The sequence below is a fragment of the Triturus cristatus genome, chromosome 3_1 (assembly GCF_964204655.1).
Source record: "Triturus cristatus chromosome 3_1, aTriCri1.1, whole genome shotgun sequence".
Classification (NCBI taxonomy): Eukaryota; Metazoa; Chordata; class Amphibia; order Caudata; family Salamandridae; genus Triturus; species Triturus cristatus.
Genome location: NC_140583.1, coordinates 817,457,577 through 817,579,472, shown reverse-complemented (window position 1 = coordinate 817,579,472; position 121,896 = coordinate 817,457,577). Strand labels below are relative to the sequence as shown.

General features: G+C 46.2%; 1 protein-coding gene across 1 annotated transcript; it reads right to left on the bottom strand.

Moving 5' to 3' along the window:
* Positions 1–267: 267 nt before the first annotated feature.
* SPATC1L (spermatogenesis and centriole associated 1 like) lies at positions 268–105,929 on the bottom strand. Its single transcript, XM_085646405.1, has 4 exons — positions 105,770–105,929; positions 61,873–62,238; positions 20,782–20,930; positions 268–727 (listed from the first exon to the last, which is right to left on the bottom strand). The coding sequence occupies exons 2-4, from the start codon at positions 61,898–61,900 to the stop codon at positions 404–406; spliced, it is 501 nt and encodes a 166-aa protein (XP_085502531.1). The 5' UTR covers positions 61,901–62,238; positions 105,770–105,929; the 3' UTR covers positions 268–403.
* Positions 105,930–121,896: the final 15,967 nt, after the last annotated feature.

The window sequence follows — 121,896 nt, the reverse complement described above, 5'->3', positions numbered from 1 at the left end:
ATATTCTTCGGGATCTTGTTCGCGCTATATAAAACTTTATAAATAAATAAATAAATAAAATAAATATGCGTAATAGTGTAAACGGCAAAGCACGCTGCCTTTGCAAAGGATGGCTGTAGAGGCTGGGTTGGTGGGCTAGGACCTTGGAATGTGTTTACTTCCAAGTGGGGTAGCACTAAACACAGCCTGGCTGTAGAAGAAATTGTTAACTTAGGTCATAAAATGCTCAGACAGACCTCTAGTCACATATCACACATGAACATTTATCAAAGTAACTCCTTTATCATAGAAAATGTAACATTTTGTGATATGTGATTTCTGCAATCAGTTACTTGGACTCTGCCATTTGATGGATGGCAGCATCAGAGGTGATGGCCGTTGGAGGTGTTGAGAGAACAGGGTGTCACCAGGCAAAGAGGGGCTTCCCATCATCTCTGGACAGCTCACACAGACAGTTCAGCAGAAGCAGGGTATCTCGCAGGAATTTGGCGGGCATGATGCTGATGACCATCTTGCGGAGGGAAACTTGGTTGCTGTAAATAGGGTTTCCCCTCAGATCCCTTTGCTTGAGGATGCCATAGGCGTTTATGAGAAACTCGCTGAAGATGGGGTGCACATCCCGGTTGTACCCTAGCTTCTGCAATTGCCACATGAGTGACAAGTATCGATGGGACATTTCCTTCTGCTTCTCCTCATCCAAGGAGCCATCCAAAGGCTTTCTGGAGCACTGAAGGGAAAAGCGTGAGAGTTAGAGGAAACAAAGACAACTCAATGTAAAGTATTAAGTGATGGTGGATGGACAGAGGCAGGGAGCAGTAGGTGGATGGACAGAGGCAGGGAGCAGTAGGGGGATAGACAAGTTGAGAGGGGAGAAGAAGGAAACATTATGATAGAAGAAAAAGTCCAGACTCTTTTTGCAAAAAGGTGTAATGGCCCTGATTAAAGCCAAGTTTACTACACACTTGAAATGTTGATAACATAAGAACACAAAACGTAGGGCCATATTTCGAGTTCGGCGGACAGAATACTCTTTCACAAACATGGAGGATATCCCGTCCACCATATTACAAGTGCATGATATCCTATGACACGTGTCATACGGCAGATAAGACACTGATCACATTTTCGCAGCGTATCCTGTTCGCTGAACTCTAAATAAGGTCAATAGGTATTAGACAGAGAGCGCTAGGCACAGAACACATGACATATTACACACTATCTGAGACTGCATGGTTAAATGATGTCTACACAACAGCTCACATTTTTGGGAAAGCCTGGAGTAGGGTAGCATAGTACTTTGGTAGCAAATAGGTTATTAGCACTCATGTCCAGATGGAAAAAGGGAAGCATCAGCATTATTTAATTTAGTACTTTCTTTTTCTTTTTGTACACAGTAGGAAGCTTGCCAAAAAGCAGTCAAACTCTAAACATAATATAACAGCTGGGACTGCGAACAAGAGGGCAAATAAGAAGAGTCATTGGTTGGTCAGGAAAATCAACACGAAACATGGTGTTCAGGAGTTGGGACTTGCCCATTCTTACTAATTTAAAGGGAGATGCCCATCTTGACTGGGCAGTGTCCCTACCAGTTAGAGAACCTCCCTAGGTGGCTGGCCTTTTGAAAGGGAGGTGACAGAACACTGGAAGATTGGGATGAAATGGAGAGAAATAAGGTGGCTGTTATATGGCAAGACGAAGGCCTACCATGGTCCTAAATGTCCCTCATGGATCCCTCTGTAGGCGAGAGATACTTAAATGAAGTCACTGGGGAGAATCCACAGCTTCCACCTTATGGGCCCGATTCACAGAACTAACTTGAGACAAAATCCTAAACTTACTACTTTTGGTATTCACAGAAGGTATTTAGTAGTAGTAAAGTTAGGATTTTGTCTTAAGTCTGTCTTAAGTCTGTCCTAAGTTTGTCTTAAGTCTGTCTTAAGTTTGTCTTAAGTCTGTCTTAAGTTTGTCTTAAGTCTGTCTTAAGTCTGTCCTAAGTTTGTATTAAGTCTGTCTTAAGTCTGTCCGAAGTCTGTCCTAAGTCTGTCTCAAACTTAAGTCAAATTTAAGACAAAATCCTAACTTTACTACTACTAAATGCCTTCTGTGAATACCAAAAGTAGTAAGTTTAGGATTTTGTCTTAAGTCAGTTCTGTGAATCGGGCCCTATGTTCCGGTGACTTAGCAACACCCAGTGCTCAATTTGAGCTGGTGGTTGCAGGTGGGGCTCAGAAAGAAAAACACAAAAAAGAGGAAAAGAAGAGGTAAAGAAAGACCGGAAATAGTGACAAAGGGAGAACTCAGGACTTTCATGATTAAAATTAAAGTAAACTGGGATGGAGTGTGTGGTGGAGCGAGAAAGAGGCATGAGGTGGAGTCCAGACCACGTATTCGTCAAGCCCAACATTTGTCAGTGCTGGATGCCGGTTTCTGAGAAAAACTTTGGGCACCGGCACTTATGAGTTTACAAATTAGACACTGGCAATGCTTAAGGAGTCTTAGCAGTCCTCATAAATTCAAGATGAAGCAGTTCATATAGGGGGCTCTACTTTATTCTAGGGTCAGCGACTATCGGGTCATAGACCAGACAAGCGATACGCCAGTGTTAAACGTGCAAGCTGACACTGCACTGAGAATGTATACATACCACCTTTCATTACAACACCCTGTAGAAGGCTCTGGTGGGTATACTGGCCAGACCACTGATACCCATGCTCGGTGGAGACCCGTACACAGTACATAGCATGCCCTCATCCATTCTCCCAGTCTACCGCTTGCTCTCCTGGATGTTGAGGAGGCACAGGTTAGCTCAGCAACATACACAGTGTACAAGAACCTTCAAGATACTCACCCACACCTACAAATGCCTCGAAAACACCGGACCCCAATATCTCAACAACAGAATCTCCTTCTACATGCCCAAGAGAAAACCCGATCTGCCGACCTCGCCCTCGCTGATCCAGCGCATCCGCAGAGCAAGAACGGGTGGACAAACCTTCTCCTACATCACGGAGAAGACTTGGAACAAGCTGCCAATCAACCTTAGGCGCGCCCCCACCCTGCACATCTTCAGGAAAACCCTAAAGACCTGGCTCTCTGACTGACTGGAGCTGCTTCCCCCCAACCTCCCCCAGCACCTTGAGACCCTCACGGGTGAGTAGCACTCTTATAAGCCTAATTGACTGATTGATTCATAGAACATGCAGAGGTCTTTGTGAGTGGAGACAGTACGCATGGCCAAGGTGAGGCTGCAACTGTTGGTTTTATACTGGACTCAAGCAGGGGGGCCGTGGCTAATGCACCAAGCATGGCGGACGTGTTGTAGCCGAGCCGGGCCCTAAATCCTGGAAATGACTGCGGGATTGACTGAATTTCCGACACGCTGCACTGCGTGCTGGGCCTGAACTCCCCCCTGAGTGACACGGAGGGCAAAAGCAGTACGTTGATGGCCGAACATAATGAGCTTCGACAGTAAAGCTGAAGCTGCGGCCCGGAAACGAGATCGGCCAAGATGGCGTGACGCACTCGCTGAAGAGCAAGGGAGCCGAAAGAAACTGCCGCGTAGAAGGCCAGCATTACGCTAGATCGGGCGAGCTGTTCTGCAAGGTGCGCGCTGTGAAAACCTGCGTCTCTGTCCGGAGGGCTCTGTCGGCGACTGCGGAAGAGTGCCGCTTGACAGAGGCTGCATGACCAAGCCGCCTCACCAGACGAAAAGTAAGGAGTAAGAGGCAGCAATAAGTCCGGCCCGGGCAATGTAACACAGTCCCCAGAGAATAAGAGAGCCGCAAAGAAATCGCCGTGCAGGAAGTAAGCAGCACACTGAAGCGGGCGGGCTGACTTAAACGGTGCGCACTGCGGATACTTGCGTCTGTGTCTGGGAAGCCCTACCAGTGGCTGCGGACGGGAGCCGACTGATGGAGGCCGGAGGACTCGGCAGCCCTGCCTGAGGGTATGTAGGGAGTAAGCGGCAACAGCTAACCCGGATCGGCACGAGCAGACAGACACCCGAAGGGAGACGAACAAGCATTTACAATGCAACGGTCTCGGCATTGTTAAAGTTAGAGCTATTGGCATTGCTCATGACAATCCCGTTTCTTTAAATGTTTTGAAAACAAAAACATAAACAAAAATAATGTAATGAGCAATGCCAATAGCTCTAACTTTACCAATGCCAAGACCATTGCATTGTAAATGCTTGTTATATTACTTTAATACCGTTATCGTAGAATGCGTTTGTTTTGTACAGAACACCATTAAAATCTCCCATCTTCAGTGCTGTGACTAGCACGAGCTACATCATCCAACTCAACGGTACAAATTGGATCAACTTCAAAAGCATGGCACAGACTTTATTTTTTCAGGTCTGTTGGTCCAAGTGAACTAAACCTGGACTACGATTCCCAGAATGCACTCGTGTGTAATGAAGATACAGGACTGGTCTTCAGACTTTTAATACTAAACTAAACGTTTTGTAATTTATGATGCTGGGGCGCTGCAAGCTCGTTCTGTATCCCATATGTCAGAAGCGCAACTAGAGACAAATTTGGGGGGGGGGGGGCTAAGCAAAAATTTCAGGGGGGGGCTGAATCTTTAAACAGTAGGCAGAGTGGCGCTGATTTTGGGGGTTGGGGGGGGCTGAATCTAGGTAGAGTGGAGCTGAAGGGGCTCTTAGAAGGGGTGAAACAACAGCGAGGCCTCATTAACATGCAAATGGTCTTTTTAAAGACCTGTGAAGTGCTCGGGCGCGAATTTGAGTCTGCCCGGGAAGCGGTCTCATCCCGGGCTGCCACACACGAGCGGGGGGGGGGGGGGGCTGAAGCCATTTGAGTTCAATGGGTGTTGCGCGCCTGCCATATGTTATTTCTTCAATATGTGGTAAGGTGGCCATGTGTACCTCATCAATTATAAACTGCATTAATGCGAGGCGCCCTAACATCCGAGGGGGCTTGTCCTCGCCGAAATGAAACTTCAAGACAAATAAATAAACATTCATGTAATCTAAATAAAGGGAGAGGCGTGCTTCTGCACCCCCCACCCCACACTGCCTGCACTCACCGAGGCCGGCTTGCCCGTGGCTTTGGCCAGCTGCTGGGTGAGCTCGCCCAGCAGGTTTTCGGGGACGGCGTCCTTGCAGACGTTGGTGTTCATTACGAAGGTGGGCATCTCGGAGGTCTTTGCTGCGATGCTGCTGCGGAAGATTGATAATGGCCTCTGTCTGTCCTGCGGTGGTGCTGCTGGAGGGACAGAAGAGCGCGAGCCTCGACGCTGCCTGTGCTGGGAGATGAAAGATGGAGGGCGGTCGCAGCCTCTCGTACTGAATAATGCGCAAACAATAAGGAGCGCTGCCACCTTCACCATTTGGAGCCCCATCCTTTAAAATCTGGATGGATTGATTGATGACCCGAGCGCGAGGCCCCTGTGCTGTTGCTGGTCACTTGCTGAACTCTCGCAGATTCCGCAAAATAACGACGGCGACCTCCGGCTCTGACACACAGGGCGACGCAATCACGTTGAGACAGACAGTGTGTGCTTTTCACCCGGTGGTTATCGCGGAAACAACATTTGCATAATGCTGTACAGAGCATTTCTAAAATGTGGCGCATTCTAAATGGCCATCGACCTAACCTAGTTGTTTGTTTTTTGATGTAATTTTGAAAATAAAACTTAGACTCCAATTTTGGCAACTGTTGAGAATTCCAACTTCCTGCCCAGTGCTCTAAAGGACGTGACGGTGGAAAAAGAATTCCCTGATTTCCGTCCAGCCATGTCCAGCTATCTGTACTCATACATCTGCCAATTTACAAATCAATGCCACGTTGAGGAGGGGCCTTGGAGGGGGCCTTGTGCTGAGAGCTACCTAAGAGGCTCTCTGCTCCACACCAAGCCCCCCACGCTTCTCCCAAACAAGGCAGAGCAAAAGGCACACCACTGCCTTTCTCCGAGGTCAAGAAGAAATGCCTCGGAGAAAGGCAGCGGCATTTTCGGATTCGGGGGCGTGTTTGTCTAATTGGAGATAAAAGAGACTTTCTGCAAAAAACACGCCCCCCGATCCGAAAAAGACGGGGCCTGATCGGAGTGACTGACCTCTTCTCCTGTGGCTGGCCAGCATTCAAGAGGCCAGCCAATGGAGAACAGGGGAGAAGAGGGGAGGGTTCAAGCCCCTCTTCTCCAAGTCATTAAATCTCCCGACTTCCGGTTCTGCCTTCGGCAGACCGGTAGTCCTCGACCTAAAAACGGTGTGTAAGTAGCGGCTTTCCCCCCCCCTTACCCCTAACTCCGGAGACGTTACAAATGAGGATAGAACGCAATGGGGTGCGCAGGGGACACGGGGCTGCCCTGAACATAGCGTGAGGCCACACAGTGTACAGTAACAGAGACGGTGAAATGGTGGGCAACGTCCTGGGGTCCGTGTGAATAACCGTGAGGAACAGATATAATACGACCTCTAACATTGGGTCAGAACTCCTGAGAGACCTACATGCAAAGAGGAGTGCGCGCACCAGCAGTCACCTGGTTCCTTGGAAAACGGCACACTAGACTGGGCGAGGCTAGTGCCCTAGCTAGACACAGTACAGTTGGGAACTGCTGTGGGAGAATTAATTGGGCATGTGTTGAACTGACACAGGGCAGCTAGGAAGAGTGTATCGTGCGGACACCGCAACCTGTGAACGGCTTGCTAGTGCAGGAACTGACTGATCCACGCTGAACAGAATACACTCACTGCGCAAAATGGGGCGCACAAGGGGGAAGCAACTGGAGGCACTCGCGGCAGGGGGGTCTGCCCACACTGTGTAGGACGACGCAATGAATGCCTCAGACCCAGATTGTGTTCCACCGACAGCCCTAGAAAGCCAAGATGATAAGTTGCATTTAATATTACAGGAAGTGCGTGAATCAAGAAAGGCGATTGAGCAACAAGTGCGCCCCTTCCACAGGCTTTACGCTATTAAAAGCTGATCATAGCAAACTAGCAGAAACTGTTAAAGCCAACAAATTGCAATTGGAAGAGATCTTGCCACACCACAAAGCTCAGTCAGCGTAAATTGAACAACTAAGACACAACCTCGTGGGGCTACCTGATAGAGTTCATGACACAGAAGGAAGGGCTCGGCGCAACAACGTTTGGATAGCAGGAATGCCGGAGCGCAGTGAAGGGTCGAATTCCACACAGTGTATAGAGCAATTGCTAAGGGATACGATTGCGACAGAAAGACTTACCGAACATTATAGTGTTGAAAGAGCGCACAGAATACCGTTGCGGCCCCCGCCCCCTGATGCACTGCCCAGACTGATAATAGCGCGCATTCTGAACTTTAAGGATCAAGATACTCTATTAAGAGCCACCAGAGAAAAAGCACCGATTCAATATGAGAACAAGAGAATCTCATTGTACCTGGACTTTACGCTGGCAGTACAAAAATTGAGAGCGTCGTTCCAGGAAGTCAAAAAGCAGCTCAGAAGCTACAATCTGAAATATGTTCTTTTATTCCCAGCCAGATTAAAAGTAATACACAAGCAGAAATCCCACTTTTTCGACAGTCCGGAAGAGCCTACGGAATAGATGGAGGTTACGTTGTCACCGGACCCGTCACAGAGTACATCTCAAGCTCCAAAACAGAAACTGCGCAAACCTCTGAAGACTGGAGGAGACAAGAATCACCGTAAAACGCCGCCACGCACTGATGCCATCTCCGGAGCAAATACTTGAAGGTCAAAAATCAGCAATACAAGCAGCTGCAGCATTGGATGATCAGGACAGAGCTTCGACGTCTTAGCTCCCTTGATTCTTCAGAGGACTCTACCCTGCATTCGGACTCTGAAAATAGTCTGGCTCTCTTCCCTTCTATCACGCCACAAATAATGAATGACTACCTGGGCTGATGTACCTGGTCTGTATACACAGGGAATGGGGAAGCTAGTTGCAGGTAGACAACTCATCTTGTACTACATATATTATCCTAGCATTGCTGGTATATGTGTCAAGATAGGGCCCGGGTGCGGCGGGCTGTGGCACTAGTTTGGTATATTTCGCCTCTAGAATTACAACATGTGTTGGTTTCCACCTCCCCTGTTGCAACTGCACTTTTATATCAGTTGTTCAGATTTTTACTAATTAACTTGGTTTGGTCCTCTGCCGTTTTGTGGGAGAACCTTGTATTGGGATTTGTTGTGGGGAACGTTCAAACAGACTCACTCACTGGAGCTTTAGTACTAGTCACTCAGGAACTCGTGGGCATAGGCATGACACAACATCACACACTACTGCATGGACACGACCGGGAAGTACACAATCACAACATGGAATGTTAGGGAGATGGGGGCTGTGCACAAGAGGTATAGAATTTATGCACAACTAAGCAGAAGGAAAACCCACATAGCGTTAATGCATGAAACACACCTCACTAATGCGGAAGCCTTTAAGCTAAAGAAAACGTGGAGAGGACAGCTATTCTGTACATCATACTCTGCATTTGCACGGGGGGAAGCTATATGGATTAGAAATGGTACCCCTTTTGTGGTCCTGGAACAGAGACTAGACATTAATGGTAGGTATGTGCTACTCCGCGGCACGCTGAATGGGGAACAGCTAGTATTTGGTGGTATATATGCCCCTAATATAGAACAGGACAAATTTCTGGGAGCACTCAACACGATATTAGCGGACTGGGAAGGATACCCCTGGTGTATAGGTGGGGACTTCAATGCTGTCCTAAACATCGACTTGGACTGTTCACACCCGCCACTAATAGGGACCAGCAGTAAGAAGCAAGCCGAGGCATTGAGGGGATGGGCGGAGGGATGGTCATTGAGGGACACCTGGTGTGTACGCAATCCGAAGAGCCGAGAGTACTCGTTTTATTCCCCACCGCACTTGTTACACACAGGAATTGACAGGTTGTTTTGTTCTCTGTCCTTAATGGCACAAATTGCACACACTACTTATCTGGGAAAAATGTTGTAGGACCATAATCCTCTAGAAGTGACTCTCGCATGGGGGAGAATTCCTGCGCCAGTACCGACATGGCGAATGCAGCCTATAACATTGGAGAACCCGGTGTTCCGCTCCACCCTCTCCACTGCCATAGCTAATTATTTCATTGAAAACGAGGATACAGGAAGCTCGAGGCAGGTGGAGTGGGAGGCCTTTAAGACGGTCATCCGTGTGGTGGCTATTAGCACCAAAGTGGGACCCCGCGTAACACTAGATAGAGAATTACGGGAGTTGGAATATAGACTGGGAAGGCTAGAACAGGCTGCGGCATCTATTGACATGAATAAGGATGCCCTACAAGAAGCTCACATGAGACATGCTGGTGCCCTACTAGCGAAGTTTATGCGGGACACACCAGCCACTGTTCCAATGCATGAGGTCAACACGATAGAGGGGAATATAGTGAACACACAAGTAGACATCAATATTTAGGAAATAATATGAAGCACTATACGCGGCTCCAGCGGAGCCTCAAGAGGAGGACTATATGGCCTTCCTCGATGGCCCAAGGTTCCCACAGCTCTCAGACATACAGAAAAAAGAACTAGCAGCGCCCATTACCAAAACTGAAATACGATAGGCGATAAAGGGCCTCCCACGTAATAAAACTCAGGATCTTGACGCTTTACCTGTTGAGTTCTACAAGACATTTGCAACACAATTGGTCCCCCAACTAGAAAAAATATATCATGCAGCACTAGAAATAGGGTTTTTACCCCCCACTACACGGCAAGCAGTAGTTGCATCCCTCCCGAAACCAGGCAGGGACCTTACGGAGATGTCAGGATACCACCCCCTTTCATTATTAAATACTGATGATAAGATCCTGAGCAAAATTTTGGCACATAGACTACTTAACTATTTACCACAGCTGGTACACATAGACCAGTGTGGATTTGTCCCGGGCATGAGCACCTCTCTCAATACTAGACGCCTGTACCAGGTACTAAATAGTGTGGCAGTAGAAGACGATACGGCAGGCTGTATCTCACTGGACCTGAGGCAGGCATGTGATACTCTACACTAGAGCTACATGATGCAGGCCTTCCCAAAGATTGGAATACCCAACGAATACATAAAGTGGGTCAGAGTATTATATACGGACACTAGGGCAAGGGCCGGCACCGGGGCACACATCTCGCAGCCCTATTCGATAGCTAGAGGCACGAGGCAGGGGTGCCCTTTGTCCCCCTGTTGTTTGTGTTAGCAATTGAACCATTACCCATCAAAATACGTGCTGTGGCATCGGACAGGGGTATTAAGACTGGGCAAAAATCAAAGGAAATGATGGACGGAGTGTTGAACATTGCAAGCACTCACCCCCAGTCAACTGATCTGGGTTTAATCCATCACCATTCTTTAGCCCACTCTGCCACCCCAGTTCAGATATGGCCATATGCAAATCAGTCTGACCCTGTGCCTCATGGGAACAGTCCAGCCCGAACTGCCAAGCCATGTCTTCCCTGAACCGGAAACAAGCTTCCTAGGACCGGTTTCTGGCATTTCAGCCGTCTTCAGCCAGGCTTGCTTGAATCCAGTGGCAAAGCGAGCAAGGGACTCACGTCTGAGCATACCCTGCCAACTTATGGCGAACAAAGCAAAAATCAAAGGAAATGATGGACGGAGTGTTGAACAATGCAAGCACTCACCCCCCGTCAACTGATCTGGGTTTAATCCATCACCGTTCTTTAGCCCACTCTGCCACCCCAGTTCAGACATGGCCATATGCAAATCAGTCTGACCCTGTGCCTCATGGGAACAGTCCAGCCCGAACTGCCAAGCCATGTCTTCCCTGGACCGGAAACAAGCTATATCTAAATAACATACAAGGTGCCCATGACCCACTAGCCACAGTGTTTCAACAATTTCAAGCACTCTCAGGTTTAGCAATAAATTAAACAAAATCGTATGCTTATTATTTAGGACACTGCGCGAGTAGAATTCATTCACTTTGGCCACTGGACATTTCCAATAGCGCCCGTAACATTTAAATACTTAGGGATACAAATATACAGAGAGTCACAGGATCTACTGGACGGTAACCTGGGGCATACCATGAAAGTGCTAAAAACCCAAATAGCTTTCTGGACATCACTTCCACTCTCGATGGCGGGAAGAGTGGCTATTTCAAAAATGGTTATGCTCCTGAGACTGCTTTATGTTTTCTACAAATTTACCAATATTAATCCCGTCACACATTTTTAAATCACTAAACACGCTTCTATTGGAACTAATATGGGACAAAGGGCGTAGGGGGGTGGGGCTGGTGAAATTCCAGCTGGCCACGGATCGGGCGGACTGGGGGTCCCCGATGTTAAGGCATATTACTATGCGTGCCAACTCCAATGGCTATCATACTGGATGACTCTTGCAGGAAATAGGAAAGTCACAGAAAACATGGGAAAGTGGTACGCTCCATGCCCTGTTACCCAAAGGAAAGCCCTCACGGAAAGCACGGCCACTACTAAAAGTGGCTGTTGCCTACTGGAAGAAAGCTATCTACTACACAAATAGCCTGCCTCCCTGTGCTCCTAACATTCCTCTGCTGGGGATCCCTACACCGTCCAGAATAGTCAATACCAGAAGTCTGACTGAATGACTAAATGGTCGGAAGAGGGAGTTACCATCATTGGAATGTTATTTGTAGATAACACTTTAATGAACCATGAAGCTTTTGTCAGGGAACAAGGATTGCCGAACTCACTATATCTGCTCCACGCTAGCATTAGCAGATATGTTAAAAATACCTGGTCACCAGATGGTACGGAACCTTGGACACATGATTTAGTATACATGAAATATCTCTTGGGAAATCGGGGACACTTAACTAGGTGGTTGTATAGAGGTATTCGTACATGTGCGGCAATCCTGCTCCGGGAGCTAAGAGACAAATGGTCTGATGAAATTGGACGTGCACTGTTGGATAAGGAATGGGAGCGAATACTGGAATACCCCCAAAAAATATCTCGCAATCCCAAGTTTAAACTAATCCAATACATGTTCTTACATAGAGCATACTTGACTCTGCACAGGTTGAGCGAGATGTTCCCGGGCACAGCAGATATATGTCCCCGATGTCACACACACCCAGCTGACTTACTCCATATGACATGGGTATGCCACCGTCTAACCCCTATTTGGGCAGCAGGACTCAACATTCTTAATGAGGTAGCGTTGGTCACAGAGAGGAATACCATTGAATTATGCATACTGGGGTTGTGCAAAAAGCGCAAGAAGCAGGGAGTACAGGCTAGGTTTGCCAGCTTGATGATGCTCCTGGCGAAAACATCAATTTCAATACGTTGGAAGTCTGCATTGCCCCCGACGGCCTTGGCTTGGCATGGTGAGGTAGTTCGCTGAGGGAGGCTGAAATTATGGAAATAGGGAGGGAGGAAAACAGAGGTTTGCGAAAGATTCTGATTGCATTGGAATGGGATACGATGTTGGAGTTGTTTATATCTACTGAACCTACATTGCATTGAGATTCTACATCACTTACAAGCTGAGTAGTATAATTATGGACTCAATAGCCAACAGGCCCCACATGATCCCTACGGAATTGTATTATGTAACTACATAGGATGAATGCAGGGAAGTATGTGCCGCTACATGTCTTGACTGCTGTACCTCTAGCTTAGGTTGCACAGTAGTGAGTCTGGGATGGGTGGGAGTCTTGGGGTTCTGTAGTTAATAGACACCGAGAGGGGGGTGGGTTGTTGTTGTTGGTCTTTACTTGTGGGTTTTTGTGCCGACTAGGTGTATGTTTATTAAATTGTAGTAATGTAACTGTATTGATAGTAACATGCTGAACTGCTGAGAGCTTATGTCTGTTACTGCTACTGTCTCATGTGTGAGATGTCGGATTGTTACTCTCTTTATTTTAGTTTGAAAACGTATTAAAAATCTGTTTTAAAAAAAAAAATACACTGGACTATAAACAAGTTTGACCACGACTTCTCTGATTCGCTGAGTGTCCTCATTTCTCGCCTTGATATCTCTGCAGGACCAAAGGATTATGCAAGATCCTAACAATCCTTTGGGAATCTTATGTGAGTGTAGTTGCAGCCTCTCGTGGAGTCCTGCAATATATTTCCACTTTGATTTTGGAAAGGGAGCAATATTTCAGGAAAAGAAATCACAACCACAATGCAGAGGTCAAACAGCGTTAAGAACAGATTTACACTGATACGCTTCTTAAGATCAGCCCCTTACCTCTCATCAAAGGATTCAGCCAACAGGTAATACTTCTCCCCCCTCACAAAGAGAATGGTGACTGTCTGAATGCAGTGCTGCACCACTAGTGAGCTTGTTGCAGGTGGATGAGTGCCTTACCTGAGAGATCCAGGTTGGTCCCACAGGTGGCAGAGTTTCTGGTTACTATCAAGCTGGGGTGGGTTAGTTCGTCATAAGTTGGCAGGGTATGCTCAGACGTGAGTCCCTTTCTCACTTTGCCACTGGATTCAAGCAAGCCTGGCTGAAGATGGCTGAAATGCCAGAAACCGGTCCTAGGAAGCTTGTTTCCAGTCCAGGGAAGGCATGGCTTGGCAGTTTGGGCTGGACTGTTCCCATGAGGCACAGGGTCAGACTGATTTGCATATGGCCATGTCTGAACTGGGGTGGCAGAGTGGGCTAAAGAACGGTGATGGATTAAACCCAGATCTGTTGACTGGGTGTGAGTGTTTGATTGGTTCTGATGCTCCGTCCATCACCACCCCCTTTTGTACCGCTTTGTTCGCCATAAGTTGGCAGGGTATGCTCAGACGTGAGTCCCTTGCTCACTTTGCCACTGGATTCAAGCAAGCCTGGCTGAAGACGGCTGAAATGCCAGAAACCGGTCCTAGGAAGCTTGTTTCCGGTCCAGGGAAGGCATGGCTTGGCAGTTCGGGCTGGACTGTTCCCATGAGGCACAGGGTCAGACTGATTTGCATATGGCCATGTCTGAGCTGGGGTGGCAGAGTGGGCTAAAGAACGGTGATGGATTAAACCCAGATCTGTTGACTGGGTGTGAGTGTTTGATTGGTTCTGATGCTCCATCCATCACCACCCCCTTTTGTACCGCTTTGTTCGCCATAAGTTGGCAGGGTATGCTCAGACGTGAGTCCCTTGCTCACTTTGCCACTGGATTCAAGCAAGCCTGGCTGAAGACGGCTGAAATGCCAGAAACCGGTCCTAGGAAGCTTGTTTCCGGTCCAGGGAAGGCATGGCTTGGCAGTTCGGGCTGGACTGTTCCCATGAGGCACAGGGTCAGACTGATTTGCATATGGCCATGTCTGAGCTGGGGTGGCAGAGTGGGCTAAAGAACGGTGATGGATTAAACCCAGATCTGTTGACTGGGTGTGAGTGTTTGATTGGTTCTGATGCTCCGTCCATCACCACCCCCTTTTGTACCACAGTACAGATGTGGCGCTGTGGATGGGGTGCTGTGGTGCGAATCCACTGTGCAGGAAAAATATTCGTATTTACGCAGGTTGTCCATTTTTCTGATCAGTCCATCAGAATGAACTGGACACAGAGCAATTCTGATTGGTTGAAGCATTGGAAATCAGGGTGGATGAAAAGGTATGTTGTTGCAGCAATTCTGATTGACTACCTTTCAAAACATCACAATGGTTCCCTGTGCTTAGAGACCATTCAAACAGAAGAGTCAGGGAGGGCCTACATGCCACTGCCCCAGTCAGTGACTGCACCTGCCTTCAAGGGGATGTCTGGGGGATCCACCCTGAGACTCACTTCCCCCCTTCCAGAGGGCTGCCATCAGGGGGCACACCTTTTAGATTGAGCACTGTCAGTGCACCTCCTGAGAGCTTCTGTGCCCGCGTATTTAATATGGCACGGATGCAGAGGCAAGGGGATTCCCTCATTTGCATTGAGCACGCCCCAATACAATTAAGGGAAGCCCCCTGAAGATAGCTTTAAGTACGCCAGTGTTATCGGTATTACAGAAGGGGCCGCACAAGCGTCTGCGGCCCCTTCTGAAATACCAAAGTGATGGGGGGAGGGCAAATAGGGCGCAAACGCTTGTTGCGCTCTCGGGCACTAGTGGTGAGCAAGCACTGTAGCATCACACATCAACTACAAGCCTATCTAGATAAATTGGGTAACGTAGAGTCCGTAAAATCAGTGTTCATCACTTTTCAACACAATTGATAACATCCTTAATATTATTAGCCAAGACAATCTGGTCATGCCACCTGCAAGACAGGCTCTAACTTCACAGCTCCATGAGTGGATGGCTCTCGAAACCAACAAACAGCACATGTATCTGACCTTCAGTACTGAGCTAGAATTTGGTGGGCGGCCTACTAGCCAGCTGGATCCATAGCGGCCTTGACCTTCACCCTCTCTGGGAGACACCTCAACATCAGCACAAAGATTATGTGTAAAAACATTAATTATCGGTTGGAACAGTTACGCATGGTCCTCCATCTTATCCCACTTAACTTCAAACAAGTGGTTTTGAGTTCTGCTATTATCTGCCCACTGTACTACACCAACAGACTCCATTTAGAACTAGCGAAAAACAGTTACTAAAAAATGGCACAAATTGCCAGCATCAGTTTAGTTAAGATTTAACACAGAGAGATCTCATTTCTAATGCCAGGCGGAGTCTGAACTGTTTTAAAGTTCAGGACAGGGTCAGATTTAATTTTGTAGATTTGATCCATAAATGGTTTTTCAATTTAACTCCCACCTTTCAATAAAATGAATCAATTTGCTTTCAAAGCGTAAGAGTTCAGGATCCAAGGGATAAAATGTTCTCATTCCCATTACTTTCCACAAGCACTAATTAGGAGGAATGAAACATCTCAATAATGGGCTCCAACCCGGATTAAAGGCTAGTAATGCACTGCTTTGGAAACATGCAGGCTCCAAACTTCAGTCAGGTAGCAACAGACCAAATGAAAACAGCTGTACACACGCTGGAACTACTACCCAGAAAAATCTTACATGATGGGCAACATCAGACGCATCAGACCGAATCTTTGATATTACTCCATATGTCAAACATGATATTACACCTTACCCTTTTCAGCAGGAGGGATTCAGAACCCTTCTCTGTCAATCACTACAAAGGCATCACCATTGAGGAGTTCTTGGCAACCTACAGAGAAATCAAAACAAACCCAATGAAAGCCATGGGCTCCAAGGTCTTAATTGAAAACCTTTACCAGAGTATATTCACAGAACTGGTTAAGTTGGTCCCACCCAGAGCACAGAACCCAAAGCTGGACATCAGACACAATAATAACTAAAAGAGTAAACGAATAGCCGAGCTGATATCTTGGAAATATATCAGTGAGGGACTGACTCAAAAAAGGGTGATTTTTAGCACCTACTGAGATACCACCCAGAAAACCATAGAAAACAATCTGTGTGCCAACAACATAGTGATCAACTGGAGTTCGTTGAATCAAAAATAATGAAAATCGGTTGTATGATCTAACTGAGGTTGGAGTAGGACGCCATTGAGAGAGGCTCTGCACCTGGCTGGGATCAAAATAATTGCAGTAGCACCCACCGGTGCCATCCACTGCCATATGTGACACCATATGTGACACCAGGATGTGGTTAGTTGCCCACAGCAGCAGCATGAGCCAGAGGTCAGCATCAAGACCTGTCTGCTGCCAGATGTAGGAGGAACCAAAAACAAGAGACTTCAGAGAGAAGTGAGTACCATCTTGGGACAATGCAGGGCCGTCTTACCACCAAAGGCAAAGCCTCCCAGGCCAAGCCGAAGAAGACTCTGGAACACACGGGCAGCAGAGAGTGAGTGCCACTGGTGATAGGCATCACCACTGAAGGCTGTCTTCCACCTAGTGAGAGAATAAGCTGGAAGATTGTTTTGGGACTGTGGAGAAGTGCAGCTGAGGGACCCCAAGCAAGGTGGTAAGGTGGTGCGGAGATAGGCCCGGCTGAACATGAGCCACATGGGAAGCTTAAAACGGGGGACTCCAGCGACTGCTGTAGGCCCCAGAGAGGTTAGTAGAGGACTCTGAGGTAGGCGGTCAGTGAGGAAGTCAGTGCCCCAAGAACAGCAGTGCATCTCAGGTTATGTGCAGCCCATCAGGAAGAGTGCAGGATGCCTGTAAGCTGCAAAGATCTGTGAAGCTGATCGGGTGACCTTACAGACACAGAAGAAAGGACACACCCTCCATGAAAGCTGGTGTCGTGTTACAGGCACCATATTGTCTCCACCAGTAATACGGGGGTAGGCCTTGCTACCTTGGGCTAGAGCAGTTTTGAAGTCCTCAGAGAGCTGAGAGGGAGTGGAGTGGTGAGCCTCAGAACGACAAGTTTGAAGAACAAGCTCAACCCAGGGCCAAGACTCACGCCCAGGAGAATCGAAACACTGAACTTCAAAGTAAAAGGAAGGACCTAGAAAATGTTTCATGACATAACAACATTAGAATCAGGAGGCTCTCGTGGGTAGTCACAGATAGTAACATTCAACACTTCATGCAAATGTTCTACAAGCCATTGGCTACCTCCCGGATATCCACCTGATCAGACTTGACTGCCCCCATTGTGTGTACACCAAATAAGACCAAAAGAAGTTCCTACCAAATATGCTGGAAAAAAAATACTTTTTTTGTAGGACAAATAATTGATCATGAGAAGAGTAAAGGAGAGAGAAACAATAATTTTCAAAAGTAATAAACTCAAGCTCTTACACTTTGCAACCACTTGAGGAAACATGCAGCCCCTCAACCATCCTAACCAATGGGTCGCGAAAGATGACAACCGATCTTCTGAAGATGATAAAACCATTGAAGTTCCAGATTTGCCACTGGCAACACATAACTACCCAGGGATCCTGGTGACACATGAGCATGAAGGACTGAAGGACTGAAGGGGGTGCCTGATGGGATGCAGAGGTCAGGCAGTGATGAGTAGAGGGCTTGCATGGTCTGGAAAGCTTATGAATCAATAAATAACTACTTATGTTCCAACACAACACATAAGTGCTCTGAGCCCGTGCTCCAAACCACACCCTCGCCCCTTCCCCAAACACCCAAATTGAAGGGTCACAAAAGGATCATGAGTATAGTGAACATATATCTTGGTATAGGCCTAGTTGGGTGGTTATTTTCTGTTTTTTAACAGGAGAGAGGCAGTGGATGGAAACACCTCACGGACACAGATAGAGGGATTCCAGAGAGGATAGCTCATTCTTCATGAAGTTGGGGAGAAAATGAATTAATATTTTCTGAATGTGCTTTCAAGTTACTATCCAAACAAATGTTAATAGGTATGGAGTTACATAATTAACACACCCCGAATGTAGTTTTCAGACAGGAAACCCATTTGCTCTTACACAAGTAATTCAGAATGCAAAATAAACACCAATTTGGGCCTCTGCAACCACAAGATCCTGGGTGTGGCCAGTCTTGTCAAAAAACACAAGTCAGATAGGGAAACATCAAAGTTAGGAGAGGTGGGGATTTTTTTCCAATGCATAATATACAATAAACCTTATGTACCTCATAACCTTTACATCGCATTAGATATTATACTAACACTTGGGGTAATTAAGGAGTGATTTGATAGAGGAAAGTTACTTCAACCTTGTCTGGGCGCCTGACTTAGACAGAGACCGATGGTCACACACGGCTATGGGGGCCATGTCAGGGAAATTAAAAAAGGACTAGTCACATATGCATCTAGTGGATGCTTAGAAATGTCTCCGTCCAGGGGAGAAAGACTATTTCTACTATTAGCAAGCCCACATCACATGTTTACACCTAGACTACCTACTTAACTCTTATTCCCTGATTCCGTCCCCAAAAAACATCACCATTTGTGACATCTGTATTTTGGACAATGGCCATCTGAAGATGTCCTGGGAGGCAGGGAGATACTGCCAGAAGCAAGACAGTGGAGACTACAGGGAGGAATCCCGTGAAATCTAGTCCAATAGGCTGTACTGGCTGAAGGGATAAGTAACTATTTTTAAGTACACGACACCTCAGACATGCCACTTAGTATGGTCAGGGATGCCCTCAAGGCAACAGTAGGAGGCAAAGCCATCAGTATAAATCCATGGAGAGCAAAGGAGCAAAGCTAGTAGTAAAAAAGTTAAGCTCTGAACTTCACCTATCATAAAACGTGGACAAACAAAACTCAATCAAAAACACCTAACAACACCTATCAATGATCAGAGGAAAGCTCAGGGTCCGGAAGGTTACTTGAACGGAGAAGCATTGTAGAAGATCAAATAGTTATTTCATTAAACAGTAGAAAAGATGGGGATTCGGCTACAAAGGAAATTATGCTTCAGAATAGCAAAAATGTACATTGCCAAGGTTAAAAAAAATGGATGGGTCATGTGTGACTACAGAAAGTGACAAGCATGAAGCGTTCAGAGACTTCTTTCAAAGCCTCCAGATGAAGGGATTGGAGTTAGAGGACATAAAGGGGTATTTGGAGGCACCTAGGTGGTTACCCTGCTCGGCTGAGTTGAAAGAACCCTTTGAGAGTCATATAGTGGGCTCTGAAATTCAGGAGGCCCTGTAAACTTTGGAACATCACAACACTTCAGGCTCACATGGCATCCTAGTCTTCACTTGCAAAAATGATTTTTCCTTAGTTGAGTAACTCAATGGCTACCGTCTTCAACACCTTGACTCATGCCTCGGATCTGATCCCCATGGTGAGTGAGGCTGACATTGCTTTAATTCACAAGCCCAGGAAGGACTCAAGCAAATGTGACTACTATAAGCCCAAAGGAATTCTAAATACCTATGCAAATATGTTTAGCCTATCAAAATCCACATGTTCTGGTAATTGCCAGCCATTGTTCCCTACAATAAATAGCACTAGGTTGACCATCCCATATTTATCACAAAACTGATAATTGCGATATGTGTAGTAACACAAATGACTGCAAATGTCGCAATTAACTGGGGCATTCGCAATAAGGACCACAGACTCTGGCCTTGGCCTTGAGAGGCACAAGCCTAGATCCCTAGATCCACTGCTTTGTGACTGCCCATCAGATCGAGGGATGACTCCATCAACCTCCCGGAAATTACTTAATTTAAGGGTTTTGTTTCCAACCTAAGGCAATGGTCACAAGCATCAAAATGCAGCTCCCTTTAATTAGAAAAATCCTGATTGAGGTCAATGCTCCAAGATGGAATTAGGTAAAGTCTGAACTATGGTCCCCAGGCCCAGAATTCCTGTCACTGCTCTAAACTGGCAACCAAGTAGAACTAACCAGAGCCCGGGCGCGGAAAAACATAGACTACTGTAACATCACCTGTGTCAGGCTGTCAAACTGACTCATTGACATTTTGCAAATGTTATAAAATGAGACAATGAGAATGTGCTTGAACCTAAAGAACCTCAGCTACATGATCCAGCCATAAAGCCCCTTACTTCTCAGAGTACACAAGGAACACACATCCTCATAATGCAGAAGACCTGGATTCTTGTCGAATGTTACCCCCCACCACACACAGAGAAGGGACCTGCTCTTCACAAATGCACACTTAGTTGACCAATGAAACTTTAGTGGTTGAAAGTCAGAGGTAGATGCTTTAATGTATAGTGGCAAATAGTACAGAATGGCCTGTAGTGGGTAGGTGTATGGTTAGAGAGTAGGTGAAATCTGGAAGTTTTGTGTATTGATAGAGAGAGCAAAACATGCAGTGACAGAGAGAGTCAACTCATACTGTGTAGGTATACAGTGTGCAATGAAGCGCCTGTGCACTGAAGTTGGGTTACGGTTGGGCGACATTGCGTGAGTTTTAGCTGCAAGAGCATGTCTCTATTGCAGACTTCTGTCTCACCTGCATTATTTTGTCAGTGATGTTGGATACTGTGAATCCGTAGAGTCTTGTGGACCCCGGAAATACATGGAACAGGATCCTCCGGTCGAGCTGGAAAGCGATTTCTCCAATCACACGCCCTTCTTTGCCCCCATGGGATCCTCTGAGATCTGTAGGAGCAGAGATCATGAGCGTGACTGTGCATTTTCCCCCCGAAGGAAATTCCATTCTAACTAGATATTGATATTGTTAAAATAAAACATTGGTACCACCTGATGTTATTTCCCTCGGGCATACAAAACACAACATTTTTATAATTAAGTCTTTCCATAGACACTTAGGAAACTGTAATAAATGGTAATTTATGATTACGTTGAATAGAATAAGGTACTAGAGGAGAACAATTCCCTGGGATCACTTACGCACAACACAAATTAACATATTTAATCCCAGACACAATCTGCGAACAGAACCTTTGTGTATGCTCAGTCTTATCAGGGTGCACACACAGAAGCCAAATGGGCTGGTCCTCAAAGTTGGCTGATAGATCACTGAGGACAAGTTTGGATCAGGTCTGAGAACTGAACCTTCACAGCAGCAGCCTCAGTGATGGATCACACATCACCAACAATTATGTCTTCATACCATGCGAAGGATCAGACAGAAGCACTCTCAGACACCAATGTGAGATAGATGAGTGAAGATGTCAGGGCCAAGTCATGGATGCTGAAGCTGAGATGGAACTAAGATCTACTCTTTCCAGGAAGCCGTCCCTAAGAGACTACATATGAGCCGAGGGATTCCACAAAAAGCCAGTGGGCTCACTTATAACACACAGCTGCACTTTAAATCAATTAGTGTAATCTTCTCAAGTCTTTTAGATCTCCTAAATGGTGGTGTAGTCAAGTCTTATGACCATCATCAGCAAGACCACAAATCTCCAGTTGCAATGATTTAAACGGAGAGGATGTTCTGCAGCTGCTTCATTTGGAAGGGCGAGAGCTGCCCACTGCCTTCACCTGAGGCTGAAAGGAGAGGTTTGACTCAATATCAAGCCCAGGTTCTGCATACTAGAAACAGAGGATGAGCATTTCAACTACATTATGGATTTCCAGTCCTATTTCCTGCTACCAATATCCAACACCTCATTTATGTCAGTGTTTATTTCAACAAAACGCTGCTCACCTAGCAAAAATGGCCACAATACAATGATAGATCCCACCACAGATCCCAGACTAAGCCGAGAAAGAGATGGGTGGCATCTCTCTATGAACAGGAGCAGAAGTTGAGTGACTGGATACTCAGGGTAAAGACACAAAAACAGAGGCTGAAGACAATCAGTCACATAAACAAATTCCTGTGGAACTTCACCAGAAAAGAAGCAGCACTGGGCTATAATGTAGGAAGACAGACAGATTAGGACCATTCAATAAGCACAAGAGGCAATGTCAGTGTGATGCCGCTGATTCCTGCCCTATGGCCGCCAAGTGTTGAATTGTCAATGATGTTAAATGCTGCTGACAGCTCCAGCAATGAGAGAGCAATAGATAAGTGTTAGAGGCAGAACCGGATGTGACAGAGATGAAACAATTAGAAAGGTAGTTGATGATAATGGCACTTGAGAGTGAAGTGAAAGGACATAAGGCATAAGAAGAGAACGAAGAGAAAAAACTTTGCGATGAATTCAGAGGGTCAAGGTGAGAGGGGATGTAGAAAAGATTAAAGCGAAAGGGAAACTGAAAGAAATGGATGTGAGAAAATGTAACTTGGAGTAAGAGGAAGAAATGAATGCAAGTGAGATTGTGTGAGGTAGAGATGGAGGAAAACTAGGAAATATGGAGGTGGAAAAGCTGTGTTTAATGTTGGTGAGATGGAAAGAAGCATACGAGTGAGGACATGGAAATAAGAATGAGACAGTTAAAAGAAGATGCATGTTCTAAAGCTCGAGGTGTATGAATGAGAAGTGGATGAGATTGAGTCACTGGTAAACATGAATGTGAGAGAAGAGGATGGGTAGACATGAGGGTAAGAGAGAATTTTGAAAAAATAGGTAGATCACAATAAGGAGGCTGAGGTGAGAAGGATTCTAGGAGAGATAGAGATGGAAGAAGGAAGCAACTAGCCGTGGAGGTGATGGTGAACTTGAGTTAGATGGAGTTGAGAAAAAGCTTGAGAGAGAAATTGAGTGGAAGTGAGTGAAACTGGGGTACAAGTGAGAGGATGACGAAAGTAGAGATTAAGGCAAGCATATGAAACTGAGAGGTAACCTTGTAAATAGAGGTGAGAGGAGGGCAGGAGCAGCTCCTAGTTGGAGTGTTGCAGGGCGGGGGCGGGAGAGGGATAGGGCGGGGGGGTAGTAAACTCCAGCATACAGCAGACAGGAGGTAAGTACATAAATAAATAAAATTAATTATATTGCGCGCGCTGCAACGCATTGCGTTGCAGCGTGGGCAATGTAATTCATGTTATTTATTTATGTATGTACTTACCTCCGGTCGGCCGTATGCCGGAGTTTACTGCCCCTCCCCCGCCTCACCGCCCGGCAGCACTCCCACTACGAGCCGCTACTGGGGAGATAGGATGGAGGTGAGAGGAAGGCTAGAAGAGACGGAGTTCAAATTCATTGTGATTGTGGAAAGCTTTAACCATGGCTACACATATTCAAGTATCAATGATTAGCTTCACCAACGTAAGAATGAGTTTCATGCCTCCTCAGAATATTTAGCACACATGGGTCTCTAATCAGCTATAATTATTTGTAAGCCCTTTCAGCATCCGCTCAGGGACCTCTTCCCATATCAAAGGTGTATGTCATCTGCGTAATCACCATCACGTCTCTTCCCACTTACACCAGAGTACATGGTTTGTTCTACAATAAATCCCTATGCAATCTTACCTGCCTCTACTCCTCTCATTATCCTTTGTGTTATAAAGTTGTCCCCTAAACACTCACCAAGAAAATGCCTTATTCACCTGTCACATTAAAAACCACTAATGGGCTAGAATCCGCTCACAAAGCAATACCCTTCATTTTATAATCATATCTGCCCTACTTTCCATCCCTCATGTACCTATTCCCTTTAAATCATGCTCTCAGACACATGACCATAATAATCGCCTTCCCATAACGCCATCCCAAAAGCCTTGAATATCCAAAAGGTGACAGCAGATTCCTTCCTTACTCACGTGAACCCAACTCACCGTGATCTGTCTTTCCTCCTAGAATTCACCACCCATGACTTGCTCCTTGGAACTCTCTGATTTTTGACTCCAACTGCCCCCCTGCCCCCTCTGCATCTTCACCCCTACTGTCTGTCACCACATGTCCTGGATTTCAACACCTCTCTGTAAACTTGTCCCTAAAAACTGATCCTGAGATCTTCCAGCTCCTCTCATCCAGCCACAAAGCTCCTCACACTCCTTAATCCATTTTACACTTTGTTTCAGTTAAGATCTTTCTATTTACTCACTTCCCACAATGAAATCGTTGCATGACATTACCACGCGTGGTTTTACCACTCACATCTTTAAGCGCCAAGACACCTATGGGTAGACGTGCTATAAAAGTTTATATAACAGAACGTCTTTACATCGCATACTTAACCAGGCTTGTATATCCATTCACACTAAAAGTCCACTTACCACCCAAACAACAAGCACACACACTTTCACCATGCACCCATTTCTCTTTCTGTGCTGTAAATGTATTTATTTTGTTATAGAATGTAAAGTAAACGTACTTACCTGTGCGAAGCATTCTCTGTTCCGATCGTCCGGCCTGCTTCAGACTTTTAAGTCCCTACGTCCTCGAATATTTTATTTATTTTAGGTACTCATTATGTTCTTCATCGGCTGTATATTAAATATTTCTAATTATGGTGTGCGCTGGGGAACCTGAGACTGTAAAATGAGACTGTAGTTCACATAATTTTCAGAGGTGTAAAACAAAAAAGGACATTAAAATATTAGGCTATTGTAGGATATTACAAGCCAAATTCACCTAAAAACACACCCAAAGCCAAGTCCTATGTAGACGAACCAAACACATGCCTTGAGCCCTAAAAAAAGGAACCTTAGCCCTCACCAACTCTAAGCCATAAAAGCTTGCCACACAAGTTGAAACTACTGCTCAATTGAGTGGTAAAGTCTTGCGTTGTTAAGTCTTGCATGGTAATAGTCTATTAAAAGTAAAAAATGTGTGGAAAATGTAATCCGAAGTAAAAACTTCGGAGTGAAGGCTGTTTCCCATTAGAACTCACAACCAAGTAAACCCATGACCACTCTTTTCCTCCCTGCAGTCTAGACTGCCCTGAAGGCCCACTCCTCATCATTCAAGAACAACTTGGCTGATAACCCTCCCTAGACAAGCAGTCCCCTGACTGCCAGCATACCCATCGCGTCCCCCCCTTAAATTCATATGTGATACATTTATGTATTTATTTTATTTATCATGTATTGTATAGTGCCTACTTGACACTTGACTCGAAGGTATCAGAGCGCTTCACAGAGTTAGAACAGCGGCAATTACATGCATTACATAAAGAGTAAATACAAATACATAGTAACGGTATAAAAATGACATATACGATGGACAGTCGGATATGGAAACGATATAGCAGCAATTGCACGAGTTACATAAAGAGTAAATCAAAATACATGCTAACAGTATATAGAAGTACACGATAGACAGTGAATATGTAAAGAATATAGTCCTGAGGTAGTTACGGTAGTGTGTTAAGAGGGTGGAAAGAGTAGAGACACAGTTTATCCCCGAGGTAGTGGTGCTCAAATTTACATGGAGGGTGTGGGGTAGGAGCAACAGGCAAATCAGAAGGTGTAGTAAGGGCGTTCAGGTATTTATTGAGATGCAGAAGTTTAAGTTTCTTCCTGTAATGAGGGAATGAGTGATTGTCACATAAATCCTAAGGCAGCGAGTCCCAGATTCTAGGAGCATTCCAGGAAAAGGCACAAGTGCGAGATTTTTCTTTCTTAAATATTGGCGGAATTAGTAGTAGATAGTTAGAGCTAAAAAGATGTCTATTTGTCCGGGCTTTTAATAGTTAATTTGCAAGGTAGACTGTTTTTTCCATGTAGAGATGTTTGTGGATTTTGCAGGCAGTTTTGAGTATTCATCTTGCCTCAACTGGTAACCAGTTAGTTTCTTGAGAGTCGGAGTGATGTGGTCAAAGCACAACCCCCCCGAGAGTACTCTGGCCACTGCATGGTGTCTAGCTTTCAAAAGGTCTAAGTATGTTTTTGTGGCACCCGTGATCATTGCGTTACCGTAGTCCAGTTTGGAGAGGACTAAGGAGTGCACCACAGTCTTTAGGTCTTCACTGGGGATGATGGGTTTGATTTTTTTAAGGTGTTTCAACGTCTAGAAGGCACTTTTAGCTGAGGCAATAATATGCTCTTTCATGTTCAGATTTTTGTCAAGTGTAATCCCCCGAGATATGACAGAGTTGGAGATGGATAGTTTGCAGTTTAATGCAGTGAGGTTGTTGAGTCAAATATCTACGGAAAACAACTTTACTTTCAGTTGAATGAACAGAAAGTTTAGCTGGGGTTGAGCTTAAGATGGTTGTTAGTCAGCTAATATTGAACTGTGGTGAGAGTGCTGTTTAGGTGCTGGATGTCTTTAACTGATGATATCTTAATGTAGTCATCTGCCTAGAGATGACAGGCAATTCCGGCTTGTGTCAGCAGGATCATTGCAAGGGTTTCCATATAGAGGTTGAATAAGGCAGGGGACCGGATTGACCCTTGAGGGACTCCTTGTGAGACTGTTGTTGCTTTTGAAGAGAAGTTGTTCAGTTTGATTAGCTGTGAGCAGTGGTTCAGGAAAGAACCAAACTGCTGGAGGACAGTTCCATTGATGCCTGCACATTGTGAGTGGGTATTTAGGATCATGTCATGTCTGACAGTACCAAACGCAGCTGAGAGGTCTAGGACTAGGAGGCAGGCCTAGCTATCACCCAGAGATCTGTGTAGGCCGTCTGTGATGTTCAATATTGCAGTCTCTGTAGTGAAGCCTATCCTGAATCCGGATAGGAAGGTGTGCCGCAGGTTGTATTTTTCAATGTGGTTGTTAAGTTGTGCAAGCACACATTTTCGATGGTTTTGGCAAGGAGAGGGAGTTTATTTTAGGACTGTGGTTTTCAGGTCATTCTGGTCGGTGTCTAGTTTTTTGATGAGGGGGTGACGTGGCCAAATTTGAGGGAGGCCGGCATGAAACCACAAATAAGAAGAGACAATGATTTTGGCCCATGTAGGAGAGATGATGTGAATGAGATTTTTGAGAAGCGCAGCAGGGAGGTGGTCGGATATGTGCGATGTCATCTTCATGCAAATGAGTAGTTTGAGGACTTCTTCAGGGATACAGTCAAATTCAGTCCAAGTTGCATAGTTTTTTAAGGGTTTGAAGTTGATATTCTGGATTGCTGAGAGATGGTGTTTGGGGAGATAGCCTTTAGATGGAGGTAGGGCCTTGGGTGGCCCCTCTTTTCAAGGGGGGCATTGTTAGTGTAGTGTGTGGAGTCGGGTGGGACAAGAGAGAGTTCGATGTTAGATATTTTTTCAGAGAAGAATGTTGCAAATTATTCACAGAACTTAGGACAGTCATTAATTGAGTTTTGAGGGAACAAGGAGGTTTGCTGTTTGATGATGTTAAAAAGGTCTTTAGGTCTGTTCCTAGACTTGTCAAGTTGGGCTCGAAAGAAGGAGGATTTTTCTTTGAAGATGTGCTTTTTGTTTTTAGGCGTTCAGCTCAGAGGATTGAAAGATGGGTTATTGAGGGTTGTTTTCTCCGGTTTCTTTCAGTCAATTGGAGTTGTCGCCTCTCTTTGTTAAGGTCCTATTAAACCAGGATTTGGAAGGGATACTCCTTGATATCTTGGGTTTCAGAGGGGTGACTGTGTCAAGGAGTTCTGCCATTTTTGCATTGTAGTGGGCAGTGAGGTAATTGGTGGAGGTGAGGTCCGGTGGCAGTATGATATGGGAACAAACTAATGCTTCTAACTCTGCCAGGGGGATTCGATGTGTGAAAAATCTCACTACCTACTCATATTTCCTCCCAATACTCTTGAATACATCCCAGGGAAGGAGCATGCAAGCTTTCAAGATGTCTGCTCTCTTCTTGGGCTCCATACCCTGACTTGTTGGGGAACTTGAGATAGGAAACAGGAACATTCACCAGTCAAGATCTGTCAGCTGTGGTGACATCTCTGACTTGATTGTTGATTTTCCCTGACCACACCTTGACAGTCATGTGGTGAGGTAACTGAAGTGGCAATAGTGCAAAACCATGCAAAGCCTCTACCTTTCTGTTGAGCTGTGTGAGCCCACTGAGGACTACCGGAGGACTGTGCTGTGCTGGAAGTATATACCAGAAGTAGATCGTGGTGTAACTTGCACTGAGAGAAGGGGTTTCCATCACCTGTGATCCACAGCGTAGTGGGCAAGGAGGCTGGTAGTAAGACAGAACCCTCACCAGGGGAGCTTTCACACCACATTCAATTCAGTGCCCATGGATGGCTAAGGCTGAAGTACCTGGTCACTATGAGTAACTAACTGGGATGCCTACACAAACGGAGTGAGTAGAGCTACTAACTCATCTTGCCAAATACAGAGGAGCTCATCCTGGGAGTTTGTGACCATGTTTGGCTCTCTGAAAGATTTTGAGGAAAAGATGGATTGGAAAGGAGAATTTGTCAAGACTCACCAAACACTGGGAGAAGGAGGTATAAATGGGGACCAAAGGGATCCAGAGTGCAAAGAGATGAATGCTCTGTTCCATCAATGCCCTACACAACAACATCAGCTAAAGATGGGTGTCATCTACTCCATGGTTTTGTATGTGGAGGGAAGGATGGAGGACCTAATGGGGGGAAAGGAGGTATTGAGCAGGCCCTTTAGGACACTGAGGTTCATAACAGTGAACACTACTAAGCAGTTGTATCCACATGGAGGTATGTAGGCACTTATTGCCAGAAAATTTTGTTCAGATGCATGACCAAGTAGAACGGCTAGATAACTTGATGAGAGGAGCCCAGTGTAGAGTTCTGAGAGTTCTTTCAAGATCCGCATGGATGTCGTGCAGGAGAAATGTTTTTAAAAGCTAGTGAGCAATCTGTCTGGTCTCAGAGAGATGATAGATCACCCACTAATACTGCATGTCTACAAAAACCCTTTGGAGAAGTCAAAATTCTGGTCTGTAGGTGAAGAGACAGGTATAGCAACTCTTGCTCTGAGATGAGTGATCTTGATGAAGGAAATTCAACAGAAAGAAGTATTTTGGGGAGTAAAATGTATTGTGCTTTTCCCGGTTTGAGTCCTGAGACGCTGATCAGGGAGTCGGCCTTACTAGCTGTCAAAACATATTTGGACATGCTTAATGTCAAGGCTGTGTTCAGCCTTCCTGCTAAACTTCAATTGGAGCACCAGGGCATGAAATGTTATTATACAAGTGGAGGAGGAAAAACCTTTATGAATAACTTGAGGGGAACATATGTATAGAAGTGACTAACTGCTAACTGCTGGTGTTATGGTTGTCTCTGTTAATGTGAGATATATGGGGGACTCTCTTGCTCCTGAGCTGAAGGTTCAATAGCTGTAACAAGAGATAGCTCCTAGAGATTTTGTAAGTTCTGTATCATTCTTTTTTATGATGTTTGACTCACCTAACATTTCCATTTGGGTCTAGTTCTTTCAAGTTAAAATCCTTTATTTCTGAGAAACACATTTTTATAGAAATATTACATAGACTTAATTTGACATACACAATTACAAACATCATAAAATCTATGTTTGACACTTAATTTGATTAATACAGCGACACTTATCGTCAGCTTGAAATAAAAGGACATACAATATAACATTTTTAATTTCTTCAATTAAAAAAACCCAATCAAGGGTCATAACATTGACACATACTAATTAGGAACATTTCACCAACTAGAGCAGTGTAAAGTGCAACATACAACCCAATCCCATTTTTGCAATCCTGATAGCAGTATTTAGAAAACTTGGCAATGGCCTGAAGCATACATCTCTTTTTGCCAACCAATAATATAAAGTACAGTATGCAGAACAACTATCGCAACCCCAGGCCTGCCATTCAAGCAGCATCGTAACATATTAGGGATCAGTCCGTCATACAGTAAAGTAGGCCCCTACTAAACCAGGGAGTACTAATCCTATCTTTAGTTTGAATCAACTGACAAGTGAAGGCCTTAAGTAGGAGGTTACAATCTTCTGCAAGAATTGACCAGTAGCGACCTGAGACAACATTTCAGGCTAAGTTCCTCATCATGTGTTCGAGTGCCATATTTTATAAATACAGGCCAGAGTAACGTCCTTCTTTCCTCAAGAAAGAGTGCGCAGTCCAACAAAGCATGACTCACTGAGTACTCACGACCCCGCCAGCACAGACACGGGCCCAGGTTTTCCATGATTTCTAACTTCAGACCTGGTATCCGCAATCCAGAGTCAATGCCAATCCTTGAATGAAAAGTTTCGTATCTCAGGGACCTATCCAGAATTTTATATAAATATGGGAAATGTTCCATACTCTCCTCAAAAGTAAGGAAGGGGGTGTGGCCTGGGAGCTGGGCAAGATGGCGGCACTCCGTAATATCCTACAATCTGTCCATCTATCCGATCCTGCCGGTGTTTTCATACCGGTGATGTGCTGAGGAACACCGCGGGCCAGCCCAGAACAGTATGGCGCCCCGGGGACACCACCAGCAGGCCGGCACAAACATCGGGAAAAGTGTAGCCTGTGCGACGTCTGCTGACGCCCTACCAAAGAGAGAAGCGGAGATCCAGTGAGAGGTGGCCGCACTACACCCCTACAGCGAGGCAGAAATACACAGCGGACTGCGACCCATCGCACGATCTGTGCTCGGTCGCCCCGAGACGCAGAACAGAAGTGCGAGTGGCCGGATCGGGTACGGTGGACTAGAGGAGCAGAGACCGGCTGCTGCGGTGCAATCCGGGGGCCCGACAACAACAGTCCCAGTTGTGGTGCGGTGCGGCACCATTGGCCGGGCGGCCCAGTGAAAGGGCAGTGCAGTACGGCGGAGACCAAGGTGAGTCAGCGGACACTACCCACATCACTGGAGGCCCAACATACACCACCTATGAAGGCAAGACGGGGGACAATCACACTGCGCGGAGCCATTGGTGTTGTGAGGCCCCCCTAACGCTCTAAGCTCGATCTACATGAGCTGTCATTCAGCGGCGTGAGCGGCAGTGGCGGTCGCGGGGGGCCCGGGAGTAGAGGCCAATAGTGACCACACCGTCATCCGCTCCACTCAACATGTATGCACAGACGTCACCCAAAGATTACACTGACACATTCGTTATGGGTGAAGAACTGCTGCAGGTTTATTTCATACAACATAAGTATGACGATAGAGTGGGTTATCTTACGGGCGATCCAGGGCAAGCAGCCCCTCGCTGCTCCGCCCGCCTTGCGAGCCAGCACGCACGGTGGGTCGATGCCCGGCAGTGCGGCACATTTTTTTCAGATCCTCCTTTGGATCACGTGATCTGACTAATACTCCCGCCCCCTTTTAACGGGGGCGGAGCGTGTTATGGCACACCCCCGGTTGGGGGGGCCACCAACCGCCCGAAGGACTAACGGGGCGCCGTCGCGGTCTTCCCAGAACCTCCTTCGGCTCCCGGACCTTGGCTCGGGCACCCTTACTGTGCCGGACAGGGGTACCCTTACTGTACTGATTGTCGCAGAGGTACCCTTACTGTACCCTTCTGCCTCCAGATCGCCCTGTAACTCCGCCTGCAACACAAGAAAAAACATTATAACATTCCAGTTGCGCGCTGCCTACGCCGCGCAGGGTAAGCGGAAAGGGTGGGATCTCGCGCGGCCAGGAGTGGACACAGGAAGCAGAGGGCGATCTGCGGGGGCAGGAGGCTTAAATAGGGCCTGGCCCCGCCCAGCCCAGTGGCCCGCCTCCCCCAGCAATGCCCATTGGGGGCCTCCCCTCCCCAAGGCGCGGTCTCTCTCGAGAGATGGAACAGGGGGGGGGGGGGAGGCTCCGACGAGTGGCCACTAGAGAGCTGCCCTGCTGATGTCCCCCTGCGTGGGACGCGGGCAGCGGCATAGTGACCACACCGTCATCCGCTCCACTCAACATGTATGCACAGACGTCACCCAAAGATTACACTGACACATTCGTTATGGGTGAAGAACTGCTGCAGGTTTATTTCATACAACATAAGTATGACGATAGAGTGGGTTATCTTACGGGCGATCCAGGGCAAGCAGCCCCTCGCTGCTCCGCCCGCCTTGCGAGCCAGCACGCACGGTGGGTCGATGCCCAGCAGTGTGGCACATTTATCACGTGATCTGACTAATACTACCGCCCCCTTTTAAAGGGGGCGGAGCGTGTTATGGCACACCCCCGGTTGGTCAGGCCCCCCAACCGCCCGAAGGACTAACGGGGCGCCGTCGCGGTCTTCCCAGAACCTCCTTCGGCTCCCGGACCTTGGCTCGGGCACCCTTACTGTGCCGGACAGGGGTACCCTTACTGTACCGACTGTCGCAGAGGTACCCTTACTGTACCCTTCTGCCTCCAGATCGCCCTGTAACTCCGCCACAGCTCTGGGGAGGCTCCCGTCGCTGCCAGAGCCCCCCCTTCCTCCCTTCGCTGTTATGGGTTCCCTGCCCCTGCGAGCTAGCTTTAGTGGGCTAGATTATGGAACCTGTTCTGTGACCCGCAAATAACATCAATAATTTGCAACTTTACTCAGAACACCAGCGCAGACTAACAACGGGGATTTCCACCAAAAGCGAATTGACGCAAGGATGTCTCTTGGCCCCACTGCTGTTCAGCTTATACGTGACAGATGTTCCTAACTTCATTGCGATGCAACTGCAGATCATCCTAACGTAATTGTGTGACGATCTAGTTAGGGTCCTTTGTCGGTTAGAAGTGTGTTTCCAACAGCTACAGCACAATAAAGCAAGATGAAGGTAACGTGTGAGTTACTGCCTTCCCTACGTTTATCAACACAAGCTGACATCACGGGTATCTAATGATGGGATGGGTGCTTAAAAATTGTGAACATCAGACAGTAGGGGGGCAACAGTCTCTGTCTTTGTACTCTCACCCAGCACACGGGCAATATATGCTCACTGTCCCTGGCTGCTTCATGACACTGTCTCTGAATAGTGAATGCCACCCTTGGCTAGTGACAGCATTCTTGGCAAGTGATTCGTTGAGACAATCTCGCCTTCCTACAGCCCGCAATAAAATAGATAAAACTGCCAACTCTGCCATATTCACCTTTTCGGCCAACGCTCCCTATTTTTGTTTCCTTTCACATTTCATTGTTATCCTATTGTTTACTTCCAATGACCAATATCTCAGCAACATCACCTGGTTTTGGCCTCCCTACTGCCAATAATGACCTGGCATTCTCCGGATGTACCTTAACTAACCAGATAATACGAGTTCTATTGCATATTCTTGCAAATTAAGTTACATTACTTGGATGGTGGAGTCTTATTCCAGCCTTGTTCTTCAATCGTTCATATAAAATCAAACTACGATAAATATTATGAATATGAACAACAGACAGTATGGGGGCAACAGCCTCTGTCTTTGTACTCTCACCCAGCACACGGAAAAGATATGCTCACTGTCCCCGGCCGCTGCATGTCACTGTCTCTGAATGGTTAATGCCACAACCTTAGCTGGTGACAGCATCATTGGCAAATGATTCGTTGGGACAATCTCACCTTCCAACAGCATGCCAAGACAAATGAATGAAAAATCGATAAAAACTGCTAACTGCCGTATTTGCCTTTTCGGCCATTGACTCCCTACTTTTGCTTCCCTTCACATTGTATTACTATCCTATTGTTTACTGCAAATTGACCAATATCTCATCAACATCTCCTTGTTTTAGCCTTTCTACTGCCAATAATGACCTAGCATTCTTGGGATCTATCGTAACTAACCAGATAATACAGGCTTAGTGAATATTTTTGCAAATTAAGTTACAGTAAATTGGGTGATGAAGTCTTATTTTAGCCTTGTTGTTCAATGGTTCATATAAACTCAAACTAAGATAAATATTATTGAAATATTTCGGTTCATTTCTACTTTTTAATTTACTTATAATTAAAGTTTATCACCTGAAAACGATACCCACAACCGCCCTGGCTAAAGCGCGGGGGATAGGTCTTATTGAGGCAACCCGGCCTGCTTTTGGTTGCAGGGGCTTGCCCCCCCAGTGTATATCTGGACCTGTTTCTATATGTTGCCTTCAGCTGATACTCCTGCAGGCCTAACCCTTGGCTTTGGTGCCCGGCTCAGTGTGCTGATGGCTGGTGTTTGATCAAAAGCTTGATCAACCATAAAAATGTATGCCTGTGTAATATGTACCTTTCACGCACAGTTATTACCAATAAATTGTAACATGGATTAGCAAAAAAGGGGGCCAAGTACTCTTGGTGCTGAATAACAGATGGTTATTGCTCTCCAACTCAATGGTACTCATTTTATCCATCTCCGCATGATACCAGGCTGGAAGGACCCATAGGGATCAGAAACTGTGGCCATGAGGTCAAACCCAGGCCAATATAATCCCCTAGGCCACCAGGCCCGACTTTACAATTTAGCACACTTATGGCACCCTTTGCTGTACACGTTGCACAAATGAAATCAGTATTTAAAGTGGGAGCGCTTAGCATAGAGCCAGTCTAACTACTTGAGGAACCATGAACCCTAGAGAAAAATTCTTGTGACAAACCAGGTGAAATCCTCTTTTTTCCTACGCGGTAACCCCCACGTGGAAATCCTCTCTTCAGCAATGCAGGCGTCTACACGTATCTGGGATTCAACCCCCCCCCCACCCCCCCCCCCCAAGCGATAAACTAACCTTTCAATGTACCTAGATGAGCTGCTAGCAACTGGAAACCAGACATTAAGTAATAACCGTAACGGTTGACCTTTGCGCTCAGAAATAGCCACTACTGTGGTATGAAGAGCTACGTGCAACGATTCATTCTTCGCGGCTGCCCACTACTATGGTATGACAAGCTGCACTCAATACTTTAGCATTCCTTATGGCAACTTGACTATTCATGAGGTGCACATAATACAGTAATACTATTTCCCAACTACACCGTTCCTTACAAAGGGCAGAAAGTTCATAAACAGCCCATTTCTTTCTGATCGTCCAAATGATGCGGCAGGTGATTACAACTATAATTAACGGACTGCTCTGACATTTTCCGAAAACGACTTTGTGTTCCCAACTTCTAGCCACAACACATTTGTTAGAAATGTTTTACGTTTTCATGATGCAAAATTGGCAGCTACATGACTTGCATTTTTATCATGCCCCTCACATATAGTGGTGGGTGCTCTACACCGCTTCTGGTTCACTTTTTTTTTTTTTTTTTTTTTTTTTATAAGTCGTCCCCGTTTACCTGGCACTCGTGGGACCCAAGGAAGCTTTCACAAGCACCCTCTACAAATGTATATACATGTTGCGTAGCTAGTGAAACTATTGCTCCCTCCCACGTACTTCCCGGCATGTAAATACTGCCAAAGGTATCCCTACTTTAGTACATGTATAACCACTACATAATACCGTCTAGGCAAAAGCTTACCAGTGCACCCAGCCAAGGGCCCCCCCACTGCGTGTCAACCCCTGGTGTTGAGTTTTAGACTGTTGATTTTGGCTGCTGCAATAGCCACAAAATTGTGTGTTATGGTTTTACTAGATTTTCCGTAATCTCTCTCACACTAGGGAACCTGGTCTTGCAGTGGACGTAAATACTCACACTCCAAGATGGAAGGCTCGTGTTATGTTGGCTCCGTTCTTTGTAATGAACGCTGCCCTGCCCCTTTCACCTTCTACGTGAGCTCACAGCTGTAAGCGCTGTTATCGTGGACGGTAATGACTACACTACTATGAAGACGCGTGGTTTAGGATGCATTATTTGCCAAGGAAACCGTGCAGCCAAAGGCACGTTTGTCACTTGCAGGTATCAGCGGACTAAACGTTAGCCAGTGATGGATTTTGGAACTCACATATAAATTCGTATTCATGCTTTATCTGGTGCTGAGAAGATCGGACAGTGTTTTATCGTGTTCCCATCACAGAGTCAAGTAAGTGTGCCCGGCTGGTAGACCGTTTCATTTCGGTATTTAGTTTGGAAGAAGGGTTCATCATTTGCATCATTACAAACGATATCGTGTGCGAGAAGGCCGGGCGTATTCGAGAAAGTAAGCGTGAGTCTAATACGTGCCCACATCCTGGTTTCATCCTTCCTAACTAATACTGGGCGGCAGTGGTAAGACGTCTTTAGTTGCTGGCATTGGCAACTAGAACAGGGAAGGTACTGGCGAGGTCAGTTTGTTCTAGTGGTAAATAATGAATTGATTTGCTTCAAACGTGTCCGAGTGGTAATGGGGGGGTGAAATTCGCTTATGGTATTTAATATTCGAGGTAGAAAGGGTATTTGCTGCAAATCACTAAACGCAGTGCTTGAATGTTTACAACTTACGCTATTGTGAATGTTAACGCATATTAAACTGGAAACCAGTATAAACGTGAAGTGTCTGCTCAGGTTACAGATTTCTATGTGTGGCAAGTTTCATAGCAGGGATGCATCATTAGACAATCGTGGCATGTTTTAAAAAACAGTAAAGCACCACTTCACTTCCACCTCTATCTCATACAAACTGATCATGTGAAGGTGGAAAGACACTGACGGCGGCCCACCCCATCAAGCACGCGAGCGAGCTTCCCGAGCAGGAGCAAGCCCCCAATCTGCGGCTAAGCAAACAATGCACAGGAAACCAGTGCGCCGTGGGCCCGAAGCGCTTTACATATCGACGCATTTGCACTTACACTCATAGGCGAGGAGGAATATAATTTCCCCTAACAATCATTCGCCCCACATAGTTACAACATAACAGCATCACACACACTCCGCTGCGCATTGTGCTTGCTGTGTGTGGAATGACTCAAGTGTTGTAGGACTCACGCGCGGTAAGCGGTGATGCCGGCCTGGCGAAGTTGGTGCCCTGTGCAACAATGTTCGTTGGCGCCCCCCCAAAGCCGCCTCCACCACAGATTCTCTCACTGTCCCCCTCTAACAGTGACCAAGTCTTCATAACCACACTCTCAGATGCATTGAATTTGTTATATAGTGCCACTCTTCGCCGAGCCAATCAATCATATGCATGGGAAGCAATGTATAGGACTGTTACCTGAGCCAAAGGACTCAAAGTGTAGGAGTCACATGTCATCCCTACTGGCAGGCAGTGTATTTTAAGGTTGCTTGGTGTGGAGAAGCACAAGCTCAGTCGATTTCTAGCCAAATTAACCCGTTGTGCAACCTTATCAATGTTCTAATAATGTATGCTTAACGGCGTGTATGCAGCTGTAGGATGACCGTTCGTAGCTCACTGTTGACTATTAGGGCTTTAAGATCTACATTGCAAGTCCCAAAAGGATGCCTCTTTTGAACACAGTAACCTGCTGGCCCATTTACATCATACGCACTCTGTAATCTACTTGGCACACGTTCTTTGCAGCAGGCCTATTAACCCTCTGCCCTAACTGCACCGAGGTCAAAACCTCAACTATACAAAATCCGATTCTCAGAGCTGCGCCAACCAGCGAGCAACACTCTTTGACTGTTTAGCCAGTACCTCAACCGCCGTAAAACCCCTTGTGACCGAAATGTAAGCACCGAGCGGCAGACGTATCGCTGATAACGCGCTAAGCCATACCCACCGCTAGCGCTACCCATATCGAGCCGTGAGCCCCCAGGCCGCCCTGGCCGTAATACGCTGCCCCTCCGGCCAGTCCCGAGCCACTGAACTTGCAGGCAGAACCATCCTGCACTCCACCCTGGCCCATCCGACATGCTGTGCGCCGCTCCTCGAGCAACACCCCCTCGGTGTCCCATGCCTACCTCCTACCCCGGGACACCCTGCCTATGTATCACAAACGACACGATTAACCATGTACGCACCTGAGCGCCCTCCGTGAACTCCAACTGCACCCCAGAAGGACACAACACGCGGAATACCGTGGTTTCAATTACCGCAACATGTCGCGCTCTCCCACCGACGCCCTAAGCTCGCTCGTCAACCTCACGGCCAAAACAACTGCCCCTAAATTGCGTGTCGGTGTCAATGGCCCTACCTGCCTCGCATTACCCGGTATCACCGATAGATAACTATCAACCGACCCAAGCGACCCTAGCGCCCTATTACCGTGGTGGCCAACTGCACGTTCCCCTCCTTGCGCACGTTGGCGCCACCACAAATACCGTCCTAGGCTGCCGAACCGGCAGCACCCCGCAACCTGTACGGCACCCCTCCATGGACTGGGAGCAACTCCTTAATGAGCGGTGCCAATATACCCTGTGTCTCCCGCCCTGCCTGCTGAGCTATCTTGTCTCCTAATACACTGCGGTGGGCGGTCCGCCCCGCCTTGTAGTCCCGCACCGCCACTTTCACGACACCAAAATGCCAACGATCTCGCTTCAGGGCCCACATGGCTCGCGAGAGGGACAAACCACCCTGCTGCGCCGCGGAAGTTTCCCGCGCTAAAACAGCTGCCAAATGGCAAAGAGCATCCAACAACCCGCAATGGGACAGATAGCATCTCATACATTACATCTAACAGTCCAAGTCCAGCCCATGACTGGCAAAAAGCACCCGATGACCTTAAAGTCCAACCAGCAACATTCAAAGAACCCGCAGCGTTTCAAACAGTCAGGGCAGACAACTGACCAGAGTCCCCCAAGGGCATTACCAAATCCCGACCTACAAATGCCCAGGAGTACAACGCATCACATATATCCTAAACATAAGGCGCTTAACGATCGCCCCTAAGTCCGCCATAAAGTAAACAACATTCTCTAAACAGGGTGCCCCGTATTTATCAGAGACCCCGACACGTGGAGGGAGAAGACGTTCTTGGCTATGCCAGTTTAGAAACACATAAGCACTCCACTGCAATTGATATTTCCAATAGGTTCGAATCTGTGCTACTTTTCAATCAAAATGATGAGACCTCGAACGGAGCCGTCCCCTGTTAATCGGATCAGGGGCACATCTGCAAGATCCAGCGCCTAAATCCCCAACGCACTCTCGGCAATCGGCGAGATAAATCTATCCCCAAAAAACCCAGGGAGTGCCAGTACCACAACCATCACTACCCCTTCGCGGTACGCTTCGTTAACTTTAACTGAGGATTACTTGTCGCTCAACGATCTGCTATTCATCATGTACAGGTTAAAGGATTACCGGGAAACTAGAGACTACCAATGCGTACCACGTCTAAGGTACGTCATTCCGCTCTCCGAACCGAGCCACCGCAGGGAGACAGGGGGGGGGGAGGCGCAAGGGGGCACCGTGTTACAGCTCCCCTTTGTCTTAACTTATTTAAACACACCTCCCCCGCCCCTGCTCACCACAAAGACCAAGGACCCCCAACCCTTACCTCCATGTGCTACAATGCACCACCACCGAAAGCATCTGAGCGGGGAATCCCACCGCAACTAAAGATCACCACGAGATGCTCTACTCCCGAGGCCCTGCTCTCTCCACTCTGCAAAGCTCACGATTCAGACCAGCTGTCCTACGACCATCGGCGGCCCCAGATCGGCAATAACACCGTCGCAAATAAAGCCGGATCCGACGACAACACACCGCAAGGCAAACGAGAGGACATCTCGCGCGGCCAGGAGTGGACACAGGAAGCAGAGGGTGATCTGCGGGGGCAGGAGGCTTAAATAGGGCCTGGCCCCGCCCAGCCCAGTGGCTCGCCTCCCCCAGCAATGCCCATTGGGGGCCTCCCCTCCCCAAGGCGCGGTCTCTCTCTAGAGATGGAACAGGGGGGGGGGGGGGGAGGCTCCGACGAGTGGCCACTAGAGAGCTGCCCTGCTGATGTCCCCCTGCGTGGGACGCGGGCAGCGGCTGTCGCAGCCTGGAATCCTCGGAATCGTACGTTGCTTTTATGGTCCACCTCTCGACACCACCACGGTCTGGTTTGTGTTCACAGACTCCATGGAGTGGTCAAGCGGGGGAAGGAAAGGATGGGGACAGCGGGGAGGGAGACCTGTAAACAAAGGTACAAACACTCAGGTATAAGGAACTCACATAAACATAATCTATATACCCTGTCAACCCTTATACTGAGAAGGCCCCCTTGGCATATGAAGTATACCTGTAAAGGAAAAAAGGCTTCTGCTTGTTTCGTCAGCAGTCTGAATTAGCAGTTTTTCTTTGGTGTCTAAAACAAGAACCATATAGTGTTTAGCAAGAGCGGCCCCACCCCTTATCGTCTCGTGACCCCCTCAAAGATGTATCAACACCTACCCCAGGAGGCTCGGAGCTTGACTGTACAGGGGTGCAGGGCTGACAGAGACGCACGTTCCCCTGTAGTTAAGGAACAGAAACAAAGCACCCTCTCTTGAGGGATTAATACACACAACATAACATTCACTGGGTATTGCCTTATCACCCAATACGCCACTCCGGGCGTTCTTCACATTTGCAATGATAAACGATAAATGTCAACCCTTCAGGTTTGATACTTCTCACACCTGTAAGGCCTTTAGCACTGTTATGCCTTTCGTTTGCCAGCAATCACAAGTTCCAGCAAATTACAAGTTTCTACGTGCCTGGAATAACACGCTCGCGTGTGGGTAACTCCCGGTGGCTGCTCTGGGAGGGATTACCCTTCTATGCTAGTACGTGACTCTAAGGTATTTGGTTGTAAGTGACACGCGGGGCAGACGCCACTGCGCGGTCGCTATCTTGATCCGGGGAAGAATTCCCCAGCCGGGGCTTTCCAGAAGGAATCAACAGATACTACCTCCCGCAAGAATCCTGGCATGGATTCCGCCAACGGGAGCGCTGAGTGTCACCAAAAAGATCGCCGCTTCCACTGCGAAGCACTGCCACACTGGAGCACAAAAGACAACGAGATATGGTGCTACAGCACCCTTACCGGACCTTCGGCAGCGAGTGCTCCTCAGCGTCTGGAGTAACCGGCAATTACACGGAGTGTTCAGTCCCGGAAATACCTTCCTCTCGCGTCGCTCTGATGTCATCGACGTGTCTCTGCCGGGGCTCATGGGAAGTGTAGTCCGGAAGCCTGTCGGGACGGGAATCTCCTGCGGTGCCTCTTCAGTGTCTTCCGCTGTGGTTCCTGACAGTACATCCCTCTCCTGAAGAACACTGACAGAGGCAAGGTTTATGAGGGAAACGATTGTGAAACATCCGTACATATCTAGGAGCGTGGACGGCCCTAGCAGGTTCCCATGAGTTTTCTTCTTCACCATAGCCTTTCCAGGCGACCAGATACCACAACTTGGTGCGGTGAATCTTTGAATCTAGTATGCCTCGTACTTCATGTTCAACCTCCCCATCTACCAGAATGGGTGCTGGAATTCTATTCGCCCCTGAGGTGGCTGATTTAAGGAGGGAAATGTGGAACGCTGGATGAATGCGCAGGGAAGAGGGTAGATTTAGCTTCACTACCACAGGATTGATTAGCTTCACTATTCTATATGGGCCGATATAGCGAGGGTTAAAGATACTGTATCTTTTAAACCTGATGTTCTTGGTTGATAGCCATACATAATCGCCTAGTTTGTATGAGGGACCTTCCCGCCTATGCTTGTCTGCCTGTGTTTTGTACTGTTTTTTTGCCTTTAGTAATTCTTTGCGCACCTTTTGCAATGTTGTGTGGATGTGAGTTATCCGTTCCCGTACCTCGGGCACATTTTGAGGGCCCACAGGATGCTGGAAGGGAGAAAAGTCAGGATGAAAGCCATAAGTGCAGTAAAAAGGCGTGTGCTTTATGGATCTGTGCATGGCGCTATTATACGCAACTTCCGCCAGCCATAGATGTTCGACCCATGCTTCGGTGGCAACCTCCCCATAACATCTGAGGTATTGTTTGAGGGTTTGATTGACCCGTTCTGTCTGGCCATCAGTTTGAGGATGGAAGCTGGTGGAAAGGTTGGATGTGATTTTAAGGGCCGAACACCAGGATTTCCAAAAATGTGCAGTGAATTGGGCCCCCCTGTCCGATATTACCACTTGAGGCAATCCGTGTAGACGAACCACATTATGCAGCAAAAGTAAGGCCAATTCACCGGCTGTCGGGATCTTTTTGCAGGCTATGAAGTGGGCTAACTTGGTCAAATAGTCTACCACAACCAGGATTACCGTGTGCCCTTTGTCTGGAGGCATCCCGACCACGAAATCCAGGGATATCTGTTTCCAGGGAATGACAGGCGTAGGAAGAGGGTGTAAGAGGCCCACAGGTCGAGCGTGAGTGGTCTTCATTTGACAACACACCGTGCATTCACCAACCCATGTTCGTACGTCTTTCCTGACTGTGGGCCACCAGAATTGTCGGAGGATTCGCTCTCGGGTTTTCTCGACGCCGTTATGTCCTGCACTGGGTAAGGAATGCCACCCGGGCATGGTTGGTGGCGAAGGCCTTGACTTTGCAGGTGAAGTGTAACATCACTTGGGTTAAGAACACTTGGACCTTACTACTGTCCCCGTAAAATCTTTCCGGTGGGGCCAGGGGAATGGGAGTTGGCATCTCCACTACTACAGGAGTGGAATGGGTTACTTGCGAAATACCTGCATTAAAAGGGTTCCGCTGCATCCTTTCTACTACTACTTGTAGGGCAGCGGTTTCCGCTCTAGAGGCCGCTAGTTCGGTTTGCATTAGGGCTAGGGCGGACATGACGTCTTCTAACGTGGCCATATTCAATGTACGACCGGGAGGATACGTATACTTGGGCCGGTTACTCTGTCGCAGCCTGGAATCCTCGGAATCGTACGTTGCTTTTATGGTCCACCTCTCGACACCACCACGGTCTGGTTTGTGTTCACAGACTCCATGGAGTGGTCAAGCGGGGGAAGGAAAGGATGGGGACAGCGGGGAGGGAGACCTGTAAACAAAGGTACAAACACTCAGGTATAAGGAACTCACATAAACATAATCTATATACCCTGTCAACCCTTATACTGAGAAGGCCCCCTTGGCATATGAAGTATACCTGTAAAGGAAAAAAGGCTTCTGCTTGTTTCGTCAGCAGTCTGAATTAGCAGTTTTTCTTTGGTGTCTAAATCAAGAACCATATAGTGTTTAGCAAGAGCGGCCCCACCCCTTATCGTCTCGTGACCCCCTCAAAGATGTATCAACACCTACCCCAGGAGGCTCGGAGCTTGACTGTACAGGGGTGCAGGGCTGACAGAGACGCACGTTCCCCTGTAGTTAAGGAACAGAAACAAAGCACCCTCTCTTGAGGGATTAATACACACAACATAACATTCACTGGGTATTGCCTTATCACCCAATACGCCACTCCGGGCGTTCTTCACATTTGCAATGATAAACGATAAATGTCAACCCTTCAGGTTTGATACTTCTCACACCTGTAAGGCCTTTAGCACTGTTATGCCTTTCGTTTGCCAGCAATCACAAGTTTCAGCAAATTACAAGTTTCTACGTGCCTGGAATAACACGCTCGCGTGTGGGTAACTCCCGGTGGCTGCTCTGGGAGGGATTACCCTTCTATGCTAGTACGTGACTCTAAGGTATTTGGTTGTAAGTGACACGCGGGGCAGACGCCACTGCGCGGTCGTTATCTTGATCCGGGGAAGAATTCCCCAGCCGGGGCTTTCCAGAAGGAATCAACAGATACTACCTCCCGCAAGAATCCTGGCATGGATTCCGCTAACGGGAGCGCTGAGTATCACCAAAAAGATCGCCGCTTCCACTGCGAAGCACTGCCACACTGGAGCACAAAAGACAACGAGATATGGTGCTACAGCACCCTTACCGGACCTTCGGCAGCGAGTGCTCCTCAGCGTCTGGAGTAACCGGCAATTACACGGAGTGTTCAGTCCCGGAAATACCTTCCTCTCGCGTCGCTCTGATGTCATCGACGTGTCTCTGCCGGGGCTCATGGGAAGTGTAGTCCGGAAGCCTGTCGGGACGGGAATCTCCTGCGGTGCCTCTTCAGTGTCTTCCGCTGTCGTTCCTGACAGCGGCATACCTGCAGTGTGCGCCGTGGGCCCTGTGGCTACTGCCTTAGATCTAGTGAGGAACACTCTTTCCCGCAGAGCCAATGCCCAGGGAGAAAGAGGGATGGTGTGGCTGAGGCTGAGGTGTGCCACAATAAACAACTGCTGAAGCCGGGAGTGATACCGATACACGTCGCGCACTAAACAGAGGTAGAAGAGCCAGCGCACACAGTGTCCTTCAATAAGTGAGTGGGCGATTGAGGTGCGCAGAACCCATGGATTTCTACAGAGGGCATACAACAGTGGTTATGAACTCACAGTGAGGAGCCGCGATTTGGGTGGTGAAACAGGTCAGGACCCCCTGGGTGATAGTCCAGAACACGATTCCAAGTGGGGCCTATACTTACTGGAAGAAACAGAACTCGACTGCAGCGCTGACCCTCTACAGACAGACCCACTGGGAGAGAACAGATCGAAACTGAGATGGGAGAGGCCTAAAGCGCCCCAAATCGAGTGGATCACGGGCAAGGGAATTGACGGTGACACAGGGCCCTCAGATGAAGCCCACGCGACAACCTGGGACGCAGACTAACAAAATGGACAAGTTCGCTGTCCCGAAGTCAATGGCAGCTGCCCCGGAACAGCGATCGGAGGACACGCCGGAACACTCCCTGAGTGCAATAATGGCAGCGATTGCAGATCTGACAGGTACGATAGAACCCAAACTAGATGCCATAACTGTGGATGTGAATCTCCTGTGGGCCGATTTTCACAAAATGGCAGACAAAGTCGCTGCCATTGAAACAGAGGTGGTGCAGCTACAGACTACCACGAAACACCTTGAAGAGCAAGTTCAGTCCCTTACGAAGCAGCAAGAGCCGATGACGGCTAAGCTAGAAGACCAGGAACGGCGGGCCCGAAGGAATAATATCAGAGTGGTGGGGGTCCTGGTAGGTATGGCGGGAGCGAGTGTTGAACTGTTTCTAGAAGATTTAATACTCAATCACTTGAAGCCTCCACGCCTCTCCACCTACTTTACTATAGAGTGTGCATGTAGGGCGCCCATTCCCAAGCCAAAGCCTGGAGCCCCACCCAGAACAATTATAGCATGGCTCCTTAACTATCGTGACCAAGACGCTATCCTGCAGACAGCGCAGGCACACGGGGATTTACACCATGAGAATGCAGTGAAACGCTTCTTCACGGATTTCACGCTGCAAGTCCAATGGCAAAGAAGAACATTTGTGGGAGTCAAAACAGAATTGAGCAGCAAAGAGATTAAATACTTAATGCTATTTCCAGAGAAGTTAAGAGTGGTTGCCAAGGGTAAAACGTGGTACTGTAGCACTGCTGAGGAAACCTTGGAATGGCTGGAAGGTTGGTACATGGTTGGCCGCAACTCTCCGCTTCTGATAAATAATTATTGAAGTTTTGATAAAAGAAAAAATAGATTGCCAAGAAAATTCATTGTTTCTTGTGCTTAAATAAACAAGAGATTGATCCCTCTATTCCGATTTTCTTTATATATATTAGATGTGTCTATGCCCAGGTATGGGAGGGTCATTTGGGTATGCCCCATAGTGTTCTATTGATAGTTTGTTACACTTTGTTAAGTGTGAGGGTGACTTTCAAGTCTGAATCCTGAGCTATTCAGGTTTGTAGATATAACGTATTGTAGAACCAGATGCGGATATTCTTTGTAGTACGTCAGTGAAAATTTATGTTTTCGTTTTGATTTGTTGGAGGTTATTTTGATTTGTATCATCCAGTGTGTAGGAAGGATATTTGTTTTAGTTATTGTATTATGGAACCACATATGGTCAGTTATTCTGAAGAAGAAATTAATAGATTGAAACAAATCCCCTCCTTATTAGGGGGTGAGTCTACAGGTGATAGGATTGTCAATTCAGATAAAGGAGAAAGATTAATTCAATTAAAAAAGAAAAATACAAGGACACAGTTACATGCACAGGTGCTACTCGAATATTTAAAAACTAACACTATTCCAGTGGGCCTGCAAGTGAAGAATGTCCCAGTGATATTTATAAATGATAAACCTTACCTAGTAGATTTTAGTGGTATAGGGACTAAGTGCTCACGAGATTGGATTGTGCTATCGATTAATACTGCACTACGTATTAGTGAAGAGGAGTTAAAAGAAATAAAAAGATTGGAGGAAGAAATTGTGAGTGATTTAACTATTACAGATGCTAAGGCACGTTTGGATAGTATTAATAAAACGTTGGTTGAGTTCAAAACACATACGGTAAATTTAAAAACATCTAAATTAAGTAGGGATATAAAAAATTATAGACACGAACAAGTATATCCTTACTTGAAAGAACATTTCTTCAAAAACAATAATCCTAGCACATTAAATTTACCATATAAAGGGAGGTCACGTACTAGGTTTGTGACCTTCCCTGATTCGTCTTCTGACTCAGACCAGGGAACAGGGGCATATTATCAACCTTACCAGCCCTTTTACCAATACCCAAACGCTCCCCAACCTTTTTTAGACAGAGGCGCCCGCAGGGGGAGAGCATTCAGAGGGGGATGGAGGACACCAATGCACCAACCAGTATCAGAACAAAATTTCTTCCGAACACGCCAACGAGTGTACAGACGGTAGACTCTAATGAAGGCAGTATCAACTACTCTTCCAATGACTCCAAAAATCTAATGATACCTATTTACAATCTATCTAAACATACCTTGACACCTTGGGAAATGAGAGTCTTAGAAAAGGGATTATCGTTTGTACCATAGTCCTACAAAATCCGGTAGACACTAAGACTGAAGTACTACAATTTCTACGTAAAATTAGACTGAAAGTATTTTTCGCACAGCAAAACGAAACACAGGAATATAATGTGAGTGGATTGAAGAACAAATCCTCCTTTTGCCCAGAGAGTGAGATGATTCCAGAAGAGATTTTATTGTTTGAAAATCAGATATTAAGGGAAATAGACAGTTTAAATAGTAAACATCTAACATTTAAATCCAATTTCTCTAAATTTGAACAAATGGCATTGAGAAACCTAACAGATAACCCCCTGACAGTTATAAAACCAGCTGATAAGGGAGGAGGAATTGTTGTGTGGGATGCTGAGGATTACGATAGAGAAGTGTATAGACAATTGAACAACTCTATACATTACCGTAAAGTTTCTGACAACCCATCCGGGACATTGAAAGCCAAAATTCTGTACTTAACAACTAAAGCTTTGGAAAGTGGGTACTTATGTAAAAGAGAGTATGAATACCTTAACTTGACGAAACAAAAAGTACCACTGATTTATGTACTTCCGAAAGTACATAAAAATGTTATTAATCCCCCCGGCCATCCCATCATTTCTTCATGTGGATCGATACTCGAACCACTAGCCAGACATACTGATCTATGAGGAGTCCACAGATTGGGTTGACTAAGAAATTAGTTATTTGGCGCATATAATAAATCAAGAGAGAGGATCAATACCTCTCGCGCCAAGAGGATTACCTCTGAATGTATTACTGTGAATAAGAAGTGTACATATGAGTATTAATAGTTAGGGGAATTTATATGTGATATATATTGTTGTACATATAAGATGTATATATGTTGTATGAAGTTGTATATACGGGTTGTTGTGTAATGAATTTTTTGTGATTGTTTTGGATATATTACGTGTAAAGTACTCTGATGTTCACCAAGAGATATCCGCTTCTGATAAATAATTATTGAAGTTTTGATAAAAGAAAAAATTGATTGCCAAGAAAATTCATTGTTTCTTGTGCTTAAATAAACAAGAGATTGATCCCTCTATTCCGATTTTCTTTATATATATTAGATCTGGAGCTGCTTGCAGCATGGGTGAGGGGAGACCCGGTGGCCTCTGGAATCGTTGGTGGTGGACAGTGTGAAGAGAAAATATCCCTATATGCTGACTATGTTCTTTTATGTGCAACTAGGCCTCATTTTACAATTAGCAGACTCCTACAATTTTTTCACTTATTTGGTGGGGATTCAAGTTATCAAATTAATTGGGATAAGTCTCTCATGTTCATGCTCTCCGATGGCCTTTCGCCCGCTCTTCCTGGGGAGATAAAGCTTCAACTGAAAGATAGCTTCGAATATTTGGGTATTACTATTGCCAAAACTGAAACAGGATTTATAGAAAATAATTTGATGCCCCAACTGGAATGCCCGAGACGAGATGTGGAGCATTGGAGGACACTGCTGATCTCCCTGATGGGGAGAGCGGTTCTGTTCAAAATGATGTCATTGCTGCGTCTGGTATACGTCCTCAAGAACACCCTGTACAAGATATCTGACAGATTCTTCAGGGAAGTGGATAGTGAGTTGGGGAAAATACAGTGGGATGGGGGAGGTGCAAGAATAGCATTGGTCAAACTCCAGCGAGGCGTATATGAGGGTGGCCTGGCTGTACCAGACCTTAGGAAATACTATTGGGCATAAAGACTGGATCTTTGGGGATAAAAACGACCCGGCATTCTGAGTAGGCCACTTCGCGATGGGCCCCAGAGGCTATCCAGGTGCACTGTATCATCAACAAGCTGGAAAACACATGCCCTCAAATACGACGACTGTGCTGGACACATGGAAAGGGGACAATAATTTCCTCCGGTGGGATAATAAACTGACAGAACGTACCCCGCTATGGGATAGTGATATGCTGGTGGAGGTCGGCAAGTTACAGGGCTTCAGTAACTGGAAACTGCTGAGTATAGCCTATCCAAGAGACGTATGGAGGGGCCCAGCGATAATCTCGTTCATAGATCTACAGAAGAAGTTCCAGCTAGCGGAAGCAGAAAGATATAGATATATGCAGTTGGGGCATGCACTCCGTAGGCATATCGAAGGTGGGAACGCATTCAGGAATATAGTCCCTTGGAAGACCGACTCTTATTAGCCCCAATCCCAGAAAAGACATTATCCCTGACATATAGGTAGATCGTTAACAATTGACTTGATCCCCTGGGGTGCTGCGGGAGGCCTGGGAGACTGACATAAGCCTATTGGAAGATGATGATTGGGTAGAGGCCATACAAAGCCAAAGAGAAGTAGCAGTCAGAGCAAGATTCAGGCTAGTACAGTTGAGAATTCTCCACAGGTCCTACTCTACGAGTACACTCATGCACAAACTTGGGTGCATCCCCACTGATAGCTGCATGAGGGGCTGCGACCGAAGGGGTACCTTCTTTCACATAATTTGGGAGTGTCCAGTCATACAACAATATTGGGGGAAGGTAATACCTGTGATGTCAGAGGTCCTGGGGCAAGAAATTCCTATAGATGCCAGATGGCACATAATATGTGTAACGGGGGAACAGATATGGCCGAAATACCAGAAAATTTGGCTAATGCTGGCGGCAATGGTGGCTGAGAGAAACATTGCCAGGGCATGGGGAGCCGCCCTTCCAACAAAGCTGGATCAGTGGAAGGCCGACCTAGATGGTGTTGTGCTGCAGAAAAAGTAGTATATGAGAGTAGGGGCTGCCCTAAGAAATGGGAGAAAATATGGCACCAATTGTAGACATATAGGGGTCTGTAAGGTCGGGAGGAGAAGAGAGGGAGGATAGTGAGCTCGAAACCAGATAGCAAAAGTGTTATAACAATAAGAGAGATCAGAGATGTAAGATGTACCAATGGACCAATGGACCAAGAAACTGGAAACGTATGCTTTGATGTCTATATTATCAATTGTACGTGTATATTGTACTGTATACTGCAAACAATGCATGCCTAATAAAAAGATTTGTTAAAAAAAAGCAAGGAAGGGAATAACAGAACTCTTGTTCTTAAGATAGTTTAAATCCTCCCTTTGACTAGTTTCCATGGCACATTTCCTGAGGGTGCATTTTTTTCGACTGATATGTAAAACTTACCTACCTCTGGGCGTAAATCAGGGACACTGAGGTGCCCTGGCATTACTGACACAGGATTACTCTTGCAATAGAATGTTGACAATACCTCAGGGAAGATTAGGACCAATAGCTTTTCAGTCTGAAGCTCATTTGTAATCTAAAATAAAAGTGCAGGGCTCTTGCATTAGCCAGGGCACTTCAGGCAACGGTACCTAGCTCCCTCCTTATAGCTTGAATCATCGTACTTTTGGGAAGGTTGAGGAGCAGTTTCAAGATACACTCTTCTAGGTTTTCCTATGGGACACGTATATCCATTGCTAAGATCTCAGCCTCGTAAACAGCCTGAGGTATAAATTTACCCTGGATCACCTTACTTAATGGGTCAAAAGTTAACGGCCAAATCGATAGTCAAAGCTTTTCTGGCCCTTCACTTCGGCTGATATTACCAATTTACAAGAGGCAATATGTTTTTCCCAGAGCAGATCATCTGAAAAAATCCTCCCCAGTTACTTATATTATCAGACCTGCTCCAGCCGTACATTCCCTAGAAACCAAGTGAAGGGCCTTTTCCTTTTTGAAAAGAACAATGTCTATGTTTTATTAACATTAATAGTCAATTTATCTTCCAGCTATTGGGAGTTCATAGCATTGAGTTTTCTTTGAAGCACAATATGCACAAGATTCATCACTACGAGATCATCTGCATACAGTAGGCAGCTGGTATGCCCCCCTCCCAGTCTTCGGTGAGAAACTATGAGTAGCACTTAGCATCTGAGGAAAGTCCGCAATGAACAGAGTGAATAGCAAAGAGGCTAATACGCACCCCTGGTGCAGACCATTCTCTTTTTTAGACAAAGGCGCCCGCAGGGGGAGAGGATTCAGAGGGGGATGGAGGACACCAATGCACCAACCAGTACCAGAACAAAATTTCTTCCGAACACGCCAACGAGTGTACAGACGGTAGACTCTAATGAAGGCAGTATCAACTACTCTTCCAATGACTCCAAAAATCTGATGATACCTATTTACAATCTATCTAAACATACCTTGACACCTTGGGAAATGAGAGTCTTAGAAAAAGGATTATCGTTTGTACCCATAGTCCTACAAAATCCGGTAGACACTAAGACTGAAGTACTGCAATTTCTACGTAAAATTAGACTGAAAGTATTTTTCGCACAGCAAAACGAAACACAGGAATATAATGTGAGTGGATTGAAGAACAAATCCTCCTTTTGCCCAGAGAGTGAGATGATTCCAGAAGAGATTTTATTGTTTGAAAATCAGATATTAAGGGAAATAGACAGTTTAAATAGTAAAGAGAAGAGAGGCCAGGCTTCTTTCACATTTTTGGGATTGCCTGCAACTACAGCATTATTGGGAGAGAATACGGCAATTTATTAACTTGAAGGCTGATAGGGCACTTCCCACTAGTCCGGCGGTGTGCTTGGTAATCCTGCTACAGAGTTCTAAGGCTGTGAAGGTAACCACCATATTTATTGATTTGGCTTTAGCCATAGCTCGAAGGCAGTTATCCGTTGATTTGAAAAATTCTGGGGGTCCGACATCAGAAACTGTGAAACAACACTCAATATGCTTCAGCTGTTGTTAAAATGGATTTAATGCCAGTCTGACTTCTTACAAGCCTGGGATGCGATCGCAGTGGCTTGCCCCATGCTGGGTGATGATTGCCTTGTGGTGCCTTGTAGTACCTACAACCTACACAGGAAGATGAAGATTGATGCCAGATACACTTTAATGATGTATAGCATACACTACTGGCCTATGGGGGATGGATAGCCCTAGAAGCATACTTAGATTGATGCTGGCTTATCCCCCCACACATTTCTGTATAGTATTTACTAGTTCTAGTCGATCAATATACTCTATAAGCTTTCATAGTTCAGTTATTTGGAGTGGAACCACTGTTGAATTTTGCAAGTGGATGTGGGGATAGCGCCAAGTACTGAAGCTCGTGCTTATATTTTGAGAACAAGATCTGCTTGTAGGCGCGTCAATTATGATTCAATGACTATTGATCACATTGCTCTATCCCTTCTGTAATGATGGTATACCTTTATAAGACATGTCTTAGTGAACATGGTTCAATATCATATATGTTATGCAACTGTTAACATAAAAGAATAAAAATTGTGTTTAAAAAAAAAAAAGAATACTCGTATGCATCTGTATCCCCAACTCCCTCATCCACAAGCTGGGCAGACAGGGCTGTGAACCCTCTTTACCACCTGCTCCTCATTACTCATTGCTCCTCACTAGCCATCCAATACACATTCTCCTTCATTCCTCGCTCTGCATCCCTCATCCCTCACACCTCATACCTCACGCCTCATACCTCATCCCTCCCTAATAATCATTCATTCTCCATACCTCACTCCTCATTTTTATCCCTTACTCCACAAATCTCTGAGGTCCTAAAATGTCCACTACCCACAACCTGTTCATTTTATGAAATCCTCATCCTTCCCTCCTCCCCCTTCGCCCTTCATCCCTAGGCCCTCACAGTGCAGCGGAGGGTTTACTGGTCCATTCACTACATTTAGAAGAAAGTGAATGTGTGATCCACTTTAGGAACAAAGTGAAGGGAGGTTCTAGAGCAGAGCATTTCAACAAGAAGGTTTTAATCCGATTGAAGGTGTTTTTACAGAATGTTATGTGTTTTTCATCTCTTGATTCGTCGGTGCTAGACTTTGTATCTCTTTTTTAAATGATGTCCTGCAATCATTAAAACCTAATAAATGATGTTAAGCAGGCCTCTCACTTTGGTTAATATGCAGGTAATTTCCAGCACCAGAAGCCTTTTCTCAAGTTTTGGGATCTGAACCATCATAAATGAGGAGTAAAGATGGGGAAAAAGAATTATAACTGAAGGATGAAGAGTGAGGAACGAAGCATGATGACGAGTAATGAGCGATGAATGAGGGATAGGAGTGAGGAATGACCGGGTAAGGGTGAGGTAGGAGGAATGAGGCTAAAGAGTAAAGGATGAGGAATAAGAGATCAGAAATGAAAACTGAGCAAGGAGGCCTGCAGGATGAGTCACAAGGATGACGAATGTGAGACGACCCATTAGAAGTCAACAATGGTGAGTGGTGAGGGATGGGAGTGAGCAAAAAGGAGTGAGGAGGGAAGACAGAGGAATGAGGGATAATGAATGAAAAATAAGGAGGGAATGATGAAGAGTGAGGTGTGATGTATGATGAGGATGAGGAATTAACAGTCTGATATGAGGAATGAGAAACGAGGTGTAGGATGAGGGATCAGAAGTGAAGAGTGAGACATGAAGGATGTGCTGGTGATGTAGTTATGGATGCTGTACAGAGTCGTGCTTCGTTCGCTGCCATCACCAAGAGATAATACTCCTTCTTCTGATACCACTCACTTTACCACAATCTATTTACGCTACCCGCGTGTCTATTGGCTCAAATTCCACCAGAATCAATCCACAGCACCAAGTAGGTACAAACTCCTACGCTTTGACTCTATTCTAATGTTCAGAACCTTTGTGAACTGACCTCGCCTGGTGGTTGTTTCTCCTGGACCCTTCTGCATCTCTGCACGCCATGCTACACCTCGCCGGACCCGCTGCGCGGGTCCCGCTTCGTTGAGGAAACCTGCAAGTGGGGGTCCCGGACTTTGTGCTGTCATCTGGAGGTCTGTTGGGGCTTGCTGAGGGACAGTAGCAGGGCTGCGAGCGGAGCTGCAGGGACTCCGTTTCCCAGGAGTCCCTGCCTGGCCAACCTGCTACACCTGGCCCGCTCTCCCTGCTTGCCACGCCCCCGCGCACTCAGTGGGATTTAAGCTCCTCTTTTCCTCTGCCCGGCGGGAACCTTTGTGAACTGACCTCGCCTGGTGGTTGTTTCTCCTGGACCCTTCTGCAGCTCTGCACGCCATGCTACACCGCGCCGGACGCGCTGCGCGGGTCCCGCTTCGTTGAGGAAACCTGCAAGTGGGGGTCCCAGACTTTGTGCTGTAATCTGGAGGTCTGTTGGGGCTTGCTGAGGGACAGTAGCAGGGCTGCGAACGGAGCTGCAGGGACTCCGTTTCCCAGGAGTCCCTGCCTGGCCAACCTGCTACACCTGGCCCGCTCTCCCTGCTTGCCACGCCCCCCGCGTGTGTTTAGCAGTACCAGTCACCCACTGCGCGGGAGCATCCCGGGAGAAGCCCGGGACAAGGGCGGGACCGTCTGTGGCCGTCCTGCGCTGGCCAAGGCTGGGCTGGGCCTCACCCCTGACATCAAGGTCCTCACTGGGCTCCTTGGCGCTTGTTCCCTCGCCTGTATGTAACCCCGGCCCCCTGTTAACTATCTCCCCCCCACTAGAGCATTCACGGGTTGCATCTCTGAGGGCTAGTGTAGATAGGCTGGAGAGCCTGGCTGCCATATCCATATCTACTCCTACTGATGGTATCAGTTCCGACTTACGGCCCTGCGAGTTTATTGTCCCTACACCCTGCCCCATTACTCTTATTACTCGAAACAGTATCTCCGAGCCACCTGACTTGCCTCCGTCGGCCTCTAAGAGTTCAGCTCAAACCAAAAGGAAAAGGATTGCTAGCCCGAGGAAAGGCAGCTTTCCAAAACTCTATAAGAGACCGAGGAAGCAGGGTATCAGGGCAGGTGGAACTAAAGCGGGTGCGGGCGAGGAGCTGGGCACGAAAAACCCCGGGAGGGGTAAGGGGGGAGAGCATTCTGGCAATATAGTGGAGAAAACATGTGTAGATTTAACATCAGACTGCCTTGTAGCTCCATCTAATGATCCTCTTACAATTGTACTAATAGAGGAACTAATGATATCACTGCTGTCCCCGGTTGTAGAGAGAGTTAAAGGGTTGGGAGAAAGGCTGGATAGGTTTGAGCAGGCAACTCTGGACAATTGTTTTTCTCTAAAATCCCTCATTAAATTGCATTCCAGAATCAGGGAGGATGGACAGGGAGGGGAAACTGGCGCTCGGGTGATTCCCGCATCCCCACAGGCCACTCCTACTGCTTCTAATACGGCACGTACCGTAAATGTGATGGCAGTGGAAAATGCCCCTGCTGTCCATATTGCGGTTCCTTTAGGTAGTGCTAGTCAAGCAGGGCTGGCTGCTCCAGTTGTCTTAGCACAACTGAATGTACCCAAGCCTCGTACTGCCCCGGTCAAGAAGCCTACTCGGGCTGAGTTACCCGGTAGGAAGGGTCCTGTAAAACCGAAGGGAACTGCGAATGGCAATGGCGCTGAACAAGCCCATCCGAGTAGAAATAGTATTAATCTCCCAAAAGCGTCCCAGCTAGAAGCACCGCCCCCCAAAGCGGCCCTAAAAATTCCACCTGTGAATTTGCCCCCAGAGTGCCACCCGTATGTCGTTATACTCACAAACGTACCCTGTCTGAAGGATGATCACTATGAATCCCATCAGGCACTAAAAAACAAAACCCTGCACTGGTTAAAGATTAACAGACCTCTACCTAGGGATCTAGATGGGCTGATCCTAGGAGTGAGAAGGGTAGAGTGGGTAGGTTATGGACATAAGCACCTAGATGGAGACTGTGTGGTGGTAAATTTCAAAGACAGTAGGGTTGCCCAAACGATCTGCAACCAGAAGCATGGTACTGGGGAAGCTGGCATCGGTGTGGTAGATTTAACCTATTTCTACCCAAGGCCTGTAGCAAACTATAATGGTACTCATTTAAGTGGGGGCTGGTGTAACAATTTTTCTTACTTTGAGAACCCTTTCTCCCCCCCATTCTACCAACCAGTAGCCTGGCCTGGATATCATGGGAGGTTGCCTGGATATTGAACCGATACCTGTCCTGGGGTGGCCACCGGGTTCCTAAGTCTAGGTTACGCCCCTGAGTCATACGAGTTGGGTAAAAGTAATACCATCCCTCCTTCACCACCAGATGAAGCCACCCACCTAGCGCAGGTTATTGACCTGCCTGTAGGGAGCCAATGTGGGGCCAGTGGACTAGGGCTAATAGATCAGACGGAGGGGACACCTAGCCCCGAGCCCTGCAGGGAGCCGGCTGCGGCGGATCCAGACCTTAGGATTTTGAGCTGGAACGTTGCGAGCATCTCGAGGAAGCTGGGCCTACCTGACTGGAATGCCCTTGTGGAGGGTTACTCGATTTGCATTTTCCAAGAAACATGGTGTAGGGAGCCCTGCCACAAGGTAGGTTATTCATCTTATTTTGTTCCCGCTGTAACCCCCTCTTCAGGGAAGGGACGCCCCTCGGGAGGTCTTCTCATATGGGTTGCTGTCTCACTTGATTGTCAGGTGGTTCAGCATCGCATCAACTCACCCCATCTTCTTAACATCTCAATAAAGGGTGCACGGGGTGGCCTGATTTTGGACATCTTTAATATCTATGCTAGAGGCACGAAGGGAGATTTACAATCTACCATAATAGCTTTATTAGAAGGCTTGCTTAGGCAGCGTCCCAACAAATCTCGCGTCCTGGTGGCGGGAGACCTGAATTGTACGTTTGAGCCCTTGGGCCTGGACGATATATTGGGTATTGATGAGGAGGACTCCAGGAGAGGGATTCCTGCCCTAGCCTTGCCCCCCATTAGGAGGTGGACCCAAGTGGCGGTACAGATGAATTCCCTAAACTTGGAACTTGACCTTAGGGCTGTCAATGGGAGGACAAAGTCTGATTCAGCAGGAGCCCATACCTATAACAGGCCGAACCACATGTCAAGAATAGATTATATTCTTCTTGACGCCAGTTCATGGAGTATCCTGAGGGATATGGAGGTTGTACCGACAACTGAGAGTGATCACAATCTCCTCTCACTTGCCCTCTCTCCCCAGTGGCTTAATGATCAGGGGGGAACTCTATCCTGCATAGCACCAAACACCCACGAAGTATACCCATCTAACTGCGGCAGACGATTGAAGTGGGCTAAGTTCACTATGGCAGAAGAGAAAGTGGCAGCTATAGGGGTGCTCCTAGCTGCAGCACAGTGTAAGCTGGACTCGCTGACCCATTTGCCTGAGGAAGTCACTATGACTTTTTGCAACTTAACCAGGGCCCTGAGCAATCTCTTCATTGTCCCAAGCATGGCTCCCTGCGCTGGTAATAGGAAGAAGCCGCCTAAAGTGCAGGGATGGTTTACCAAAAAATGCAGGGAAAAGAACAAAGTATTGGTAGGTGCTGTTAAAGCTAAATCTCAAGCTGCAATTAGGCTCGCAAGGAAGGACTACTCCCAGACTATAAAAGTAGCAAAAAGAGAGTGGGAGGAAAAGTTCTGGGCGGACCTTCTGGAGGCAAGTTTGGGCAGGGATGCTAGGGGATTTTGGAGTCTGGTAAGATCTAGGGACAGGCCTGTCAGCACTTTGCTGACGTGCAACATCCCAGCCCAGAACTGGTTCAACCATTTCCTGTCCCTCTATACTCCTCCTGAGGGGATTTTTATCGACTCCTTTCCTCTGGCCGACTACACAAGGGACAGTGAGGGTGATGCTTTTATCGCCAGAGAAGCGGAGGTCGTAATCAAGTCCCTGGTACCCCTAAAAGCTGCTGGGCCTGATGGGATACCCGGTGATTTGCTACGTGCCAAGCCTAAGGAATGGGGGAAGCTGGTTTCCGCCCTACTTAACGCTATTTTGGGGGGGGGCCCTGTACCTGAATCATGGAAGGGGGCGGAGGTTGTCCCTATATTTAAGAAGGGATGTCGAGACAACCCCGCCAACTATCGGCCCATAAGCCTTATTGACTCATCCCAAAAGGTGGTAGGGAAGTTGATTCTGGGGAGGGTGCTCCAATGGCTGGATGACAACAACATTCTGTCAGATCTCCAGGCTGGATTCCGCTCTGGAACTGGGACCACTGAGCAGGCCTTCAGATTGGCCCTCCTGTATTGGAAGGTGGTCATGCTGGGCAAGGGCAGTCTTTACTTGGCCTTTATTGACCTTAAGACTGCCTTTGACCTGGTACTTACGGAGGAACTGTGGAGGGTCTTGCAGGGCCTGGGGTTGCCCCCTTAAATCCTATCGCTCCTGATGAAATTACACGCAGGCAATTATGCGCAGGTGCGATGGGGTATGAATGGGGAGAAAACTGACAGGATTCCAGTGAGGAGGGGTGTCCGCCAGGGATGTGTGCTAGCTCCCACCCTATTCTCCCTTTATGTGAATGGGGTGGTTGAGTATCTGCTAAAAGAACCCGCAGACGCACCTTCCCTGGCGGGCAAACGGATTCCAACACTGCTCTTTGCAGATGATACCCTCCTCATTTCAAAGACCCCCCAGGGCCTTCAAAAACTTTTAAACCGCTTCCAGGAGTTTTGTTCCCTTAGGGGGTTGGTGATCATTGTCGACAAGACCAAATTCTTGATCATGAATCCTCCTAAGAAACTAGGGCGTCCCCCGGCCTTGAACTCTGTTCCTTTAGAAAGGGTATCAGAGTTTGACTACTTGGGAATCCGCCTTAGCGATTCACTGAACTGGACCCCGCACATCCATAAGATGCTCCTCACCCACAAAAGGGTGGGTGGTGTTTTGCTTAGGAAACAACGTTCTTCCACAACTAAACCTATCGCCCCAGTTGTGGAGATTTATAAAGCCAGAGGGGTTAGTGCTGCTTTATACGGGGCGGAGTTGTGGGGTACATGTAACCTGGAAGTACTAGAAAAATCTGAGAGCAAATTTCTGAAAGACCTGATGGCTCTCCCTTTGAGCACGCCCACAGTTCCTGTGCTGTTGGATCTAGGCTGCAGATCGATTGCAGACCAAGCACGACTTTGTCCCTTGCTCCTGTGGGCCCGGTTGTGGAGGGTGCCCGAATTATTCTCTTACTCTGAGGCACTGTCCGAGGTTATGGCAATGGGGGGCTGGCATAGGATCAAATGGTTAAGGGACGTTAAATGCCTCTTAGGGGAGCTGGGTCTTGGTGAAGCTTGGGTCACTCGATCTGCCCCACCTAAAGCCACGATAAAGAAATTGTATTGGGAATGGGTCTCCTATAAGCTCACTGTCGATCCACGTCATTGCAATTCCACCGCAGCCTTTTTGAGGATTCAAGACGTGGTGGCCTATGAACCATATCTCGACATGATTCGCATTCTCTTTGACCGGGCCTAGTACTTTAAGTTTAGAGTGGGGACTTTACCTGTAGGCGACCTAACAGCCCGGTGGAAATCATCCCTCCAGTCCTCCCCCTTCTGTGCCCTTTGTCCCACGCGGGTCGAGACGGTGGCACATGTTCTTTTTGAATGCCCAGATTATTGTACACCTAGGAGGCGCTGGCTCAAACCACTGTGTAGACTTTTAGGTACTCGCCAGCACATTGTGGCCCTACGTATCTTATTGTCCGACACATCCACCTTGGTGGTTTGTGGGGTGTCAAAATTTCTAAAGTGGTCTTGGTTGATTCGTGTAAAAAGGCTGTCAGTCTCAATTTAATTCTATTCTTAACTGTATTTTATTGGATCATGTCACTGTTTTTATTTCTCTTTTGTATATATTGTAATAACTGTGACTATTTTTACTTGTTGTAAAGCTTTTATGATATTCATATATCGAAATAAAGCCTATCAATCAATCAATCAATCAATGTTCATACAAAAATTGAGTATCAGTTGTCTTCCATCCAGTGGCCACTTCATCTCATGGTGTTTCTTTATTCTTTTCTACAACGCACAATTATTCATGTTATTCTGTCCACATTTTCCAAGGTCCAGAAAGGCTATAGATGCACATGGCTCCTGCAACATGCATGTTCACTCTTCTTGGGTAACTCTCTTTCTTACGGACTACAGCATGTCTTCTTCCATCTCATACTGCTGGAACACTTTCTCTGCTGACTAGTGCCCACCTTGTCAGAATCGTGGCTTTGCTAACATCTGGGAAGATGAAGGTCTGTGACATGTCATTTAAAGGTTTTCTCTTTTCCTGTCTATGTGTTCCTTGAGTTTGAGATAAGTTGCTCTTGACCTCTTCCTGATGTGAATCTCCAAGTTGCTTCTTGATTGAAGCATTGTTTTCTTTGGGCCTCTCGTCCGCTCTTGTCAAGGCAATGCGAGGCCGGGACTCTCAGTGAAACATGCTTCTTGATTGTATGTACCCTAGTATTCTGGAGCAGGCTCCTCAAATGTTGTTTCAGCTCTCTGCAGCAACCCTTCATTCCATACAGGGTGCATCAACCCAGAGAACAACATTTATGAATCATATCCCAAATCTTCCATTAACATTGGAATGGGCAAATGAATATTGATGTCCTCTTGGAGCACTGATCACATTGTGGAGAAGCTTTCAGAAAGATGATTGATAGTATTCTAAAGTTTCGTGGCCACAGATCTCAATCTTCCTCCAAATACCACAGCAATCTGCAGACTCCCTCCCACTCTGACCCCTCTATCATTCTAACGTATCTTTGCACTGATCCCTGGCCTCTTCTGTTCATCATATGAATTGTGTCGCACAAATACCATTCCTGCCGCCATTTGCAAATATAAGGGATTCTGAAATGTTCCTCTCGGTTGCATTAATTAGAGAGTAGGGCTTGATTAAAGGATGGATGAATGTACCCACAGTGAGAACCCGGTATCTCACCTATACCCAGTATGAATTTGAAACATCACATGCTGAAAATGCACATGCAAACACAGGCCTCATTGCGAGTCTGGAGGGCAGCCCACCCACAAGCCAGAAGGGCGGGAGCATTAGTCTCCTCTCCTTTGGTAGAGGACCACCCACCGGATTTAGAGATCCCAGCCAGGTGGGTGTGGATCTCCGAGTTTTGATGGAAGCAACTGCTGTTGTGGCTCCATTCAAGCCACGGAACCTTTGCGATGTTTGATGCGTCCACTTGGCAAAGTTTGTGTTTTCTGAAAACAAAAAATAATGCCCCGGATGCGCAGGAATATTTGTCCCTGTACATGGGACCATTGTGTGTTCTCCACCCACGTGTTTAATGCATGGTCCTGGAAATGGAAAATGAGTGATGATTGTCCCCCTAAATAAATTGAAGTTAAGTACCACTGCGACTACATGAGCAGTATGGTCATATAGTAGTGGTCACACTATCACTATGTTCTTTGCACATACAGTTTTAAAACAATGTGTGATGGCTTTTAACTATATCAAATGTAAATGTCCCTGTATAACGTGGAATAGAACACTAAACAATAATCTTGAGCTCTGTAACACCTTGCAGTCTCTCTATCATTACAAACCTTTAAAAAACACAGACATAGCAAAGGAGATGGGCTGGAGAATTTCAATGTACTCTTCTAGACAAGTACTAAGGGCCTCATTTATATTTGACTGAATGTGAATATCCGCCAAAAAGGTGGCAAAGCCAAAGTAAGAAATACTATTTCAAAGGCACTCTATATACGGTGGACAGGGCATCCGCAATGTTTTGCGGTGATCTACCAAACTCTAAATTAATATTAAATCTTAGAAACTGAAGTACTGTGTTGAACAGATCACTATTTGCGCACATTCTAACTAGTGATTCTGATGGAGGACAGGTGTCGAAGATACCTGATAAAAGCAGAACCTGCTTCTGCAAGAAAGACTTCTCATAATATGTTGCTCGGACCAACGACATCGTAAAGTGGATGCATCATGACCTTCCTTAAATACTTTTGTAAACCCTCACCCACCAGGGTTACCCCTTGGTGGCATGCTTCATCATTGGGTCCATCCCGTTCCACTGCAACCTACGGATTACGAGGGAGCACTTTGAGTGACTATGCAATGACAAACAAATATGCGGTCTCCATTGGCTCCCAAATAGGTACCCGGGCAGAGTAGAAGTCTTGACAAGAGTGTGACTACTGACTTCACTCTCCACCGGAAGAACCATGAAGCAATAGCTGAAACGTATTATTAACTCGATAAATGATCGTAAGGCAGGTGGTATAAATATATACACCTTTTATTAGCATGCTATGTCCCAGCACGCCCGTTCCGCAGCGGAATGGGATGGACCCAATGACGAACCATGCCACTGAGGGGTAACCCTGGTGGGTGAGGGTTTTACGAAAAACTTTGTTTTGTCCTAGGAAAGGGTTAGACTCTTCAGAATTGCTGGGTGCTTGTTTTGTGTTATAAATCTGTTTTGGAGGACGCACTCAGCTCATTCCTTTCACTCCCTCTTTATTTTGTGTCACTTCCTTAAATACTAACACAGCCATTCTAGGGATTCGGGTCCCATGGACTCAGAACTTACCGCTCAGAAAATAGATAGGGGAGCTCATGTTCTGGCCCACCAGGGGTAAACAGGGATCTGAGAACCAGACTCTCTTTGCCTTGCATTTTTCCTCTGTATCTGACAGTGGCTTTTCTGTTGAGCCGTCGCCTGCCTCTCCTGAACCTTGGCTGAGTTTCTGATCAGGAGAATGAAGCGAGAAGAGTCCAGAGCCGACAACAGTCTGAGGGACACACCTCAAGTTCTGAAGAACATTTTCCCTGCAGTTAGCACCATGATTTGAAGAAAGTAAAATTTTCAGTGAAGGGCTAGGTGAAGATTCTTGACCCTCCAGGAGCTTGCTCAGCCTTCGGCGCTGTAGTGGGCTGTAATTAAGGCATCGTAAGGCTGTGAAACAGAAAAACAACACAAAAAAGTCACTAACAGGACTCCAATAGGAGAAAAAGCATATAGACACGAGTGCAAAGGAACCAAAGACTGGAATTCAAGGGCAGCAATCAGAGCAGAGGTAGCTGCGAAAAACTGAAGGAATTCAGGGAGGACCCTCTATTACTTCCAGCAACTGATGAGGACCAACAAGGCCACATTATGTCTGTGGTTGTGGTGTATTGGTGAAGTGGCCCTGTGGTTCTGTCTTGACTGTCCACCTTGGGGCAGGCCAAGGCTGCTTTGTGTATGGTTGCCACATGTTTGGAGTGGCACAGGGACCAAAATATAAATGGCCTCAAATGTGGCCCAGAGTAAACACCAGTGGCTGAGATTAATAAAAGTATTTCACACACCATCTTGTGATTTTTCTTTTTTATAACCCACATTAAGATATAACTCCCAGAGAGCATAATCAGGATTATAAATGATCTCTGGTCCAATCAAGTACAAATTCCAAACCAACTAGAAGGCATTCTGCTCAGAGCATGCTATATAAAAAATATGTCGTTACTTATATTGCTATATTTTCACGCTGCACAGCACAAGGCCAGTTGGTTCACCCAAATTATAGCAGGAAATGTGCACTTGACGCAACATCTATTCCCTGATCTAGGAGACGCTAATGCGTGCCCACGTAGAGGATGACTCTGAAGAGAGCACCAACCCGAGGTGACAAAACAGTTGTAATGATCTTTCCAATGAAGAATAAAGTGCACTCCATAGCAGCACCCAGATGGCCCAGAGGGCAGTTCGCTTCGAGTTGGCAAGAGAGTTAAAATAGGTCTTAAAATGTTCTTATGTTTATCTCAAGTTTAATTTATTGCGTTTAGATGTTTGAGTGCTTGACATTGATGTATTGTAGTTATTGTAATGATATTTTGTGTGAATGGGTGAGTGAATCATCAGTGCAGCAGGAGTAGGTGCACCGGGCCCCACTGGCCTGACACGGCCACTGAACCCTGGTTGTTGGTGTATTTTGCAATTAAAACAGCAGGCACGTGTCCATTTTATTCATTGCACTAGAGCCCATGACACTGGCTACGCCACTGAAAGCCGACACTATTGATCGTACCGAGGTGCATGGCTGGTACTGCTGCAATTCAAGAATGCGGATTGAAGACACGAGTTTTAAAGGAATATGATAAAACATACAGGATACAATGTGGGTTGCCCAGATGGGTCGTTGAAGGGAAAGACTGAGGGGTATATTTAGAAGGAGGCTGCGCCACTGGAAGATCACTTTTTCTGACGTTCTGGTGGCGCAATGCGCTGGCCCATGTTTACATAGTGGCATTAAGCCACTTTTTCTGGCTTAACGCCGCTTTGTAAATATGGTACCCTTTCACACCGTTTTCTGCGTGAAAGGGGCATGGAGTGGGTGTTGCTGTGGACGTTCCACTGCAAAACCCATTGCATTTAGACACTGCCCTAGATTTACAAGGATCTGTAAATCTGAGGCTTCGACAAAAACGAATGCCACTAAAAAGCAGGCGTTAGAGTGGCGCAACAAGGAGAAATGTTTTTCTTCCTCCTCGTTTTTGCTTTTTCTATGTGTGATGCATTCTGCAGCACACGAAGAAAGAGCAACACGCCAATAATGATTGTTTCTGGCAGGAATGTGTGCCTTTTCTGCACAAAAAAAAATCATTACATAATGGCAATTTGCGACTTGTATGTGTGCTGCAGAATGCAGCGCACATTTAAGTAGCAAATCACCATTATTGATTGTTTATGTGCAGGAAGGTGTCCCTTGCTGCACATAAACAATCATCCCTGTAAGTCAGGCACCCGTGCAACATGGCACAAGGATGTCTGTGTTGGCGCTAGACAGCTGTTTTTACCGTTATCACAAGGGAAAATACAGGGTGCGCCGTATTTTTGTAAATACGGTGCATTCCTGTGGGTTTTTTTTTAAATGACGCAGCGCTGCTAAATTTGCCGCCGCGCCGCGCTGTGCCATTCCCTTGTAAATATGACCCCGAGAGTGCAGCCATGTCAGACTGTGGAGCATGACTTTTTGTGAACGAATAAATGAAAAAGAGAAAGAAGCACCGGCTTTCAATACAATCATGTCATTTGAGTCTAAAAAATACATGTGTAGCGTTGTTGCTAATTTCGTTGTACAGTATGAAAGTGCTCGAGTGCGAGGGCTCCTTTTTGGGGATGTTTGTTAATACCAATTGAAAGAATCAACCGTTTTCACTGGAGACCTTGTGGCGCCAACACCAATTGTATCTAGAGTTGACTGGCGGCTGAAGTTACCACCCTGCTTTGGGGCTGAAGTGGAAGCAGCGCTTCAAAGGAGGACTTCGGCTGAAAGAAGAGGTGAGAGGGTGTGTAGACAGCTCAGTTGTAAAATACAGATGTGAGGTAGTTGAAGAAACAAAAATAGTCTGAATGTCGGCAAGACAAAGGCTCCTGCAAAGGATGGAGTGTGAGAGCACCATTTAGAGGCGCTTATGCGTTATGTGTAATTATGCAGGATCTGAAGTAACAGGTTGTAAAAGGAAGATTGTTTTTTGATTGTTGCTATAGTGTATAAAAGAAAACCTTAATTAAAACCATAAACATTTACAGATCAAATAAGGGCTGCGTAGACTAAGGGCTTTTATGGACAAAAATGTATCATTGAGGCCAATGTGGAAGGCCTTTCTGAACATGCACCTCCAACGCCTGATGCTGTAAAACCTAGTTGATTATGCAAACGTGCAGAGGTGTTGGTGCAAACCGTGCTGTTAAGTGTAAGGATAAATGGTCATGGAGGTCTGGTGCTACTGACCCTGCAATTCCCTTATGTTCTTGCTGCTTGGGAGTCCTGTTGGGCGCACACCTCCAACATCTTATGTTATTGCATCCGTGCTTCCAAGCTGGAATGTATAAGTGTTAGCGCAAACCGCACTGTTAAGTGCAAAGATACAGTTATAATGCTCTGGTGCCGGCGGGGCATACCGTATCACTCCCTTTTCCAGACTAGAGTGTAGAAATGTATGAAGATCGCCCTATAAGGTGTGGGTAGTCGCAAACATTTCCCTGGGGGGCTGCAAAGTACTGTCTGTGGCATGCCCAAGGGCCGCGCTGATGAAAGCAATGCGAGGGTCATAGTGGTGAAAGGTGGATATAGGGGAACGCAAAGCAGATGGATGGTGTGGACAACAAACCAAGCCTTCATGTGACTTCTGTCCTCCACCAATGCTCTATTCTCATGAACCAAGCATTAGAAGCAAAGCATTAATTTCTAATGTAAAACATGAGAGGGAAAGAGATAGTCATCTGATGGCTGGATTGCAAAATGTGAAACCAGAAAACCTGGGATCAGTCCTGGCTTCTATACCTGACGAAATTGTGTGATCCTAGGCAATTAGCTAATTTCACTTTGCCTCCTATTTCTTCATTACCACATATTTGAAAGCCAATAAAATATACTAGTTCAGGATGTGTGCTGTACAAAAGCTTCTCTTGTATTTTATTTAATAAACTATAATATTGTTTCAATTATATAACAACCAAGCCTACACACAAGGTGCACCTGACAAATGACTTGCCTCTTGGTTCACTAATGGCATTGTTTTCAGAATAGGGGCGGCATGAATATTTCCAAGACCATGATTGAGAACTATCACTGCTAATAAATGCCTCCCAATGCAGTGATATTATCTGATCTACTAAGATGATACGCTCATGAAGTTTGCAGAAAGTTTATCGTGTTTTTACATGTTTAATGAAGGATGTCTTTAAGGCTAAAGGTGTTCCTGAAGATAAGCTGGCTAGAACATTTCCTTTCCTTCTTTAAATTACTTTAGTTAACTTGCAAATAAATATGCCTGTTTATTTCACAGCTTAGTGAGTGTTCCTGCTGTTCAAGTTAACAGCAGCCAGTGTTGCTGTTCACCACGGGGCTGCACTTAAAGGTCAGGAGGGCCGCATGCGGCCCCCAGGACTTACTTTGAGTATCCCTGCTCTAAGAGTACAGATTAAGAGTTGTGGTTAACCTGTGCTGTTAGCTTAATTAGGAGTTATGCTGGATACTGGGTGAGCTTTAGCTGTCAGCAGCCTGTTTGCTTTTAACGTGAATTTTATAAAGGATGCAATTACTTGGGGGCATTGCCCTTCAGGCAGAAAAGTAATGCATAACAGCAGGATCTAATGCTATGTTGGTTGAAAATATTCTGCGGCAACAACGTGCATTCTTATAAACTACCCTTCACGCCCAAATACCAGCCCCACTTACCTTACCTCATCCTCTCCCATCCTGCCTCTTTCTGGGCCTGCCCATTCAGGACACCTAGACCGCGTATATGTAAATGTAAATGTAAATGTGCAGATATTTATATAGCGCAAATCACCAACCGGTCTCTAAGCGCTTGCTTAGGGAACCCGTCCTGGTATTCCCCTGTGAGATAACCCAGCAGGGCATCCACAAGGTGAAAGCCAGGCATCCCGCCGCGAGGGGCCATTGTGGAGATTAAGCAAGCTATTGCCCAGAGTCGCAGAGTGTGAGCCCATGAGTCGAGTATGCACTGGAGCGAGAATTATCGAGTCCATGGACAATTTATGGACTCAAGACCCAGCCGAGCCGGGAATTGAACCCTGGTCACGGGCTGACCTCTGCTTCCAGGTCTGCCTACTCTAACCAGTGAGCCACACTTCTCCACGCCTATATGCCTATAACCACGCACATGCGTGGTTAAGGCATATGCGTAGTTAAGGCAAGAGTGATTTACTTGCGTAGTTCGGGCAAGCAAGGCTGAGGCCACTTTGTTCCGACAGTTTCCCTTGAGCGACAATGATTAACCACAATTGTATATTAACGTTGATTTCTTCTGACCGTGACTGTAATCTAGGGACCATCTGGCTGATGGATCCATCTGCAGTGCTGGATGTGACGTCCTGTACTTATTTGTCAGCCGCAGGAGCAACTTTATGTCCCATTCTTGGCCTTGAGGGAACAGCAATTTCCCCTGTCCCTCATTTCCTGACCACCTGAACGTTCTAGCACTGGGAGAGACCTGGGACCTCTTGACGCCCTCAAGGGATGATTTCAGTACTGGTTTTGGTTTGTCACTTTTTTTGGTTATGTGGGTGGAAGGGTGTCAAGGTTCATCTTGATTGGGAAGCTGGATTGGGTGGGGGTTCAATGGGGTATTTGCTGTTTTCTGGTTGACACCACATTTTTTCAGGCATGCCACACAGTCACACATCCTTATGTTTAAATCTGCTATACATTGGCTAAGTTCCCTGCATGATCTCCTCTCCCCCGTGATCTCTGATGACTCCAGTTAAGATCCTTTTCTGGAATGTCAGGGGGCTTAATGACCAACGTAAGACCCACCAGGTGCTGGCCTATTATACAGACATTGTAGAGATATCTGCCTATTGCAACAACTACATTTAACTGAATTGTCAAAGGCCTACTTCGGGCTAGTTGGATTGCTGAATCACACATCTCCACCTACTCCAACTATGCATGAGGCGTTGATATGCTTATTCGAAGGGGGTTGCCATGGCCCATGTGCAGTGTACTATGCGACACGCAGAGCATGTTCGTTATCATAGCTGGCACATTGCAGGGGCACCCTCTGGTTATGATTTCAGTATACATCCCTAACGTGGATGATCCCCTCTTCATTGCAGAAGTCTGGTGACTAATGGAAATCATGTAGTTCGAGAGCGGTGCTGTGGGATGGAAACTTTAACGTGGTTCTGGATGGGCACAGAGACAGGTCCAGTGACCCCCGTCCCCCCACCACGGAGCCGTGGCATTACTGCACACACTCAGCTCTGACAATGACCTCACAGACAATTGGCGCTCGCTGCATGCATCTAGTGCAGATGGTTCCTGCATAACATCCACCATTAACACTTGGTCCAGGAAAGAATACTGGCTTATGACCAAGTTGGTGGTATTATGAACCACTGATGTGGTTCACCCCCCTAGGACTCTATCTGACCCCTCCCCTGTACTGTTGGAGATAACATCCCCGGCACTTACCTCGCCCACGTTCACCTGGAAGCTTCCCCTCAATGCACTCAGAGATCCAATCTTCAGGCTTGACATTAAGGTGGCAATCATTGAGTACTTTGAGCAGAATACGCACTCAGTTGACTCCCCTTCAATTCTCTGGGAGGCATTTAAAGTGCTAATTTGGGGTACATGCATAACCAAGCAACCGTAAGAACCTGAGGAGAGATCTTGCTCTTATAGAGGCTGATATTCGAACTTTAGAGCTTCAATTCTTTGCTACTAACAGATTGACAGTATTTGCATCACTTCAGAGAAAGCTTGCAGACCTTGACAAGGCAGTTGTCCATGAGATGCATTTCTTGGGAAAGAAGCAGTGGCTCTGCGGTATGGGAAGGGGGATAGATTGGGACAGATGCTGGTAGCACTGCTGCACAAACCCTGGGCAAGTGAGCATATCGTAGAACTTGTGGACGATGAGCAGAATTCACACGCGGGCATCGAAGCCATACAGCGCGCATTGACCACATTCTACACTACACTGTATTCCTCTACATTGTCACAGGCCACCTCAGATCTGACCTCCTACTTGGACACTGTCCAGCTGCTTTGGTTGGACAACGGTTACCGTTGGTTCTTTAGTGAACCATTCACAGTAGAAGATATTATAATGTGATCATTTGTTTGCTTGGGGAATAGATGACGGGCCTTTACGGCCTCACAGTGTTTTTTTACATAAAATATGCCCCTCTGGTAGCTCCTAATCTCCTAGTCATGTCCGAGAAATCCTTGTGGCGCAGAGTGCTCCTGCCCTCCCTGCGGGAGGCGCTAATCGTCACAATTCTGAAACATCACAAACTCACCCCCCCAGAGCTGTGACTCCTATTAACCACTATCCATGATCAATATGAACAATAAAATATTGACTAACCTGATTGCCCCCTGACTCCACCCCCAGCTGCCTAATATTGTCCACCCGGACCAGTCAGGCTTTGTGCCCAGTTACAGCACGGCTCATAACTTGTGCATCTTCTTTGCCCTTCTGCACACAGTTGACCCCCACTCCAGTGCGGCAGCGGTATTGCTTGATGCCACTAAGTCGTTTGAGTGGCCATACCTTTTGCATCTCTTGCCTCGAATTGAGATTGGTGGCACATTCCTGCGCCTTATTAAACTACTCTATACCAAAGCTATAGTGCTTCTACATGTAAATGGTGCGTTTAATCTCCCTTTCGAGATCTCCAGAGAAACGCAGCACGGTTGCCCCTGTCACCCCTTCTCTTTGCCATTGCGATTGAGCCCCTTGTTGCCTGGCAGCGGCAGCATAGCTCCCGTTGGGGCCTCACATTTACCCCCAGGATGATTCTGGTCTCCATGTATGTTGACGATGGTACGCTTTGTGTTCGAGACCCCCAGACTAACATAGATCCTCTTGTGCGTGAACTGGATCAGTTTGGTGATCATTCTGGCATCACCATCTATTATACTCCCACTTATGGACACCACACAACCCATTAACTTGGAATAACCCCTTGCATGGGCTGCAGAACCAGTTAGGTACCTGGGGGCTTGGCTCAATCAGAATCTGGATGAGCTGTGCCGGGCAATTTAAGGGCGATTGCTAACTTGGCTGGACAACAAGGTGATGGTGTGGAAATAACAATCAATCAATCAATCAATCAAGGCATTTATAAAGCGCACTACTCACCCGGAGGGTCTCAAGGCGCTGGGGGGGGGGGGTCCGCTACTGCTCGAACAGCCAGGTCTTGAGCTTCTTCCTGAAGGAGAGGTGGTCTTGGGTCAGGCGTAGTTCGGTGGGGAGGGCGTTCCAAGTCTTGGCGGCCAGGTGGGAGAAGGATCTACCTCCTGTTGTCGCTCTGTGGATGCGGGGGACGGCTGCGAGGGCGAGACTGGTCGAGCGGAGGTGGCGTTTGGGAGCGTAGAAGTTGAGGCGGCTGTTGAGGTAGGTCGGGCCTTGGTTGTGTAGGGCTTTGTGTGCGTGGGTGAGGAGCCGGAAGGTGATTCTTTTGTTGATCGGGAGCCAGTGCAGGTCTCTCAGGTGTCTGGAGATGTGAGTTCGTCTGGGGACGTCGAGGATGAGTCTCGCCGAGGCGTTCTGGATCCGCTGGAGTCTCTTCTGGAGCTTGGCGGTGGTACCGGCGTAGAGGGCGTTGCCGTAGTCCAGTCGACTGGTGACGAGGGCCTGGGTGACTGTTTTCCTGGTCTCGGTGGGGATCCACCGGAAGATCTTACGTAGCATGCGCAGGATGTTGAAACAGGACGAGGAGACGGCGTTGACTTGTCTGGTCATGGAGAGGGAGGAGTCCAGGATGAAGCCCAGGTTGCGTGCGTGGTCTGTCGGTTTGGGTGCGTTGCCCAGGGCAGGGGGCCACCAGGAGTCGTCCCAGGCGGAGGGTGAGGAGCCCAGGATGAGGACTTCCGTCTTGTCTGTGTTCAGTTTCAGGCGGCTGGTCGTCATCCACTCGGCCACGTTTTTCATCCCTTCGTGTAGGTTGGCTCTGGCGGTGGCGGGGTCGTTGGTCAGGGAGAGGATCAGCTGGGTGTCATCGGCGTAGGAGATGATGTTCAGGTTGTGTTGGCGTGCGATGGCCGCAAGGGGGCTCATGTAGACATTGAAGAGGGTGGGGCTGAGCGAGGAGCCCTGAGGGACGCCGCAGGTGACTTCCGTGGCTTCTGATCTGAACGGGGGCAGGCGGACTCTCTGTGTCCTTCCGGTGAGGAAGGAGATGATCCATTCCAGTGCCTTCTCCTTGATCCCGACGTTGCTGAGGCGCTGCACTAGGGTGCGGTGGCAGACAGTGTCGAATGCCGCGGAGAGGTCCAGGAGGATGAGGGCCGCTGTTTCTCCGTTGTCCAACAGGGTTCGGATGTCGTCTGTGGCAGCGATGAGGGCGGTCTCGGTGCTGTGGTTGGCCCGGAAGCCTGACTGGGAAGGGTCGAGGGAACCAGTCGTCTCGAGGAAGGCTGCCAGTTGCTTGTTGATGGTCTTCTCGATGACTTTGGCTGGAAACGGGAGGAGCGAGATGGGGCGGTAGTTCTTGGGTTCGGTGGGGTCCGCCGTTGGTTTCTTTAGTAGAGCGCTGAGTTCGGCGTGCTTCCAGCTCTCAGGGAAGGTGGCGGTGTTGAGGGAGGTGTTGATGATGTCCCGCAGGTGGGGTGCGATGACAGCGTCGGCCTTGTTGAAGATGTGGTGAGGGCAGGGGTCGGTTGGGGAACCGGAGTGGATGGAGTTCATCGTGCTGATGGTGTCTTCGAGGTTGATCGGTGTCCAGGCGTTGAGGGTGGTGGTGGGGGGCGTTGGTTTGGTCGTGGGGAGCGTTGGTTGTGTTCTGAAGCTGTTGTGTATGTCAGCGATCTTGTTGTGGAAGTAGGAGGCGAGGGAGTTGCAGAGGTCTTGCGATGGGGTGATGTCGTTGGTTCCGGCGTTGGGGCTGGAGAGCTCTCTGACGATGTTGAAGAGTTCCTTGCTGTTGTGTGCGTTGTTGTCCAACCGGTCCTTGAATGCTGTTTTCTTGGTGGCGTGGATCAGTTGATGGTGCCTTCGGGTGGCGAGCTTGAGGGTAGTCATGTTGTCCGGCGTTGGGTCTCTTCTCCATGCTTTCTCGAGGGCTCGGCAGTTCTTCTTGGAGCTCTTGAGTTCGTCGGTGAACCAAGGGGCCTTCTTGCTTCCGGGTCTGCTGGGTGGGGTCCTCAGAGGGGCAAGCTCGTCCGCGCAGGTGGAGATCCATTTCGTGAGGTTGTCGGCGGCTTGGCTGGGGTTCGGTGAGCTGGCGGGAGGGTGCTGGCTCAGGGATGTGGTGAGTTGTTCGGCTGTGATCTTGTTCCAGCTTCTTCGTGCGGCCTGTTGCTGGTGGTGGTGGACCGTGGTTCTTTTGAAGGTGAAGTGGATGCAGCTGTGGTCCGTCCAGTGGAGTCCAGTGGCGTGGCTGAAGGAGATGTCTTTGCTGGACGAGAAGATGGCGTCGAGTGTGTGTCCGGCGAGGTGGGTGGGGGTGGTCACCAGCTGCTTGAGTCCGAGGGTGGCGAGGTTGTCAAGCAGGGTGGTGGTGTTGCGGTCGTTGTTGTTCTCCAGGTGGAAGTTGATGTCCCCGAGGAGGATGTAGTCGGCCGAGGGGAGGGCGTGCGGGCTGATGAAGTCGGCGATGTCTTCGCTGAATTGAGTGCGTGGTCCCGGGGGTCGGTAGATCAGGGTGCCTCTGAGGGTGGTCTTGGGGTCGGTGTGGATCTGGAAGTGCAGGTGTTCGGCGGATGTCAGGGTGTTGTCGGCGTTGGTCGAGATACGGATGGTGTCTCTGTGGATGATGGCGATGCCTCCTCCAGTCTGGTTGTCGCGGTCTCTCCGGATGATCTTGTAGCCCTCTGGGACGGCGATGGCGATGTCGGGCGCTGAGGAGTCGTTCATCCAGGTTTCCGTGAGGAAGGCAACGTCAGGAGCTGTGGTGTCGAGGAGGTTCCAGAGTTGAACGGCGTGTCTGTGGACGGAGCGGGTGTTGAGCAGGATGCACTTGAGGTGGTTGCTGCTGGTGTTCGGCTTGGCGGGTGCTGGTGCGGGGCAGGTCCGGATGCAGGTGAACTTGCAGGTGAGGCAGCTGAAGGGTCCGTGGGTGCGTCTCGGGGTGGCTCGGTAGCACCCGGGGGTTCGGCCGGTGTTGAGTGCGTTAACTGCTACTTTCACTAATGGGAAGATAGTGGTCCTCCCCAAGTTCCCTTAGCTGTTTGTTAATCTACCACTCCCCCTGATGGCTCACTTTTGCAGGAAGCTCAGAACATATCTGATAACACTGGGGTGGGCAGGAAGTCAGCCTTGTATGACATGGGAGGTGCTGACCCTTTCCTTTGTGCCCCGGACATGGATCTCTAACTCTGACCTTGTGGCTCCTTGTCCTCTGTAACATATTCCTCGGCGTCCCCAGACCCAGAACAATACCGTGGCATTTTTTTTTTCCTGAGTTTTTTATAGTGCGAACTCGACCCGAAGGTAGTGGAGTGCTTTACATGAGCACCAGTGCATTACACAAGAACACATTCATTTCTTGTTAGGCACGGGGAGATGAAGAGATTTGCCCAGAATCACAGGATGTTGAGCGTTATTGCCGAGACTCGAACCTGGGGGCATATCAACAACAACCGGCGATAATTATCGCAAAGCGCACTTAGCGCTAGGATAAATATCGCCGGCTAGCGTGGATTTTTATCGCTGAGATAGCGTGCTATTAGCAACACTTATCTCAATAGCGATAAAAATCCTCACACTAACTGGCTAACGTGAGATTATCGCTGGAAACCCAGCGATAATCTCACGTTAGCTTGTTGATAGGGACTCACAAACTTAGCCATGATATCCTCCTTCCATAGGATATCATGGCTAAGTCAGTCCTGAAGCAGGTGTTAGGAAAGTAGCGATAACAGGTGTTATCGTTACTTTTCCTGACGCTATGCTTCATAGCGTGGGGCTTGATGATAGGAGAAATGTCGCTAAGCGACATTTCTCCTATCATGTCAGGTCAGGAACGCCCACTTTGCATCTCATTAGAGATGCAAAGCTGGGCGTTAGAAATCCCCACGCTAAAGCAAAGTTTCACGCGTTAGCGTGACCTTCCTAATATAGCAATACAATTATCGCCGCTTTTCGGCCGAAAACGGCCGCCAAAGCGGCGATAAGTTTTTTATCGCCTCGTTGTAAATATGCCCCCTGGTTCCTCAGATTTTAGGTTGACCACCTTAGCCGTTAGGCCATATCCTCTCCCCAATTTGGGCATTGAATGGGCTTCGCCAACAGGAACGACTAACTCACATGTATGCACTAGAGGTACTCCCGGGTTGTCATCTGATCTTTGCGACTGCCGGTCCTCGCAGCCACCTGCGATGGCTCTGGCTTTTTAGGTCTCGCCTAGCGAACGCAGTGCATGCGCTGCTTTCGCCTTGGCGAGACTAATTGTTTTGCTAGCGAAGGGAGACATACCATGTGCGCACACGGACAGGCGATGTGCACGCGTACGGCTCACAGCTTTATTACAACTCCTGCTCGCACCATACGCATGCACATCTCCTGTCCAGGCGCAGCCCGCTTACGTCAGCTGCATGCAGTAACTGCACCAAAAACACACGCACCAGCCAGTGCACACGTACGGCTCGTCTCCCTCAACGCATGCATGGCATGCTTTCGCTTTCCCTCCCACCAGCGTTTCAACACACGACCCGTGATCAGAGACACAGCGCCTCCGTGGGACCGCAAAACACTATGTGAGAGCAGGCGCAGTGATCGTTACCGGACACACTGGTAGTGTAAGGGTAAATGTCTGTGTGTGAGAGGAGACATTGGCTGCGTGTGAGGAACTTGTCTCTGGGTGTGCTGCCGACGGTTTTTACCTTCAGCGCGAGGCGCGCGCTTGTTTTTTCAAATGTTGGCATGTAAGCTACCCTCACGTGTTGTGCAGAACGGCTGGTCAGCTGTCTGTTTTCAACACGACTCTCCTTGCAATGCAAACAGAGTGAGATGCGCAAAGCGCCTGTAGGGCCAGAAACCCATTGGTGCATGTGACGAGAGACACTCGGATGCGCATGGAACACAGCTGTGGGCTCAGAAGGGTGGAGATCGGCCAAGGCAGCCTCCTCATTGATGGTCATCCAGTTTCAGTCACTGGCTGCTGTCACGTGACTAGCCATCAGGTGACCTCAGAAGAACTCTCCGGTAAAGAAGAGCTTCATTGATACATTACAACGTGCGGGGTCAGCTTGCGTGACCGGGCAGAGCCGAAGGAGGAAGCGGCCTGAGCTGAAACATGCGAGCTCAGCAGCAGCGCCTTTAAAGCACGGAGGACGGTTCTCACCGGCACTTGTTTATTTCACAGGACACAGACTGACGCTGTGCTTGAGAGATGTCTTCCTGTACGCTCCCTGAGCTCTTCAAGTACGTGGACGAGCACCAGGACCTGTATGTTAAGGTGAGTGGGAGCTTGGACGCCGCACGCTGCATCCGTTTGCTTCTTGTTGAACGGGATTCCCAGCCGGCCCTCAGGTAGCGCACTTGTTCTCGGCTTTGACAAATAAACGTAGTTCTGTTTTTTGTAATTTATTTAGATGAGAAGACCCCCCGATTAAGGTGGTATTGTAAAAATGAAGTATTTGTAGTGGGCACGCTCTCCTGGATCTTAGTAAAGCAATGCACTGGCTTCAGCAGTGGGCTATAAATTCTGGTACTGGTAGCAACTGAAATTGCCGTATGTCTGTTTTTTTCCACGCGGCAAAAGCCTTGTTACACATTGTATAGTTTTAGGTATATGCGCGATGATCATTTATGAGCACAATATGTTCTTTCGGGGTTGAAGGATGAAAATGTTAATTGCTGACAATCATTGGATCACATCACACGTTGTGGTACCTTATCTGGCGTGAGTTGGTTATGCGCCCCCCTATTTTTACCGTTTCATTCACCCAAGAACCCCTACCGATTTTATCGACCTTTGAAGAATGAAAGATTGAGTTGACTTTGAAACGACATAAACATTTGTATGCCCTTTAGCCCTCCCACAGATGTTTGTAGCTGTGTACTAAGCTAGTGATCTATCAGTTCATGCTTTCCTCATCTTTTGAAATGCAGTGGACTGATGTTACATTCTTCAAACGAGTGTGATTGTCTTGTCAAACTTGTAACTAGGTAAGCCAGGTTTAAGGTGGCAATGCTTAACTACTACCCGTCAACAGAGGACATTTTATTATGCACCTTTGTGGAAAGGTGACGGACTTTACCGGACAAGTCAGAGTAATCTGGCACTTCTCTAGTGTAGAAAAGGGCTGTTGTATATGACCGGCCAGCTGTTACAACAAGCATTTGCAATGCAATAGGTCTGGCATTTGCGAGAGTTTGAGCTATTGGCATTGTAAATGATAATGCCTTTTATTTATGTTTTAAAAACCAACACATAACTAAAAAGCATTGTCATTAACAATGTCAAAAGCTCAAACTCTCGCAATTGCGAGACCTATTGCATTGCAAATGCTTGTTTCTTTTGGGTGTGTGCACCCTGAGGGAACATTTATTCCCACTCAGCATGTTCTAGATCAGAGCTTTCCAAACTCTGTGTCGGGACACAGTACTGTGTCACCTGACATCTGTGGGTGTGTCGCGCGATGAGCATAGCTGCCGAGGTTTCAGATTGCCATGTGTGACGATTTCATAATTTCAGGGTTATGATGAGTGACATTTCAACGAGTATGAGAGACACTTTCTCCCAATGAAAGCAGCAGCAGCAGAAAAACCGGACTCCTTGTTTTCTTTGTTTCCTCAAGGTGTGCACTGCAAGCGAAGGCTAACAGAAAGAAGTGCAGACGCAGTTTAATTACAAGCTCACCCATCAGCTGAGCATGTGGCTCGGCCAACCTCTTGGCAGCGCAATTGCACGAGAAATGCTCTAAACTGAGCTCTAACCCTGGGGTTTTGATCAGCCCCCCCCCCCCCCCACGTCTCTGTGTGGCTGCAGTTTTGAGCAATGAGGTACGGTCCTACCATCACCTTGTGTCCTAATCCGCCTGTACAAAGCCAACCTTTAACTCCCATTCCAGTTACTACTAGAAAAACTTGAAAGAAGATGCTTTTGACAGATTTACTGATTGGGGGGGTCAAATCACAAAGGTACCATAAACATGCATTTCCAGCCTAAAACTCAAGCCATGGTTAGCCTTTTAAATTTGATAACGCCCAAAGCTCGAACATTTGTGGGCATTCTCAAACTCCAATCAAAAACTTTCTCACCCCAGAACTGAAATAAATAAAGCAAGAAATAAATCAGTAGACAAAAGATACCAAAACAAGAGGCGAAAGGAAATAAGTGAAAAACTGATTAACACCCAGTTTTGCCAGTCACTGTCTTTGTTAGAACAGATTCACAATTGCTTTATTAACCTTCCTGCTTTCTAAAATTTGCTTGAAAGTGCACCATTTGCCCACTTTTTTTCAAAATTTTCTCTTAGGTGGTTCGGGTTCGCTCGCTACGCTCGCTCGCTACACTGCTTTACCGTGTCGTGAAATGATGCATATTTAGAAAGTGTGTCACAAACATCAAAAGTTTGGAAAGCTGTGTTCTAGATTAACCTGATTCTTCCTTATTTGATTTGCTCATTTATCACCAATTGCGATTTCCCGGAGTCCCTTCCAATGTTTTTACCGCTGGAAATGATGATTAGTAATCCGTCTCCCCGCAGTCTCATTACCTGGCTTTATGCTATGATGCAGGAGAAAGGGCTAATTTGTCGTCCCGCTGCGCAAGATAACTGATCTACTGACGTAGGTGTCCCTATCGGCAAAGGGCAGTGGCGCACTGCTGTGATCAATCAAAAGACTTTTCATCAAATTACAGACTTCGCCTTATACATTTTTAAATATTTGAATAGAGTACATTACACGCCAGATAAGCTGCTCAAGATGGGCTTAGTTGAAGAGCTGAGCTGCCTGCGATGTGATGCAACTGACGCTATGTTCCTGCACCTGCTGTGGGAATGTGGCTGAGGTTTTTAATACTATTGCACCAGTGGCGGCTCTTCCGCTAAGGCGGAGGAGCGTAGCCTCACTGTCAGAAGCAGCGAAGAAAGGGAAAAATAAAATGATAATAACAGAATGTTTTTATCATTATATTTTTTCCTCCTGCTGCGGCAGTGCATGAGGGGGCGGGCGGAGCTGCAGGGGAGGAGTGGTGGACACTCCTGTGCGCAATGACTGTTTGGTCGGCTCTCTCGGGTCGCCCAAAACATTCATGCGCACTTCCCTGTTCTCCAGCCTGCATGGAGAACATGCCCACCCCTAGAGCCCCTGACCAATCACAATGCTCCATTAGAGTATTGTGATTGACTTAGGGGTGGGAGCCTGGCTGCCTGCTTCCTGTTCTGACCTGGAGTCGGTACAGGCAGCAGGAGAGAAGACGCAGGACCCGGCGGCGGCAAGGTAAGTTTTTTTTTTTTTTTTTTTAATAAAGCATCCAGCAAGCCCGTTCTCCCCTCCCCTGTGTTGCACTGCAAGGCTATCCTCTTGCTGCAGGCCAACAGTAAGGTCGCTATCCACTGGGGCAGGCATCTAGTGCCTCGGGTAGCTCGCTGGCTGCTGGATACGGCCTACTGTCAGGAGCAATTGGACTGGGGACTAATGCCTGTGCATTCTTGCCCGATGGACATCTGGCTGCTTTGGAGGCTTTTCTGAGGATGCAATCGGCTGCAGAGTTGAGTACAGAATACGGTTTACCCCCCTGTGCCCATCTTAGATATTGCCTCACTGCTTCTACCCCATGCTTGAACACGCACACAGATACACCTTGGATCGCCGGGTGGGAGTGAAGGTGGGGGTATGAGTCCTCGGGGCGTTCACTGGACTTTGGGGGAGATGGCTACTGTCTAGTTGTGCCTGTTTTGTTTTAAGGTGCCCCTACTGTATGTACTGGATCAATGACTCGCTGTTTGGCATTGTTTTCATGTTGTTTTCCCACCCAAGGGGTGGCCTGTACTTTGCATTTATTCTTTTCTGCATTACAATAATGGTTTTCATTAAAAACAACAAGCATTGGCATAGCCAATAGGTCTCGCCTTTGGGACCTTATAAGTGTTTAGCCGTGCAAAAGTTGCATAACTAAATACTTATAAGGTCCCAAAAGCGAGACCTATTGGCTATGCCAAGCGGCCGTGCGGACGCGAAAGTGATCGCGATCAAACATCAAAGCGGCGTGCGACCGCGAAAGTGAAAGTAATCGCGGCGCGCGCGCCCGCGCACATGCACTGTACCTCTAGGCTGGCCTGGTAGCACTTTTTGGAGCCCTCTCAATAAGTCTCGCCAGACCAGCGCATGCGCTGGGTCAGGCGAGACCTAAAAAAGGCATGGGGAGAACCGGCCCTAGCCCAGGGCCATCAGCCTTTCATGAGGCCCCCGAATAGAGAGAGACAGCTCGGTTCTGCAGAGTCTTGCCCTGAGGACCTTGAAAAGTTTCTAAATAGATTGTTTTAAAAGCAATTTTCCTTTAATTAATTTTTAATGTGGGTGATGTGTGAGAGTCTATACAGACATTTTGCAGAGAAATTTTGTGTTTGTTTCATGCAACAGCCATAAAAAACGCTTGACATCAAAACAGCAACTGATTTATGAGAAATGGGATGGCATCACAGAGATTATTTGCAGTAACATTAGTGAACCGCTGGTGTGTTACAATATTGAAAACCTACATCACTATCCCTGAACATTAACAGTAAACACATTCAGAATTTGGATATGTGTGGCTGTGCACACCTGGTCAAAGAGGGAATGAAAGAGCTGAAATTGGATCCTAAATTCAAAGCTTTTATGAACAGTGACTCCCAGAATACGTTTTACCCAGGGCCCCCAAAATCCTTAAATGTCCCTGAATGTGTGTGCAACATCTTGTCATGTCACAGGTGGGACCACTCTCACTCGGAACCAGGGGAAGCTCCTCCGTTATGGCAGAGGAGCGTCGCCCACTGAAAAATAAAATTTTTATAAAGCCACTTTATTATCCTTTTATTTTTTATTTCTCCCAGCCGAGGTTAAGGCGGGGACGGGGCCATCCTGCAGAGCGTCACATGGCCGGAGGAATGTTTGGGAACTTGTAAGTGCGCATGTCTGTTGGGTCAGCTGTCTCAGGCCGGCCAAACACATGTGCACTTGTGTTTCTCCAACCCAGCTGTTATACAGCCAGGTTGGAGAAAAGCACCAGGCTTCCTGGGCCTGAGCGAGCATCAACTCAGCCACTCAGGCCAATCACAACGCTGCTCTCATGCTGGCAGAACCAGCATGAGAGCAGCGCTGTGATTTCTCCCTGGGAGCCTATGCAGCATTGGAAGAGGAGCACCGAGGCTGCGGCCGCAGGGGCAGGTAATCTTCTTAGGTCTCGTTTGATGTAAGCAGCGCGCTGCTTTCGTCCTACGAGGCTTCTTGGAATCTATACGATTCCAGAAGCCTCGTCCTAGCTCTGCCTTCAGCTTTAATTTGTGCGCCTCGTTTGACGTCACGAATTATGCTAAAGACAGTGCAATGATTGCACTGAAGGCATGGCAATCATTGCTTGTTGCCACCTTGTCTCCTTTTAGCCACGACCAGCGGGATTGGATCTCTTACCCGCGGCGTGACACAGTAGCGATATTAGCAGCTTGCCGCACTTTTTGGGTACTTGTTTATGGAGCCTACGACGAGGCTCGAGCCGTTGCCCTGAGGACCGAGGTCGACAGCTTTGTTCATTATACCACGGCCCCTTCCGCCCTTGCGCCAGAGACATGGAAAGGCTTGCTGCATGCCGTGAGGTCACGCTGTGTATTTCATCCTTGTTTAAGAAAGCTGCTGAGCTGGTCGTCCCTTCCGGCCCCACCTCTCGGAGCCATGGCATCCCATGCCAGCCAACCCCTGCTTTGTAAGAGCAGCGGTGACACGAGGGGCCACTTGCCATTACACAAGGTCACATTCATTTCTTTTTAGTCACTGAGAGATTACGGGATATGCCCAGCTGCCTCACAGTATACTAGACTAGTTCACGCCGATACTCTTTCCTGCTTCCCTATTCTGTGGCAAATCAATCCAGCCACCTCATTTCCACTCCCTCCTCCATTCATTGTCATACCAATAACCAGCTTTATTTCTCCCTATTTTTTTCCTACTAATTTTAAACTTAATTGACAATTTTATTTTGATCGTGCTTTGTCATTATGCACTTAATCATTCGCCATTAGCCATGTCAATTCCATACATGGCCTCTAGATGTCGCTGTGCTACACCCGGTATGTAATGTCCTGAAAGCCCATGCTCTGGTGCGGCAGACGAACTGCACACAGTAGACCAGCTGTCAAACGCACAATTAGGTTTTACATACAATTAGCCGTTTGGGGGTTACTGCTCATGCTGTCTTCATATGCCTCATAATGCAACCAGGAGCTGTCACCTCACCTCAATATTTTGCGCATAATCACAATAAATGAGGAGAATTCTTCCTATTGCAATAATTTTTAATTTCGTATTCCTCTCTGCTGTAAGAGGAGGGAGGAGTTGAAGTAGCGCAGTCAGTCCTGACTTGATTACATTATCTACACCCCAAATGCTATACGGTGCGATGTACATGACCTAGTCTTCAAAGTGAGCACTGGGGTTCTTCAGCAAAGAGGCTGTGAAGGGGGTTTTCAGTAAGTGCTGGAGAGCATTTTTGGGCTTTAAGTGAGTTACTGTTAAACTACGTTACTTGGCAGTAAAGCAGCAGGTTTGGCACACGTTGGTGGCTTTGTCATTACAGATTTCAATTCGAGGGGTAATTGGACTTCAATGAATTTTATTAAGGTGCCTCTGCCTTTCGCAGGTGAGTTCTCAGGCCCAAGCCTGTCTCTTTAGTCTCAGAGAAAGCATGCAGTCGGTGCACAATCACTAGAAATGGCCACAATGGGTGAGCCTGGGGTGAAGGGTGTTGTTGTTGGTAGTCCCTTAAATAGTCCTTGCATGAAGAAGTCTAACTATTAAGGAAAGAATGGAATAGGATTCTGTGCTAATCCTAAATTGAGCATGTTGTGAGGTCAATGGGGAGGTCTGATTTCCTTAAGCACCTTTCCACGGCTCTTCAACATTTCAGGACAAGTGTATTTGTGTAGGATTTATTGTTCGACATCCTTAATTCGTGTATAGCGAGATGGGCTTTCTGATGGGGGTAGGGGTGATGCACTGCCAGTACAATATCTAAAGGTATACAGACCTGCACAGGAATGCCACAGCAGAGATTGGGCAAAAGAACGATGGATTTAACCCAGATCTCTTGACTGGGGGAGAATGTCTGCATTGTCAGCATTCCGTCCATCATTTGTTTGTTGTAACGCTTTTCGCCCTAAGTGGGATGGGTATTCCCAGACGTGGGACCCGTGCTCACTACGCCACTGGAGTCAAGCTATCCTGGCTGATGACGGCTGATAGCCAGAAACCGGTCCTAGGATGCTTGATTCCGGTCCAGGGAAGACATGGCTTGGCAGTTCGGGCTGGACTGTTCCCATGAGGCACAGGGTCAAGACTGATTTGCATATGGCCATGTCTAAACTGGAGTGGCGTAGTGGGCAAAAGAACGATGGATTTAACCCAGATCTCTTGACTGGGGGAGAATGTCTGCATTGTCAGCATTCCGTCCATCATTTGTTTGTTGTAACGCTTTTCGCCCTAAGTGGGATGGGTATTCCCAGACGTGGGACCCGTGCTCACTACGCCACTGGAGTCAAGCTATCCTGGCTGATGACGGCTGATAGCCAGAAACCGGTCCTAGGATGCTTGATTCCGGTCCAGGGAAGACATGGCTTGGCAGTTCGGGCTGGACTGTTCCCATGAGGCACAGGGTCAAGACTGATTTGCATATGGCCATGTCTAAACTGGAGTGGCGTAGTGGGCAAAAGAACGATGGATTTAACCCAGATCTCTTGACTGGGGGAGAATGTCTGCATTGTCAGCATTCCGTCCATCATTTGTTTGTTGTAACACAGCAGAGATGGCAGCACTAATCTTGGACAGTTTTCCGATCCACATAACTAACTAGTTTCCAAAATAGTGGATTCAATTCTAGGAGTGTGTGAAATTTGTGTTATTCCTTTTACAAAAATAATGCAAAATTTAGGAAGATTTATGCAAAACTATGGGCAATAAAAAGCTTACATTTGTAGCAATATTTAAGTACAAAATGCATCCTCGCGTCCTTTTAAACGCAACAAAGCATTTCTCGCAAAAAAGACTCATAACCTACTTCCCATTTTCTGGTTGTCCAGTGCGGCGCCGTCATACGAATGGCAATAGCGCTATGCAAATACCATCACTCCACTACATACTTAAAAACAAAATTAAAACACATTGTCATTTTCAAAGCCAAGAGCTCAAACTTTCACAAATGCGATACCGATTGCATTGAGAATGCAATAGTTCTCGCCTTTGATTTAGTTTAAGCAATTTGCTTTGCTATAGCAACGCAAATGGCTTTAAATTAATGAAAGGCGAGACCTATTGCATTTTTAATGCTTGTTTAAATTATTTTCCCCTCACCCCGTCTCCCATCCCCCCCCACCCAATCCCACCCCCTTCCTCACGTTGTCCTGGCACCCCCAAATTGGAGCAGCCACATTTAATAATCCTGCCAGGTGGCATATATTCGAAGGAAAGAGATGGTTCCACACTAGCACCCTCAGCAGTAACTTTTGGAAAATGGGCCCCTAGCCACACCTCTGCCTTTAGAGAGGTTATCTATCGTACATGGTTCCTAAAAGGCATTTCACATTATAGTTTGATTTCCTAGCTGCCTGTAGGGTATATATGCAATGAGTTAATGTTAATGTTATCGGGATTTATAAAGCGCACTAATACCCGGAGGTGTCTTGGCGCAGAGGACAGAGTAAGCCCGCTCTAACATCTAATTCAGGAACAGCCAGGTTTTTAGTCCTTTCCTGAAGGTGGAGAGGGAGGTTGCACTTCTGAGCTCACTTGGAAGAGTGACTATCTCCAAGAAGCAGCGGAGCACTTTACAGAGATTAAGTTAATGTCGAAGAAGGATGCAAAGATAAGTGTCTGCACACAAAACAAGGTGTGTGCATGGGCATCTCCTGAAACAGAAATGCAGAAACCGAAATGTAATGAGCAGTTTTCTATATTACGTATGGTAACAATTTGAAGCACAGTGCTCACATCTGGCAAATGTGCTATTCAATGAAGAGAAATAAATAATAATCTAGCTCTTATTGAGAATGACATGTACTGAGTGTGCAGCATGGACACAGGGAGAAGTATGCCTAAAGCTACCTCAAGTGCAGAATTTATTATTTTGTGTATTAGAATGTGCATGTCCGTTAAACATATGCAGACAGAGCTCAATCCAAAAATATTGGTGAAAGCACTTCAGTTCTCTGCCTTTCGTGTTAAAAAGCTGTTTTGTGCCCTTGAACAGTCCTGTAAAGGGTATGATAGAGAGTGCATCCACTGTCTCCTGCTATAGAACCAGTTTAGGGTTGCTCTCTGTAACGTGTCCTTCTTAGGCTGACCTTTTACCCCCACTAGACACAGACTGTTAGTAAAGTGATGCTTCTCACAGTAGGCAACACTGGGTCTGGCTTCAAGCAGGAGCACTCACAATTTGGGCACAATGAAATGTGAAATCTCCAAGCCTGGACTGGGACAGAAATTACACTCGGGCAACAAAATAAAAGTGGCCCCATTAGTGAATCATCTTGCTAAAAAAGTGGCCTGCATTTGCAAATCAGGGCAGTTATGAACTTGCAAAGACAAGCTGTTTATGTGTTTAGGAAGATATGGACAAATGCATGCATTTGTGCTTGCTGCAGGAAATGTTTGTGGTAATACCAGAGAAAACAAAGGCCCACCAGAAAACAAAACAGACCCACAAACAAATACGGTCCCCACTCTGACCTGTCAGACTAGCCCTTTGGTCACTGCCAGATTGCCCTGTAGGTCAGTCTGATCCTGGAAATCACTTCATTTCAACCTTCTTGAAGCAGTAGTAAGGTGCAAACAAAAGAACAGGCCTGGTCAGGAAACTTCCTCATCTTGAAAAACAGAAAATAGAGCCCCAGCCTCACCCCTACCGTCCACTAAATAGCAGAGCTCAGGCAAAATTAATCAGCAGCCTGTTATATTAAAGTCTTTATGGAATCACTAAAAGTAGTTGTTGGGATAGAAAAGTCCTCTGCATGGTAAGAGATGTGTACCCCAGCCGTGAGTGTTCAACTGTACTGTTGCCTGGATACCTAATGCTGAATTTTTGTCATAGGCAAACATGGACCATGCAGGTGTGCCATGATATAGACTCGTCTCACGGATTGCAGTCTTATTGGACCAGGAGTGGTGCCCAAAAAGCTACTCTCATACTGGTTGAAGGAGTTAAGGAGCACAAGCACGGTGGTGGCAGCTTAACGTGTAGTGATCAGTAGTAGTGAACACAACCTTTTTACCCTATGTCACTGGAGCGAGGCCTTCAGGCTCACTCACCTTTTTAAAGGTTCTGCTGTTGTGCACTTAACTCACCCTTGGCCTACATCAGGTAAGTTGTGGAGTGCTGGATAGCACAGGAGTAGAGACTCTGCGTTAGTTGTATGTGTGCCTGGGAAGGATACAGTACAAGGATGCAGCAGTACTGTGCAGTGTATGTATGAAGAGAGGGATAAATTACATGAGAGACATAGTGCTGTGCTGTGCATGTATGGATAAAGCATGTGCTGAATGCATGTGTGCGTGCGTGGAATACAATATGAAGGGTGAAGAGTTGTGCAGCGCACATACTTATTTTGTACGCTGGCAGCACGTGTGTTTGTGAAGAGCACACCCTGGTTAAGATAGAAAAGCTTCAGTGCTGAATAGTGCACGCAGATTGAGTGTGTGTACAGAATGTATGTAGGCATGTAAGGATACAATGAATGGAGGTAATGGTGCTGGACCCAAAGTGTGCTGTGAAAGTACACTGAGTGAGTGTGCCTACATTGTATGCTAGTCCCTGGCTTTCATTTTGGGAAGCACCACTCTGCACCTGACGCCCACAGCCCGAGTTCGAGTGGCCCAACACCCCAAGGAGGTCTCCCCAGGGATCCTGACCTGCGATCTGGTGATCCCCGACCTCCCTCAAGACTCCAAACGACGCCTGCAGCCTCAACCTGAATGGTCCCCCCCAACCGCGACTGGAGCTGATATGAAAACCCGACGCCAGTAGACACCCCTGCACCAGGTGGCCCAACCAGTCTCCAGGTATCCTCCCAGATACCAACTTACCTCTCCAGCTGATGTTCGCCTTCAGGAAGTCTCCCTGCCCGAGCCTGCAGCATCTTTCCAAAACCAAAGGTCTCCATTGGAAAGTACAGGGTCCCTGATGTCCGTTTTGCACACTGCACCCGGCCGCCCGAGTGCTGCTGGTGGCGCAATTCCTGTGCTGGTCATTGGCCCCTGCAGTGCTAACCTTAACCCCGGGAGCTTGGCTCCCACAGCCGAGTGGCCTGCTCGTCAGCAGTCCCTAACCAAAGGCACCATTAGCCCCATTGGCTAACATTGGGCCCCTGAACGTTGCACCCGGCCCCCCCAGTGGCGCTGGTGGTGCAACTCGAGTGCCTATCTAGACCTTAGGGAACCTTGGTCCTAACCCTCAAAACCCACCCTCGTAAGTCGTGTACTTACCTTCAAAACCGCTAACAGCTTCCTACACCCTGCAAGCCTTAAATCGTGAGTTTGCCCTCATAGATCCTTGGTGGATGTGCTTATTGTTCAGCGCGAAAATACACCTGTCTCTCTAAATGATACGGCACTGCTTCACAGATAGACTTTCCCAGTATCTCAAGCAGTTCCATGGGTAAATGCCACCATTATAAATAATGAATTTTCCGATCATTCAGTTATCTGCTTAGACATCGCAGACAGCCCTACCTCAAGCTAGAAATAATTTTCAGACATTTCTCACAATACAGCCAAAGATAAAAGTTAATAATGATTCATATCTTCAGAAAAGGTATGAGGAAAATGAGTTTATGGGTAAAGTTTTAGTCTGGTCAACCAAGCAGAGGGCCAATGACAAGATTATTAAAATGATTTGTGATCCTCAGACCAATGTGATTCGATTGCAACTCCCCAAAGTGGCTTGCGCTTTTAGAGATCATTATTCTAGATTACACGCTAAATCTCATAGTGGCTCCCTCGAGTTAATTAAAGATTGGCTAAGCGATATTAACATTCCAAAGCTTTCAGTGGAAAAAACGATGACTCTCCGTTAACCCTGGCAGATGTTCAACAGGTGATAAAGTAATTGCTGAATGCCAAAGCCAATGGTAAGGACGGTATGCCTGTGGAGGTCTACAAGACATTTTCTCCACAATTGGCTACATTTTTGGTTCACCTATTCATTCACATTCTACAGGGGTGTCCTATATCCGGCACCTTTACCGAATCGGCAGTGGTCAGCGTTTTAAAGAAAGATAAATTAGAGGTGGACCTTAATTCATAGCGTCCCATAAGTGTTCTCAATAGTGAGTATAAGCTTTTCACTAAGATTATTGCCAACAGGCTATCATCTGCAGCCCAGTCCATTATTCATATGGACCAAAATTGATTAATCTCTGGGCGGAATAGTTTATCAAACATAAACTTTTTGACTCAGGTGTCAGGAACCCCTGCGTTAATACAAGGAGACCAGCCTCCTATCCTAAAAAACCACCACTGGCTAAAAACCCTCGTAAAAAAGGAAGAGCTAATCCTTGTTGGAAATCTTCCCTACGTACTGTTTTGCGCCTGTTGAGGAGTTTCGTTTCATTAGGGAATGACCTGACCGCTCCCACTTCCTGTAGTGGTGTGCAGTCTAGTCTTTTTCCCTCGAGACACTTTGAAGCCACTATTGCGCCTGCGTGAGTGCTGCGCGGCGCACTTCAACTGAGAGAATCCTCTGTGTGAAACGTTTCTCCAACGCTCCGTCTTCCAGTCAAGAAACCCAGAAAATAATTGCAGCGAGTTTCAGCCTTCATTATTTCAGGAAAGTACAGAGTACTTATTTTTGGTTTTAAGCTTCTTGTGAGTGACCCGCATATTTACAAATTGCCTCAACAAAGCGCCTTGTCGGCAACATCTCACAGTCACACTTCAGAAGGGCAATACTTCAAGGAAGCTGTTAGTTGGTGACACACCAGTCTCCCAGTCGCCAGAGGTCGTAACCGTGGGGAAAAAGTATCAGAGTTCTAGACCCAGGGAGCAGCTTCAGTGATGAGAGGTTGTCTCCCGCTCAACAAGTAAGAGTGTTTATTTACATTGCCTATTTGAGACCTTCTAATTAAGCAAAATGAGCAGTATATTGACATTTGACAAATCTAGTTGAGTTAAAGACTCTATTTAGTGGTGGCACAATTTTGCAAGTGCTAAGACTATTGGAACAGTTGAGTTTTTGCAGGAATTGAATACAGACTAAGACAAAGTCTCCTTCCGGAAAGAATACTAGTTCATTTGAACAATGAGCAATTTCATTCACTAACTTATTCAAGTGCAAGCTTCATGATAAGACTGATCTCTCCTGACAAGTAAAGGCTAGTCCTTTGTTAACTCCAACTATCTTAAGGGCAGAGATTGTACAGTTGACCAAATAATGCAATTAATCGACAGGAATTCCAGAGAGGGGCTAGTCTCTGGCTGCATTGAGGTAAATTGCAGAATTAGTTTGAAAGAGAGTTACTATATTTCTAGTTCGATAGAGTAGGGAAAAGTAACTGTTGTGTTTATTCTTTCAGGAAAGCAAATTCCGTGAGAAGGAGTTGAAGAAGAAGTAGACACCAAGCAGTCTCTCTTGTTTTGTCTTCCACTTCCCCTTTCCCCCAAACTGAAGTCAGGGGCAGTTGTCTTCACCTGTCGCTGGTTTCAGTAGGGAGGATTTGGGGCAAGGTCATCTGCTCCTGAGGAGATCGCACACCGTAGTTTGACAGATTGAAGTGCCCGCCTCTTAATTGAGGATACAGATCTCCTCCTGGGCAGTATGGCAGAAGGAATAGACTTAAAGTCCTTGACCTTCATATTAGAGAATATGCAGAAGCAATTAGATAATACGTTAGAGGAAAATAAATCCTTGAGAGAGGAAGTTAGGAGATCGAGTCAGGAGTCGATTCAAACCCGACAGAAGTTAGATGAGTTTGTAGCTTCCAGTTCAGTCTTTAATGGAATTCATGGTTCGAACCCTTCTTCCTCCCCCTCAGACATTTCAACACAGGTCATTCATGCCATTTCACCTATCATCCCTTTGGCGTCCCCAGAAAGATATGGAGGAGACCCTCAAAAGGCGCAAATATTTTTAACCCAGTGTTCTTTACATTTCCAGTCCAAAGCGGCATGTATACTGTCGTATCTGAATGGTGATGCAGCTGCGTGGTCGATGTCCTTGGTCACCCGAAATGATCCGATATTATATAATTTTGAAGACTTTAAGGTAGAATTCTCACGAATATTTAATCGTCGATCTGCATCCCAAGCAACTGATAATGAACTTTTTAAACTCAAACAAGGGAATCGTGATTTGATATGTTATCTGGCTCATTTCAATAAATTAATTGTCGAAACAAATTGGCCAGAGGAAAAAAGGGCTGCAATTTTTTACAGAGGATTGAAAGATGAATTAAAAGGTGCGTTGGATCAAATCCCTAGTAGACCAACAGAAATATCAGAGCTCATCAACTTAGTGTTACAGCTAGATCACCGTTTGAGTCAGCGTCAAAATGAGAAGAGAAAGGAGCGTCGAAGGATGGGACATTTGTGTCTATACTGTGGATTGTCAGGCCATTTTGTTAAAGAGTGCCCTAAGAAGCCCAAATAGTCGCAAGCGGTAAAAGGTCGGCTTCACTCGTAGAACTGCACGGGTGGAAGCAGAATCAAAGTTGGTTCCAGTCTCGCAACAAATAGTAAATACCCTACAGTCTGCTGCTCCTCACTTGGTGTCATTCACAGTAAGGTTACGTGAGACAGAAGTTAATGGAGTCTTTGTAATGACTCATTCTGGGGCAACAGGAAACTTCTGCGACATCAAGTACGCCTGACAATTTGGAATTAACTTTGTTGACAAGAAGCTAGTGGAGGCAGTCAGAGCTGTAGACGGCACCAATTTGTCTTCAGGACCCATTACCCATGAGACTGAAGTGGTTCAGTTAACTGGTTTAAATGGCCATTCGGAGTTCATAACGTTTAATTTAATTGATGCGCTGCAGTTTCAGTCAATCCTTGGTCTACCATGGTTGACTGAACACAATCCGCGCATCGATTGGAATAAGAGATCCGTGGTTATGGATTCCCCTTTTTGCAAGGAAAATTGTTTTGGTGAGCAACCAAGTTCATTAGAAGATTCTCCTGCTAGAAATTTGGCTCTTTATCCAGCAGTGATTTGCACTTTGGAGACAAAGGAAATTCCTCCGGAGTACCAAGATTTGTCCCCAGTTTTTGATAAACAGGAAGCTGAAAAGCTCCCCCCCTCATCACCCCTATGACTGCAAGATTGAGATAGAGCCGGGAGCAATTCTAACTTGCAGTCGAATCTATGCCCTCACTGAGACAGAAAACCAATATCTCAAGACTTATCTGGATCAACATCTGGCCAATGGATTTATACGCCCTTCTCAATCTCCTGTTTCCTCTCCTTTATTTTTCATTCCTAAGAAGGATGGAGATCTCCGCGCATGCATTGACTATAGGGCTCTCAATCAGGTGACAATTAAAAAACGCTACCCTCTTCCTTTAATTTCGGTCCTGTTGGATCAGGTAAAAAATGCCCAAATCTACACCAAGTTGGATCTGCGAGGAGCATATCATTTGATTCGAATTGCTTCTGGGGTTGAATGGAAGACTGCGTTCAGAACCTGCTATGGCTTGTTCGAATACCAAGTAATGCCATACGGGTTATGCAATGCTCCAGCTGCGTTCCAGCATTTTGTCAATGATGTCCTGGGAGAATTTTTGGATAGAGTGGCAGTTGTCTATATTGATGAAATTTTAACTTTCTCTGATAGTGTGGAAGAGCACGTTTCTCATGTCAGATCACTTTTGACTAAACTGTTAGAGAACCATCTCTATGTAAAATTGGAGAAATGCGCCTTCCATGTGGAAAAAGATGAGTTTCTGGGATTCGTGTTATCCCCGGGAGGGGTTAGTATGGATTCAACTAAAGTCAGAGCAGTTCTAGATTGGCCTTCCCCCAAAAATGTAAAAGAGATCCAAAGTTTCATCAGATTCTCAATTTTTTACCGAAGGTTTATTCCAGATTTCTCTCACAAAGTGAGCCCAATTACCAGTCTATTGAAGAAAGGGGTCAGGTTTGTTTGGGACAATACAACTGAGGAAGCCTTTCAATTCTTGAAACAATCCTTCACTCAGGCCCCCATCTTATTACACCCAAGAACAGGAGAGCCATTCTATGTAGAGGCTGACGCATCGGATGTGGCAATCGGCGCCATTCCATCTCAACAACACAAGAATACTGGTCAGCTTCACCCTGTGGCCTATTACTCAAGGAAATTAACTCCTCCGGAATGTAACTACTCCATTGCTGATAAAGAGTTGTTAGCTGTGAAAAGTGCATTTTTGGAATGGCGGCATTATTTGATGGGAGCTAGGCACAAGGTCACAGTGTTTACTCCAGAGGAGATCGCACACCGTAGTTTGACAACGGGTGACAGATTTTTACTCAAATCAGAGTATTAAGGCTCCTGTGGTATAGCCGGAAACAGAAAAAGCTTTTGATTTAGTAGAATAGGAAGTTTCATATGCAATCCTTCATTTGTTCACCTTGCCGCCTAGCTTTACGCAATTATTGAAAACATTATATAATGATGCTAAAGCCAATATAATCATCAATAGTATTTCAGCAGGAGAGATTGTTATCAGATGGGGCATTTGTCAAGGGTGCCCAATGTCTTCCATTTTTTTTGCTCTATTTATCGAGCCATTAGCCTGTATCATTCGTCTAGATCGAAGCATTAGTCCCCCCCCCCTCATTTTGGGAGTACCGAAGCTCAAACTATATGCTGAGGATATGGTGCTATATCGAGCTGCAGATAAAACAAATATGCAGCGTGCTTTAGGCAACATTTCTGAATTCACAGCAATCGGCAGAAATAAGATTAATCAGTCAAAGTCGGAAGCCCTATTATTCAACTGTGCCTCCGACATTCTTCCTGCTACTATGCGCAAGACGTTTCAGACAGAGCGCCCCATTCGCTACTTGGGCGTTAAAGCTACTCCAAAATTCAATGATTTATTCATTCTTAATTATGCATCCACCTTATCTAAGGTTTTTGGATTACTTAAACAATGGGAAAAGCTTCCCCTCACGGTCATAGGGCAGATTTCGCTGATCAAAATTAATGTGCTTCCACTGTTTTTGTTTGCTTCATCTAATGTAATTGTTATCATACCTAAATCATTTTTTGAAGCTATTGATACCACAATTTGCGATTCCATTTGGCAAAGGAAAAAGCCATTGTTGAAATTGCTGACCGTCCAATTAACGCTTAAGGAGGGTGGCTTATAACTCCCTCTTTTTAAAATGTATTATCAAGTGGCCCTTTTATATTGCCGGACGTCTGTATTCAAAAGGTTGACCAGCGATTATAATTACTATTTGAATATTATGCTAAAAGCTGCCGGAATTGATCTGTTTTCCTTTTCAGAGATCCCATATTACCAAAAAGAACTATATATAATACACCCAAATTATTGTCGATCATTTTAATTTGGTTTGGCAAGAACATAAACTTCCTCGTCTACACCCTCAAATAAAACTTGACTCTTGTTCAGGGTTGGGTCTACGACATGGTCGGTCCATACTTGCTGCTGAGCTACCTTGGGCTTTCGGAGGCTTACTCATTTTTTTTACAACAATCAATTTACTGCATTGCCAACATTAAGGAGGAATAATCCTCTAATTAGCCCTACACTTTTTCTTTTAGCTATACCCAAATAAAGCATTTTTGCTCTGGCTATCCGTCGGATACGAATAAGCTAACGGACGAAGTCTGTGGGGCCTTTTTTATTGCACATTTAATAGGAGTTGGAAATTGGCATCAAGTTCTACTCCGGAACCTAGGTCCTAAATTATTATCTAACCACATAAGCAAGATTGCTTCTACTACTGGCTGTGAAATAACTCTATCGCAATGGTACAACTATAATCGGTGCAGTATGAAAGCAAATTGTGCAGCTAATTTCAAATTAATGGCTTTTTTATTGGAAATGATGTTATACTATATGCCAGATTAAAAAAAAAGTGTATGGCGGAGTTTAATCGGCATGCTTCAGAAGCAGGTTAGAAGTTGGGAGCTGGCTTTACATAATGTTTATTTGTCCCAGATTGTTTACATTCTGGACCACAATTTTTGTTGAAATTGGGAATTTGATGACGCAAGAAATCACACCTAATCAGAGCCCTATTCAGTATTCCAACACATCCCGTTTTTTAGGTCTTGCTGAGCCAGCGCATGCACTGCTCTGCGAGACATTTAGTATCGGGGTTTTCAAAGTGCTGCCTGGTGGCCTAGCGCTTGCGTTCACGTGAGCATGCACGCGTGCATCCGCCATCTGCCTCCCTTTCAGTGCGATCACTTTAACTTTTTCGTGCTGCTGCGCGCGCGCATCACTAGCGTGGTTTTTTTAGTTTTTTTTTACATTACTAAAGCTTCCCGTGTTGCGCGGCCAATGCTTGTTGTAAATGGGGGATTGTTTTAACTCGGATGTAGACGCAGCGAAATAAGTGTTATCCTAACTAATTTTAACTACAATATAATACTTACACCACTTACTACAACCAACAATTACGCAGATCGAAGCACAGCTTAATAGCATTAAACTAGCTCCCGTTTGAAAGATTTGTCTAACAAAACCCTGAAAACTGCTCTGAACATGCATACATTGATTTTGTTTCTGGAGTCTACGGAGCTTTGATGGAAAAGCGGCCTGCGCGCGCAGGTGAAGAGGATTCGCCTCTTCAATATTAAAGGGAGAGGATAAGGCCTCTCGGCGCTTCTAAGGCTGGGCCAATCGGGGGCAGGTGGCAGCCAGGACGCCGGGCCCGCACCTATAATGCTAGCTTCTGTTTGGGTGATCATCAAGTTGGCATTTCTCAGATTACCGCTTGCGTGTCACAGCCTGCCATTAGTCCAATTTGCATGGCTAATCAAATGACGCGGCGTGCCAGTGAAGCCGGCCATTGTTTCTAGACAAACCCCCAAGGTGGCTGACCCCTATTTGGTTTTGGTGTGGAAAATGCAAATGTATTTTTAAATGACGCCAACTATTTGAGACAATAGCGGCCCATGTTTGTAGTGTGTTTTACTATTCAGGAGAGTGGTGTGTCGCCCTTCATTTCTGATCTTACGTGTATTATCTTTTTGTTTTTATGGGTAAGGTGGTTCGGATTTTATTGTGTTGTTTGTGTGGACATATCCTTACTTTTGCTGTAGAATAGCACTGCTGGTTTTCTCTTTTCACATCCACTTCTCACGTTTTCTTCACATCCTACACTGCACAGTTTGGTTGTTGGTTGTTAGCTGGAGCAATATTTTTTGTTTCAGTAGCTTTCATGTATTAAAGTAGTAGGCAACACAAACCACCTGTGATCTGCTCAAATTGTTTTTAATTTACATACTTATGTTAAACAGAAATTTGACAGAATATTGTTTTTTATTCACTAGCGCTACACAATTAGAAAAACCTGACTGCAAATCAAATACTTGAACAATTTAATAAAATGTAGGAACACAATGTACAGTTTGTTTTAAAGGATAATCAGTAGGTAATGCGTTATGGTCTGTGTAAGACCAATATCTTCATACACAAACTTAAAGAGCACTTAGTGCCATAGGCTTGCACCCAAATAACAGTGATTTCGATCCATCTTACTGATACTCGATTCATCAACCTCTAAAACAGCATCTATCAGGGTTTCCCTGTCAGAAGGGAGCCTGTGACTGCAGACTGCACAGAGCCCTCAGCAGAAGGCGCTTCACTGGTTTGAGAGTTTTACGTCACGGGAGTTATTCAGGCCATCTTCAGAAAGCAAGTGTCTCTTTTTGTGTTTAAATGTGTGATATCTCAAACTTCCTCATCGAGCTGCTCCTAGTGATGAAGATCTGCAGTGGCAAGTTCTGTAGTGTGTAAATACTACACTGTAATAGAGATAGTTGGAAATAAAATAGCCAGCTTGTGATGAAATCAGAGGTTCTCTTTGAGGCTTCTTTTCAGACCCAGGATTGACATCTAGTGTATTTCTCAGCATTCAGTCGTATTATGAGTCCGAATCACTGTCCAATCACAGAGCAAATCCCTACTCCAGGGGGCGTGGTCTGGCCACGAAGGAAGATGGCCGCCTGAATGTGAGGCTCAACTGCGAGAAGGACCCTTGACGGAGATGGCGCACTTTACACCTCAGCAAGGATCACCCCTGTGACAGCTATGCCTTCCTACAGCAGCGCTTTTACTTGTGGCTGAATTTCAGAGTCGAACAACCCTTTTTAGGGTTAATTCTGACTGAAATACTTTCAGCTCTAGCAAGCACGTCCTAGAAGCCTCGGCTCTTGCGTAACCGGAGAGCCCCTCTGGCTGCATTCCTAAGAGGGTTTTATTATCGGGCAAAGTGGAAAAAGGCTCTCTTTGTTCAGTGCTTCAATATTTCTCAGCCAGTAAGAAGTATCTTTGCCTTCTGCTTCTGTGATTAATTCCTGCAATGACATGACCCTTTTCAAGGTTATCTCTGACTGGAACAATTATTCTTTCACCAAATACTTCTGAAGTATCGGAACTCAGCTGTTCCATTGAAACTTCACACACAACCTTTGCTTCCATTAATGTGTGAAATGTTAAAGTTCTTCACTGTTTTTTCTTTTTTTTATATTCTCCAACCTCCGTCTGCCAACACCTTAAGAGAGTAAAATTCAAGAATGGAGTTCACAGGTCAACTAATACTTTTTTCTCTCCTGTGACATTCATTTCCAACATGCTTTCAGATAGACTGTTACTCTTCATTTCAAAGCCCCCTTTCATGTTGGTAATGCGCAATATCTTCACTTAATACCAACTCACTGTCCAGTGGAAATATCTTTCTGCCTATGAAATATTATTTATGAGGAATTTCTATGGCATATTATGCGTTTTTTTGCTCAATGATGTGAACACACTGTCAGCTTTATATTGCATGTTATGAAGGTCTAATGATTTTATACACAATGCAGTAGAAGATTGAGCTCTTTTTTTCTTATAATTTGTATCTTACTAGTTTATTATGCTGATGTTGTTTTTCAGTGACAAACACTAAATATTTTATGTCATAGGATGCCATACATTGTCATTTGTGACTGATTATTTTTGTCATTATTATCGGTAAGAGACTAAAATATTTATTTACGTGAGCCTACAGGATTAAGTGTGATTAGTTTACTCTTTCACCCTCATATTAACCCCTACGTGCTCCAATTGTTTGCATCTGATTGTTAACCGCTTCATTTGTGTCTGGTTTTTTCAACACTCTGCGGACACATTTTACAGATGTCTAATCACAAAAATTACAACAAAAATTCTAAATTGTCTCCTCCTGTAGACACACATAAGCAACTGCGCACTATGCCTACTAAAGGTTCACCCCCAACACCACCTACTTCATCTTTGGTCAACTCAACCGCTGAGTCAGCAGCAACTACGAATCGTATTTTGCAGTAAATTTCAACTATTAGTTGCTGTCTGACAGAAATGGATAATAACATTTCCTCCCTCACGACAGAAACCAAATCCATTAGAGCGGATATTGCGCAATTCCATCAAAAAACGGATGGGCGATTAACTGTAGTGGAAAACAGGCTTGACTCAGTACAAAACAGGGACCAGGATTTTCTACTTCTTCGCAGAAAGCTTGTTGACTTGAAAGATCGCAATAGAAGAGACAATGTTCGCTTCTTTGGATTTCCGGAGAAAATTGAAGGCCAAAATGCTTGGTTATTTCTATGTAAAATTCTTCCCAAATTACTTGGTACTACTTTTGACCCACCATTGGAAATCCAACGTGCTCATCGTATTGGTCCTCCACGATCAAACCTGGATTCTCGACCACGGCCTCTAATTGGTTGTTTTCTGAGACATGAGCAAGTCAGACAGATACTAACATCAGCTCGCACGCAAAGATCTTACATCTATGATGGTCATCAAATACATATGGCAGCTGACTTCTCGAGAGAAACCAACGAAAGAAGGAAACTATTCTTAGCTATGCGACCACAACTGCGGAAGTTGGATATCAAGTATGGCCTGTTTGACCCAGCTCGCTTCCGCCTTACTAAAAATGGTGAATTACAAGACTTTTACAACCCTGAAGACTTACAGCAGTTTCTAGACAGTTTAACAGTTCAGGATATGGATGTACAACATATTTCTCATGAGCAGTCTGATCAAAGTTCTACACAACCTCAACAGTCGACAGATAAAAGGCGTCGCAACCTTGGGGATGTGCGTCCTCGAGGTAGAGAAACAGAGCGACCTTTACGTACACACGAGGATCAAGCGTCCGCCTTGCAGTCTGTAATTACTACCACACAAGATCAACGTAGAGATAAGTCCAGATCTCCCTTAAAATCTGCTCCAGATGGAGAATGAGATGAGTCCCTATTTATTATTCTCATAGTTACGGTCTTAGTTAATATCGTTTTATCAACTTACCGGACTCTTTAAGTTCAGTTAATGCTTACTCCTTGTGTTTACTTACATCTTACTCTTCAGCCAGAAAGATGAACAAGTTCTACTTATATTTATTATAGATGATTATAATATATTACTGAGTGTTTTTCCTTATGGATATACTTACTATGTATTTTAATATGTATCTTATTTCAGTCCCTTTATCAAAAGAATTTTATTGTAAACATTATTTATAATTTTATTTCACATTGGTCATATGTTATACGCTATGATATGTGCTTTTAATGTATTACTATCTCACTTTTTAAGAACAGGCTCTTTATCCATCTTTACAATGCTGACATTCTTTCTTAAATAATACCAATGATTTTCTTATAGTTATTTATGAATTTAAGTTATCAAATGTCGTTTATTATGTAAATATTATTAGAATTGTATTTATGAATGATAATTTTAATAGTTTACTTTAAATTCTGGTATTCAGTCTCATTCATTTATTGCTTTTAGACCCGTTTAATGCTTATCTATGTTTCTTAATGAAATGTGCTTATCCTCCTAACGAATACTATTATATGTATTTGGGTCACAGGAGTTTTCACTCTCTTTACAGCTTTTCTAATTTATTGTCCTGGCTGATATTCATTTTAATTGTCCACCCTCCTTAAGGTGTCTGTACTCATAGTGGTGCTCCAGTGAGCCCAGACCCGCGGTTAAAAGTTAAAAGTTGTAGGTAACGAATCTATATCAATTTTATTGATTCTCTTTTATATTTTAACAGCCAGAAATATACTGATTACATAGAACATTTTGATCTCTCTAATATATATCAATAAGAACCTTCTTTTACATTTTCTTATATCTTTCTCTATTGTTCTATACAATACTTTATTATATTCTTTATTTGCTTCTTTATCACATTTGTCCTCCATAAGTCTTTTTCTTTTCTTCTCTTTTTCTTTTCATATACTAAACTTTCTTAACCTGTAAAACTCTTATTTTCGTACACTTTTCTATTTCTTATCAACCAGAGTACTCTCCCTTCCCATACAGCCCTATTCGCTCCCATTGTATTCCTACCTCTTATTTTTCCCATTTTTGACTAATACATTTATTCCCAATCCCTTTTTAATTGTATCCCATCATGGCTAATATTCATCCTTTATCTACCATTACTTGGAATGTCCATGACCTCACTCATTACATTAAATGGAAGAAGGTACTTTCTTATTTACAGTCCAAACATGTAGACATAGCTTTATTACAAGAAACGCACCTCGATGAGATTGAATCTGACAAACTTTGCAGAGATTGGGTGGGGAAGGTCATTCACAGCAGCATTCACAAAAATGACCCCACAGATACTAATCCTGCCCGCAAATGTGGAGTTGCAATTCTTATCCGCAGATCACTTCCAGTCACGATCTCCAAGACTTGGTCAGATCCTGATAGTCGATATGTATTTGCCAAATTATGTATCGGGAATTCTTACATCTGTCTTGGGTCTATTTATGCTCCGATTGCACTAAAAAGTATTTTTTCCTTCAATTGAATCGCCTCCTCACAGAAATTGATGCCTCGCAATACCTCGTTGGTGGGGATTGGAATTTGGTACAAGATCCTATTTTAGATAAAACTGGTTCGTTTGATAAGGCCAATGCAGCGGATAGAGCGGTATTAAATGACATATTTTTGGATAACTGTTTGGTTGATCATTGGCGTCTTAGTCATCCACAAGACAAAGAATATACGTTCTTCTCATCCTCACATGGTACATTTTCCTGCTTAGACTATTTTATGATATCGCACAAAGCGGTTCAATTAGTCACGGAATCGTGTATCCTAGAAGCAGCCTTGTCTGATCATTCTCCTGTCCTTTTATCTTTAGATTTAGGTCTATCCCAGCCAGGGCGTAAACCATGGCGTATGAGCATTCAAAGACACAGGACGCCCAAGGGTAAACTTCAGTTACAATCCCATCTACAGGACTATCTCTCTATTAACCAGGGTTCTGTCACCTCCAGCAGAACTGTTTGGGCGTCGGCTAAAGCCACTATTAGAGGGCAACTAATGCGCGATGCAGCACTTGCCAATAAGCATAATATTGCAAAGCAGACAGAATTAGAACGAGATATTCAACTCTATTACCGTTTATATACGGCAGATTCTACCTTACAAGTTATTGGAGCAAGCACGTATGTCTCTTAATAGTCTCTTTACATCCAAAGCTGAATTTGCTTTACAAAGGATGAAAGGAAGACATTAAGAGCAAGGGGAGAAGGCCGGGAGGTTGTTAGCTACACAATTACGTCAAAGGGAAGCAGCAATGGCTATTCCAGCTATTCGATCGACTCAAGGTGACATACTTACAAGGCCCCAAGAGATAGTTAATGAATTTGCCTCCTTTTATCAATCCTTATATACTCCAGATAGTCAAATAGACCTAGGTAAGATGTCCTCTTTTTTAGAGAAGGTGAGTCTTCCACGTCTTTCTGATGATGGTAGAGCTCTGCTTGATGGTGAAATCACAAGAGATGAGATCTCTAAAGCCATTACTGCTCTGCCTTATCATAAAGCTCCTGGGAAGGATGGCTTCCCTGCTGAATTTTATAGATGGGCAGGTCATAGTATAATTGATACGTTACATGCTGCATTTCTTGAGGCTGATAAAGAATCATCATTGGGCCCTCTCTCTAATAAAGCAGTTATAGCTGTACTACCTAAACCTGGCAAAGACTCTCTTTTGTGCGGTAGCTATCGTCCCATTTCTTTATTAAATTGTGATATTAAAATCTTGGCTAGCATCTTGGTGTCTCGACTCCGCAAAGTACTGCCTTCTTTAATACATTTCACTCAAGTAGGCTTTGTACCAGGGCGTTCTTCTCAGAACCATCTCCGCACCCTGGCCCACACCTTGTGGTCTGCTAAACATCTTTCAGAAGATACCTTGGCCCTTTCGCTTGATGCAGAAAAAGCGTTTGACCGCATTGAGTGGGAATACCTTTTTACCATTATGCATAGATTTGGTTTGGGTGATCAATTCATCAATAAAGTGCGTTTATTATATGACAATCCCTCAGCTCAGGTTAATTGCAGTGTTTTTTTGTCCAATGCATTTCCAATACGGAGGGGAACACGTCAGGGTTGCCCGTTGTCCCCCCTTCTTTTTCTTTTAGCTATGGAACCACTTGCTGCTGCTATCCGTCAATCTGATGATATTATAGGTGTGCCTCTCCCAATTGGACATTCTAAAATCTATTTATATGCAGATGATATTCTTCTTACTCTTACTAATCTTCCTCGATCTCTTCCGTCCCTTCTTCAAATTATTAAGGATTTCTCCTCCTTTTCGGGTTACAAAATAAATTGGGACAAAAGTGAAGCGTTATCCATTTATAATGGCACTACAAGGGCAGTGATTCATGGATTCCCTTTTCATTGGCAGTCCTCACATCTTAAATGTCTAGGAATTTTGGTCAACAAAGGTTTGGAAGATATGGTTGCAGATAACTTAGCTCCTTTACTTTCTCAAATGCAGAGGGATTTTGATAAGTGGAAAGCTCTGGGTTTATCTCTTTGGGGTAGAGTACAAGCTATCAAAATGGTCACCCTTCCTCGTTTCATCTATGTTTTAGGTATGCTTCCCCTCCAGATTCCTTTAGCTACCCTTAGATTAATAGATTCTAAGATTAAGATTTTTATATGGGGCTCAGCTAAACAACGTCTTGCTATAACAAAATTAAAAGCCCATCAGTTATGTGGAGGTATGGGTCTTCCATCCATTGAACACTATTCCCTTGCTCTACACATCTCCCAATTTTCTTATTTTTTGCCAGGAACTAAAGATGTCCCACAATGGGTTTCCATTGAGCGTCATCTTTCTCTTTTATATGGTAGTGGCACTAGTTCTTCTGATCCCAAGAATCCGATCTTATCAGTCATGCACAAATCTTGGCAAAGGGGGCATCGTATACTAGGCTCAAACGTGTGTATTCATGTTAAGGCTCCTCTTTGGAACAATTCAGCTATCCGTATCAATGGTCGCACTTTATCCTGGCCTTTATGGCAAGCAGCTGGTATTTACTCCCCAGATCAACTTCTTCATGACGGAAATTTTAAATCATTTTCTCAATTATATGAGGAATTTAATCTTCCTATAGAACACTCCTCTAGATACTCTCAACTTCAACAATGTCTGAAGAAACACTTGGGATCTCCCCCTTGGGTGTTGCAGGAGTCCCCAATACTATCTTACCTAAATCTGTGGGGAAAGTTTAGAGGAGTGACCTCTGGTCTTTATAAAACCTTTATGTCTCCTTTATTTTCACAATCTCTCTCGTATGCTCTCCAAAATAAATGGCAATCTCATTTATCTATTTCATTTACGGCTTCTGAATGGGACAAGATACTGGAGGGATTACATAAAGGCGTTCGTGAAGCAAGGCTTAAATTTTGTATATTTAAAATCCTTCATGAATGGCACTGGTCACCAACTAAGTGACATAAAGCTGGATTGCTTTCACACACCAATTGCTGGAGATGTTCCACCTCTGGTTGTGACATAGTTCATATCATTTGCGATTGCCCAGCAACAAGGTCCTTTTGGTCCTTTGTTGGCAAGACTTTACATTCCACAATGCCATTATCCTTACCATTTACACCTGCCACAATCCTTCTACATGATTTTCGACACTTTCCAAAACTTTCTAAATCACAAATACGTCTTCTACACACTGCATTGGCTACAGCTAAAATCTGTATTTTGCGTCATTGGTAGTCTCCTTCTCCACACTCTCAGAAAGAATGGCTGGTGGCAATGATGAAAACAGCCTACATGAGAGCACGATTTATAACCTTCAAGATCAAGTTGATGTATTTCTCCAGACCTGGTCTTCTTTTTTAAAAACTGAAATTAACACTGATGCCAACTCCACTCTCTCTCCTAATGCAAACACTTGAATTAACTAATTCATTATTTTATATTAATTCTATTTCTTTTCTTTTTCTTTTTCCCTTTCCTTTATCCTTCATCAATTTATTTCCCCCACTCCCGTCCTCCTTCTCCTCCCTCCCTTCATCTGGCTCTATTATCTCTCACTGTTCTCTTATTATCGTCTTTACAGTTTATCTCTTTTCTCTTCTTTTCTTCTTTCTTCCACTTTTCATATCAATTTTCTCCTCCCTTTTTAATTTTTGTGCTCTGATCTAATTATTTTAATTTTCTTGTACAAAGTCATTCTCTTTTATATTTAGATTCATTCATATTTTATATATTATATGTATAATATCCAGTTCTTACTCATGTTCTTTATACCATATATCTACTCACTGATTTATTCATTTTAATATTTATGTATAATATGATTCATATTTATCATCAACATATGTATTTAATATTATCAATAATTCATTGTTTTAGTATTTCGGTGTTACTCTGTATTTCATGATAAAATTCAAAAAAAATATCAACACAAATCCCTACTCCAGTGTTCAGTGACAGAAGTGCACATTATAAATGGCATAGTGACCAGACCACGCTGTGTGCACAACCACAATGATAAAAATAGATCTTCTCCACAGACACTTGCAGTGTACCTCCAGGGGTTTCTATGCAGCAGAGATTTCTGAAGGATTTGGCAGACAAAATGATTTGTAGTTGAAGTGTGTACGATGTCTGATCGTTCCATCTACTTTGGCTGAGAGTCTGCAGAAGGGAAAAATAACGCGAAGAGAGAATTCCATAGTACTGTACGTCATTACTAGGTCAATGCTTCTGTAGTTGTGGCTCTCTTAATCAGGAAATCAGGTTTAATGTTTATTTTGTAGTGAGCCACATTTTTAGAACTTGAACAAGATTGATGGTGGCTTTTAGTCACTCAACTTAAGGACATTCTGGAGCTTCTGTGAGCAATGGGAACTGCTGCATTCCAGGGTAGGTGAAAATCAACATAAATTGTTAGTTGCCCAGATTGAAGATGGCTAGCCATCTACCTGTCAATAACATTGCTCATCTGCAATCATGTGTTGTTGATATCAGCATACCCCAAGCTGTTTTTGTGCTGGGATAACAGATGTTATTGTTAGGCAACACAATTTTACACATTTTATCGGCCTCAATAGAATAGGTCGTCAACTCACTGCTACCGAATGTGAATCTGGGGCCTACTACTCATTGTGCACATCTTTGTAAGAGGCGTTCAACTCACCAGCCATTCTTAGTGGCTGTGCAGGGGCATAAGGATTTATATGTATATTTACAGACCTCACACCATTTTCCTAAGCCTATCCTGGGAGATGCTTCAGTGGCCTCCTGTGTGTGACCAAGACGTTACTTACAGTGGGTCTCTGTACATTGAGATCGAGCAATGCTTAAACCAGTCGCCGCTGCTTCTCTGTGCGGATCACAGAGTGTGGCAGGAGTCCTTTGGTGCCACCTGCTATCAATAATTTGTCTAATTATCTCATTTCTAGCTGGGGGTAATGACATTGTGCACATTGTAGCAGTTGTGAGAGCCTAAGCAGAGTGTTCGTTCACTTTTGCTTTGCGATTAGGCATTTTAATAGCAGGACACTTGCATTGTATTTGCATAGTAGGATGTCTGATCTCGACCCACACGCAGTAAGTAGTACTATCGCAGGAGTCCGCACACGGGCTCATTATAACCCAGAGAGCAGCTGATATGTGTACAATGAAACAAGCCAGCCAGAGCAAAATACCATTTTGGGGTTATTAAATGTGGTTCGCTGGCGCATAAATATTACACCCAGCTCTTTGTACCTATGAGATGCAGGACCATATTTTATTCACTGCATTTAATTTTCCATTGAGTGTAACAAAATAATATCTTTAGTTTTGCTGATCATACACCGGAATTGATCTTCAAATATTTTATATTATCTGCACAAGCCAGATTGCTAGTTTAAAGAGCCTTGCCTGCCATTTGATCTGGAAGGGTTCTTATATGTGGTATAGTTAGGTGGCTTGCATTTTTGCTCGCAAGGATTGCATCAAACCAAATGAATAGGTAATGAATGGGTCATCCAGGGGCAGCCTCATTTCACTGAACAGGCAGCTCTGGGCTTTTTTTGATAAATAACACGGCAGCAATTCTTTTTATGTGAGTATATAAATAAATAAAAATCAGCCAGAGAGAGAAGGAGGGAGAGAGCGAGGCCGAGAGCAAGACAGCAATCCGCAGCCACTGTAAGTGCAAGGAGCTGCAGTTATTACCCTGCTTAGAAAAGCAGGACCGCGCATGCAAAACAGTGAAGGTTACCATGACTCCAGTGGTGGCTGGTGACATTTGAAAGTGGTAGGCGTAAAATTATTTTCATACTACTCCCCAGTGAGCGAGACGGAACAACCTAAGGGGGGTTTGAAAAAAGAGTGGACAAATGTTGCATTTTCAAGCAAATTTGAGAAAGCAGGAAGGTTATTATAGCAATGGTGAAAGTGCAGTTATTACATTAATAAAGATCCCTCCCAAAGACATGTCCAGTACAGAGCCACAGGTGGGCAGGCTGTTCGGTATAAACTTAGTGAGGAATTTCCACTACTATAACTTAGAATGACAGGAACACCTACGCTTGTTAGCATCACCGACTGCGCTTGCTTACCTTGTGACACTGCATTTGAGCACAGAAAGCTATTTTTTTACTTTGCTTTCTCGCTGGTGCGAGAAGAAACCTCAGATCAAGTGCATTCATTTAAACTTTGATGCATTTCCACTTCCCTCTGCCTAGCATTCCCCTAATGGCCCAAAGCCTCTCGGGCTGCACTCACTTTTACATTAATCCCCAACACTCTCTCACACTGCTTCTGCCTGCCTCTATTTTTCTCTATCATTCTGGCTGTGTCCTTCTGTCTTATTTTATCTCCCAGTGTCTTTCTCACTCTCTTTCTAATCCCACACCTTCATACGGATCTACGGAGTTGGAGGAGAAAACAAATGTAAGATTTAATTCCTTTTGAAAACATTTAAAATAAACAAAAAACAAACACACAAAATAAAACTCCACTTTTCCCCCAGGAAAAGCAATACAAAATGTGCAACTGCGGCGAGCAGAAAAGCCTCTATAGTGACCCTTCCATTATTCGTCTCAGGATCTCACGATCTCGAAAGCGAATTGAAATGATTGGAAAACAACATTAATGTGCAGGCAAACACAACCATCTAAATAACCGATGTGGGAACGATCAAACACTTTAAATATGTGTTGCATCTTGGTAGCTCAGGACTGTTTCATTCGACAAAACATAAATATACAGCCTGTGATTGCGTTTTTGTAATTAAAGGTGCCCCAGGGCAAAGCTGTTCAGGGAGCGACCTAGTTCTGACCTTCGGTCCCAAATCCCGCTGCACGTTCCGCAAACCAGTTCAGCTGCTAGGGCCTCATCTCAAGGCATGCTTCGCCTAACTGCAGCCATCAAATTTAAGGCAGCTGCGATCGTTGTGAAGGCGAAACCGCACCACCAGCCCAGTCCCGCCGTTATCTCTCAGTTTCAGAGTGCAAAGTCCAGACACCTCACAGCACCACACTGGGGCACCGCAGGGTAGCAGGCCTCATCCGTGAGTCACTACGCAGTACGCACAAGGAGGACGAGTTCTCTCACTAACGATGAGCAATCACAGTGCGGCAGTGCCACCCACCCACGCGCGGCACCCAATGTTATAATGCCTGCCCTCAGGCTCAGGCTGCGCAGTGTCTCTGCCAAAGCAGACGCTGCATTGGCTGCGCCAGGATTGGCTAGGGCCCGGAGACGGCCCGTCCATTAGGAGACTGGGGGCTGCTGCATGAAGCAACCCTCGGCCTCTTGGGTCCCGACTCCCCCGTCACTCTCCTGGCTACAGGAAGGTAGTAGGAGGTGGCTGTAGTGCGCATGTTAGGGCTGGTCACAGCCCACAATAGAGCATGCGCACATTCGCACTATTGTAGCTGCGCTTAGTAAACGCTGCTGTCACCCAACCCTTGCTGCCTCAGCCAGCCCCGCCCCACCACCTTCAGCAGCCGATTACATGAGACTGTCTGCCAGTGCCGATTCCGAACAGAGCGACGAGCGAGTAGTTACTAGTTTTTATTACTTAATTATGAACTCAACTCTCTAGTTGCTTGCGACTGTGAAAGGGGCAATGTGGCTAGTGGGGCAACGCCCCAGCGCCCCAATGGACGCACCGCCCCTGCATGACTCCACTCGGGAGTGATATGCATTTCTTCCCTGTTATGTGTATGTGTGAGAGCCTATTTTATGTAGTGCTCCAAGGGCAAAAATCAAACAGCCAGAAACTGCAGTGCCCTCCACCCAGTCTCCGTTTGTTGTGGACCTGCGACTGGTAAATACAAATTTTAAAAATAGAAAAAAAAGCGCAAGAAGAAATTACAGATATTGGGTGTCACACTGTGTATATATCTCTTTGTTGCCCAGTCAGTGTGCAGTCTTAATGAAGTGGTATTGGCCGTATGTCCATTTTACACTTGTAGGTTTTCTACGGAACGTGTCTGAAGCGAAAATAGGAATAATTGTTTTAATGTTTTCTGTTAGACCAATAACAGCAACATTATTATTAATTTGACAACATATTATTCTTATATCCAGCTCCTTGACACAGCTTCCACATTTGAAATGTTGTGAACACCACGTTTTATCACCTAATGCATTCACTGCAAAGATTGTCTGTACAGTCAATCAGCCATCTAGAGAGATCTCAAAATGGTGGGACTGGCGCGACCTTTCATCCCTACGAGGTCGATACCATTCGACCTCCATTCAACGGGCCACTAATGAAGGCTCCTAACATGCTTCTGTGAGGCAGCAAGCCTGTGGCAGCAAGTGTTACAGAGGAAAGTGATTTTAACATTATCATTGAGGAGAGAATGTCCATTTACTCACTTCCAGTACCCTCCTCAGCACATATAGGCAGCTTACATGTCACTACAAAGACCAGCAACGACCAGAACGGCACACTCCTAAACATGAAAGTAAACCCTGCAGTCTGCACTCTCAATCTCGGCGCTTTAAATGGTGCACCATTACATTTGCTCAAGTCACAATCTATGCAGGGGACAAAAGCGCCCCCCCTTCACCCCAGCATTCCAGTGCCGCACATGTGGAGAAGCCATGGTCCACAGACCACATCACTGCCTGTTAATCGAATACATTTGGGGTTTAAAGCACAGATTTCTTCTGAAACAAGCAGGGACAGCGTCTCCACAACACCATCCTGTGATACCTGTGATTCTATACAAGTCACTTATCTCTCCATGCCTAAATAAACAAGCATTGGTATAGCCAATAGGTCTCGCTTTTGGGACCTTATAAGTATTTAGTTATGCAGCACAATATTCTTGGTGCAACAACATTAACTGTTGCACGGTTAAACACTTATAAGGTCCCAAAGGCGAGACCTATTGGCTATGCCAATGCTTGTCATTATAGCTACTTTAGTGGCAAGGTCTCAGATTTTAGCAAATTGGCATTCTGCAGCTATTCCAACTGTTGCCTAGTGGCGTATTAAAATGTGTAAGGTCAAAAGTAGCAAGACTCTGTGTGAGGCGGCACATAGGTGCGACAGCACGATACCTGTATGTCGAGGGTACCAGCCTGGAGATCGTCTGCAATCTCTACCGAACCAGTGGGAACCTCCTCCGACCCCGATAACCCCGCCCCCGTGTCATGTGTCCCTCCAGGAGCCAGTCCCGAGGTGGAGTACAGCGAAAGTCGTCACGACTGACCCCGGAACAGGAAGCCCTAGACCTGAGAAAACACCGAGGAGATCCGAGGAACGGCGCAACACTGCAGGAGAAGAGACAAAGGGAAAGGAGCAGGCGAGCCGGAGCGAGGGAGAAGCAGAGGAAAACGGCGACCGAGAGGAGGACGCGGATGGGCCTGAAGCCGAGGACCAGTGGAGTGAGGATTGGTGGAGCCCACCGGAGGACGCTGAAGAGCGGCCGCAACCCCGGAGGGTTGCGGCAGAGCCGGTGAGTCCAGCAATACAGGGAATAGGGGGGGAAAGGGCGGCGGGTGGTTATACAGTACCGGGGGTGGGGTAGGGAGGGTGGCATTGCATAGCACGAGGGGCACAGATCGTAACAAACCTGGAATCACACTCTCCGTCCTCTTGCACCACCTACCTTTTGTTTTCTTTTTGTTATGGTACTCATAGCCACCTATACCCAGGCCCTTGACGACCTATAGATCTTACGTCCCTCATCCCAAAAAAACCCCTTTGGGTGTCTTACTCTCAGCTTGGCACGTATCCTTTTGTTTTGTGCACCAACCGGGTGAGGTGACTGGTGTAGTTAAAATCATAGAGAAAATAGCTGACGGCTCCTCTTCTTGTCTCTCCCCTCTGCGTGAGCCTCCGCAAGCCCACCCTGATGACAGGAGCCTCCATCACGGAGAAGAGTACCAAGAGAGAAGCCACGAGAGGAAGAAAGGAGTCCACTGTATATAAATCACCCCGCGAACCTGTTGACTTGAATAAAAACCCTAAAGATTGCACATTACATCCAGCCTCCGCGTCTGTGTATCCGGCCCGCCCTTCCCCCACGCTCACAGGTGGTGTCAGAAGTGGGATCCTCCGGAGACATGGAGGCTGTGATCAGACAAATGGCGGACAGCCAGGAGAGCCTGGGAAAGGCCATGGAGAGGTTCCTCACGGTGGTGGAAGAGGATCGGGACCGACTACAACAGACGATAGCCGGTCAGGGGCAGACGCAGGAAACGGCTCTAGGAAAACTCGCCGATGCCATCAGTCAACAGAGAGGGACCACCACACTCCCCTCCCTTGTCCTCCAGAAATATGTGAGTGGAGAAGACCCCGACTATTTTTTCAACAACTTTGAAAGAATGGCGCTGGCAGCCGCATGGCCCGCCGATAAGTGGGGACAGTACCTCGGACCTCTCCTCTCAGGAGACCTGCAAGCCACCTATCAGGCCGCCAATATACAAGGCCTCACCACTTATGAAGACATAAAACGGTGTATTCTCGAACGCTTAGGGGTAGACGAAGAAACATACTGCATGAGATTGCGACAGGTAAAAGAAGGCTCCCAAGAAACACCAAGGTCACTGTACTTCCGGGTACGAGACTTAACCGACCGTTGGCTCAAACCGTCCACCTCCACTAAGGAGGAGATCATGTCTAAAATATACCTCGAACAGTATCTCGCCTCATTACATCCCCCCTTACAGAGGTGGGTACGTCAACATGCCCACCTCACATTAGAGACCGCGGTTGAGATTGCCAGCACCTTTAGCCGCGCGCACGAGCTGCAGAAGGGACGTGACGAAACCCCCTGGAAACCTGGAACCAGCGGAACCCACCGACCCAGCCAAACCCCAACACCCGTATCCCGGAGACCGGGCCCTATCACTATAGAACCAGGACCTCCTCTCCTTAGAGCCCATGTACCCGGCCCTCAATGTTACCACTGTGGAGGACTGGGACACATAGCCCGCTTCTGTCCGCAGAAAGAGGAGCCTATGGAAGTTGGCTTCACCCGGTACCTGTACTGCTCCCAACAAGGGAGGCCGCTACCACCATATCGCTGTAAGGTGCAGATAAATGGAGAAACTGTAACCGCCCTTGCAGATACTGGGTGTCTGCAGAGTGTTCTACGACCACAAGACCTTAAACAAAAACCCGAGACCATTGAGGGGTCCGTAGCTATACAGTGCGTCCATGGTGATACCAAACACTACCCTACTACCCAGGTTCGCATCCAACACCCAACTGACTCGGGGTCCTCCCTGAAAGTAGGTCTCATCCCCCGCCTGCTCGAACAGCTTATTCTTGGGAATGATTATTCCCTGTTGGGTAATTTGATAAATGAGACAACCCCTAAAGCAAAAGACTGGTGGACAGAAGCTTCCTTCTCCCAGGAAGAGAATCCCGGATGCCCCCCTACCAAAGAAAAGAAGAGCCGTAGACAGAGGAGAAAAGAAAAAGGGGTCTTCCCGATCCGGATCGAAGAACACCCCTGGGAGACAGACCGAGACTTCTACGCCACCCAAAGAGAGGACCCTGTCTTACAAAAAGCATGGAGCAAAGCACTAGAAAACGACGACCCTCTCCAAGTAGGTCCCTTCTTCTTTAAGAAAAACGGGCTATTGTATAGAAAGGGGGGTCCTACTCAACCTGCACAATTATTGGTTCCCGGTCCCTTTCGCGAGAAGGTACTATACCTCGCCCACAGTCACCTCTTGGGGGGTCATTTCAGTGATAAAAAAACCGAACAGGCCATTCTGGAAAAATTCTATTGGCCAGGCATATATCAGCAGGTCCGTACTTATTGTCGGAGTTGCCCCATATGTCAGAAGAACAGTAGATACAAACCCTCCCGTGTTCCCCTACGACCCCTTCCCATTATTGACGAACCCTTCCACAGGATAGGGATGGACATCATAAGGCCATTATTACCGTCCAAAAGCGGGTGCCGGTATGTCCTTGTCTTAGTGGACTACGCCACCCGTTTTCCAGCGGCGATTCCCCTAAGACAGCCAGACGCCCCTAACATAGCCAAAGCTATGATCACTGTATATTCCAGAGTGGGGTTCCCCAAGGAGGTCCTCACAGACCAAGGGACCCCTTTTGTCTCAAAGCTCATGAAACAGGTATGTGACCAGCTGGGCATAAAACAAATACGCACCGCGGCGTACCATCCACAGACCGACGGGTTAGTGGAGCGGTACAACGCGACCCTTAAAATGACGCTCAAGAAACTCCTCTCCCTAGAAACACGGAGGTGGGAAGACATGATGCTCCTCGCTCTGTTCGCCATCAGGTGTAAGGTCCAACAGAGCACGGGTTACTCACCGTTTGAACTCTTATATGGGCATCAGCCCCGTTCCTTTCTAGATATGGCCAAAGAGGCCTGGGAAGCCGAGTCACACCACGCGAAGCCCCTACTCGAGTACGTAGACAAGCTTAAAACCCACTTGGACCAGATCCGCGCGATAGTCCGCCAAAATATGGACGACGCCCAGACAGCCCAGAAAAAACACTATGACAAGGGTGCCAAAGAGAGGTCCTTCCTAGTGGGAGATTCAGTATTACTAATGATGCCCTCGTCAGACCACAAAATGTTGGGCCAGTGGCAGGGTCCATATACCATACTTGATAAAGTGACCCCGGTGACTTATAGAGTTGAATTAGATCCAACCCGGGGTACTTCCCAAATATATCATGTGAATCTCTTAAAGAAATGGGTAGGCCCTCTCCCAATCTTGAGCGGTCATGAGCATGTGAGGCCCTCCCTGATGAAACAGTGTATCGATCGGGACCTGCCTGTCGAGTTGAAAGAGGCCCTCCTAGACACTCTCTGGTCCCTACGGGAAGTCTTCTCCCTGGTCCCGGGGAGAACCACTGTCGTAGAACACAACATTAACACCCAACCCGGGAAGAAAGTGCGACTCCGGCCGTACCGCATACCTGAGGCACGTAGGGCCACGATTAGGGAAGCGGTTAAACAAATGTTGCAAATGGGGATTATTGAACCCTCCAAAAGTGACTGGAACTCCCCTATCGTCCTACTCCCAAAACCCGACGGCTCAGTCCGTTTTTGTATAGACTTTCGCAAAGTCAACAAGATTTCTGACTTCGATGCCTATCCCCTCCCAAGGGTCGACGAAATGATAGAGCGCATAGGGAAGGCCAAATACATCAGCACCCTTGACCTTTGTAAAGGGTACTGGCAAATCCCTTTACGGGAACAAGATAAGGAAAAAACGGCTTTCTCCACTCCTGACGGGTTGTACCACTTTACTGTATTGCCCTTTGGGTTACACGGTGCCCCCGCGACTTTTCAGCGAGCCATGAACCTAGTGTTACAACCACAAGAGCAGTACGCGGGGGCCTACTTGGATGACATTATCATTTACAGTGACACATGGGATCAACACCTCCTACACCTCCGTAATGTGATTCGCGCTTTGGGCTGCCATAACCTTAAGATCAACCCGGCCAAGAGCCAACTGGCAGCCCAAACGGTGAAATATTTAGGATTTCTTTTGGGAGAGGGAGTCGTAAGGCCCCAGAGCAATAAAATAGATGCGATCACTCAGGTACCGTTCCCACAGACAAAAAAAGATCTCCGTGCATTTCTAGGCCTGCTAGGCTACTACCGGAGGTTCATCCCTGACTTTTCCCAAATCGCTGCTCCTCTCACAGACTTATTGCAGAAAAACGTGAACACCGAAGCCCAGCTATGCCAACCCACCTCTAGATTGACCAAAGCCTTCGAAACCCTGAAAGCAGCTCTAACGACAGATACGGTGCTTACCAGTCCAGACTACTCCCTCCCCGTTCTCTTACAAACAGATGCGTCAGACTACGGTCTGGGCGCTGTCCTGTCTCAGTGTACCGCCCAGGGCGAAGAGAAACCCATCCTGTATATCAGTAGGAAACTATACCCGCAAGAGAAAAACTATGCAGTCATTGAAAAAGAGGCGCTCGCAATCAAATGGGCTATCGAGTCCCTACGATACTATCTAGAAGGACGGGAATTTACCCTATTTACCGATCATGCCCCATTGGTGTGGTTAGCCCGCAACAAAGGCCACAATGAAAGGGTACTACGCTGGTTCTTGTCCCTACAACCCTACAGATTTAGTACAAAACACTGAAAGGGCACAGAACAAACAAACGTGGACTTCTTGTCACGGTACCCTATGGACACCACCCCTACAAGAAAGACAGCTAGGGAAAGGGGATATGAGGCGGCACATAGGTGCGACAGCACGATACCTGTATGTCGAGGGTACCAGCCTGGAGATCGTCCGCAATCTCTACCGAACCAGTGGGAACCTCCTCCGACCCCGATAACCCCGCCCCCGTGTCATGTGTCCCTCCAGGAGCCAGTCCCGAGGCGGAGCACAGCGGAAGTCGTCACGACTGACCCCGGAACAGGAAGCCCTAGACCTGAGAAAACACCGAGGAGATCCGAGGAACGGCGCGACACTGCAGGAGAAGAGACGAAGGGAAAGGAGCAGGCGAGCCGGAGCGAGGGAGAAGCAGAGGAAAACGGCGACCGAGAGGAGGACGCGGACGGGCCTGAAGCCGAGGACGAGTGGAGTGAGGATTGGTGGAGCCCACCGGAGGACGCTGGAGAGCGGCCGCAACCCCGGAGGGTTGCGGCAGAGCCGGTGAGTCCAGCAATACAGGGAATAGGGGGGAAAAGGGCGGCGGGTGGTTATACAGTACCGGGGGTGGGGTAGGGAGGGTGGCATTGCATAGCACGAGAGGCACAGATCGTAACAAACCCGGAATCACACTCTCCGTCCTCTTGAACCACCTACCTTTTGTTTTCTTTTTGTTATGGTACTCATAGCCACCTATACCCAGGCCCTTGACGACCTATAGATCTTACGTCCCTCATTCCAAAAAGCCCTCTTTGGGCGTCTTACTCTCAGCTTGGCACGTATCCTTTTGTTTTGTGCACCAACCGGGTGAGGTGACTGGTGTAGTTAAATCGTAGAGAAAATAGCTGACGGCTCCTCTTCTTGTCTCTCCCCTCTGCGTGAGCCTCCGCAAGCCCACCCTGTTGACAGGAGCCGCCACCACGGAGAAGAGTACCATCGCGAAGAGCAACCCCAAAGAACCAGAAGAAAGAGAGAAGCCACAAGAGGAAGAAAGGAGTCCACTGTATATAAATCACCCCGCGAACCTGTTGACTTGAATAAAAACCCTAAAGATTGCACATTACATCCAGCCTCCGCGTCTGTATATTCGGCCCGCCCTTCCCTCACGCTCACACTCTGTATGCAAAAAAAGTGGGTTCTAATAATTTGGCAGAATTTCGAAAATGGGGAAAGCGGAGAAGATTGCAGGTAGCAAGCTCCACCAGACAGCTTCCGGTTATATGCAGTGGTTTTTATATTATGTGCTAATGGTACTTTTAATATTCCTTAATGCAGACTCTTGGTTATTTATGGATGTATGAATTATTATTCTGATTTAAGATAACATGTCACATCTGCATTTGCATTTGTATAAATAATTAAATTTAAAAAAAGTGAATGCACCTAAAGAAAGAGTATTTGCACCGCAGATGGGACCACCTGAGGGGCCCACTTTGCAAGATATCCTGCAGGCCATCACCGCTTCCAGATAACGTACTGGAGATGAAGATTGATACATTGGGAGTGGGTCTGGGCATCCTGAAAAATGACCACTGACGCCTGGTGGAACAGGTCACAATGGTGGAAAGAACGATAATAGAAATCACTTTGGATCTGTGGCAATGCGTGAAAGGCTCACACTCATGGAGGGAAAAGTCCAGACCCAAGAACTCAGAGCGGAGGATGCTGAAAACACATCGCGGAGAAACAACATCTGCGTGATAGGTCTGCTGGAGTGATTAGAGAAGAGCAACATGCTGGACTACCTAGAACGAGTGAAGAGGTGGCCCTGGAGGGTCACAACCCCTTCCGTTTGGGGTTTACGTGGGTTCACCCGCGAGTGTTACTGTTTTGGCTATCAGTTTGGGTATAGGGTGCTTGCTTGTTCGTCCTAGGGTGTAGGAGTTGGGTTGATTGCTGTTTGAATTGTAGGGGGGAGGGGTTTGAGTCATTTACCATTATCCCGACGTTGGATGATAAAATGTGGTTGTGAGACTGAGGTCCGATGGTGTTGGCTAATTGCCTATAGATTCATGTAATGGCAACCCCCATGACCTACAAAATTTTATCCTGGGGCTTTTGGGAGATCCACACCATGGCCAAGAGATACAAAGTCTTTTCATAGCCTAGTAGGTGAGGGATCCAGATAGCACTCCTACAGAAAATGCACCTGATAGATAAGGAAGGAGCAGCACTGTCGCGAAGATGAAGGGGTCAGGCCTACTATATTACCTACTCAAACCTATGCAAGAGGAAGAATGATGTGGATACGGCCAGGGGTTACCTTCCATCACAATGGTCATCGGATTGACTTGTCAGGCAGATTTGTTGTGGTACCTGATCGCCTTGATAGATTAGATATAGCAATAGTCAATATTTATGCTCCAAATATAGATCAGGGGGTGTTCTTTGCAGAACTCTCAAGAGAATTGGCCCCCTACCTGGCCGACTCAATCATTACAGGTGGGGATTATAACTGTGTGGCAGATCCCATCTTGATAGCTCCCACGCCCCATTGCGAGGCTTCCCGATTATTAGAGTAGCCTGCACATTTTCGGACGGGCAGACAGAATGGGTACTCATTGACTCCTGGCACTTGCAACACCCACGAGCAAGATTATTACTTTTTTCAATTCTGCATGACCTCTGTGTGTGCTTAGATGCATTTCTCTGCACCCCAGATGTTCCTGCGTCAGGACATACTATTAAATATCTATCCAGGAGGATATCAGACTATAACCAGCTCCTACTGTGTTTCGGATGGAGAGGATGCTACTATGCATCCGGAAATGAAGACTGAAACCAGAGTCCCTGGAGGACCCGGTTGTCCGGGACACCATGGGAAAATACATTAGGCAGTACGTTGAGGACAAAGCAAAGCCCAGTGTCGTCCCCTCGGGTGGAGTGGGATGCCTTTAAAACTGTGCTCAGTTCAAAGTGCATAACTGAATCAGTACGAGTTTGACGTACTTTGATGACTGATGTCTTATCCTCCAAGAAGGCAATGAGGACTATCAAGCAGCGGAAGCTGGGTCGCCCAGATTAACATCCAGACCTATTAAAGGCCAAAGAGAAAGTAGAGGAGCAGGTTGAAAGGCTGAAATGCTTTGATTATTAAGCCTACATGACCGGTGCACTTGCAGGTAGAGGCCGCACTGGCTTGCTGTGAGCCTGGCTCGTGAACCCTGCATGACGGGGTTCAGTTATTGTAGCGCTTAAAAACCAACCATGGAATCAGACTCTACCGACAAGCAGATATTAATCAGGAATTCTATAATTAGTACTCTGGCCTACATCTGAGCCCCTCTGACCAGTCTAATGACGACATTAATGTTTCTAGCACCTTTGACTTTCCAAACTATTTCAGCTGAGGAGCTGGGACAGGAGAGCCCCTTGTCAGAAGTCCGACAGCTATAAAATCTATGGCTCCCGGTTGAGCTCTAGGCTGCATATGTAAATGAGCTGACCCCCAAACTAATGGACCTCCATAAGGTGGCTGGAGACACAGGTCTTTTACCATCCTCTATTCATGAGACCATGATTGTGCCCCTACTAAACCCAGAGAAACCAAACCATGACAAGAGGGCCTACAGACCATTATTGAAGATAAACATAGATTATAAAATTCTCAGTCGCATCCTTGCCACTAGACTCCTCCAACACATTCCCAAGCTAATACACTCCAATCAAGTGGAATTCATCCCTGGCTGAAACACAGCGCCCAGTATTCGAAGACTTCTTGCGCTGTTAGCAGCAAATACATATGATCGAGCAGAAGCGGTGACCTTCGCAGTAGATATAGAGAAGGCTTTTGATAGCCTCAAATGGGTCTTCCTATACGGTGTCATGGCACACTTCCAAGTGGGGCAGGGGTTTGTGGCCTGGACCGGGTTGATATATGCGGTCTGGACTGACAGAGTCCGAATGGGGCGACTTATATCAGAAAGTTATCGGGTGGGACCAGGCAGGGGTACCCCTTGTCACCTCTGTTATTCGCCCTGGCAATGAAGCCTTTGGCTTGCTACACCAGAGTCAGAAACAAGTATTGTGGCATAGTGATAGGTGAAAAAACCCATCACATCTCCTTATATGCCGATGATCTCTTGATTGTTTTTACAAAATGCGACAGCTGCTCTGGCGGGCGCTCAAGAACTACTTGAACAGTTAGGATCATTTTCCGGACTAAGAGTCAACTGGCAGAAATCACGATTATTGCCTGCGTTGGCAACTCGTGATCCCCTGGAAGGGTTGATGGTATTACAGTGGGAGCCCCAGTGCTTGAAACAACTGGTGATACAGATCTAACGTGACCCTTCTGATTTGCTGGAGGGGGCCATTTGGAAGGCAGTCTGAGCTCTCAGCACGAGTAATGATTTTTAAAATACGCTCCCCTATTGGTAGCAAGCCGAGTTGCACTGTTAAATAGGATTGCGTTCCCTCGGCCATTATATTTCATTATGGTACTGCTTGTATGGATTCCTCAAGCAATATTCGAGAGATTGACTCACTTATCACTGCTTTCATTTGGGGATTGGGCCGTAGACAGATGGCTCTGGCCTCAGTGCAGAGACAATTAGAAGACCGGGGTCTTGTATTTCATATCTTACTATATCACGATGCAGCTAAAGTGGCAGACGCAGTGGCAAGCGGGCAGACTAAGGTGAAGGGTCCTTTTGAGCCGGATCTTCACCAAGTGGTCAAAGTGCTGATTAAGTTCTTTGAAGACGATACCACCAAATTTCGGGTTCTCCGAAGATGTTGGGCCAGATGCTTGCAGAAAACGTGTGTGAAAGTCTCGTACACCCCTGACATACCCAAGGGACTACTAGAGAAACTTTCACATAGGGAGACTGGCGAGGGTTAAAGGTGTGGGGGACTGCAGGAGCGGCAATAATAAGTGACTTGTTCAGAGCCGAGAGACTCTTCCTGTTTGAAGAGTTCGGTCAGGCCATGACCTACCACAGGGTCACTTTCTGCTCCATGGTGCCATGATGGCTGCAATCCATAAACATTGGGTTGCGGGAATGTCAGAACCACCAAACCACAAGAGCTGTCACTACATAGCCACATCATCAGGGACCTTTGAAGCTATCATCTGCCTATATAAGACGATTAGGGAGGACATGTTTCTGCCCCTGACCACCCTCCAATTCAGATGAGAGGAAGAGTTGGGGAACCCCATACGCTATAGAGACTGGGCGGACATTTTAGAAAGGGTGCCCAAAATATCAAGGACATTTCTATGCTACACATAGGGCATACCTCACTCCCAGAAGAATAAATAGATACTCTCATATAGTGGGTGCGAGATGTCCGAGATGTGGTGAGGAGGTGACAGAATTCATACATATTTTCTGTAATTGACAGATGCTGGCTGCCTGCTGGGCGGAAGTCACTAGTGTCCTTGCAGGTGTTATCGAGTGAGAGGTCCCATGCATCCCAGGACACTGTTTATAGAGCTGGTTCCCACAAACTGCTATAATAAAAGCCATAAGTAGGTTTCAGGACCTTGCCTTTATTCTTGCAAAGTGGGAAAACGCAAGGTGTTGGAAGGCCCCAGGGGGACCCCGAGTGGTGGTATGGGGAAGACAACTAGAAAGATAGGCTGGCTATGAAAGCTCAGTGCCGCCAGAGAGGCTAGATTTGGAAAAGGGTCGCTAGATACGGCCAAGGCCTGGAAAGCCCTGGTGGATTGTGTCAAGAACCCAGAACCCCCACCACCAGGAGGATCATCAGGTACTCCCTAGAGATGACTCCCTCCCTATGCGACTGGCCTCTCCTAAACGTAAGAAGATGAGAAAGACACTCTGTTAGGACACCACTATATCACATGATCAGATTGATGGCTCAATCTCAGATTGATTGCTCAATCTCAGATGGATTCAATTAGAACACAAACATGAACTAAGTAGATACAGGGCTCAACTTAGGGAGGTGGGTGAGCATTGCGGGTGGGAGTCTAAATTATTATGCCTGCTGTTATGTCTTTGACGAGTACATGGGGGAGAGATTAATGTATTTGACATGAATGCTTGTTGTTTGATAAAGTTAAAAATGTATAAAAAATTGTTGAAAAAAAGAAACATGTAGCAAATGTAACTAAATTCGAAATTAACCAACTTTACACACTACTCAAAGTTACGCTGTTCACCCACTTCTAAGACGGAGGCACTGCAGTACAGTCCATTGTCCTCCCATTCATGTTAGCGATGGTGACTGTCCCACCAAGTTAAGTTTGTACAGTGGGGGTAAGCAATAAGGTTAAAGTACTACCTTTTTTTAGTTTAAAGAGAAACTTTATTTTTTTTTAAATGCAACAAAGTATACACAAACGATAAAGATGGAATATACTTATCAACAATAAATGTATTAATAGCATAATAAAGTTAAAAAGTCAAAAATCGTTGCATATATAGAAAAGAAGTGGGGGAGAAAAATAAAGAGGGGAAACAGTGCATTAACAGTATACTTCATATATAATAATAATAAAGGAGCAGGAGAACATTAGTATATTTTAAAAATATCGACATTGCAAGTAATAACAACGATAAAGCAGATTTTAGAAAGAAAAGGGGATAATAAATAAAACACCAATAAAACGATTCATTGTGGATTTGGGACTTCCTCCAGCAACAGGCAGTGTTGGGTAGATTACTGGGCAGAAGCATCTAAGAAAATAGTTATAGGGGACTATATGAGTTCTCTTTTAAGGAGTAGTGATGGAGGGGAAATATATGCATGATCGAGACGATGATTATAGCAAACACTATACCACCAAGCTCGAAAAGAAAGTTGAGTGGATTGTTTCCAATTTTTTGTTATTTGTTGGAATGCAACTGCAATTAGTAAATCTACGATGGCTGTGTTACAAGTAAGGGCTTGCCAGTGTTTAGAGAGTGTGCCAAGCAAAATGTTTATAGGTGAAAAAAGGAATTGATTTTGGAAAATTATATTGATTAGGGACCACACTTTCAACCAGAATTGTTAAGTGTAGGGACAGGAAAAAAGTCTGTGATATAAATCAGCATTCCATTCAAAGCATTACATGGCCAACAGTTTGGGGCAATTGTGGATTTAAATTTATGTAAGGAAGTTGGAGTAAACATAAGACGGTTCTATAAAAAGAAAAGTGTTTGCGTTGTACTAGCCGATTTTGAGGTTTTACGAATTTTTTGCCACAAGTTATCCAAAAACATAGTGGTCCATGAAGTATGAAAGTTTTGTTCCCATTGTAATTCAATTTTAGTCTTATTTCTGTGGTCTTGAGTTTTGTTGAGGAATTTGTAAATAGATGAAGCACTTGCTAGGGAACTTAGTAAAGGGAGAATGTTAGAATGAGATAGTAAAGGGGATAAGACTGAAGATGCTGAGGATAAAGAAGAGGATATAATGTTAATCAGAGTCCTAAATTTATTAGAGCAAGATTTTGGCAAATTATAAAGTGAATGTGCTTCAGAAAAGGTAAGAAAATTATCGTTCAAGTAAAGTTGGTAAACCCAAAGCAGACCTTTATTTCGCCACGTTTTCCTAAAAATGGGTTTGTTGTTCATTTTTATAAGATGATCTTTCGCACTTGCACTTTAGCTCGTGGCTGCTATTTTACCTTGCTTAGTTTTAAAATTGCTCAACTTTTATTGTTTTTAAATTGTGTTTATGTATTGTGCACTTTGAATTTGATGTGGTGTTCTCATAGCAATTACTGACTTTGCCCGACCGCCGGTCTTTCCCCGCAGTTCGCACTTCCCTGTTGGGACATCTAGAGACGCCATCTTGGGGAGTGCGTGCTCTAGTTGCTCAAGGGGCGGGGGACATAGGAATGAGCGCTGTCCGGGCGGCAGTGCCCAGAGTGCTTCGATCTTTTGCACTTGCACTTTAGCTTGTGGCTGCTATTATACCTTGCTTAGTTTTAAAATTGCTCAACTTTTATTGTTGGGGAGGTTGCGGTGGTGGTGAGGGACAAATGGGAGTGTCAATTTAATGAATTAACGGACTCACCTGATATTGAAGCTCTTGATTTCTGGGTCAAATTCTCTCCCCACTATTGTTTGGGGGAAACCTGCTTTATCGACCCCCTGGCTCTGTTGGTCTCTCCCATACTTTGCTAGATAACTGGATTACACGCCTTTTCTTGCTCCTTGGCAATTGTAAGGTACATATTGACAATACGGATGGGAGAGATGCACACGATTTTTTATCTGTGCTGCTTGCGTCCTAACTCCAGCAATATGTAACTGCCCCAACTCATTGCGGGGGACATATGCTAGATGTCATCTGTTCCAATCTGCCTCTAGTGGTGGTATCGCCCCTGCAAGTCACTTGGTCCGATCATTATTTGATCTCTTTCTCCTGGCATAATGACAGGGGGACTTCCTCGCCCAGGCCATGTCGGGCCGGCGCGGGTAAGGTGACCAATAAATAGAGCCGGCTGCTTTATGCCAAGCCTTGATTAAATCCCAGCCTCAGCTCCCTGCAGACTTTAATCTAGCTCTTTCTCATTTCAATCGTTGGATTAAGAAGGCAGTGGTAGATCTTACTCTGCAAGTCAGACCCAAATGTCAGAACGCGCCGCTGTCCAAACCGTGGTTCTTGCCGCAGCTTAAATTACAGATACAGCATTGTAAAAGGCTGGAAAGAAAATGGAGACAGAATTATAGCGCAGAGGCCAAAACTGTATTGAAAACAGCCCCAAGATCCTACTATGCAGCTATTGTACTAGCGAAACACACATACTACACTGATAGTATTGCCTTGTCTGGCAACAACGCTAAGGAACTGTTTAACATCGTGAAAAGTTATGTGACCCCTAAAGCAATGAACAATGACCATGTTCCTTCTCTCTCCTGGTGT

Bases quoted from the DNA above. Each gene is read 5' to 3' on its own strand.
- SPATC1L (XM_085646405.1), bottom strand. From the start codon at position 61,900: ATGAGCTCCCCTATCTATTTTCTGAGCG. The intron at 20,931-61,872 runs GTAAGTTCTGAG...CTGCTCCTACAG, and splicing joins CCCTATCTATTTTCTGAGCG to ATCTCAGAGGATCCCATGGG. The intron at 728-20,781 runs GTGAGACAGAAG...TTTTCCCTTCAG, and splicing joins TCACTGACAAAATAATGCAG to TGCTCCAGAAAGCCTTTGGA.